This window comes from Serinus canaria, chromosome 1 (assembly GCF_022539315.1).
Source record: "Serinus canaria isolate serCan28SL12 chromosome 1, serCan2020, whole genome shotgun sequence".
Lineage (NCBI taxonomy): Eukaryota > Metazoa > Chordata > Aves > Passeriformes > Fringillidae > Serinus > Serinus canaria.
In genome coordinates, this window is record NC_066313.1 from 114,333,200 (window position 1) to 114,471,442 (window position 138,243).

Genomic DNA, 138,243 nt, shown 5'->3' on the forward strand with positions numbered 1-138,243 from the left:
CTGGGCAGTGCTTAGTGCAGCCCCCTTCATCTTCACAGCCCCACTGATGTTCCAGCCCCTCCTGTGCCCCTCCTTGCCCCGGTCCAGATGATTCCACAAGCATTCCCCTCCTTCCCAACAGACCCAGGAGCAATGTGCTCTTTACCTTAAAGCCAAAGTAGTTGTAGGAGAAGTCTCTGTCGTAGATGATGGCAGAGTTCAGGCGCTGGCAGGAAATAACAAAATTGACTTTTACAAGGGGTAACAATGTTATTTACACCTGTTGGCATCCCAGGCCCCAAAGCTCCCCTGTGTGAGGGGCACCAGAGCACAGGAATGAAGCAGGAACAGCACTTCCCTCAAAACAACAAAAGCACAGCTTCAACAACCTTTTTTCACTCAGTTTTTGGCTGAATTTACTGAAATCTAATTGGACAACAAGAAACAAAACACAGAACCAAAGGACAAAAGGAACTTCCCAGTCAGAACAAAGACCTGGAAACTGAGCCCAAATCTTTTCTCTCCCTTCTGTGCTGCCTCACTTTGCTCCAGCACAAGGTACTTCTCAAATTAATAACTTGTGCTGATCATGGCAGTGGGAACATCCAAGAAAACAAATTTTACTACAAAAACATCCATAGAAGAAGAAAACTCCTATGTTCCATCTTACACTCTCCACTCATGTCCTGCACTGGTTTCTGTGTTGGTTTTTTTATCCTAAAACAAACATGGTTTGCTTAAAAAAATAAGAAAAGCAAATTATTTAAGTTTTCAAAATTCAGAGCAATTGTTCAGAAGTTAAAAGAACCCCAGTACTTACATCTTTGTTGGCCAGAACTATGTCCAGAGTCTCTTTGGAGATCATAGGGGAGTGCTTCCCGTTGTGAGGGTTGATGTAGGTGTAGAGATCCTCCATCACATCTGCAGGGAAAGGGATGTGAGCAGGACATGTCCAGGCCTGTCCCTGCAGGGCATGGCACTGGGACTCAGGGATGGGCAAGGCAGAAAAGGCCTTGGAAATAACCCCTCCAGCCCCTCAAACACACGGCTGCTCTTCTGCAGCTCAGCACTGCCAACCTGAACAATCCCCTTCTGCAAATTCCGTCAAAACCCCGTTGTAAAAAGTTACAAATGGGGAGGAAGGTGGGTACAACCTGATCTCAATCCATCACATTTTTCACCATGCCATTTCTACAACTGCTTTTCACAAGCCAGGCAATTCCATTTGCCTTGGGAAACTCGTGGGTTTCATCTCCACGGCATTTACAGCCAGCCTGGGCCCTCAGGAGCTCCCACTTTGAGAGAGTTCCCTATTTCTGTGCTCCAGACCTCTCGCTCTGTCTCTCCCCCCAGCAGCTGGAGGTGTTCACCCACCACTGAAGACTTTCTTGGTCTCCTTGTGCAGGTTGGACACGGCGATGCGGGCGGCCAGGATGGCGTAGTCGGGGTGCTTGGTGGTCAGTGTGGCCGCGGTCTCTGCGGCCAGAGTGTCCAGCTCCACCGTGGTGACCCCGCTGTAGAGCCCCTGGATCACCTTCATGGTGATCTGTGCCTGCAGGAGGGAAAGGCCTGAGCTCAGGGAGCCCCAGAGCTCTGGGTCAGATGGATCCAGTGCCCACAGCACCATGAGCTGTGTGGAGGGAGAGCGAACTGGAACAGAGACTGGGAATGCTCCTGGACACGGACTGGGGACAAGGCCTGCAGGGACAGGAGCCAGGGAATGGCTCCCAGTGCCAGAGGGCAGGGCTGGGTGGGATCTTGGGAATGAGGAATTGTTCCCTGGCAGGGTGGGCAGGGGCTGGGGCTGCCCCTGGATCCCTGGCAGTGCCCAAGGCCAGGTTGGACACTGGGGCTGGGAGCACCTGGGACAGTGGGAGGTGTCTCTGCCATGGCAGGGGTGGGATGAGGTGGCCTTGGAAGCTCATTCCAATCTGCTGGGACTCTATAAGGATGGCTTCCAAGCAATAGGATTGATTGGTCTCTACTGAACCTCTGTGAACTGTTGCTACTTTTGCACAACTCATGGGATTTACAGCCTTGCAGGGAGCATTAGCACAGGGTTTGGGAGGGGCACTGCTGGCCTGGGAAGCTTCTGGCACAAGCAGCCCCAAGGAGAAGCTGAGCTCCAGGGAAAGAGGTCACACACGACTGCAGAATAAATAAGAATTCAGGGGCACAAGGCGGCAGGAGGACTTGGAATTTCACTTCTGTCCTCAGCATCAACTCCCAGTCACTACAGGCAAGTCAGGGCACTTCATGCTGTGGTCACCAAGTCACCAGTGACCTCCTCCTGCCATCTATCCCAAAGACTTTTGGGTACAGAACCAATGGCAACTGCTTGATGGGTGGAATTTCAGAAAGGAGAATGGATCATGAGAGCTTAGGAGATAGAAGAGCCTTAAGTGGCGACTCCAAATGGCTACACTGGGTCTGAAGCCTGCAAAAAAATCTCACAGACACCAGTGGATCCAGTGGGGAGTCATCCTGGGCACCGGCTTTGGAAGGAGAAGCCCCCATAAGTGGGATCAATGCCCACCCCAAATCAGCTCAGAAGACCAAGCAGGGATGTGGCAATGGCAGGGAATTCTATCCTGCTGTTTGACCAGGAGGGGATCCAGAGCTACTTCTATGTGGCATTGCTCCAGCTTTGCAGACTGACACTGGGAGCAACCTACCAAATCCAAAATATGGGAACTGGAGCAACAAAACTTGTTTTTAACTACCAGGGGCTCAACGGATTCCCCAAGGTTTGAGGAGAAAGCAGGGAAAGGCGATTTCCCCCTCCACAGTCTCTGCACCTGGGAAGCAAAACCCCTCAGAGCACAAACAATTGCAACAAACCCATTCTGGATGCGTCTGCCAAGAGTTCAGGGAACCACTGAACATCCTGAGCAGGAGGGGACCCCCAGGAATCCCAAACCCAACCCAGGACACCCCGGGAACTCCTGCCCGGGTTCCCACCCCGCTCCTGCCCAGGAGAGGTGGGGTCAGGCAGGGGATGGCACTCACGGGATCCACGAAGTCGGCGTTGAGGCCGTAGCAGAGCTTCTGGATGCGCGAGGTGATCTTGTCAAACATGACCCGCTCCTGGCGCCCATCTGGGACACACACACGGGCCAGCCCAGTCAGAACCAGTCCAGAACAGAGCAGCCCAGTGAGAGCCAGTCCAGAACAGAGCAGACAGGGCAGCCCACTGAGAACCAGTCCAGAACAGAGCAGACAGGGCAGCCCACTGAGAACCAGTTCAGAACAGAGCAATCCTGCTCCCTCACACCAGGGCAGCCCAGTGAGAGCCAGTCCAGAACACAGCACACAGAGCAGCCCAGTAAGAACCAGTTCAGCCCAGAACAGCCCTGCCCAGGCTCACCAGTGCTACACCAGTAAGAACCAGCCAGCACAGAGCACCCCAGTGATGCCTCAGTAAGAATGAGTTCAGAACAGAACACCTCAGTGCAGCCCCAGTAAGAACCAGTTCAGCACAGAACCCCTGCCCAGCCCTTCCCGTGGGGGAGTTCGGTGTGGGAATCACCAGGGAGTGGGGTGGAGTTCTTGGGTGGGGTACAAGGAAAGGGGAGGCTCCCCCTCCACACCAAGAATTCCCACCTAAAACTGCACCAACCCAATTCCCAGGGTGGGGACCCAGCTGAGGGTCACACCCCACCTCAGCCTGGGGACCTCTCCCCTGGTCCAGCACCCCTGGGACCAAAAGAGAGGGAGACCAACCCAAAGCTCCTGCCATGGGACCCAAACCACAGGAGGGGTCTCACCCCTCACTCTGGGCTCCCCCAAAGGAGAGGGGAGCCCATCTCCTCCCACCAGGTGCCATCAGAGCTGAGGGGATCCCATCCTCCCATGGAGGAGAGGGGGGCACCCTCTCTGCTCTCTGCAGTGCCATGAGGGGGACCCCCAAAGCCAAAGGGGTCACACCATGTGCCATAAGGTACCCCCGAAGCTGAGGGGGACCCATCCCTCACGTGCCATGAGGGACCCTTCCAAAACAGGGGGATCCCCATCTGCTTACCTTGGGTGCCACACAACGGTCCCCCAAAGCAGAGGGAACCCCAGAATGGGGCAGGGATTCGCCTTCAGGTGCCACGAGGGACCCCTAAGGCCGAGGGGTCCTGTGCCCACCCCCTGGGTAGGACAGAGCCCCCCATCCCAGACACTCGGTACCCCCAGGGCAGCGGGGCGCTCCCTCCCCGGCCCGCCGGCACCCCCGGGGCGGAGGGAGCGCTCACCCCGCTTCACGACGTGCATGGTGGCGGCGGGTTCCCCTCAGTGCCCCGCAGTCCCTCTCGGTGTCTCCGCGCCCGCCGCTTCCCGCGCCCGCCGCACACGCCCCGCCCCGCTGAGGCGGCCGCCGCCATCTTGCCTGAGGGCACGGCTCCCTGCCTGGCCCCTTCCTGCCCGCACAGCTCCCGGCGCTGCCCGTGGCCGCGGGCGGACACCGATCGCGGCCCTCATCCCGATATTTGCCCCGCTTTTCCCCCGGGAATCGCCGCTCCGCCGGGGAACACCTCGGATCCCGCCCGCTTCAAAGATGGCGGCTCCAAGGCTCCCCCCCTTCGCCGGGGAGGAGCTGGAGGGACCCGACGGGGCTGAGGGCGCCAAATACAGAGCCCGCCGAGGGACAAAACAGCTCGTCCTGAAACGCCAAAACATTAACTGTGTTAAATTTAATTGCCGTGAAGGGTAATTAAAGGCCCAGGCGTGAAATGTGTGATTAAACTTTGGATCCCACTGCTCAGGGAGGTGGTGGGGTCCTCGTCCCTGGAGGTGTCCAAGGAACAACGGCACAGGAACAATCTGAGGCTCTGCTGTGGAATGGGCCCAGGGCACAGGAGTAGCAGCGAAGGAGCTGAAATTACAGAAAGTTCTCTCCCAAAAGCACCAAAGCAGCACCTGCAGAGCCTCCAGCCCTGGGACACCAACAGCAGGAGCAGCTGGACAGAGCCCAGAGGGGCCCCTCTGGAGCCAGGCTGGCAGAGCTGGGGGTGCTCACCTGGAGAGGAGAATCCAGGGAGAGCTCAGAGCCCCTGGCAGGGCCTGAAGGGGCTCCAGGAGAGCTGCAGAGGGACTGGGGACAAGGATGGAGGGACAGGAGCCAGGGAATGGCTCCCAGTGCCAGAGGGCAGGGCTGGGTGGGACATTGGCAATGAGGAATTGTTCCCTGGCAGGGTGGGCAGGCCCTGGCACAGGGTGCCCAGAGCAGCTGGGGCTGCCCCTGGATCCCTGGCAGTGCCCAAGGCCAGGCTGGACACTGGGGCTGGAGCAGCCTGGCACAGTGGGAGGTGTCCCTGCCATGGCAGGGGTGGCACTGGGTGGGATTTAGGTCCCTCCCTACCCAAACCATTCCATGGATCTGCAGGTCCCGTGAGGGCCCCGGGCAGGAACCAGAGCCATGGCACCACCTCTGAGCCCTGCCAGGCCTCACCTGCTGCCAGCCCTGCCAGGAGCCTCAGGCCCTGCTCCCACAGCAAAATGGAGACGGTATCAGTGCCCAAACTCCCTGCGAGGAGGGCTGGGGACAGAGCCAGAGGCAGGGCAGGGACAGGCCAGTGCCACCACCCCAGAGGTGTCCTGAGCCCTGTCCAGGAGTGCTGAGCCCTTCCTGGGTGTCCTCAGAACTGCCCGGCTGTGCTGAGCCCGCTGGAGATCCCGGGATGCCCGCGTGGAGGCAGCCGGCCCTAATGAGTGTTAATGAGCGCTAATGAGCGCCAGGCTAAGGAGGAGCCTCCCCGGGGGCTGCGGGGTTTGCATGACCCCCAAGGCTGTGGGGAGCTTTGCCCTGGGAGAGGCCGGGCTGGGAGGGCTGGGGAAATGCTGATTTTGCCCTGGAAAATGTGCTTTTGTGCTTTCAGTGTAAATACGGGCAGCGGGGGCTGCCCCCAGGAGGGTGTGCTGAGACAGGGGGTGTGCCCATGGGCATGGCAAGGCACTGGAGAGGGAACACCGGGCTCTGCCGGGGCACGGGACGACTGCTGCCCCTGTGCCATCATCCTGTGGGATGGCTCCTGCTGCCCTGTGCCATCATCCCTTGGGATGGCTGCTGCCCCTGTGCCATCATCCTGTGGGATGGCTCCTGCTGCCCTGTGCCATCATCCCTTGGGATGGCTGCTGCCCCTGTGCCATCATCCTGTGGGATGGCTCCTGCTGCCCCATGCCATCATCTCCAGGGATGGCTGCTGCTGCCCCTGTGCCATCGCTGTCCCCCAGCCCAGCTGATGCCGCCCACGGATCCCTTTGTTTGTCCAGGACATGTCCTGCACCTCAGAGGTGACTCTGGGGCACTCTGGGAGCAGGATCCAGTTTGGGAAGGACCTTGGGACACTGATCCCATCCAGAGGGGACAGCGAGGCTGGAGAGAGGCTGGGAACACAAACCCTGAGAGGGAGCCCTGGGGGAGCTGGGGGTGCTCAGCCTGGAGAAAAGGAGACTCAGGGGTGCCCCCATCCCTCTGCCAGCTCCTGAAAGGTGCCTGTGCTCAGCTGGGGCTGGGCTCTGTCTGCAGCAGCACTGACACAGCCAGAGCTCACAGCCTGGAGCTGCACCCAGGGAAATCCAGGCTGGAGAGCAGAGAAAAGGTTTTTCCAGCAAGGGGGAGAAAGTTCTGGCCTGGCTGCCCTGGAGGTGGTGGAGTGCCCAACCCTGGGGGTGTTTAACAAAGCCTGGAGGTGGCACTGGGTGCCAGGGCTCAGTTGGGCTCTTGGGGATGGGCTGGACTCCATGGGCTTGAAGTTCTCTTCCAACCCTGGGATTCTGTGATCCACTGCCCATGGAGCTGTCCCATCTCCTAAAGCAGTTTGGGGGCAGCTGTCCCTGTCATTGCTTGTCCCTGTCCCAGTTGCCAGCAGTGTCCCCATGGCAGTGGCAGTCCCAGGATGTCCCCAGCGTGGATCCACTGTGCCTGTGGATCCAATTCCCACAGGAGAGGATGATGGCAGGGCCCTGGTGCAGGGGGGAGCCAGGGTGTCCGTCTGTCCCCACTGACCTGGCCAAGAACACATCTCCAGCTGGCACCAGTGCCCCGACCCCACTGTGCTGAAAGCCAGGCAAGGGCTGCAAGAAGAGAGCAGCAGCCATGGGCTCGTAAAATAGACTACATGCTTTATTGGATTGAAAAGTTTTATGAAATGACAAAAAACAAAAACCACCTTAAATCAAGAGTTGGCAGATGTGTCAACAGTTGCCGTTTGGTGGATCCCCAACCCCTTCTCCAGAAGCATCCACAGGTCTCTGCCACCACAAGCAGCTCTGGCCCCGACCCTGCTGGCCCCGCTCCCCGGGGCCCTGCCTGGGAGACACCCTGCAGGGTGCCCACAAATCAGGGTGCCAATAAATCGGGGAGCCCACAAATCAGGGTGCCCACAGATCGGGGTACCCATAAATTGGGATGCCCACAAGTCGGGGTGCCAATAAATCAGGGTGCCCACAAATCACGGTGCCCACAGATCGGGGTACCCATAAATTGGGGTGCCCACAGAATCAGGATGCCCATGAACTGGAGTGCCCATAAATCGGGGTGCCCACGGCATTGGAGTGCCCACAAATCAGGGTGCCTATGGACTGGGGTGCCCATGAATCGGGGTGCCCACAAACTGGGGTGCCCACAGAATCGGGGTGCCCAGGCAGCAGCCCTGTTGTGGGGCCGAGCACGTCCCCCCATCCCCAGGGAAATGCAGGCACTTAAAGTCATTGAGAGGAATTTTTTACTTATCCCAAAGCAACAGTGAAATCGTTTAACTCCTGCCTACGGAACAAAAAACACCTTTGTAGCCCTTCCTGAATTGTCAAGACACAAATATATTACTCTGGCATAAAGCAAGGCCCCAGGGGCTCTCAGCCTCCTCTTCCTCCTCCTCCCCCCATCGTGCATTCTCCTCTGCCTTGGCAGGAGCAGCCCCCTGCCCACCCCCAAGGATGTGTGGGACGATGGTCTGGGGATGGAGGGGGTGCTGAGGACAGGGACCCCCGGCTAGGGGGTCATGTGGTGCCAGGGAGCCGCCTCGAATCAGGTGGGAAGGGGCTTGGGGGCTCCCCTGGCAGCCCCAGGGCAGGGGGATGCTCCTGGAGGAGCTGGGAAAGGGGAGCAAGGGATGGGGCAGGGCTCATCCCTCAGAACAGGCTCAGCCCTCGCAGGGACTGGAACGCAGCCACAGCTGCTACCCTCTGTAGGGACTCCACAGTGGCTGGGGCTGTGCTGGGGCCACGCCGAGGTGAGCCAGGGGCTGTGAGCAGCAGGATGTGACCCACAATGAAGGAGGACAGGAGAGCCCCTAGGAGCAGCTCAGGATGGAATGAGCCCCAGGTCAGGCTGGCACAGCCAGGGATACCCCGGTGTGTGGCCTCAGGGCAAGGGGGACACTGCCTGTGTGAGCCTCCTGTGTCCTCAGGGGGGGGCACAGAGCCCCCAGCACCCGGCCTCCTCTAGGGGAGGACTCTGTCATGGTCCTCCCCCCAGGCACAGCCTGTCCCCTGCCCTGGAGAGCCCCGCTGTGTCCTGGTCCCTCCCTCTGGCCCTACCCAGCCACGACAGGGAACAAGGGACAGGGGACCTGCTCCTGGGAGCCCTCTCCACTCCGTGTGGATGTGGCGGCTGGACTGGGCTCTGCACCTACACCCCTCAGGATGGCCTTCCCCTCACTGTCCCTGTCAGCAGGGCCTTTCCCTCACTGTCCCTGTCAGCAGAGCCCTTCCCTCACTGTCCCTATCAGCAGGGCCCTTCCCTCACTGTCCCTGTCACAAGGGCCCTTCCCTCACTGTCCCTGTCACAAGGGCCCTTCCCTCACTGTCCCTGTCACCAGGGCCCTTCCCTCACTGTCCCTGTCACAAGGGCCCTTCCCTCACTGTCCCTGTCACCAGGGCCCTGAGCCGGGTCCCAGGCACGGCGGGTTCGGAGCAGAGCAGGGCACCCCGGTGCCCGGGGAAGTACAGCCGGGGACAGGCATGGGCCCCTCCCGCCCCGTGTCCCGACCTTCCCAAGCACCGGGCAGAGCGGTGCGGGGACAGCCCCATCCCCTGGCCCCCTGTGGCCGTGGGCACCGGGAGCACACAAGTACCGGCAAGAGCAGAGTCCTCCCCTGCTCCTGCGCAGCGAGAGCTGCTCGGAGGCGATCCCCTTCCCAGGCAGCCGAGGGGCCGGGCTGGGAAAGTGACTCGGAGAAATGAGGGAGAACCGCTGCGACCGGAGTCACCCCGGGGGCAGCGCGGAGCGGCCGGCGCCGCCCCGGCCCGCCCTCAGCCTGTGCAAAAGTCGGAGGAGGCAGGAAAACAAATTAATAACAACAATAAAAAATAAAATTAAAAAAAGAAAAAAAAAAACACATTGAAACCAAACCCAAAGGCCGCGTGGCTGAGCAGAGCAGGAGTAACTGGAAGCCATGCACAGCAAAGCCAGGACCGCAGCAGTCGGAGGGAGGGCAGGGGCGGCTCTTCTCGCGGGGAGCCGGCGGCATCGCGCTTCTCGTCTCGGAGATGAGGAAATAAATAAGTTTAAATAGCTCCTCCCGTGCCGGCGCCGGGGTGACTCGGGGTGCGGGGGGTGCCGGGGCCGCGCTGCGTTCCCGGTGCACGGCCGGCCCCGGGCCCGGCGGGACGCGTCCGGGGGTCTCCCCCCCTACTTCTTGGGCTTCTTGAAGATCTTTAGGGGGAACTTTTTCTTGCTCTGGCCGAGGTCAACCTCGTCGCCCGTCAGGCTGCTGTCCTCGTCCCCCGGACTCTTCTTGGCGGCCAGCTGCGGGATGCGGGTGTTCCTGGCGCCGCTGGGCCGGCAGTCAGAGATGGGGGAGGGGGTGTCGGGGTCGGTGGAGCTGGGGCTGTGCGACCGGGACGAATCCGAGTGGCTGGGCTTGCCGGCCGTCGGGTGGCTGATCTCCCCCAGGCTGGAGGACTTCTCCATGCCGTGGTTCACCGTCATCATCTTCTTCATCACCATGGGGCTCTCGGGCAGCCGCTCCTGCAAAGCCGCCAGGGCGGAGGGCTCCCCGTGCCGGCTGCCGCCGTTGGGCGTGGGCGCGCCGGGGCCCGGGGGCCCGGGGACAGCCTCCTCCATGGACCTGGTCAGCAGCGTGGGCCGGGCAGCCAGCAGCTTGGGCGCCGAGCTGGGGATACGCTGGTGGTCGCTCAGGTGCGGGATGGAGGAGTCGGAGTCGCAGCGAGTTAAATCTCTGCGGTGGAGAGCGCCGAGAGAGAGGGGTCAGTGCCGGCCCGGCCCGGCCCGGCCCCGCACACACGGATGGCAGCAGCGGCTGAGGGGATCCCAATGACCCCGAGAGAGGCTGGCACCGAGCCCCTGCCCACCCGGCCCCGGCTCTGCCCATCTCTGTGCCCCAGGGTTGGGGATCCCCGGGCCAGGGGCTCACCCCGAGCAGCTGGAGGGAGCAAGGACACAGAACCGGGAAGGGATCCATCCCTCCCCATGGATCTCAGGGGATCCCTCAGTCTGGGAAGGGATCCATCCCTCCCCATGGATCTCAGGGGATCCCTCAGTCTGGGAAGGGATCCATCCCTCCCCACAGATCCCAGGGGGATCCCTCAGTCTGTGATGGTTTCCATCCCTCCCCATGGAGCTCAGGGGATCCCTCAGTCTGGGATGGGATCCATCCCTCCCCACAGATCCCAGGGGGATCCCTCAGTCTGTGATGGTTTGCATCCCTCCCCACAGATCTCAAGGGATCCCTCAGTCTGGGATGGTTTGCATCCCTCCCCACAGATCTCAAGGGATCCCTCAGTCTGGGATGGTTTGCATCCCTCCCCACAGATCTCAGGGGATCCCTCAGTCTGTTAAGGGATCCATCCCTCCCCATGGATCTCAGGGGATCCCTCTGTCTGTGATGGGATCCATCCCTCCCCATGGATCTCAGGGGATCCCTCCGTCTGTGAAGCGTTCCATCCCTCCCCATGGATCCCAGCTGGCCCCAAGCCCAGTGTCCCCCCAGATTCCCCGAGGGTCCCTCAGCCCTTGCCACATCCGTGTGTGCACCCGCGCCCCCCGGGCCCCCCACCCCTGCCCCGAGCCCGGCTCAGCCGGTGCCAAGCTCTAATCCTGGCGGGAGGAATTAGAGCTTGGCCATGCCCACACGAAGCCATGCCCAGCCCCGCCGCTGCACGTGGTTTGTGCCCGGCCTGTGCCTACCAGTGATGGCCAACGGGGCTCCGGGAGCCCCTCTGGAGAGTGGGAGGCAGGAGGACGAGGGAAATGACAAGTCACAGCTCGCTCCTCCCGGCTGGATGCTGCTGGCCCCCCTCCCCGGGACCCCTGCGCAGGTGCTGGGCCAGGGGCTCCGGTGCTGCCCACAGACCCCAGGGCACGGGCGGAGCTGCCCCCCGGGCAGTGGGATGGGTGAGGGTCCCCGGCCCTGCCCATGCACAGGAGGGAGCAGTGGAATGGGAGGCAAATGGAAACAAAAGGAGCGAGGTGAAGAGAAGCGAGAGGGGGTGGGAAGAGATGGGAGGTGCTGACCTGTCCCTCGCCCTGGAGGCCCCTGATCTCTGCTCCTGGCACAGACCCCTGCACATGGGTCACCAAACCCACCTGGCACTGCACAGAGCCCCCAGATCATCTCCTAAAATACCACCATCACCATTGGCCTGGAGGAAGCCAAAGAGACCGGCAAGACAAGGGAAAACCTCCTCAATAGAGCTGGAGACATCGAGGCAGAACTGCAGAGATGTTCAGGAATCCCGGAATGGTTTGGGTGAGAAGGAACCGGGAGGACCACCCAGTGCCACCCCTGCCATGGCAGGGACACCTCCCACTGTTCCAGGCTGCTCCCAGCCCCAGCTGCTCTGGGAATTCCAGCCCAGCCCCTGTCCACCCTGCCAGGGAACAATTCCTCATTGCCAAGATCCCACCCAGCCCTGCCCTCTGGCACTGGGAGCCATTCCCTGGCTGCTGTCCCTGCATCCCCTGGGAATTGTCTCTCCCCAGCTTTCCTGGGGCTCCTCCAGGCCCTGCAAGGCCACCCTGAGCTCAGCCCAAAGCTTCTCCTGTGCAGGTGAGCAATGCCAGCTGTGCCAGCCTTTCCTCCCAGCAGAGCTGCTCCAGCCCTCTGCCCATCCTGGAGCCTCCTCTGGGCTCTCTGCAGCAGCTCCAGCTCCTCCCTGGGCTGGGCCCAGGGCTGGGGCAGCTCTGCAGGTGTGCTCTCACCTGTGGGGCACAGGGACACAATCCCAGTCCCTTTCCTGCTGCCCACCCTATGGGATCAGCCCAGGGCACAGGAATTTCAGGTCCCAGTGCTCGTGGCCAGGGCCTGGAGAGCTTCTCCCACCAATCCCCAGCTTCTTCTCCCAGGGCTGCTCCCAGTCCATTCTCCCCAGGCTGTGTTTGTGCTGGGATTGCCCCCAGCCAGCTGCAGGCCCTTGCCCTTGGTCCTGCTGAGCTGCACGAGGCTGGCACAGTCCCAGCTCTCCAGCCTGCCCAGGTACCTCTGGATGCTCCATCCCTTCCCTGCAGGGTGTGCCACGGCTCCAGCTCTGTGTCACTGCCAGGGCCTGGGGCTGCCCTGGATCCCTGAGTCTCTGTTGACATTTCCCAGTGCTGGTCCCAGTCCTGGCCTCTGAGGAAGGCACTCCTCATGCTCTCCACAAAGTGCTGGCACACGCTGAATTCTGTGCTGGGACAGCCCAGAACCTTCTCCTCGTGCTGGAACAAGAGCATTCCTTTAACAGAACCCACGGAATAGAGCTGGGCCCTCGCTCAGCAGCTCCAGGGAACACAGAGAGGAAAAGCGATCCTGTGGGTGGCTGGTATTCAATCCTGGATTTACTGGGCTAGCCCAGCTGTGCAGAACACCTCAGCTCTCCTCTTACCCAGCAGCAAAGAGCCCTGGGCACTGCTGGCATTGTCCTTGTCCTTGTCTGGAGCCCAGCCCTGCTGATGTCTGAGCCACATCCCGGGTGAGCCGCTGGGAGAAGGAAACAGTGCAGTGGTGTGAGATCCCAGGGGATTCTGAGTGGGCAGCTGGAGCCCCTCCAAGGGACACAAGTGCCATCATCACACCTGTGTAGCCACTGAGCTCCCAGGGCCACCAGCAGATACTGCAGAAGGTCACTGTCACGGCTGGTGGCCCACGGCTGTCACTGGGGTTACTGGAATAACTGGGGTAACTAACTGGGATAACTGGGGTAACTGGGGAGCAGCAGCAGCCACAGAACACAGTGGGGCTGAACTCGGGGTGTTGGAGCTGACCCCCAAAACGGGGACACACCTACACCCCTGGGCTGGGACACCTCAGGATGCTGCCAGTGTCTGCTGACACAATGTCACTGCCATCACAGCCTCCAGCTCCTTCAAGGAATTCAGGAATCTCCTGCCATTCCCAAATGTTTCTACTCGTGGCTTACCACACCTGCAAAGGGGAATTTCTGCTGGAACTCCTTGCCTGGACACTCCTCTCCCAGGGAAGGTGGCAGAAGCCCTCACCTGCACATGCTGAGCCCTTGCTGAGAACACCCAGTTCCAGAGGTTTATGTCCTCCACAAATCCCTGGAAGGTGGTGCCCCTTTCCAGGAGAACAAAGCAGCCTTTGGCTGCAGGGGCTGGCACCAGCCCAAGGCCGGGAGCGGCCGGCGCTGGGCCCCAGCAGGGCTGGAGAAGGAGCCAGGCTGTGGGGCAGAACATTGGCACGGGAATGGTGCTGGGCAGAGCCAGGGTCAGGGCCAGGCAGGATCAGATCCTGGCAGGAATGCAGGGCCCACTCTGGACTCATGGAGGGGGTGGGAGAGCCCCAAGGGACCCCACATGCCCTGGCTGGGGATGGGGGCACAGCAACACCCGGTCCCTTCACAGGCAGTGCCCCAGCTCCACCAAGGAATCTTCTCCAGAAAATCCAGCCCGTCCCTTCTGGCTGCCATAATCCCACAGCAGAGATCCGGGTCAGGGTCTGTGATAGAAACCCTTTCAAACAGCAAGAGGGCAGCAGATACAGGAGAAAATGGATTTTCTTCCAACTGAGGAGACTTCAAGGATGTGTGAAGAGGGTGAGTGTTCCTTGCTGGGCTCGAGAGCTGCTCCCTCTCCTGCAGACCTGCCAGGTTTCAATGCAGCAGGGACCAAAGCAGCCCTGCAGTGCTGGCAGCGGGTGCAGCAAAGGACGACAGCAGACAGAAAGCCATGCTCTGCTCCAGGAGGATCTTCTGCCCAGAGAGCAGAGTGGGAACCTCATCCCAGGACAGCTGGTCCCACACTGCAAGAGCTGGGCAGGGCCTCGGTGACACCATGGCCACCGTGTCACCTCCTGGGACCGCTCTGGCTGCAGCACAGGGTCCGTGTCCCCGCTCCTGGCATGGCTGTTCTCTGGGATCCTCACCCTGGAGTGGGTGCACCACAAAGGTTCCACCTCCTGGGAGCCCCAGTTCATCCCTCTGGGCTCATCCGGGGCGGCTGAAGGAGATGATGCCCAAGAGCACACAATTCCCAAATATTCCTACTCTGCTCATACACAATCTCTCCAGCTGTAAGTCAGGAAAATATTCCTGAAGGACACGGGGAGGAGCTGGTGACAGCAGCACCCACGAGAGCAGCAGCAGTGCCCACCCTGCTGTGCCAGGCTCTGGGGACATCCTGGCACACGGGACACACCCACCACAGCAGGGACAATCCAAGGGACACCTGGCACAGGGCACAGGGACCTCCTGCATTCCTACTGGGGCACTCACAGGCTGAATCTGGGAGCTGAACATCAGCAGCCAGGAACTTCTGTGATTTTCTTCAGCCCCAAATGGGCCTTTCCCTGGTGATTCTCACAAGGAAGTGAACAACAGCAGGGACAGAATTCTGGGATCACACTGGCTAGGTCAGAGGCAGCAAGGGGAGTGGACACTCCTGAGTCCATGCCAGGACAACAGGGAGGAAAGAGCCTTCCCAGCATACTTCCATCATCCCAGATGAGGATTATGCTCCTGAACTGTTCCAGCACACTTTCAAGAGGAAAAGCTATCCCAGGACAGGCTGGCCTTGATGAGATCCCAGGAAGGGATCAGAGGAAGTGTTTCTGCAGAGCAGCAGGAGCCCCTGACAGCTCATCCCTCCTGGAAACCACAGAGCAGCAACTGGACAGGGAAATACCTGGGAGCCCGAGCCTTCCTCCATGCCAGCAGTGCTCCCTGCTCTGATCCATGGATCCAGGCACTCCAGCACCTCCAGAGAGTGACCCTGCCTAAGGCAGGATGGATCTGCTTCCTCCTGGCTCCCTCCCACCCCACCAGGATCCACCCGAGCTGGGAGGGAGGGAGGGTGAGGAGAGATGGGGATGGTGAACAAAAGAAGCAGAGAGCAAAGCATGGAATAAGGAAAGCCTGGAGTACAGGAAGCCTGGGAGTGGAGGAGGAGCAGGGGAGGAGCAGCAGGAGGATGGAGAACAAACACCTGTTTTTCCCCAGCCCTGCAGCTCATGAGGGATTTCTCTGGGTGTTCCCACTCGGGTCCAGCCCAGCATGGCCCAGGAGCTGCACTGGGTGTGCTCCAGCAGCCACAGAGCCCTGGCTGCCTCACCCCTCTGTGTCTGGCTCTCGGAGCACCCTCAACTGCCGGGCTCCGTGCCCGTGGCACCAGGGACCAAGGCTTTTCTTAAGGCAAAGTCCCGAATTTGCTGTGGGGCTGAGCTTGGCACAGCCTCAACGCACACCCAACAGCAGCTTCCTCCCTTCCACCCTGCAAGAGCTGTGAATTACTCATTTCCCTGGATTCCTGACTCTCTCCCTTCCCTGAGCTTTGGCTGCCGCCTCCCTTCCTGGCTGGAGAAGGGCCTGGGCATGGGCATTTGGTGATACGCTCCCATCTCCGTGGGTTTTATCCACCTGAGGCAGGCACTGGCAGCAGAAACCCCTGCGCACACACAGCCCCTCCAGCCCCTCTCCCCCCGGGGACCCCCCGATCCCGCAGCCGCCTCCGGCCCGGAACCGCTCTGACCTTATTGGCGCCGGATCCTCTGAAGCCAATTGCAAAAGAGAAGCAGAGAGTGAGGATTTGAGGGAGAGGCTCCCTGCCAGGATAACCCCAGCAGGACTCCGGAGACAGCGATCCCCAGCCTCGCTCCTTGGGGGCAGCTCCTTGGAGAGGTTTCTCCTGTGAGCTCTGCCCAGCCTTGGCTCTGCTGGATGTGCGAGAGGCTAAAGAGCTCCAGCAGCCCCCAGCGCCAGGGTGGCACTTTCCTCCTACCAAGGGAGCCAGGACTCTCTGGGGCTCTGCTCTGCTCCTTGCAGTGACTCCCTGGAGGGCCTTTCTGAGGCTCCCCAGTGTGGAGGCTGAGGGATGTAAGGAAAGGCCTCCAGGAGCGGGGGTATCAAGGAGGGGCAGCAATCCATCGGCCCGGCAGCGGCGCTTTTAGGGATGCATCAAAGCAGGGTCTGCTAATGATGCAGCTGGATAAAACAGTTATCAGCACACCACAAACCCACATCCTTGGGCACCAGTTCTTCATTTCTGCTGCTGGGCTGAGCAGGGATGATGAGGTGGGGGAGCTGCCTGCTGAGGAGCAGCTGGAGCAAGTCCCAGGTGGGAGGTTCTGACTCCATCCCTTCTCCTGCATCACCAGCTGGGCTCAGCCACGGGAGCAGGGACAGGGCACTACTGCTGGCACCCAGGGGTGACCAGCTGGGCTCTGACCAGGGCAGGCCCCACTTATTCCCTCCTCTGGCACTGTCCCCTTCCCTTCCTTGGGTCCCCACACTGGATCCTGTTTCCCTCTGCCATTCTCAGGGGGTCTATAGGGACGCAGGCTTTGTCCTGGGCAGGAATTCCATGTGCCACAGGGCTCAGTGGAAGTAAATCACATTTAAACAGCTGTTTTGGACATAGGACATGAGCCCCAGGCTGCCAGGATGAGCACTCCCTCCTGCAGAGTCAGGGAGGCAATGGAAGCAGGGACCAGCAGCATTCCCAGCTTTTACCAGTCCAACTGGGACAGCTGCAATTGAGCTCCCACTGGTAGGAGTTAATTAATTACACTGCTTCTCATCATCCCCAACCAACCATTACTGAATTAACTGAGATGCTGCTCTTTAATTCTCCATTGTGGAGCAGGTGCAGGAATTTCCCCCTTGCTATTCCAGACTCCAGAATGTGCCTGGGGCTGCTCATCTTGGAAACACACAGGGCAGGGAGGGGGTGGAACATCCCAACCAGAGACTGTGAACAAGGCCAGGAGAGATCCCAGCACCTGAGGGCAGAGAGACCCACAGGTAAGGGGATAATGAGACATTGTGCTGGGATGAGTGAAGATGTGGTGACTGGGAATGTATCCCTGCCTGGAGAAATGATGGAAGGACACTTCCCCTCTCCTCTGCCTCACCCAGAGAGTTCCAGCCTTCTCCCAGCAGTCTGCTCACCAGTACTGAGGATCAGCAGACTGGTTTTAATTTTGCCATGGAGAAGGCACGGAACAGAGATGGAATGACCTGGCAGGGACAGGATTCTCTGGTCCATCACAGCCTCCCCACTGCCTGCATCCAGTGCCTGGCACAGCTGAGGCCACGAGCACACATCTCAGTGCCCTAGGGGGATCCCACAGGGACACAACACCTTGGGACTGGCTGCACCCCTGACGCTGTTGGATGAGGATGTCTGGGATCTCAGTTGGGTGAAAGCCACCCCAGGAGCCTGACCCTGTGCTTGGGACACACAGCATTCCTGTCAGTCTGTCAGGGCCCCCTTGGAGCACCAGGCAGGATTCCTGTGCCTCCCTGTCACCAGCACCATGAACTGGGACAGCTCTGGCATTGAGGGATGGAGGATAACTAGTCCCTAGGATGGACCAAAGAGCCAACTGAAAGGAGCCAAGCTAAAGCCAACAGGAGTAGCTCCAACTCCCTTCTCAGACATTCCCTAGCCAAAACACCCTGTTCCTCATCCCTACCAGACCAGAGGCGGAGTCACTCCAGAACACATTCCTGAACTGCCACCCTAGCACCTCTGAAAACCATCCCAGACTTCTCCAGCTGCTACCTCATGGTCCCCACCCATCATATTCCCTGTGCAATTAACTTGTGAGGAGCCCATGGAGGTCCATGCTTCAAATCAGATCAGGTTTGGTGATCAGCTCTATTACCTCCTCACATCCCCTTGTTCAGGGAACACTGAGCACCTGGGAATTCTCATTTCTCAGCTGCAGTAAAACAACAGCAGAGCACCTCAGGAACGCCCCCACTGAGCTCGTGAGCGTGGGGATGGCCCACGGAATCCTCCTTAGAGGCTCCAGCGGCTCAGGAGAGCAGCAGAAGGAACAAAAGTGGATAAATCAAGAAAAAAAGGCCCAAAAGAAAAGGGCGTGAGGAAGGTGAGAGAAAGAGCAACCCCAGCAAGCATCAGCTCCGAGGCACGGCAGGCAGGAGGCAGCTAGAAAAGAAACAGCAATATACCCAAAGCTCCCAGTGCGACAGCGAACTCCAGAGGTGACATCAGGAGGGGGCAGGTCGGGGATGGAATCCATCTGGAGGAAATAAGAGGTGGTGTGATGGTAATAGATAGGGTGGACATGGCAAGCAGGAGCAGGTGCGGTGGTGGTGGATGAGGAGCAGGAGGTGGAGGAGGTGGAGGCAGGCGATGGGCTGGAGCCGGGCGGGTCGGAGCCGAAGGACTGTCCGGAGGTGAGGCTGTGCATTCGGCGCAGGGACACTCGGCCCGCCCGCAGCGGGGCCACGGGGCCCGCCTCTGGCTGCCCCGGCACGAGACTCTCTACCAACCTCTGCGATCCGTGGCCGTGCTGCGGCTCCACCAGGCGCTGCCGGACTGTGCTGGGCAAGGCCGGAGCTGCAACGACACACGGGGGACAGTGAGGGTACGGCACAGCCCGCGGAGCTCTACCAGGACGGGGTGAGGGCACAGCCCAGCCCAGCCCGTGGAGCTCCGCCAGGACAGAGCGAGGGCACAGCCCAGCCCAGCCTGCGGAGCTCTGTCAGGACAGTGCGAGGGCACAGCCCAGCCCAGCCTGCGGAGCTCTGTCAGGACAGAGCGAGGGCACAGCCCAGCCCAGCCTGCGGAGCTCTGTCAGGACAGAGCGAGGGCACAGCCCAGCCCAGCCTGCGGAGCTCTGTCAGGACGGGGTGAGGGCACAGCCCAGCCCAGCCTGCGGAGCTCTGTCAGGACAGAGCGAGGGCACAGCCCAGCCCAGCCTATGGAGCTCTGCCAGGACAGAGCTAGGGCATGGCCCAGCCTGGCCCACGGAGCTCCGCCAGGACAGAGCTAGGGCACAGCATAGCCCATGGAGCTTCACGAGCAGAGAGCGAGGGCATGGCCTGGCTCAGCCCACGGAGCTTCATCAGCAGAGAGTGAGGGCATAGCCCAGCCTGGCCCATAGAGCTCCACCAGGATAGAGCGAGGGCACAGCCCAGCCCACAGAGCTCCACCAGCACTGGCACCATGAGAGCAGCATCACCCCACTGGCACCATCCCCATCCCACTGGCACCACCACAGCAGCACCACCCCACTGACACCATCCCACCATCCCAGTCCCACGGACACTATCCCAGCAGCACCATGCCCCTGTCCCTGTGCCACCAGCACTGTCCCACCTCGTGCCAGCAGTTAAGGCCTGTTTAATGCAGAAGCAGCTTTAAGCTGGTGCTGAACATGCTGGATTAATGCCCAGCCCATGGAGAACTCCACCATTGCTGATGCAGGTGCCTCTGAACACCTTATCTGAGCATCTTGCCTGACGCAGAGAGCGGCTCCGTGATTCATCCCACCTGGAGCCACCACCCAGCTCCTGGAGAGCCAAGAACTGGGCACTTCCAGGGCCATTCCACCCTCACAGACATCTCATGGCTCCAGTCCTTCTGCCTGGGTGGAACCTGCACAGCCCAAAGCAGGAGCCCAGGTGAGCAGGTCAATGTTGGCACCTGAAGCTCTGCTCCCAGAGCTCAGCTCTGCTTGATTCACTGTTCAGGGGCAGCACCAGGGGCAGAGCCCTGGCAGCATGGAATCACACAGGGATTGGGTTGGGAGGGACCTCAAAGATCATCTCTTGCCAGCCCTGCCATGGCAGGGACACCTCCCACTGTGCCAGGCTGCTCCAGCCCCAGTGTCCAGCCTGGCCTTGGGCACTGCCAGGGATCCAGGGGCAGTTCCCTGTTTGGTTGAATATACTGTGGTTGAGGATCTTGGCAATGAGGAATTGTTCCCTGGCAGGGTGGACAGGCCCTGGCACAGGGTGCCCAGAGCAGCTGAGGCTGCCCCTGGATCCCTGGCAGTGCCCAAGGCCAGGCTGGACACTGGGGACAGTGGGAGGTGTCCCTGCCATGGCAGGGGTGGCACTGGGTGGGATTTGGGGTCGCTCCCAACCCAGACTTTCTGGGATTCATCCCTGATTCCTCACTGCCTGAACTGGTGACTCTGGCCCCAGTGTGGCCTCACCTGCTCCCAGCCTGTTCCATGACCACTGCAACTGATCAGAGACCCTAAACCCAAGAAATATTCTCTGGTTGGCAATTCCCCTTGGTTTGGGGAACCACATGGGAATGTCCTTTGGAGCCCCAGTACCAGTTCCTCAATTCAGAGCTCCCCGGGATCTCTCCAGCCCTGTGGTCACACCTGGCTGGAAGTGGAGCCCAGCAACCCCTGAGCAGCTGCCTGTGCCCCACACCTGGCCCCAGGGTCACCCCCAGAGCCAGGGGAGGCCCCTTCACCTGCCTGGAGCCTTGGGAATGCTCCCCTCCATCATGAGAAGCAGGATCCCAGGGCTGCAGCCCCATCCCCAGCTGGCTTTATTCCATCCCCTTGCTGCTGTTCCATACAAGATGATCCTCCTTTGGCAGGAGATAAGGTGTTCAGGATTGCTCAGGATTTCTTATGTGCATAAGAAATTAATGTACAAATGGGTTAAAGAGATGCAGAGACAGGAAAGCTCAGAAATGGAGGAGGAGGAAGCTCCTTTGGGAATGGAAGAACCAGCAGTCCCTGCTCTGGAAAATCCCAGCTGGACACACAGGGCTCCTCTGGCAGGACTGAAAGATCCACAGGGACATATTTCCAGTGGAAGAAGGAATAAGAAGGAGTAATTTTGGCAACTTGGCTGTTTCCACAGCCCCAAGGTGAACCCCAGTCTTTCCCACTGCTCCCTGCTCCCTACAGTGCCCATCCATGATCTTGGAATTTTACACCATATATTCTACTGCAAGATATTTATATTCAGCTCCAGAGCTGCAATTTTAATTTGGGAATGTCACTGTGAAGGGTTCACAGGGATGTGACTGCAGAGTAACTCACTGGGGTGATGGGGTTTTGCTACAGGTTTCTTTTTCCCTTGGGCCATGCTTTTTTCCCTAAGGATTCCCCATTTTTTCCTGGTATTCCACTCCTCATTTCCCAACTCAGTACTTCCCACCTCCATGCTCTCCTTCTCTAAGACTTACCCTGCAATGAGCTCTGGAGCAGAGGCTGGGACCTGGCTTCCCAGACCCATCACCTCCCCCCAGACACGTTTTACCAACATTCCCTAAATTTCCTGCCCAAGGAAAAGCCCTCCCTGCTCGAGGCTGGCACATCCACCTGCTCTGTCTCCCTCTGAAGGGGAGATTTCCAAAGGAAGCCAAGGCCTGGAGATTGTGTGCCATCCCCAGGGCACTGGGGCTCCAGGGACAGCTTTCCCTAGGAGTGGCCCTGCTCAGCTTTTTGAGGGATTCTAAGGGAACACAGCACCAACAGCACCTCTGGGGAGGGATGGGACAGCAGGGAAGGAGGTGGGATGGGGCAGGGAATGCTGTCACCTCCTCCTGGCCTCACTGGCTCCTTCATCTCCACCTCAGGGGTAGAATGGAGTGAGTCCAACCCCCCAGATTCCCAAACTGCACGCAGCAGCACGTGGGAGCTGCAGCTGAGATTCTTCTTCATCCCACCAGACTCTTCCTGGGGTTAGTGCAGGTGGCCATGGCTCAGTGAGGACAGATACATTCATTAGTTCCCGTGCCAGAAAGATGGAAAATTGGTGGATGTATTTTAGTCCAGAAAAAGGCCAGAGGGCAGAAAAAAAAAAAAAAGAGAATAAAATTGAAGAGAACCAAACCAGGGTATTTCCAGAGGGACTGATCCTCCGAGGACAGCGAGGAGCGGTCGCTGAACCTGCGCCCGAAAAGCCAGGCTGCATCTGGGGGGGCAGCCAGGTGGGAACAGGAAAGAGAGAGATGGGATTTACTGGGAGAAGCACCACAGGTCCTCACAACACACCTGGGCAGCAGAAACACTGCTCTCCTGAGGCAGGGTTTGTACACAAAGGAAGCAAATCCTACAGGGAAAGGTTCCCTTGCTTTGGGAATTGGAGTGCCCAGTGCTTGCTACAGGTGTATCACCTGAAGGGAGGAGGGGGCAGGCAGGTGAGCAGCTGGGCAGACAGGTGGGCAGGAGGCTGGGAGGGCTCTCTGCCCACTCTGGGATGATGGAACTGGAAGTGCTCCCTGGAAATGTCTCACTCAAGGTGTCTCAAGTGCCAAGAAGCTGAGGCTAAAATTGGGGCTGGAGGCTCACACCTGGGCCAGCTCAGGTCCTCAGGTGTCACCTGGGATTGTCCAAGCATCCCTGCCATCAGTGCCCAGCTGGGGCTGGGCCAGGGCTTTATCAGACATGTCCAGCTCGATTCTGAGGGCAACTGGTAATGAAAAGGAGCAGGATGTCTCCACTCCCTGAAGCTTTCATGTCTCTAAGCACAGCTGATCCCACAATATGTGGCTGCAGCTCCCATGTCTGCAGAGCCCTGGGAACACACAGGTACCCCCTTCCTCCTGCACTACCCAAAGCCTCCAAGCTCTGCCTCCCCTGGCCCCTGCCCTGAGCTCCCCAGGCTGAGGGGACATGGGCCTGGCACACAGGGCACCTCCTGCAGCACACAGTGCCAGCCCTGAGACCCTTCTACTGCTCCCTACTGCTCCCCCACCCAGCCCTGGCTCGGATTAAACTGTCCAGAGTGCCCAGAGCAGCTGGGGCTGCCCCTGGATCCCTGGCAGTGCTCAAGACCAGGCTGGACACTGGGGCTGGAGCAGTCTGGGACAGTGGGAGGTGTCCCTGCCATGGCAGGGGTGGCACTGGGTGGGCTTTGAGGTCCTTCCAAGCCAATCCACTCTGTGATTCCATGACTCCATGGAAGTGCCCTGCCAAGTGCTGCTCCTGCACCCCCAGGCCCTGTCCCTGCTCTAGCCGAGGGGGAACTATTTGGGAAATGCCTTTTGGGAGAAGCAAGGCAGGACCTGGGCCAGCTGCAGGCAGGAACAGCAGCCAGGGCTGCTCCCAGCTGCTGCAGAGAAGGTGACAGTGTCACCCAGCCCAGTGACACTAACTCCAGCAGCTGGGGGGTCACAGGCACAGCGTGATCCATGCTCAGCCCTCCCTCTGTGGGGTCTGGGCTTGGCAGAGCAGGGACAGCCACCCTGGGGGTGATGCTCTCTGTCACCAGCAAAGAGGGACAGGAGGTCCTCCTGGCTGAGCCCAAGGCCTGCACAGAGCTGGGATCTGGGGCAGCCTGTGCTCCAGGGGGTGTTCAACAGGTCCCTGAGGCTGGAGGGGTGCTGCTGCCAGCTGGAATGCCTCAGGATACAGGTCCAGCTCTGCCTCAGGAGGGGCAGCTTTGAGTCCTTTCAATCCCAAAAAGGTGCTCAGGCCAAGGGGACATGGGGATAATCCCTTTTCCTGTCCCACTGCCCTGACTACCCATGCCTTTGGTTGGGGTTTTGGGTAAATGCTTAAATCACTGAGTTGACCAGAAGAGCATAGATAGAATGAAATTATGATTAACAATTCCTAAATTACCATTCATGCTGGCATTGCCAGGCTCCAAACAACCCCAGCAGTGGGGCCTGGCCTGTTAGGGATGTTCCTGACCTTGATGGACCAGCTGTGGTCTTTGGCATGGAAACCCCACCTTGGATCAATTATTCCCTCCTGATAGAGGTGAACTACAGGTCTGCTCTGTGCCACAGCCCCCAACCCCAGCACACACAGCCCCTGTTCCCAGGGAGTCCCCATTCTCAGGGAGCCCCCCATTCCCATGAAGACCCCAGAGCCCCATTCCTAGGGAGCTCCTCCATTCCCAGGGACCCCTCCCAGTCCCAAGGAACCCACAGAGCTTTCCATTCCCAGGGAGCCTCCCCATTCCCAGGGACCCCTCCCAGTCCCAAGGAGCTCCCAAAGCCCCCACTGCCCCGTTCCCAGGGACCCCCCCATGGATTCCCTGGGCTGCCGTACATTGGATGGACATGGGTGACACCAGCTCCTCGTCCAGGTCATCCACGTCGTCGGTGATGATGAAGTGCGAGGGGTTGGGCCGGGGCGTGCCCATCCAGCCCGGGTCGATGTTGAGGGCCGAGGCCAGCGAGGGGATGCCGGGGTTGTTGACGATCTGGAAGCCGCAGAGCAGCTCGATCTGCTGCCAGCGGTGCAGCCGCTCCCGCAGCGCCGCCGTCACCTCGCTCAGCGCTTGTCTGGGGAGGGGACACGGGGACAATGCAGGCAGGCACCGGGGGGACACAGCCCCTGCCCTGCCTGGGGACAGCCCCTGCCCTGCCTGGGGTGCTCTGTGCTTGTCTGGGGAGGGGACACGGGGACAATGCAGGCAGGCACCGGGGGGACACAGCCCCTGCCCTGCCTGGGGACAGCCCCTGCCCTGCCTGGGGTGCTCTGTGCTTGTCTGGGGAGGGGACATGGGGACAATGCAGGCAGGCACTGGGGACACAGCCCCTGCCCTGCCTGGGGACAGCCCCTGCACCACCTGGGGTGCTCAGCGCTTGTCTGGGTTAGGGACACACAGGGACACACGGGGACAATGCAGGCAGCCACTGAGGGGGACACAGCCCCTGCACTGCCTGGGCTGCACTTGGATTTCTTAAAAAACAAGGCTACAACTGATTTTCTTTTGTTAATATACAGATGTGAAGATTTTAAAAAATCTTTGTGTGTGTGTGTGTGTGCATATATATATATCTATATATATATATATATATATAGACAATCTTTAAAAATGTATTTAAATTTTAAAATGTATATATAATTATATAAAAAGTTTATATTTATATAAAATTATATAAATATATATTTATATATTATATATAATATATAAATATATAATGTAATATATAACAATAAGAAATATATATTTTATGTATAAAATGTATATAAATTTTTATAAAATAAGATTATACATATTTATATATAATGTAGATATATAATTTAATATACATTTTTATACATAAATAAATCTATCTAATCACTCAGAACCTATTTACAAAAACATCTCAACTAAAGTGTATCATAAATTCAAGCTGATAATAAAACTTAGTAAATAGTTGATTTAGTAAATAAAATTTATAATTGTAAGTAAAAAAAGCTGTTAAAAATGAATTTATACATTTTAGTCATCATAATAGTTGTACTATAGTTGTACTACTAATCATGGTATCTTGTTGACTCAAATATATTCAACAAATAATTAAAAAACTATTTAAAAGTCTACATAGTATAAAGAGGAGGGGGAGTTGTTAGGGTCAGCTGTGCATCCTGTAATGTGAGACTCTTTTCATCCAATTCCAGGAATAAAGCAATTAAAAAATGCAGCAGCAGCTGAGGTACCCAGGGATAACAAGGGGGTAATGGCTCCCAGTGCCAGAGGGCAGGGCTGGGTGGGATCTTGGCAATGAGGAATTGTTCCCTGGCAGGGTGGGCAGGGCTGGGATGGAATTCCCAGAGCAGCTGGGGCTGCCCCTGGATCCCTGGCAGTGCCCAAGGCCAGGCTGGACACTGGGGCTGGGAGCACCTGGCACAGTGGGAGGTGTCCCTGCCATGGCAGGGCTGGCACTGGGTGGGCTCTGAGGTCCTTTCTAGCCCCAGCCATTCCATGACAATCCCTTAAGCATCCTGCAGCCTCCTGGAACCTTGTTTTGGCAGGACTTTTAATAGCTCCATGTCACTGCGATCCCTGGTTTCTCTCAGGTAGGATCAGGTTAATGATGAAGAGGAGCAAGTCCAACCCCAGGTCACTGAGGACAAGAGGAGTTCAGCAAAACGAGCCCCAGAGCCCCTGCAGAGGTGAGGACACTCCTGCCTGGGACAGGGGAGGGATCAAGAGGGAGGTGTTGAGCAGACACTCACTTTGCAGTCAGGATTTTATGATCCACATCATCCAGAGAGGAACTGTGAGCAACATGGAACGTCCCAAAAAGGGTGTTTCGCTTCTTTTTGATCTTTTCAGCCTGGAATATCAATAGAGAAAGGTCACAGGAAGAAGACAACCTGAAGTTTCCTCTAGGCCATGGACATCCTGGATGGGCTGTGACAGGAATAGTCCCTGCAGCTGCCTGCACATATGGGAACAGTGGGAATGGTGGTGTTACTGAGGAATGTTGTTGTGCCTGACACTGGGGTGAGGAATTCCCCAGCAGCAAGTAGCAGGTTGGGGATTTCATGCTCCCTTCTCCCGGTTTCCCAAAAACCAAAGGGAACTGAACTGAAAAGGCTGAACTTTCAGGGCAGAGCTGGAGTCCCCATTGCTGAAGGGATTTCACAGCCCTGTGGATGTGGCACCTGGGGACATGGAGCAGTGGTGGCCTTGGCACTGCTCAGGAATAGGTGGATTTGAAGATCTCTGGAGGTTTCTCCAGCCCAAACCATTCCATGATTCCACGAGGCAGGTACCTCACTCAATGAAGGGCTCTCACACATTGGCTCATCCCTCCCCTGAATAACCACCAAACACACCCCAGGCTGTGGGCTGAGGAGGATTTCTGGTTTGAGGTTGAGTTTGTGCCATTGTATCAAAAATAAAAGTCTTCTTCCACAGCTCATCCACTTCCAGCTCCAGTGCATGAAGCTGGGACTTAGGAGAGCCAAGGATGTGGGTGCAAGAACTGACACAGCCAAAGGAAAACTGTTGGAATGTTAGAATGTTCCCAATCGAAGCAGATTAAGGCACACAGTTTTCCCTCCTGCCAGCTCCATATGGCCATGGGGAAGAGGACGAGTCACAACAGCTGCCCGGGCTCATCCCTCAGGGCTGGCACACCAAATCCCAGACCAGGAATGCAGTGATAATTCAGGACCTCGGGATTCCACTGCCTGTGCATGCTCATCACCTGGGATGGTGCTGAGAGCTCAGAGCCTCCTGCCCGCCCAGCACCCAGGGCAGCGACCCCTGCCCAGATTCCCAGGGCTCCAGGCTCCAGCAGCACCCAGGTTGGGACCTGCCCACCCTGAGAGCCCATGGCTCAGGAGCACCATCCTCACCCTCATCATGCTCAGCCCCTGCTCACACCTCACTTGTGCTGCACTTGTACAAGATATAAATTTAAGGCATGAAGAAAGAAACTTTCCTTGAGCTGAGAGAGGGCAGGGCTGGGTGGGATCTTGGCAATGAGGAATTGTTCCCTGGCAGGGTGGGCAGGCCCTGGCCCAGGGTGCCCAGAGCAGCTGGGGCTGCCCCTGGATCCCTGGCAGTGCCCAAGGCCAGGTTGGACACTGGGGCTGGGAGCAGCCTGGGATAAAATCATAAGCGTCCCTGCCCACAGAAAGAGATGAACTTTGAGGTCCTTCCCAACCCAAACCATTCTGGGACTCCACGATGGCAGAGAGAAAACAGCTCTGCAGGTTCAACCCCCAGACCTGCCCAGGGACCCAGCACGAGGCCACTGCAGCTCTCACCCCTTCCTTGGCCACCAGCAGCTGCTTCTCTGCGTTCTGCTTCTTGATGTTGTAGTACTGCACCTCCACCTCGTGGGTCAGCTGCAGCCACTTCTGCAGGGCCTCGGGGGCAGCCCAGCTGCAGTGGGACTCCAGCTCCTTCTCCGCGTTCTTCAGCGCCATCCGCACCTGGGGAGAGGCACCCGGGACACATGGAGCAGCCATGGGGACACAGCCCTCCTACAGCTCACCCTTCTCTGCTGCCACACCCCTGCCCAGGCAGCTACACCAGTCCTGGCAGCAGAAAACTCCTCTGGAGGAGCGGTGGCATCCTGGGGGCTGCAGGAGAGGAGCCACCCACACGGCAGGCTGCTGCTCCGAGCAGGAGAACCTCCCAGGGACCATTCCTGCCACCCTAAGCTGAGCCCCTTCCCCAGAAATTCCCAGCCAGCACTGTGCTGAGCCCCCTCTCAACACCTGCACGTCACTAGGAGCCATAGAAAATCCCTCTGGAAGAGCGGTGGCATCCTGGGGGCTGCAGGAGAGGAGCCACCCACACGGCAGGTTGCTGCTCCAAGCACCAGAACCTCCCAGGGACCATTCCTGCCACCCTAAGCTGAGCCCCTTCCCCAGAAATTCCCAGCCAGCACCGTGCTGAGCCCCCTCTCAACCCCTCCATATCACCAGGAGCCACAGGAAAACCCTCTGGAGCCGATGGCACGGTGCACAAGGTGGTTAAAAGGGAATTAGGCTCACAGAGAGGATGCTCCGGGGGTTTCTGCAGCCTCTAGAAGCTCTGCAGAGCTTGGTGGCTGTCTGTAAATCCCCCAGATCCCCCTGCAGAGGCAGAACCCCCTGACAGGCAATCCCTGTCTCACCACAGCTCTGAGCCAAGCCCAGGGAGCTCGTCAGGAGACAACTTCCACACTGCACAAACTGAGAAAAACATTTAGACACAAAACATGTGCTGCTGGTCAGGAAAAGAAACAGCCTGGCTGCATCAGCCATTCCTGGGGTGTCTCCTTCATCCCCAGGCCCAGGCTCCTGCATACCCTGACACCCCACAGAGATAAAGATTAGAAAAGACTGGCTGAGAAGCCAGCTGAGGACACTGCAGCCTCACAGAAAAGCCTTTAGTGGCGCAGACCACCAAGAATGAACTCGTCTGCTGCAGTGCCCACCCTGTGGAGAGGCTCTCACAGCCCTGGAGCTGGGCTAGCCCTGCAGGAAGGGAAGCTGTGCCAGCCTGGAGCAGCAGCAGGATGGCACCACAGCCCCAGGACACACTGCAGGGATGGGGCAGCGTGCCACCACAGCACCTTGGGGCTCGGGGGGGCCCTGGCTGCACCCTGCACAACAGCTCTGCCTCCCACCCACAGCAGCTGCCCTGCTGCTGCAGCTCCCAGCCCACGGGCACGGCCGTGCCTGGCAGCGGTGGGCGGATGCAGAGAAGAGTTTTTGTGCAGGATTGCTCACACTTGGAGCTTTTCCCTGGATGTGCTCTTCTTTAACTCAGTCATGTCCCACCCAGCTCAGCCTGGGGGGGTTTAGGGAGCCAAGAGCCCCGGAGTACAGGCAGATCTCTGCAATTCTGTATTTTACCCAGAAGGACCATCCATCCAGGAGCAGCCCCGAGGCACCACACACAAGAGGTCAAACACTTGTACCACCTGTGTGTGATTTAGGGCTGCTCAGTATAAAACTGCCTAAATCAGTCCCAGAGTGCCAAATTCAGTCCCAGACCCTGGGTTTTTCCTGGCTTTTCCCACTGGACACCAGCAGCAGCAGTCAGGTGCTGCTCCCACCTCAGCAGAACTCTGACCATCACCCACAGGCATCTGGGATTTGGGAATATGGAAAAAACATGGGTAGGAAATCTGTCACTGGTTGTTTGGGGTAGAGGAGTGCTCATAACACTCACAGGAACAACATTTTTAGGGAATGGTGGGAAAGGGAAGTGCTGTGGAACAGGCAAGGACCAGTGGCTAAAATGAGTGTCCACAACCCAAACTCTTGTGGTTCTGCAGGGAATCCGTGCAAACAGGAGTTATTTTGTGTATGTCTCCATTCTCCTGGGAAGGCCTTTAAGACCCCATTAGGATCATTAAGAGCAACAATTTATAAGGAAATTTATATAAAAGTTATAGTCTGCCCTGGTGAGACCCCACCCGCAGAGCCTCCAGCCCCAGGGCCCAGGAGCAGGAGGATGTGGAGCTCTAGGAGCCAGTCCAGAGGAGCCATGGGGCTGCTCCAGGGCTGGAGCCCCTCTGGAGCCAGGCTGGCAGAGCTGGGGGTGCTCACCTGGAGAGGAGCAGCTCCAGGGAGAGCTCAGAGCCCCTGCCAGGGCCTGAAGGGGCTCCAGGAGAGCTGCAGAGGGACTGGGGACAAGGATGGAGGGACAGGAGCCAGGGAATGGCTCCCAGTGCCAGAGGGCAGGGCTGGGTGGGATCTTGGCAATGAGGAATTGTTCCCTGGCAGGGTGGGCAGGCCCTGGCACAGGGTGCCCAGAGCAGCTGGGGCTGCCCCTGGATCCCTGGCAGTGCCCAAGGCCAGGCTGGACACTGGGGCTGGAGCAGCCTGGCACAGTGGGAGGTGTCCCTGCCATGGCAGGGGTGGCACTGGGTGGGATTTAGGGTCTCTCCAGCCCAACCCAATCTGGGATTCTATTCCACAATTCTCTCAGTGCTCTCTGGGTCCGTGGCCCCACTGGGGTCTGTGGAAGGTGACCCAGTGAGGAGGGAGGGAGGGAGGGAGGGATGAAGATCCTGGGAACAGGACACTTCTCCATCCCACATACCCAACTCCAGCAGGCCCATCCAAACCCTCCAGCGTGGCTGAGGTGATCAGAACCCTGGTGCAGAGGAGGTCTGTGTTAATGCTCCCTGGGAGCAGGAGCTATGCTGAGCTGGGAGGAGCTGTGGCGTCACAGGGGTGACAGGTTAATGTCACAGGTGTCCTGGGCTGTGGGGGCAGTGCTGGGGTTACAGTCACACAGTGCTGAGGGACACTGCAGTACTCACCTGCCTTCGGCCTGGGCAGCTCAGAGGTCACATCAGCTCCTGGGCTCCTTGATGGGAACGCAGGGCAAGGGCAGGGGTGAGAGCTGGGCTGCTCCAGAGCTGGGGCTGAGGGCACCCAGCCCCACTGGTGCCCAAAGCACAGCGCCCCAGTGCCTGTCTGTGCCAGCAGGGACACCCCAGGCCCTGTGGAGAGGCTGGATGAGAGCACTCCTGAGGGGCTCGGGGCTGCTGCAGTCCCAGGCAGGAAGGGAATTTGCTGTTTGTCCCCCTGCACTGCCCCAGGGCTCTCAGGACACTTGGTCCTGCCTTGCCAGGGAAAGCCCTGGATTCCTGCCTTGGCTTCTTCCCCGTCCTCCATGGTGGCAAACCAGACTGGACACAGCTAGGAGGATACACACACTGCCTTGGAACATCTGAGGAACCTGCCTGGCTCGTGCAGGTCTGGCTCCAGTCTGTTTAAACTGATCTGTAACTTGCAGCCAGGTGAGAATTGTCCCTCAGGTGAGACAGGAAGCAGCTACTGGGATTGTGGGTTTGGACTTGCTTGTAGGTTTGGGGAGGTTAAGGTTGGATACTGGGAAAATTTCCTTATGGCAAGGGTTGTCCAGCCCTGGCACAGGCTGCCCAGGGCAATGCTGGGGTCACATCCATGGAGGGATTTAACAGGATGTGGCAGCTGGGGACATAGTCACTGGTGGCCTTGGCTGTGCTGGGGAAGGGCTGGACTGGATGGTCTCAGAGGGCTGTTCCAACCCTTACACACCCCTCTGATCCACAAGAAAACATGGAGAGCATAACTGAACTCATTCTAAATCTGTCCTAAAACCATGAACACAAATACAGAGAGACTGCATGGACTGGGGAGGGAGCCAGAAATCCCAGAGGGTGCAGCTCCAGGGCAAGTCCAACCCCTCTGCTCCTGCTGGGATGTCACAAGGTGCCAGCACCTGCCCTGTCCAGCACCACAGCAGTGACTGGGATGTGTGATGGACACTATGGAAGAGACTCAGGGCTTTTCCTCCACAAAGGGGATTGGGAAAGCAAAGGCAGAAGAGCAGCAGCATCACTGGATTCAGGGAGGGTGGAGAGCAGTGAGGACTGGTGTCCCTCAGGAGCCAGGACTGGCACTGGGAATGTCTTTGTCTGTTGGTGACAGGGACACTGGGATCCAGGGCAGCCCCAGGCCTGGCAGTGACATGGAGCTGGAGCCGTGGCACACCCTGCAGGGAAGGGATGGAGCATCCAGAGGTACCTGGGCAGGCTGGAGAGCTGGGACTGTGCCAGCCTCGTGCAGCTCAGCAGGACCAAGGGCAAAGGCCTGCAGCTGGCTGGGGGCAATCCCAGCACAAACACAGGCTGGGGAGAATGGACTGGGAGCAGCCCTGGGAGAAGGAGCTGGGGATTGGTGGGAGAAGCTCCCCAGGCCCTGGCCACGAGCACTGGGACCTGAAATTCCTGTGCCCTGGGCTGATCCCACAGGGTGGGCAGCAGGAAAGGGACTGGGATTGTGTCCCTGTGCCCCACAGGTGAGAGCACAGCAGCTGGGGCTGCCCCTGGATCCCTGGCAGTGCCCAAGGCCAGGTTGGACACTGGGGCTGGGAGCAGCCTGGCACAGTGGGAGGCTGTGATGGCAGGGGTGGCACTGGGTGGGCTCTGAGGTCTCTCCCAACGCAGCATTCTGTGTTTCTGTGATTCAGAATCCCAGAGGGATGCAGCAGCACTGCCCTCAGGGCCATGTCTGTGCAGGTGCCTGCCCAGGTGAGCCCTCACCTGCTCCAGCTCCTGCTCGGCGTATTTCTGCCGGCTGAGCTCGTTCTCGGTGCCCTCGCGCAGCTCCCGCAGCCTGTGCGCCTCCTGCTTGGCAATGCTGATCTCGTCCTGCAGCTTCTTCTCCAGGTGCACCTTCTCCACCTCCACGGAGCGGTGCTCCTCCTGCGCCTTCTGCAGCCTGCAACACACACACAGAGCCAGGGCCAGTGCTGGGCCAGCTCCCCGGGCCCTGCAGGCAGCCAGGACCAGGGCTGCCCTCCAGAAACACCTCTGCTCTGCTCACCAGAACCAGCGCTGTGCTCTGCTCTGCTCACCAGAACCAGCCCTGTGCTCTGCTCACCAAAACCAGCCCTGTGCTCTGCTCTGCTCACCAAAACCAGCCCTGTGCTCTGCTCTGCTCACCAAAACCAGCCCTGTGCTCTGCTCACCAAAACCAGCCCTGTGCTCTGCTCTGCTCACCAGAACCAGCCCTGTGCTCTGCTCACCAAAACCAGCCCTGTGCTCTGCTCACCAAAACCAGCCCTGAGCTCTGCTCTGCTCACCAAAACCAGCCCTGAGCTCTGCTCACCAACACCAGCCCTGTGCTCTGCTCACCAGAACCAGCCCTGTGCTCTGCTCTGCTCACCAAAACCAGCCCTGTGCTCTGCTCTGCTCACCAAAACCAGCCCTGAGCTCTGCTCTGCTCACCAACACCAGCCCTGTGCTCTGCTCTGCTCACCAAAACCAGCCCTGTGCTCTGCTCTGCTCACCAAAACCAGCCCTGAGCTCTGCTCACCAACACCAGCCCTGAGCTCTGCTCTGCTCACCAACACCAGCCCTGTGCTCTGCTCTGCCCTCCAGAGCAAAGTCTGCTCTGCTCATCAAAACCAGCCCTGAGCTCTGCCCTCCACATCCAGCCCTGCCCTGCTCTGCCCACAGGGATGGCAGGGAGAGAGTTCACTGTGGCTGGGAAGAAAGGAAATTGTCAACTGCTCTTGTTTATCAAATGCTCAGGATGCATTTTCTCTTATTTCCCACAGCAGACCCAGATTTCCTCTAACGAGTCTCAAATTAAGCTCAATTTTCAGCCAAGAAAAAACTTCGATAAAACAAAGCAGGGGAAGATCTGCCAGAGCATATCAGATGGGATGGATCCATGTTCCTCCCACAAAATCCTGCAAATGCAGACATGTCTTAATCCTGCTTGGACATTCTTTTTCCTCCTCATGACAGATTGATTCAGCAGGAATGAAACCCTGGATCTCCATGGATTGGTGGGATCTCCCATGAGGAGCTGGCCTGTGCTGAGGCTCCCAGCAGGGCTGTGAGGCTGGCAGGGCACCAGCTGGGCCAGTGACCCTCAGAGAGCATCCAGTGTCACCTGTCCCAGGGGAGACTGCACCCACCTGGAGCTGTCCCAAGGGGAATTGAACAGAGACCAAGAGCTGTCCCAAGAGGAAGACACCACTGGCCAAGACCATTACCAAGGGAAATTCAACAGAGACACAGAGCTGTCCCAAAGTGAAGATGACAGTGACAAAGAGCTGCTGCAGAACTGAGAACACGTGTCTGACACCAGCTGGGACAGGCCCTGCTGGCACAGGCTGCAACAGCCCTGCAGTCACCAGGACACCCACACGCCCTGCTGGCACAGCCCTGGGTCCTGTCATGCCCCACACCCAATGTCCTCTCACACAGGTGACACACTGGTGACATATCCCCCTCATGCCTGGCCATGGGGATGAGGATTTGGGGGCACAGTTGAGGGGTTGTTATGGTCAGTTTTAGTTGAGTGGGGCAGGGGCAGCACACAAGGACGGGGCCATGCCCAGGCACCAGGGCCAGGCTGCTGCAGCTGGCTCGGGGCAGTGCCTGAGGCACCGACTCCTGCAGGCTGGAACAGACCTCCCCCAGCACCAGGAACAGCAGTGAGACCACCCCTGCCATGGCAGGGACACCTCCACTGTCCCAGGCTGCTCCAGCCCCAGTGTCCAGCCTGGCCTTGGGCACTGCCAGGGACACAGGGGCAGCCCCAGCTGCTCTGGGCAAGCAGGGGGCTCACATTCCAGGAGCTTCCATACAATCCACACATCTCCAAAACAGACCCACCCACTCCTTTCAGGCTTCAGTAGGATGTGCCAAGACTTGATGATCTTGATGAGTCACTTAATGGCCTGGGAAGTGTCACTGCTGCAGGGTGTTCTCCAAGGTGCTCTGGAGATGAATAAAGGCTGGGGTTTGGTATGAACTTTCCCAACTCCTCAGGAGCATGTCTGAGCTGCTCAGCACATTCCAGCAGCACTGGCACTGGAGAGGCATCCCGTGCCTTCCTGAGAGCTGCTCAGCACTGAGTTTCACCCAGCCAGCACAGCAGGGCCCTTCAAGCTCTGAAAATGAAATCTCTGAGCAGAACTGCAGCACAACTTCTGCACAAGTCCCAGAGCACTGGGGCTGTCCAGAGTTTTCACTGTTCCTGTGGCAGCTGAAGATCCCAGCTGGACCCTGCTGGGCAAGGGTGAGGAAGGGAAGGGACATTTCCCCTCTAGAGGTGTCCCAAGGCCCCCAGTTCTCCTCCTTTCCTCCCAAGGATGAGGAAGGGAAGGGACATTTCCCCTCCAGAGGCCCCCCAAGGCCCCCAGCTGCCCTCCCAGGCCTTGAGCCCCTGCTCAGTGCCCTCTGTGGAGGACGAGCCCTGCCAGTGCTCTGGCTCAAGGCTGTGCCGAGTCCCGGAGGTTTTGTGTTTCTTCCTGAGGGGCTTTAGAGCATTAGTTGAACTTCCCAGGATCATCCACTTGTTTACGTGGCTCTGCCCTCAGCAGCAGGGCCCAAGGTCGTTCCCCACAGGCACATTCCCAGTTTGGAGCTCAGAGGTGACACCCAGCCTAGCCCTCCTGCCCCGGACACCGCTGCTCCAGGGATGGACACGGAGAAGGGATTCCTGTCTCCTTCCAGATGCAGGAAAAATAAAATCAAACTTTCTTTGGGAGTGCTTCCAAGCTGTAACATAAAACTCCACGAGGCTGTGTGGAACCAGCTGTGGCTGGAGCCACAGAGGGGAGTGGATTTGTGCCAGGGGAACGTGCCCAGCATCGCTCCAGCACCTGGGAGCTCTCTCCTCAGGGACACCCACTGATGCCACCTCACTGGGGGACAGGAGCCCTTCCAGCAACACTCAGGGGCAGGGTGAACCCCTGGAGGCCCTAATGGGCTTGTACACAAGAAGTGGGGCTGCAGACCTGGGGGTGCACCGCACAGATTCCCAAAAGGTGGCTGGCTGCAGGCCTGCAGGGCAGCCTGACATCCTCGGGATCCTGGTGTCTGCACAGGGAACCCATCACACCCCGTGACTGGCCTGGCATCAAACTCATGTTCACAGAAGTCACTGGAAATGCAGCCATCAGCTCACAGGGCAGCCTAGTCAATGTCTACCCTCCCAAACTCCACTGAAACCTCACAGAAAACCGTTCAAGGCCCACAGTATCCTGCTCTGTTATTTGCTAAATCTGCCCTTACAATATGGCCAGAGCACCCCACGGGTTTGTCATCACCACGGCTGAAGGATTTTCACTGCCCCAGAAGATCCCTGTGTCCAGAGGCTCTCTTGGAGCATGTTCTCCCATCAGTAGCTCTACTGGAACCATTGCATTGATCCCTGGGAGCAGAGACCCCATTCCTGAGGCTGCAGATTTGATCCATATGCCAAAAGCCCAGACATTCCTGTTCAATACTCCAAAATGATGTATTATTTTCACTTTCCAAGCAACACCCTTCGACTCAGGTATTGCTTCCCCACAAAGCTCCAAGAATGCAAGAGGGGATGTGTGAATCCCTGATTGCTTGCACATGCTTTCCACCATCCAAGCCAATGTGAAACAAGCTGGGATGACAAATTCCATGTGAGCTGGATTGCATGGCAGGAGTGGGACTGGACAAGCTCGAAGGCCCCTTTGAACCCAAAGCATTCCCTGGTTCTGTGACTAGGAAAGAACAGCCTGGTCCAGGAGTCCCTGCAGGAGGAGACAGGCCCCCATCTGAGCTCCAGAGGCTGCTGGCAGCTTTGCCAGTCCCTCAGGAAGGGGCTGACTCCGGTGTGAGGCACCAGGACAGCTAAAACCAGGCATTTCCTGAAATCTGAAGGAATAGAGCTGAGCCGGAAGAGCTGAGTGTTCCAGCTGGATGGACAATGGGAACCTACCTCTCCTGCAGGTCATGGAGAGACTGCTCAGCCCTGTGGAGACCCTCCAGGTCCTTCATCATCTTCTTCATGTGCTCCTTGGAGTAGCGGTTCTGGATGTAGGCGAACCAGCAGCCGCCCACGCCGATGACGATGGACACCACCAGCATGAAGTCCTTGAGGTGGTTATGACGAGTCACTGCAAGAGACCAGAGACACTGCTGGAGCCAAAGCATCACTGGGAGAACTCCCAAGGGCTCGGCAGCACCGGAGTGGGACAGGAGAACTCAGGGCAGTCTCACAAGGAATTGCGGCACAGGACTCACCAAGGGAAAAGTGGAGCTGTTTCAGTGTTTCAGGAAGAAACCAGAAGCTTGACAACATTTATTCAATTTGGAGACAGCAGCAACAACAAAAAAGATAAATTCCAAATCTTATAGCTATAATTTGCCTGGCAATAAGTGGTACAGGAGAAATTGCACAGAGGAACCCCTCCAGAATGGCTGTGATCTCACAGGGCAGCACAGGTAACTAAGAACAAAATAAACACTTGGAACAAAATAAACACTGCTGAGATCACAGAGCTGGGGCAGCCCAAGAGTCCAACTGTCAAGTTGCCAAACTTTCCATCAGAATCACAACTCAGTGTGGAAATTCCCTTTTTCAACAGTTAATTCAAAAAAAGGTGGTGATGCATGTGAGAGGATGAAAGTAATTACGTGTGGGCTCAAGTGCTAAACAAAGCCCAAAAGATGAGTCAAGCAGATTTTTTTCCTGTAACTCAACCAAGTGTGTGCTGAAAAAGCCACAAATCAAATAGCAGCTCAGTCCAGTGAGTTGGGACTTAATGATCAGGAACAGCAGTGAGACCACCCCTGCCATGGCAGGGACACCTCCCATTGTGCCAGGCTGCTCCCAGCCCCAATGTCCAGCCTGGCCTTGGGCCATTAATGATCAGTATCCACTGGTTTTGAACCAAACAACAGGCAACTCACACCAGATCCAGGGAAAAAATACCTGTACTGAGGGGGCAGGCCCTGGGACAGGCTGCCCAGAGAAGCTGTGGCTGTGGAGGTGTCCCTGCCATGGCAGGGGTGGATTAGGCAGAAGTTGAAGCCCCTCCCCAGCTAAACCACATCTGTCACACTGGCAGAGCTGGGGCGACAGGAGGGGACCTGGGAGGTGGAAACCCAAATTGGGAAGGCAGAGCTCAGCACAGGACTGACGTGGATGGACTCGTGGGGACAGGGCTGCTGCTCCCTGCCCACAATGCACAGGCTTCCCCTCAGAGGCAGAGGGACAGGACCCCTCCCCAAGGCCCAGGAGAAGGCAAGCACTGTCTGCCCCAGCACCTGTGATCCATCACTCCCTGCAAGCACCAGGGTAAATCCAGGGTAAACTCAGAACTAAACAAGGTGAGCGCTGGCCCCGCTCCCCTCCGGATGGATTAGCACAACATCCTCTTCCGAGGGAGCAGATCCTGGCAAGTGCCTGCACATCCCTCAGCCTCAATCCCTGCAGCTCCCATCTGGAGAGTGCTTTGTGTTCCACCCTCCCACAGCCCCACAGGCCTGCTCTCTTGCCTCCCCCCCCCCAGGGCCATTCCCTGCCAGCCCCACCCCACCTGGTCCCTGTCCTGCCCCTGGTGCCAGCTGTGCTCAGCTCCAGCTGGGAGTGCAGCACTGCACACATCCTTGCTCTGCAGCAGCCCTAGCCAAAGACACATGTCTCCCTGATTTTTTAAGATTTTCTAAGCCTTCTGATGTTTACACTCTTGTAATGAACTTTCTCACACACTTTCTGTAAATAACTTTTTGTTTTGCATTCTTTTATGGAGGAAGAGAAATTTGATGGACTGCTGGTTTGTCCAGTGTCATTGGAGAGGTGGCACTGTCACCCTCCAATCCACTGTCACTTTCAAAAACCTATAAATGTTGGAGTCAGAAAATAAACTTCCCTTTCGTGCCTTGAGAACAGCAGTGTGTGCACATTGTGTTATTTCATGTCCTGCAGTAACAAGCACGGGCATGAGGAAACTGAGGAAAACTCAGCTTGGATGGAAATGTAGAAGCACGGAATGCCAGGATGGTTTGGGTTGGAAAGGACCTCAGAGCCCATCCAGTGCCACCCCTGCCACGGCAGGGACACCTCCCACTGTGCCAGGCTGCTCCAGCCCCAGTGTCCAGCCTGGCCTTGGGCACTGCCAGGGATCCAGGGGCAGCCCCAGCTGCTCTGGGAATTCCATCCCAGCCCTGCCCACCCTGCCAGGGAACAATTCCTCATTGCCAAGATCCCACCCAGCCCTGCCCTCTGGCACTGGGAGCCATTCCCCCTGAGCCTGGCACCCCAGAGCAGAGGGGTTCCAGCCCTGGGAGCATCTCCATTTTCTGACTTCATTGTAGATGCTTTTTTCGGGTATCTAATCCAAACCAACCCTCCTGCAGCTCCAGACCTTCCCCTCTTGGTCAATCTTCACTTCTTTCAAACATCAAGCCCAGGCAGAGCTGCAAACCCAGCAGGACATCAAGTCCAGCAGCTGAGCAGAACAATCAGTCTGTGATAAAACTGTGCCTGCTCTCCCTCCTTTCCCAAAAAAAGGAAATGGGAAAGGTGGAGAAGTCTGTTTTCCATGGTGTACGTGGCTTTTCCTGCAGCCTTTGCAGGTGTAAGGTGAGCCCAGGCCTGCCCGCTGCTGGGAGCAGCCACACGGGTGCAGGACAGGCTGTGCCAGCCCTGCTGTGGGACAGAGACAGATCCAGGGGATTTAAATCACAATCGACTGCACAGGAACAATCTGAGGCTCTGCCACGGTGCCCTCGGTCTCTGGCCCAGGGCACAGGAGCAGCAGGGAAAGAGATTAAATTACAGAAAGTTCTCTCCCAAAAGCAGCAAAGCTGCACCTGCAGAGCCTCCAGCCCTGGGACACCAACAGCAGGAGCAGCTGGACAGAGCCCAGAGGGGCCCCTCTGGAGCCAGGCTGGAAGAGCTGAGGGTGCTCACCTGGAGAGGAGAATCCAGGGAGAGCTCAGAGCCCCTGGCAGGGCCTGAAGGGGCTCCAGGAGAGCTGCAGAGGGACTGGGGACAAGGACGGAGGGACAGGAGCCAGGGAATGGCTCCCACTGCCAGAGGGCAGGGCTGGGTGGGATATTGGCAATGAGGAATTGTTCCCTGGCAGGGTGGGCAGGGGCTGGGATGGAATTCCCAGAGCAGCTGGGGCTGCCCCTGGATCCCTGGCAGTGCCCAAGGCCAGGCTGGACACTGGGGCTGGAGCAGCCTGGCACAATGGGAGGTGTCCCTGCCATGGCAGGGCTGGCACTGGGTGGGATTTAGGGTCCCTCCCTACCCAAACCAGTCTGGGATTCCATGTTTCACCTGAAGTTGTGCTATTTTGTGCCAGATAAATTCCTGAATCACAGGAACAGGACCCCAAAGGGACAGACACAGAAGGAATCACCTCATGTTGCTTAGATCATAATTGCACCACGCTCCCTTGCACTTGGATTAATTAAAGCTGAAGTGGTCAGACCTGTTTGCTGGAGGAAATGGCAGGGCTGGAGCCTGGCAGCAGGAACCAGACCTGGAGGGATGGCAGGAGCCCGCAGATCCACATGGAAACTGGCCATGGAATGTGGCTGGAACCTCTGCCACGAGCCAGACACCCACCCCTGGAGCCCTGGGCTGGGAAAAGCTTCACCCAGCAGCAGGAACAGCACTGTGAATCCACCTGCTGTGACCCCCACAGGCAGCAGGGTGTCTGGATTTAGGAGCCTGCAGGAGGACTGGGGCTCCAATTGAGGCTGCTTTTATCAAAGTTTTTACAATGTGGTGAACAGAGCTTCAAGAGAGGAGACAAACCCTTGGAACTCTGCACCTGTGCACACATCCCACTGCCAGCAGCTCAGAGACCCCCAGAGCCCAGCTGCCCTCCAGAGCCACCTCCCCTGACCATGGGAAAGGAGATGCAAAGCAGCTTCTGCAGCTTGAAAGGTCACTGAGCACTGCCCAAAGCTGCCACTTGCTGCCGGCTCCTAAAAGGTGTTGTGCAATCCATTCCTGAAGGAATTGGTTTAGATAAACAACCTCTCCCCATGACTGGAGACAAAGCCATTCAGATGACCAGAAACCAGCAAATTTTACCTTCTGAAAAGGGATCAGCTTCAGCTGCAGATTTAAAGTGTATTTCCACTTCTCACACACCCTGTATACACAATCATAGAACCACAGAATGGTTTGGGTTGGGAGGGACCTCCAAGCTCATCCCGTTCCACCTCCTGCTGGGAGCAGGGACACCTTCCACCAGCCCAGGCTGGCCTGGGAAGCTCCCAGCAGGAGCTGAGGTGTGAGCAGCCCTGGCTCCAGAGCAGCCCAAGCACCACGGCTCCCTGCACACTTTGATCTCCGTGCCCCAGGGAGGGTCAGGCTGCAGGGCCAGGGAGCTGCAGGGCAGAACAAACAGCTCCAGCGTGGCAACAGACATTAATTCCCAGCCAGTACAAGCCATTCACTCTGCCGTTTACACAGCACAACTACTCTGGACAAATCCTGCCCCCAGCACAGGAGTGGCTGGGCTGGAGCCACCCAGGCATCAAAAAGCTTCACATTTAACACAGGCAATAAATAAAAAACAAACTGTGCCTGTGCAAAAAGAGACTTTTCAATAACTATGAGCAAAAATGGCAGATTATACAAGCCAGGCTTGTGATTTCCTCCCTGTGGCTCTGCCAAGCCTCACACTGTGGTTCACACTGTGCAGGCAGTTTTCCCAGGATTGGGTGGGAATGGCTGGAGAGCAGCCATGGGGAGAAGGACTTGGGGGTGCTGGAGTGGGAGAGGCCAGACATGCCCCAGCCACAAGCACTGGGACCCCAAAATTCCCATGGTGATCCCCCAGCTTGGGCAGCAGGAAAGGGGAGATTCCACCCCTCTGCACCCAAACCCCAGGAGAAAGCCATGCCAGAGAAGGAGAGAGACAAAAGCACCTTCAATAGGGAGCAGACAGGAGCCAGAGAGAACTGGGAGCACCTGGAGCATGGAGACATACATCAGAGAGGTTGAGATCCTGATAAAGCATCAAAGGAGCCCGGGGCCTCCCACCACCACCCTAAACTTCTCAACCTCAGCCTGCTGCTCCTTCGCTCCTCTAGAGGTGGGTAGCACACATCCTGAGTCACCAGCAGAGCCTCAGGACAGGACAGTGGAGCCCCAGGAAAACCCAGGAGATGATGACAGAGCTCCAGGACATGGCAGCAGCTGCCCTGGGAGCAGGCAGGATTGCTGCCCTCCAGCACCATCAGCACCACAGAAGGGCAGCAGGTTTTACCCTGTGGACCCAGGAGATCCCAGCAGCACAGTGGGAGATCCCATCTGCACCTCTGGGAGCGCCCTCTGAGATGGGAATGCCAGCCCAGGATGCTCCAGGCTACAGAGCTGCTCCCAGAAACCCGGGACCAACCATTCCTGCTGCAGGGCACTGTGCTGGGATGACTCCCCTGGCTGAGGCTGTGCTGGGCACTTTGGCTCGCCCAGGCCTGGCCCTGGTGCCCAGCCTGAGCAGAGCTGGTGGCCTTGGGGGTGGTTCCCAAGGCTGGCAGGTGGGATTTGGTACTCACACAGAGGAGGCCCGAAGAGCACCGTGTCCAGAGCCTTGAGCTGCAGCTTCTGCCGGTGGCTGCGGTCGGTCATCTTGAGCACAGTGCCCATCATGGTGGCGTTGTTCACTGCCAGCCTGCACAACAGGGGGACACAAAACTGCTGTGGGCACATCCACCAGGGCAGCAACACAGCAGGCATCAGGGAGACGCAGGGCAGGGCCTGGGAGCTCCCTGCTACCAGGGAAAATCCCTCATTGCTGCTGTCTCTAACCAGGGTGTCTCTAGGACACTTTGCAGCAGCATTTTTAAGACTGAGAGAGAGCAGGAAAAACCAGGGCCAGGACTAATTCATTACCTGACAGCATGAGGAACTGATTTCCCATCAAAACTCATCTTTTGGTGTCCTACCAATCACTATGCAGTATTTTTTAACCAAATCTCCATTGCCTTTACATCCTGAGTCACAGACCACAAACCACAGTTCTCCCTTGGAAGGGATGTGGACACTCACTGTGCTGCCTCAAAAACATCCTTATTTTATCCCCACTTAATCCCTCCTTCCCAGTCAGTTGAAAAGGCTGTTTTTCAGCAACAGGAACCTTTATCCAAAAAAGCTGCATGGAGGTTTTTCAAACCTGTTACAAGTTTAGGCTGACTCCCAGCCAGTGCTCCTCTTCCAAGGAATCATGGAATGGTTTGGGTAGGGAGGGATTTTAAATCCCACCCAGTGCCACCCCTGCCACGGCAGGGACACCTCCCACTGTCCCAGGCTGCTCCAGCCCCAGTGTCCAGCCTGGCCTTGGGCACTGCCAGGGATCCAGAGGCAGCCCCAGCTGCTCTGGGCACCCTGGCCACCCTGCCAGGGAACAATTCCTTCCCTGTATCTAACCCAAATTTCCCCTTTTTTCACTCAGAGTTGGAGCAGAACTGGGCAGTGCACAGGCCAAGGAACTTCAGGCGATGAGAGGAGCTGACTCCTGCCAGGCCCTGGTTCTGTCCCTGCACACATCCTATGGGGACAGTGAGGGCAATGACCCGGGCCTGGCACTGACCTTAGCATGGCACTGACCCAGGACATGGCACTAATACAGGCCTGGCACTGACCCAGGACATGGCACTAATACAGGCCTGGCACTGACCTGGGCATGGCACTGACACGGGCCTGGCACTGACACGGGCCTGGCACTGACCTGGGCATGGCACTGACCTGGGCCTGGCACTGACACGGGCCTGGCACTGACCTGGGCCTGGCACTGACCTGGGCATGGCACTGACACTGGCCTGGCACTGACATGGGCATGGCACTGACACGGGCCTGGCACTGACCTGGGCCTGGCACTGACCTGGGCATGGCGTGGCCGCTGAGCTGCAGCTTGCGGAAGGTCTCCTCGTACTGGGGCAGCTCCACGTAGGAAATGAGCCACTGCACCACCTCGTCCACCGTCCAGTTGTACACTGCAGAGAGCACAACAGCACAGCTCATTGGGGGCATGGACACCAGGGAGTCACAGCTTTGGGTTGGGAGGGACCCCAAATCCCACCCAGTGCCACCCCTGCCATGGCAGGGACACCTCCCACTGTGCCAGGCTGCTCCAGCCCCAGTGTCCAGCCTGGCCTTGGGCACTGCCAGGGTGGCAGGAATGGTCCCTGGGAGGTTCTCCTGCTCGGAGCAGCAGCCTGCCGTGTGGGTGGCTCCTCTCCTGCAGCCCCCAGGATGCCACCGCTCCTCCAGAAGAGTTTTCTGCTGCCAGGACTGGTGCAGCTGCCTGGGCAGGGGTGTGGCAGCAGAGAGGGGTGAGCTGTAGGAGGGCTGTGTCCCCATGGCTGCTCCATGTGTCCCGGGTGCCTCTCCCCAGGTGCGGATGGCGCTGAAGAACGCGGAGAAGGAGCTGGAGTCCCACTGCAGCTGGGCTGCCCCCGAGGCCCTGCAGAAGTGGCTGCAGCTGACCCACGAGGTGGAGGTGCAGTACTACAACATCAAGAAGCAGAACGCAGAGAAGCAGCTGCTGGTGGCCAAGGAAGGGGTGAGAGCTGCAGTGGCCTCGTGCTGGGTCCCTGGGCAGGTCTGGGGGTTGAACCTGCAGAGCTGTTTTCTCTCTGCCATCGTGGAGTCCCAGAATGGTTTGGGTTGGGAAGGACCTCAAAGTTCATCTCTTTCTGTGGGCAGGGACGCTTATGATTTTATCCCAGGCTGCTCCCAGCCCCAGTGTCCAACCTGGCCTTGGGCACTGCCAGGGATCCAGGGGCAGCCCCAGCTGCTCTGGGCACCCTGGGCCAGGGCCTGCCCACCCTGCCAGGGAACAATTCCTCATTCCCAAGATCCCATCCAGCCCTGGCCCCTGGCAGTGGGATGTTCCAGGCAGTCCTGCAGAACCTCAGCCTCCACCTCATGGGACCATTTTTGCCCAGACTCAGGAACTCCTGAGGTTCTGCTGCCCCTGAACCCCCACAGACCCCACATGGCATGGGAAGAACTGCCTGGAGCTTTCCCTGAGACAACACACCTTTCCTAGGGCTGTTTTGCATTTGTGCTCCCTGTTCCCAAAATTAACACATGCAACGAGGCCATCAGATAGAGGAGCAGAGGAGGCTCCTCCTCCTGCCATGGCACCAGCAGGGCTCAGGCTGGGCACCTGGGCAGGGCCAACACCCAAAGTGCTGGCAGGTGACAGTGGGGATCACTGGGGTTTCCGTCAGCCAGGTGATCCTGCTGCCTCCACACTCCAACAGGGAATGCTCATCCTCAGCACGTGCCCAAAGGCCCTGAATTCTGAGGTCAGCTCCCAAAGCCTCACCCCCTCCTCCAGACCCTGGCACAGGGTGCCCAGAGCAGCTGGGGCTGCCCCTGGATCCCTGGCAGTGCCCAAGGCCAGGCTGGACACTGGGGCTGGAGCAGCCTGGGACAGTGGGAGGTGTCCCTGCCATGGCAGGGGTGGCACCTGGGTGGGCTGTGAGATCCATTCCAACCCAAACCCCTCTGTGATTCTGGGATTCCCTCTGAACCTTGACTAAGAAAAGCACACACAGAGAAAACCCATCGGAAGCAGCTTGAGAAAGGATCTGTGGGAGGAAGTGGAGCAGGTGCTGCAGCCCAAGTGAACCAGGTGAACTTTGCTCCTTAACCTCCTCCCCGGGCATCTGTGGATTATTTATGGAGTTGTCATGCAGCTCCAGAGCCATAAGTGAGGAAACCTTAGGAAATCAAGTTCCTGCCTTTGCCACTTTGTTGTGCTGCACTTACAGCAATGCTCTGAAGGCAAACATAATCCCAGAATCCCAGACTGGTTTGGGTTGGGAGGGACCTCACAGTCCACCCAGGGCCACCCCTGCCATTGCAGGGTTACCTCACACTGTCCCAGTGCCATGTCCAACCTGGCCTGGGACGCAGCAGATGTGTTTATTGGACAGAAGGGGCTTTATTACACTTGAATTGATCATCCCCTCTCCCTGGCAGGGCTGCATGGCTCTGCTGCAATGCAACTCTGACTGGGCCCATGAGCACAGAAACATCTGCCCAAGCTCCAGGGAGCCCAGTGCCTCCCATGGGGAGCTGAGGGGTGAGGAAGAGGAGGGATGGAGGATCTGGGAGAGATGAGGGAGATATGGGAGCTCAGAGAGCTGATTGAACTGATGAAGTGGAGAAAGATGAAGATGAAGAAACTGAGGGAGCTCAAAGACCTGAGGGAGCTGAGGGAGATGGAACTCAAAGAAATGAGAGTGATGAGAGACATGAGGGATCTGGGAGAGACAAGAGAGCTCAGAGGTAATTGAGAGGATGAAGCTAAGAGAGACAATGAAGCTGAGGGAGCAGAGGCAGAGCCCAGTGCTGAGCGAGGACAAAAAGGCTCCAAAGGAAGATGCCACCCCCACAAATGCTGTCACGGTGACCCAGCTGCAGGGTGGCACAGACAAGGCCACCAACCCTCCCTACAGTCCTGGTCACTGTCCCACACACTGGGGGACACCTGTGGCTGGGGCCACCAGCAGGATGCCAAGAATGGGAGGATGGGAGAAGCCACAGGCCCTGCACAGTGACATCACCAGCACTTGTCACAGAGCATGACGCCACATCCCCAGGCAGCAGCACTGCCAGCCCTGGGGCCTCCAGAGCCCCTGGCTTCTCTCACTTCCATGGGCAGCCGTGTTTCTTCAGGGAAGAATCCCTGAGAAGCACAGGCACAGACGAGCAGGACCCTGCCCTGCCTCCTCACCCCAGGGGCTGATCTGGCATCACTTCCACGGCTTTGGCAGAGCCAGGCTCACCCAGGTGCCATCCCTCAGACCCAGCACCTTGTAACAGCATCACAGCCATTACACCTAGCAGCATCTTCTGCCATAATTCAGGGGCAGAAATGTCCTTACACTTTCCACGTGACCAGGAACAGCAGCAATGGAAGGGAGGAAAAGAAATGGCTTGAAAACAAATGACAGAGGCCCAGCCATCCCCATCCCTGAGGATGTCAGTGCCCTTCACAGCTGCTTTTCACAGCCACAGGAGGGAGCAGACCTTTCCTACAAGCCTGATTCATGACTTCAGCTCCAACCCCAAAATTAGGCTCCAGATTTCCCTGGAAGAGTCCCAGGCCAGGCTGGACAGGGCTTGGAGCAGCCCGGGACAGTGGAAGGCTCTGTGCCTGGCAGGGGTGGCACTGGATGGGCTGTGAGGTCCCTCCCATCCCAAACTCTCTGTGATTCCATGACATCAGAGCACCCTTCAGAAACCAGTCACTTATTCTATCAGCCAGATCTACAACATGATTAAAGGGAAAACAAGAGCAGGAGCTCAGGCCAGTACTGGACACGCACTGTGCCACAGCAGCTCTGCCAGGTGCTGGGTGTGCCAGGGGCAGGGACAGAGCCAGGGCAGCTCAGTAATTAGGAGCCTGGTGAGTATCAAGGGCTGTTCTCCTCCGCCCCTTAATGATTTCTACCCTTTCCCAGCTGACAGCAAAACACACTCCAGGCAAAGCCATGTGTAAACAGCCTGTAATGGGATAAGTATTTCTTACAGGAGGCAAAGGAACTCAGAGTTATGGAATCACAGCATCCCTGAGGCTGGAAAATCCCTCTGAGCCAAGAGAGTCCAACCACCCCCAGCACTGCCAAAGCCACCCCTGACCATGTTCCCAGGTGCCACATCCACAGGGTTGTGATATCCTCACAGGATGTGTTTCCATCCCTGTCCTGGGCAACTGTGCCACTCCTAAAGTGATGTGGACAAGAACTGCCAACATATCCCTGTCCAGCTCCATGGGAGAGAGTCTGGTCTGGGATACTCAGCACTGGAATTGTCACATGGATATCACAGAGTTTGCTTTGGACTGGGAGGAACCTCAGAGCCCCCCGGTGCCACCCCTGCCATGGCAGGGACACCTCCCACTCTGCCAGGCTGCTCCAGCCCCAGTGTCCAGCCTGGCCCTGGGCACTGCCAGGGATCCAGGGGCAGCCCCAGCTGCTCTGGGCACCCTGGGCCAGGGCCTGCCCACCCTGCCAGGGAACAATTCCTCATTGCCAAGATCCCATCCAGCCTTGCCCTCTGGCACTGGGAGCCATTCCCTGGCTCCTGTCCCTCCGTCCTTGTCCCCAGTCCCTCTGCAGCTCTCCTGGAGCCCCTTCAGGCCCTGCCAGGGGCTCTGAGCTCTCCCTGGAGCCTTCCCTCCTCATGCACAGCCCCACTGTGTTTCCAATCCACAAATGCTGCACCTCATTCAGTGCTCCTGGGAATGGGAGGGACTGCTGCACTCCCTGCAGCTGCACCCACAGCTCTGGGAACACAGAGCACATCCCACCAGAGGAATTAGGGGCTAATACAAAAAAGTCAAATACCAACAGGACACAAATGAGAAACTGAAATTTCTGTGGTTAGTGAACTGATTACATGATTAATATTGTGTAGTTCAGGGAATGGACATAGACAGAACTCCTCTTTTAGAGATGAGGAGCACTGAAAAAAAATGAATTAATGATTTCTGTGGAGTTCTGTGTGAAAGCACTGGGGAAGCACTTGCCAATCTTAAAAGTCTGTTCTAAGATTCCCAGGTTTCAGGCAGTTTCTCAGCAGAGGCTGAATTCCCACCACCTCCCTGGATGCTGGGATAAATAACAGCATTTTGGAACAGCTAAAAGCTATTTCTACATGGACTTATGACACTTCCTGGATTTTATTCTCCCTTCTTTTCACTGTGAAGGAGCTTTTCAGGTTCAGAAAATTTCTCCTAAGGAAAACACCACCTGCAGGAAAGCTCCCAAGCAGTTCTATTGAATATATTAGGATGTTGTCACCCCAGTACAATTCCACCTGGAACTGGGTGTTTGAAGAACCTGGATTTTGGCTGCATTTAACACACATTTCTAGGGCAGAGGAACAAAACAAGAACTGATCCACGTGGTGGCCATGCTCAGGTGCAGCAGGAACTGTGTGGAAGCACCAACCCTGAGGAAATCCTGGGAATCCACACCTCAGAAGGGAGCTGGAAAAGCACAAGGCCTGGTACAAGGGAGGAAAAGCAGCACATTCCTCCTCAGAGCTGCACACTCTGCCCAGGGCATCTGCAATCCAAACTCTTTGGCACTCCTGGGAAAGAATTTTTTGGCTTTTTGCCCTTTATTACCTTCAGATGTTTTCCAGGCCTTCCAGAGGTCTTCCACACTGATGAGCTTGTCCTCTCCATGGAAAGTGCTGTGCTTGACTGCTGGGTCATGGTAATTCAAGTCTTCCCTCAAGAACTAGGAGAGGAATTAACAGCAGGATTAAGCTTTGGTTCATCTTTTAGGGAGATGAGGAGCATAAAAAAATTCTGAATAGTAATAATTTTGATGGGAAAGTCATAATAAATCTGAATTTTAAAAAGCCCATAAATATAATGGATATACTAGATATATAGAGATATAAGTATATTCCCTGCAGTACCCCTTAATATCTCTGTTCCTAGGAAGACCAGCCAGGAAATATTCAGTAAGTAAATATGTTAAATTCATTTTAATACAGAAAAGGGATAATTAATTAGAACCTTCGGTCTCGGGATTCCAGACTTTTCTCTGAATTATAGTAACACCAAAAATTCACCTAAGTGGCCCAATGAAACCAGCTTTGTGTCACTGGTGTAAGAAACCAAGAATTATCACTGGATTTGATCTGCACCTTCTAATCCAAGCTGGAACAAATACCAAGGGCAGGAGGAGAAGCAGTTCCACTGAAAAATTTAAATAAATCTATGAACCCCAGCTCACTGGGGCCCAGAGCAGCTGGGGCTGCCCCTGGATCCCTGGCAGTGTCCCAGACCAGGTTGGACTCCAGCCACTGGGGCTGGAGCAGCCTGGGACAGTGGGAGGTGTCCCTGCCATGGCAGGGGTGGCACTGGGTGGGCTGTGAGGTCCTTCCAACCCAAACCAGGCTGTGAAATCCACCAGCAGACAGAGAACCACTCACATTCCAGTGCCCAACAGATGGAACCAAGTTCAAGGATAATTCCACATTCCCACGCCCCAGGACAAAATCCCCACACAAGCAGCTTCATCCCTGGGCTCTTCCATGAGCAACAGGATGATACCACACCCAAAAACCACCTTAGAGCTGGAGATGTGCTTTAGCATCAGACAGGGCATGGAGATGATCTGGGCAGCCTGAGATCCCAGGCTCCCTGCAAACCCAGGGAGGCAGCTCCAGCCTGGGGCTCTGCCCTGCTGCCCAAAAGCTGCCAGGGCTCTTCCTGCCTAGCAGAACACAGGAAAATGGGAGAATGTGGGGAAACGGGGAAAATGGAGAATGTGGGGAAATGGGGAAAACGGGAGAATGTGGGGAGATGTGGAAAACGGGAGAATGTGGGGAAATGTGGAAAATGAAGAATGTGGGGAAATGTGGAAAACGGGAGAATGTGGGGAAATGTGGAAAACGGGAGAATGTGGGGAAATGTGGAAAACGGGAGAATGTGGGGAAATGTGGAAAACGGGAGAATGTGGGGAGATGCAGAAAATGGGAGAATGTGGGGAGATGTGGAAATTGGAGAATGTGGGGAAACATGGAAAACAGGACAATTTGGGGAAATTTGGAAAATGGGAGAATGTGGAAACAGGAGAATGTGGGGAAATGTGGAAAACGGGAGAATGTGGGGAGATGTGGAAACAGAAGAATTTGAGGAAATGTGTTTCAGCAGGGGCTGAACCCCGGGGCTCCAGCTATGCCAAGCCCTGTTCCCCGTGGGTGCCGCCGTGACCGAGCGGGAACGCGGCAATGTCACCGATGTCACCGATGTCACCAATGTCACCAGCCCTGCCCCAGCTCCCGCTGCAGCACGGTCAGCTGCTGCTCTGTATATTTAGCTCGGGAGCACAGAAAGGAAAGGTGATCCCTCAGCTTCCCTTGGGCTCACAGTGGCCAAAACAAACCCAAGGACTCGGCGGAGGGGACGGAGCTGGGCTGGGGGATGTCCTGGTAAATGAGCAGGGAGAGGATGCAGGATGGGGCTGGGGGAACTGGGCTGAACCCACCAAAGCCCAGAGAGAACTTAAAGCACATTTTCCACCAGTATCTTCTGAAAAAAGGACAAAATTGTGGAGTCCCAGACTGGTTTGGGTTGGGAAGGACTTTAAAGTCCACCCAGTTCCACCACTTGCATGGACAGGAGCACTTTCCACTATCCCAGATACTCCAAACCCCAAGCACAAGAAGCACTGTGCAGAGCACTGACCTACTTGCAAACCACTGAAAAGCAGCACTTCCAAGTGTTAAAGGTCCCACTGACCCCAGGCCTGGAGACACCCAGAGCTCTGAGCCTTGGACAGGACCAGACCACTGCCAAGGTCCCACAGACCATCTCCAAGATCCATCCAGACCACCCCAGCCTCAGCCAGGCTGTGAATCCACAAGGACAGAAACAAAATGAGTCAATCCTGAGTCTCCTCACCAAGTTCAGGGAAAGGCAAACCCTGGTCAAACCAGCCAAAGGCAACAGGACCAGAACCACTGCTACAGAAGGAGCTGGGGAAGATTCAGCCTGGAAATGCTGATTTTGGTGCTCTGAGGTGTCCAACAGCAGGAGGACCTGCAGCTGCTGGAAACAGCCAGAGGAGCCACGGAGCTGCTCCAGGGCTGGAGCCCCTCTGGAGCCAGGCTGGCAGAGCTGGAAGTGCTCACCTGGAGAGGAGAAGCTCCAGGGAGCGCTCAGAGCCCCTGCCAGGGCCTGAAGGGGCTCCAGGAGAGCTGCAGTGGGACAGAGACTGGGACAAACTTTCTGGCTGAAGGCACACTCAGAAATGAGCAGATCCACCAAATGGGATTTTCTGGAGGTTTTTTTTTTTCCATAGAATCACAGAATCTCCTGAGTTGGGAGGTACCCAAAAGGATCATCAAGTCCAAGTCCTGGCTCTCCACAGCCCAAACAACCCCACCTTGTGCCTGAGAGCCTTGTCCAACCTCTCCTTGAACTCTGTTCTGTGGTTTTTTATCTGCAGAAACTGCAGCTACTGAAGTGATTTTTCAAAGCTTCCCATCCCTCCCACATCCCTGGATGTGTGCCACCCTCCCTCCCGAGCACCAGCTCCTGCTGAGCAGAGCCAAGGGCCAGGCCTGGCCACGTGCCGGCAGCTCCCTGTGCTCCCCAAATCCAGCAGCTGCCCTGAGCTCCCAGCTCCCCCAGAGGGACAGACAACTCCTGGCTCCAAGGCCTTCCCCACCCTGGGAGCCCAGGCAGCGGGACCTGGCTCTGGGAGGAGCCAGAGAAAGGCTGAGCAGCAACACAAACCTTGTTTCCTGAGGAAACCAGGCTGGCAGCATCCCAGAGCCCTGGCACTGGGCAGCCACATCCCAAAGAGCCAGAGCTGCCTTTGCTGTGAGCGTGCAGACAGGAATAGATCCCTAATTAGAAGATTTCCCCATGAGGGACAGTTCTTTCACTTTAATTGAGGCCACTGATGTCATCTGAAACTTCATTGAAAATTCACTTCCCAGCAGGAAAACTGCAAGGATGATTTATGGACAGCATGAAGCTGTGGGACAAAACTCCACCCATAATTTATTTTAAAAATACCTGTGTGGTCTGTGTGTCCCCTTCTGCCCAGGAAGGGGCTTCAGTCCAAACAAAATACTCCCATCATTTACCCCCAAAAGGTAGGGGCCAAAATAACAAATGAAAATATAAAGTTCTCAGCCAAGCAGGAAAATGCCCATCCCTGGAAGTGTTCCAACCCAGGCTGGACAAGGCTTAGAGCAACCTGGGATAATGGAAGGTGTCTCTGCCCATGGCAGGTGGTGGAACTGGATGAGGTTTAAAGTCCCTCCCAACCCAGACCATCCTGGAAGTCCATGAACCCCGTAAAAGGTTTAAATTTGAGCCTGCTGCATTCTTCCCAATAATCCCCCAGCAGCTGTCCCCCCACAGCCCAGAGTTAAACCTGACTGCAGGGTCCATGTGGGGGACAGTGATAACCTTGACAAGGAGAACACAGCAGGAGCCAGCTCAGAGAGGGAAATTCCTGCAATACCTCACTGAGTAGCTCCAGAGCTTATTGACAGGTGAACTTAATGCAACTTCAATAAAAGCTTAGCAGAGGTAAAGCAGCAACTGCATGGATGGAATCCAGGGACAGGGATTCACTGAGGTTGGAAAAGACTTCCAAAATCATGGAGCCCAGCTGTAAATGCAACAGCCTGAGCCCTTTGGCTCAGGGCAATCCCAGCACAAACAGCCTGGGGAAAATGGACCGGGAGCAGCCCTGGGAGAAGGAGCTGGGGATTGGTGGGAGAAGCTCTCCAGGCCCTGGCCACGAGCACTGGGACCTGAAATCCCTGTGCCCTGGGCTGATCCCATAGAGTGGGCAGCAGGAAAGGGATTGGGATTGTGCCCCTGAGCCCCACTCAGGCTGGACAGCCCTTCCCACAAGGAATTTTCCCAGTGTCCAACCTGAACTTGCCCTGGCTCAACCAAGGCCATTCCCTCTGCTCCTGTCCCTGTGCCCTGGGAGCAGAGCCCGACCCCTCCAGCTGTCCCCTCCTGGCAGGGACTTGTGCAGAGCCACAAGGGCCCCCCTGAGCCTCCTTTGCTCCAGGCTCAGCCTCTCCTGGTGCTCCAGACCCTTTTCCAGCCCTGTTGCCCTCCTAGAAGCAGAGCAGAGGTGCTGGGAGCAGGAGCAGCCCTGCTCAGATGCAGCTCAGAGGGGTTTGGGGAGTGCCTGTAAGAGCACCAAGGCAGTGATTCTGGGGCCTCCTAGAAAACCCATGGAATCCTCCCACCCTGGCAGTGTCTCTGTGCCAAGGCTCTGAGCACATGTTCCCAGCCTTTCCTGTTTAGCTGCCAGTTCTCCCCAGAAGACAGAATTCCTCACCTCCATGAGCACCCACCACAATTGAGGCAACACTGCAAACAAAGAGCTCTTCCTTTTCCTGCAGACTCTTATTTCTAGAGGTGCTTGTGTAAACAAAGAACAACAACTTTCTTTCTTTTCAATCCTTTATCAGCTAAAGTGTCCAAGGCTGACACAACAAAAAGCTGCTCCTTTTTTAGCAGTGAGCACCCACTGACTGAAACCTCTCTAGCTGGTTGGTGGAAGAATGCAGTAAAGATAAAATCATGGAATGGTTTGGGTTGGGAGGGACATCAAAGCTCTTTAAATTCCACTCCCTGCCATGGGCAGAGACACCTTCCACTATCCCAGGCTGCTCCATGCCTCATCCAATCTGGCCTTGGACATTTCCAGGGATGTGGCAGCCACAGCTGCTCTGACAACAATGAAGTGGCTACAAGCTCCCAGCAACAAGGAGAAGCCCCAGCCAGCACTGGTGACAGTGCTGAGACACCCCTTGGATCATCATCTCACCCCCTGGCTTCCTCTGTGCTGAGGAGGCACCAAGCCCAAGAGCAGCCCTGGCCACAGCAGCCTGACTGTGAGAGCAGCCCCAGCACTGGGCTGGACAAGGCCCTGGTGATACCTTGGGTTTTAAGTTTCTCTGCTTTGTTTGGTGTGCAGCTTTTAGCTTTATATTAAATGTTACTGGGATCTGTGATCTTGTGGGGAAGACAAAACTATCCTATTCTAGCTGGAGACTCATGGACAATCTCTTCAAACTTCAGGCCCAAAGCACAAACATGAAAAGAGGAGGGTGGGCCAAGTGAGCAAAGAGGATGAAACCTCATCATTTGAAGTCATTAATTGGACAGTTACCTCCTGTATGCAAATGGACTGAAACTTATACAAATGTGAGATCTCATGACGAAGCCCTCTTTTGCTTCCATCTTGGATCCACCTGGGCAAAGCCAGGACTGTGGCTGAGGTCCTGCCAGGCCCTTCAATAACTACCCTCTTTATTGCCCTTAACTCCACTAGCCCCTGTTCCAGCTGCTCAAGGCCCCACTGGGCACAGCCCACACCGACCTCGTCGCTCTCCTCCACGTCCACGTTGCCGTTGGCGTCGTCGTCCATCTGCTTGTGGATGTTGCGCACGGCCTCGAAGCTCAGCTGCTCGTCCTCGTCGTGGCACAGGGCCTTGTCAATGCGGCAGAACTCTGCTGGGGCAACAGCAGCACGTCAGGGAGCAGCACCGACCCCTCAGGCAGCAGCACCGACCCTCGGTGTGTCCCTGCAGCTGCCCGGGCTGCCATCACCACAGCCCACGGAGCCGGGCAGGGCAGGGCAGGGAGCTCATCTCACCCCAACCCTCCACTCTCCCAGCAGGGGCTGACTCCTGCCCACGGCCCCAGCAGGACAGGACAGAGCAGGGTGCCCCTCTCAGCCCAGCCCTCCACACTCCACCAGGACAGCTCTCCCAGCAGGGGCTGACTCCTGCCCATGGCACCAGAAGGACAGGACAGGGCAGGGTGCCCCTCTCAGCCCAGCCCTCCACACGCCACCAGGACAGCTCTCCCAGCAGGGGCTGGCTCCTGCCCAGGTCCCCAGCTCCACGTCTCCCTTGGAGGCTGTTGGCGTTGGCACCATGTGCAGCCAGGGCGTTTGGGGAGGAAGAGCTGCGTGTTTATAAAACACTGCAATTAAAACCCTTCCCTCTTCCTGATTATGGAACGGGCTCTTCTGGCTGCTTTTCATAACATTTTCCACTTTCTAAGACTAACACTTTATGTTTTGCTGCATGCCTGAGTCCATGCAAGCACCAAACAGGGCTGATCCAGCCCTTCCATGGCACTGCCAGCTGGTGACACGAGACTCAGGGATGGGGAATCCTGAGGGACCTGGGCAGGCTGGAGAGCTGGGACCATGCCAAGGCCACGGAGTTCAGCAGGGCCAAGTGCAGGGTGCTGCAGGGGCTGGGAGAGCTGGGGGTGTTATCTGGAGAAGAGATACCTGAGAGCCCCTTCCAGAGCCTAAAGGGGCTCCAAGAGAGCTGGAGAGGGACTGGGGACAAGGGAATGGCTTCCCACTGACAAGATGGGCTGGACAATGACGCAGCCTCCTGCAGAGACAGGGCTGGGGTCCTGCTGCTCCCAAACCTCGGGGAATTCACTCCGTGTTAACTCAGGTCTGTCCATGTCGCCAGGGCCTGCAGGGCTGTGAACTGGGGACCAAACCAGTGAGTGAACTGGGAACCTTCCCCAGAGCTCTCTGCTCCCCCAGGCCACTCCTGAAGGGACACCAGAAGCCACAAGGACCTCGGAAGAACACTGGATGCCCTGAGGCTGATTTGGAGAGATCTGGGGTTCCTCCCCTACCATGCCAGAGCTCTCTGGTGGCTCAGAACTTTGGCTGGGCCTTTCTGTGCTGGCTGCTCCCATTATCTCTGAGGCAGGGACACGAGATGGTCTCTGTGTTTACGCTGCCCTTGGACACGACTCCAGAAGGAAAAATGAAGCCAGGCTAAACGATATCTCCCAAAATATTACATGGTTATCTTGTTCCGAGCCTGTGCTTGTTGTTGCAGGGGAGAACGTGGCAACGCTGTAGCAAAGTTTGGATTATAGGAAGGGAAGGTCGTGTTATTGCAAAAGTGGGTTTATTCAGATTAACCCCCTCCTGACCACGGAACTCCTGAGCCTTGGCTCACATCTGCCCAAGGGGTTCAACCAGGGAAAGAGACCTGTGGGGATGAAGGATTGGAGGAGTCAAAGATTGAGGGGATCCTGCTCTGATTTCCTGCCACCCCAAGGACAACCCCTGGGTATCTGCAGCACAAATGCCAGGAATGAAGATCGACTGAGAGCAGCAGCAAGAGCAATAAAACAAGGCTTTTAAAGAGCTGCCAGGTGCTGATAATCAACTGCACCATCAAGAACAGTCAAACCAAACCCGGGAGGAATCTGGTGCTTTCATCAAGACCAAAAGGAGCCTGAATATGGGGCACAAGTGATTTAATCAGCAGACAACCCTGAAGTGACAACAGAATTGGTCCAACATTTCAGCAGCCACTCTGGGCTGTTCATTCCCCTCCCTGTTATCTCCCTTCCTCTCCCTTTTATCTCCTCAGACTGCAGCTGCAAGAATACCCAAATGAAGGAACAAAGACCAGCACCAGCCACTTTGCCTATGACTGATGGAAGATAAAGCCTAAAGATCACAGCACAGAATGGTCCTTTGTGTGGGAAGGGACCTTTAAAGCTCATCCACACCTTCCACTGCCCCAGGCTGCTCCAAGCAAGCCTGGAATACTGCAATCAGGCTATTCCAACACACCTTCAGCAAACAAAAGCCCCAAAATGACTGAGAAATTTGCTTTAAGGAAATCTCCCTCTCCAGAACGTCCAGCCCTGACTTTTGCTCCAGCAGCTTCCCCAAGAGACAGCTGCTGGTCCTGGGTGGTGCTCAGCAGGGCTGTGACTCCTGAGGAGCACCACCATCACCTCCACTCCCACCCCGCCCCTCTGAGTCACCGGGAACCTTCTGTCTCCATCCCACTGTTCGGTGGCTCCAGGCCTGCTCTTTATCTCCCCACCATCGACTCACAGGCTGCATCTGCCCCGCCGTGCAGAATAAAGAGACCTTTGTCCCTCCCAAGGGGTGTCCCTGATGGGCCATTAACCGGGGCACATCAACACGGGCCGGCCTCACAGCCCTCCTGCTGCCCCTTCCATCCCTCCTGCTCCTTCCATCCTTCCTCCTGCCCCCTCCAATCCCCCTGCCCCCCTCCCATCCCTCCTCCCCCTCTTCCATTTCTCCTGCTGCCCTCACATCCCTCCTACCACCCCTTCCATCCCTCACCCCTCGGGGCTCGCTGTCCCCACCAAAGGCTCTCTGCAGCCTCTGCTCGGGGGTCCTGCTCTCACCCCAAAGGTGCCCCCACCCAGATCATTAAAGGACCCTGAGGCCAAAGTGCTAAAGCTGAGCTGGAATTTCACTGAGCCATCGAGCTTGGAAAAGCCCTTGGACACCATCGAGTGCAGCTGTTCCCCAGCACTGCCAAGGCCACCACTGACCATGTCCCCAAATGCCACACCTGTGAAATCTATCCAGGGATGTGACTCCACCTGTACCAGGGCTGGACAGTATCTTCCATTAAGGCATTCTTCCCAATATCCAACCTGAACCTCCCTAGTGCAATTTGAAGCCATTTTCACCTGCCATGGAAGGCAGTTTGGGGTGGTTTTGTAAGAGATGACAAAGATGTGCCTTATGGTGGTTCTGGCTGGCACAAGTCACCCAGACTTGTTTTGTTACTCTTGTTTTGGGGCGCTCCAGCCATGGAGCCACCCAAAACTCAACAGGACATGGACATGGCCCTGGACCAGCAGCTCTGGGCAGGGCTGGAGAGAATGATCTCCAAAGCTCCCCTGGAACATCATTTCATTCCAGACCTTTCCTTTCTCATGGGAGATTCTCTCTAACGAGGATTTTGTTTGTTTAATTCCCCTTGATTTCCTTCTGTGAGGTCCCATTATCTCCAATAATGCCCCAAGCCCCTGCAGCTCCAGCTCTGCAGCAGCAGCAGCCCTGGGGACAGCAACTGAACAGCAGCTTAATTATTACAATTGTCATTTACATAACTGGCTTTTATAAACACAGTGAGGGCAGCCAAGAAAAAAAGCCCTATATTTGGGGAAAAAGAACTGTTTACATATTTCACCCGTGTAAACAAGGGCTCAGTTGAACTTCCGCGCTCAGGGTTCCTCCCCTGGAACTCTTGGTTTCAACTAAAAAATGCCAAGGACAACTTCAGGAATTTTAACGAAGGCACTAAGCTGTGATGGATGCATGCAGAGATTTCCATTCCCTCTGGAGGGGTAAGGAATAGCAAGGGGAACCCTGGAAATTCTGACATCTTGCAACGCTGCAGAGCAGCAGAGAGGGCAAGGCCAAAAGGGCACAGTAATAATCCTGGGTTTGCAGCTCTGATTCCCAAACATCAGAGCTGATGGAGCTACGAGAGCATCCAGCCATTGCCACTGCCAGGAAAGTCATCAGAGGAGTTTTATACTTCAAGCTGACACTGTACAGCTTGTTTACTACAGAGGGAACTGTCAGACTCCAGGTCTAATGCACCAGCCGGCACAAACACATGTGAAATTCACATATAAATACTTTTTGTCAAGAAAAAAAAAGGATTTATCAAACAGAATCGGGATTTTAGCACATGCTCGTTCTCCTGTTCCTTCTGACCTACTTTCCCTGGCAGACTCCTTCCCTGGGAGGTGCAGAGCCAGGGCACAGAGTCCTGCTCTGGGCAGGCAGCGCCCCAGAGGGCAGGGCTGGGTGGGATCTTGGGAATGAGGAATTGTTCCCTGGCAGGGTGGGCAGGCCCTGGCACAGGGTGCCCAGAGCAGCTGGGGCTGCCCCTGGATCCCTGGCAGTGCCCAAGGCTGGGCTGGACACTGGGCTGGGAGCAGCCTGGGACACTGGAAGGCGTCCCTGCCACGACAGAGGTGGCACTGGGTGGGATTTAAGGTCCCTCCCAAGACAAATCAGCCTGTTCCATGACCAACACAGACCTCATCCATGTTCTCACCTCCCTTCCAGTGTGGAAACTCCTAGAGTGACTCTACCAGCAGTTTTGGGATGTGGAACCTGGCAGCTGAAGGGAGTTTGCTCAGAGCAGACCAAGGAGAGCCTGCAAGTATCTGCTCAACAGGGAATGATCTCCGTGCTCCTGCTCCGGGGTTCCCATCACCCTTGGGACAGCAGGGTCTGGAGCAGCTCAACAGGGACTCACTGCACTCAACCAGCTTTCTATCCCATGGAATCCCACACTGGATGGAGCTGGGAGGGAGCTTAAGGCCCATCCAGTGCCAGCCCCAGCCAGTCCCAGGTTGCTCCAAAGTTTTAGCAGGAGTTCAAGGAGACTTTTTTCCTCTAAGGGAGCACCTTGCACAATGCAAAAAACCAAATCCTTGTACACAAGTCAGATTAAACAGTCTAGAAAAAATGTAAATCCTAGCAGAGATTGGACTGTTTGATCTCTGAGAGACTTTCAAAGGAGTACCAACGCCCTCGGGTCTTTGCTGGAAGGGCCAACCCTAAATGCTCACAAACCATTTAATAACATGCCCAGGGAAACAGGCCATACCCAGCTCCTGAGGCCAGAGCTGTCTCTGTTCTGGGAGTGTCCTGTATCTGGATCAGCATGACAAAGCCACACAGGGTCACACAGATGCAGGAGGAAGCCCTCGTGCACCACCACAGCTGAACAGAGCCACAGGAAGGAATTAAGCAGCAAAGGGAGGTTATTGTACAGTCATGAACTTACACTCAATTAAAACCTTAAAATTCCTTCCCCAAATAAGCTCCTCTCCTTGGCACACGCTCAGCATTTATTTACTACCATCAATTCTCTCACCACTGCAATCAGCCTTTTTCATGCTCTCCATGCACCAATTTACTGATTTAATGTCAGCCCATTGCTTCCAGACATCCTCCCCCTTCCTTTCCCTTGCCTGCAGCAGCAGCACAGCCCTTTCATCCCTGGTTTCCACCCAGTCCCCCCCACCAGAACTCTGTCACCCTACTTTTCATCAAGTGCTTCGCTCTTTGCACCCCATTAAAACAACACACACCCCCAAATCACACACAACCCCCAAAAAACAAGGCTGGTGTTTTTTGGAGTGGGAACACATGCCCCCCATCCCCATCCCCATCCCATCCCCTGCCTGTCCTGGCAGTGCCCAGCCCTCCTCCTACCCATGCTGTCCCAACACACCATCCCCTCTATCTGGGAACAACCCCCCTGTGTCCAGCAGAGTTTTTGGGAATGACTCCACCCTTGCTGTGGCTCCCAAACCTCCCCCAGAGCAGATCTGGGCACCCTGGCTTGGGTGCTCCGGCCTCCAAGTGCCAACTTCACCCATTTCCTTCCGTAGGGATCTGTGTGCTTTCCTCAGCCCAAGGCCTGGGGGACGTTTCTCCTGGGCTGAACAAATAAGATAACAGAGGTGGTTCTGGTACCACCCTGTCAGGCACAGCAGCTCTGCCCACGGGCAGCTCCAAATACCACGTCAGGGCCTTCTCTGAGGAGCAGCAGAAGCCAAAATATCCCGTGGGCAGGGAAGTTCTAAGGAGCTGAAATAACTGGAGATTGGGTTACTTCATAACCATAAACCAAGTAATCTGAGTGCTGACACATTCCTGCCCCACTGTGTGGAACAAGACTGAATCATTTGAACTGCAGCCACAGCCAGGGCCATCCAAAACTGACAGGAGAGGGACTTTTTACACGGGCAGACACTAACAGGACACGGCAAAACAGTTTCAAACTAAGAGAGGAGACTTAGATTGGAGACTGGGGGAGGTTTTCCCCTGTGAGAGTGAAGAGGCCTAGGCCCAGAGAAGCTGTGGCTGCCCCTGGATCCCTGGAAGCACCCAAGGATGGGATTTGGAGAAATCTGGGATAGTGGAAGGTGTCCTGCCCAAGGCAGGGGGTGGCAGCAGATGAGCATAGTGGTTCCTCCCAGCTCAGACCACTGTAGGATTCTGTGAGTCCATGTGTTGGGAATGCTCTGCAGAGCCCTGGCAGTGCTGAGCATCAGAGGAATCCACGGGACTGGACAGTCCTGTGGCACCTGCTCCAGTTCTCAGAGACCCAGGATCAACATTCCTGCTTTGCAAAGAGATAGGATTATCCCATGGCCCACACCAGCTCTCCAGTGATTCTCAGAATCCCAAAATGGTTTAGGTTGGGAAGAACCTCAAAGATCGTTGAGTCTCACCCTGTGCCATGGCAGGGACATCTTCCACTGTCCTAGGCTGCTCCAAGCCTGTCCATGGTGGCCTTGGGCACTGCCAGGGATCCAGGGGCAGCCAGAGCTCCTGTTCAGTGTACTCTGAAAGACTCCTAGTGAGGGGTGGGAAGGAATCCAAGTTCCCCTGAGCCCCCGTGCCAGCCGTGAATCACCGCTCCAGGCAGCCCCAGCCCACGACGCTGAGCGCCGGCTGCTACACGCTGGGATCCAAAGCCATAATCATGGAGTGAAAGAGAAATCTGAAAGTCAGGAAACCACATAATGGATGAGTGAGTCATCCCTGCCTGAAAAATTGAAGATGCCAAAGAAAGCTTAGAAGTCAAAGAAAAACCCACACCATTGCTGCTGTTCCATCCTGCCACCCCTGAGCCAGGAGATCCATCCCTGCAGCACTGCCTGCCCAAAGCCAGCATTCCAGGGACAGCTCTGGGCCAAGAACATCTGGAGCAGGAAGAGCTTGAGATACAGAAGCAAAAATTGTGGTAACTCTGACAAGGTAACAGAAGTACAGAATTCCTCTCTTGCTGTCAGAATTTACTGAGAAATCACAGAATGGCAAAAAAGGCTAATGTTTGGGAGGGACCTCAAAGCCCATCCAGTGCCACCCTGCCATGGACAGGGACAGCTTGCACTGTCCCAGGCTGCTCCAAGCCACATCCAAGCTGGTCTCTGGCACTGGGAGCCATTCCCTGTCCCTCCATCCCTTGTCCCCAGTCCCTCTGCAGCTCTCCTGGAGCCCCTCCAGGCCCTGGCAGGGGCTCTGAGCTCTCCCTGGAGCCTTCTCCTCTGCAAGTGAGCACCAACTCTCCCAGCCCGGCTCCAGCTCTTAGAGCCTCTCTGTGGCCTCCTCTGGAGTTGTTCCCACAGCTCCATGTTCATTCCAAGCTGGAGGCCCGGGATGGAGAGCTCAGAGCTGACCCAAAATACAGGCTCACAGCCCAGTTCTGTCTCACCTTCACAGCCTCACAGGATGGCTGAGGGAGCCCAGGGCCCCAGGAGTAATGTGGACCTTCAGAAGGGCTCTTCCCTGCATTTCTTGGCCTCTTCCTCCTCCTCCTCCTCCTCCCCAGCAGCCCAGGCTCCAAGGACTGCCCTTCTCCCTTCCCAGACACGCTCTGCATAATTAATCCAAGGGCAGCAGCGCCATTCCCACGCTGCCGTACAAGGACAGCTTCTCCCAATTCCAGCCTTATTTATCCCTCATGTGTCTCACCAAGAACTGATGATTCCCATGTTCACAGGAGCCCTGCCGAGCAGGAAACAGGGTGACAACAGCCTCTGCCTTGGCCATGGCACACGCACAATCTGCTTTTCCTACAGCCAGAAGGAATGAGCTGCTCCCAAGCCACCCACGCTGCTGCAGCCAACTCGTCCCTCTCCCAGCAAAGTCCTTCCCTTCCACTGAAGAACAAGACTCCAAGAGGGCAAGGTGCTGACTGTTCCCAGATTCCTACAGCTGATCCCACAGGAAATTCCTAACCCTAATCTCAATTATCCAACCTCAACAACAGCCTGCAGCCATCACCTTGACTTCTTTGGGAATAAAAACCCTACCCAGTGATCCTGTTATCCTCTACTTCCCCCAGCTCCAGCAAAGCCACTCTCCTGTATAATTCCCTTCTCACAAGGATCAGGTTGGCAGCAAAGGGGGACCCAAGGAAGATGTGGATCCTGGCACACGGAGGAGAAAGCCAAAGGCATGCATGGGAAGAAGGCAGAGGAAAGGAGGAGGAAGGAGCTTGTGAATAACACAAGTCCACAAAAAAGCCAAGTTCTTACTCTTGGTGCTCACAGACCTGCTTGCTTCCAGGCACTAACGGCCACAGTGGGAATCCCAGAAGAAGAACAAGATCCTGGATGTGCCAGGCACTGCCGGTGCAGTGCCTCAGCAATGGAATGCTACCAGATCCCACATGGGACAAGCTCAGTGATACGGCAGGATGAGGGGTTAGAGGAACATAGGAAGAAAGTGACATCTCTCTGCAGGACAGCCTGCAGCAGAGTGGCCACACTGCTCCTGAGGGGGAACCCTGAACCCTACTCACACATAGGGAGGAGAAAGACTCTTCCCACAAAACCCCACATATCTTTTTTTCACTAAATGTCACTATAAAAAAATCACCCTAAACCCCAGGTACTTCCTTTCCCCATGCCCAGTCACTGCCAGGGGACACCATGTAGCACACAGGGTGGCAGAGTGTGAAAAACAGCAACTGAGGGGCAGCACCAGCAGCACAAACGAAAATAAATCCCTGTTCTAGCAGGCAAAGATCATTCACATTAGGAAAACAGCAGTTTGAAAGTATTTTCCCATCCTTGCCAGCCACACACAAGCACTTTGGGTTACATCAGGGCCAGGAGAATGAGAGAATCCCAGAATATCTTCAGCTGAAGGGACCACAGGGACCACCCAGTGCCACCCCTGCCCTGCCCAGACCCCACCAAGCCCAGCCTGGGCATCCCTGGCAGCGCTGGCCAAAGGCTCCTGGAGCTCTGGCAGCCTCGGGGCCGTGCCCATTCCCTGGGCAGCCTGGGCAGTGCCAGCACCCTCTGGGGAAGGACCTTTCCCTGCCCTGCAGCCCGAGGTGCCCTGGCCCAGCCCCAGCCACTCCTCAGGTAGAAAAAATCCTCCATGGATGGGACGGGCAAACAGCAATGATCCCAAACGTGCTGCTACAAAGCAGGTGTTCCTGAATTCTAAACTTCTGCCCCAAAGTGAGACTTTTGGTTTTTAATCTATTGGGGAAATGAGAAGCCCCCCCCCCCCCACCTCTGAGTGGCACTGTGCCAGCAGTGAATGAGCCCTGCCTCCCTGGAGCTGCCTCACTGAAAAGGTTGTTACTAAAAAAACAATTTAAAAAGAAAGTCTTGAAATGAGTCACTGTGGAACCAGGAATAAATTGTGAATTTTATGCTTTGCTACACTGGAAGATGGAAATGCTACTTTTGGAGAAAGCAGTGGGGATATTCACCCCTCAGATAAAAAACACCTCCTAAAGAGGCTGTTTTCTGAGGGTGATCAGGGAAAGAGGAACTTTCTAGAACAGACACAGAACAAGAGCAGCACTGGGACCCTGAGGCTCCTCATCCCAGCAGGGTCCTGGCAGTGCTGGGGCAGCAAAAATTGACAAAAAAATGCAAGGTGTCACCTCTAGGCCATGAAACCTGGTGGGGAGAGAGCAGGAGCTGCCAAAACCAGAAGGGAATCCCCAAATCCCTGGGGCTGGCAAAGCCCTCCCAGCCCAGGCAGTGCCAGCTGTGCCCCATGGCCACCCTGTGCCCAGCCCAGAGCACTCAGTGCCACCTCCAGGGGACACCTGCAGGGATGGGCACTGCAGAGCTCCCTGGGCAGCCCCTGCCAAGGCCTGAGCCCCCTTTCCATGGGCAAATTCCTGCTGCTGGCCAAGCTGAGCTTGCCCTGGCCCAGCCTGAGGCCGTTCCCTCTTGTGCTGTCAAGGGGGAAAGAGAGATGGAGGGAATGCTTTCCAGAGATGACAAGTGGTGATTCCATCAGCTCAGCAGCTCCTGAAACCTCACCCTTGGTCTCAATAATCCACATTTTTGAGAGGCAGCTCCCACACCTGGCTTCCCTGAGGACCAGGGGACACACAGCTACTTGTGCTTTAGGAACAGCAGGGATTTCAGAGTGATCCCAAACCTCAGATGTTCCTTCCCTGAACACAGACTTTCCAAAATCCTTCAGGGCCTTTGAAGCAATAAAGAGGCTTCAAAAGACAAGCTGGGACCTCCTTGGACAACATACTCTTTCTCCTCAGCACACAGGGAAGAGCTCCGGCGTGATGCAACCCCTGTTGCAGTTCAGCACTTTAGAATGATGTTGTGTAAGCAAAACCCAAGGAAGGAAACCCCCAAACCTTTCCCTAGCCCAGCTCCAGTGCCACCCCACAACTGCTCCTCCTCTGCCTGTGCTGAACTCAGCTCAACCCTCCCTGAGACTGCAGAGAGTCACCTGGGAACACAGAGCATAGAATGTCCAGAAAATCCTCAAATCTGAGCAGATCTGGGGTTCCCCCAGAAGGGCAGCTCACCTTTTCCCCATCATTCCTAAACCATGGTTTAGCTGTGGCTTTCCCCAGATAGCTGGAGAGGCACTGCAGGGTTTGGAATGTGCCCTTCTTCTGAGCCCTGTGTGGAGAAGTGCTGGTTTTAGGGGAAGTTGAAGCAGGAAAGGGGCCTTTTCCAAACCCCAGTCGCTGGGAGTCAGACTGTGATAGCCCAGCCATGGAATCCCAGACTGGTTTGTGTTGGGAGGGACCTCAGAGCCCATCCAGTGCCAGCCCTGCCATGGCAGGGACACCTTCCACTGTGCCAGGCTGCTCCCACCTCCGTCCAGCCTGGCCTTGAGCACTGCCAGGGATCCAGGGGCAGCCCCAGCTGCTCTGGGCACCCTGGGCCAGGGCCTGCCCACCCTGCCAGGGAACAATTCCTCATTGCCAAGAATTCCTGATCCATCCCTGCCCTCCATCCCTTGTACCACATACGTGCACATGCACTTTTTACTGCCCCAAGTGCCCCTCAGGGCCTGGGATGGGGGCTCCAGGTGCTTCTTTTCTACCTGTCCCACAGCCCACTCCATGCCCAGACCCCACCATGCTGCTGCCTTCTCCACAGCACACCCAGACCCCCCTGTGCTGCTGCCTTCCCCACAGCCCACAGCACACCCAGACCCCACCACGCTGCTGCCTCCTGACAGCCCACAGCACACCCAGACCCCCCTGTGCTGCTGCCTCCTGACAGCCCACAGCACACCCAGACCCCACTGTGCTGCTGCCTTCCCCACAGCACACCCAGACCCCACCGTGCCGCTGCTTTCCCTACAGCACACACAGACCCCACTGTGCTGCTGCCTTCCCCACAGCACACCCAGACCCCACTGTGCTGCTGCCTCCTGACAGCCCACAGCACACCCAGACCCCACTGTGCTGCTGCCTTCCCCACAGCACACACAGACCCCACTGTGCTGCTGCCTCCTGACAGCCCACAGCACACCCAGACCCCACCGTGCTGCTGCCTTCCCCACAGCACACCCAGACCCCACCATGCTGCTGCCTTCCCCACAGCACACCCAGACCCCACCGTGCTGCTGCCTTCCCCACAGCATGCCCACACCCCACACAATCCACATCCCCTGTGGTTCCCCAGCGCTGAGGGGGAACGCGCCATGCAGAGCACCCTGGGCAGGAGCCAGGCCAGCAAGGCTGGCTCTGCCCCCACAGCACCGTGGCTGAACAAACAGATCCCTCCCACAGGCAGAGCCTCACTAAGGAAATGCCCCCCGGAGCTTCAGTGAGGGGATAAATCACTGGGCAGGGAAAGCTGTGAGGGCCCGAGCCGTGCTCCCAGAGCCACCGGCCCTGCAGGAACCTGCGGCACAGGCAGTGCTCGGAGCAGCACTCCAAGGGCAAACAAATAAATTCCTCAGGCGCCTTCCTCAGAGCTCCATAAATCCTGCAGGCACACAGGGGGGCAGAAGGTGGGAGCTCTGTGCACAGGAGCCGAAGGCCAGCAGAGCTGCAGGACTGCTCTGGGACCAGCACGGTGCTCCCTCTCCTCACGGCCCTGGCCCAGCCTTACAAACCACAAACGCAGAGTTGAGTGTGCTCAGAGAGGGCTCGGTGCCATGGACAGGGCTCTGGGATCCCTCTCCTGGATGGACGGGGCTCTGGGATCCCTCTCCTGGATGGACGGGGCTCTGGGATCCCTCTCCTGGATGGACGGGGCTCTGGGATCCCTCTCCTGGATGGACGGGGCTCTGGGATCCCTCTCCTGGATGGACGGGGCTCTGGGATCCCTCTCCTGGATAGACAGGGCTCTGGGATCCCTCTCCTGGATGGACGGGGCTCTGGGATCCCACTCCTGGATGGACGGGGCTCTGGGATCCCACTCCTGGATGGACGGGGCTCTGGGATCCCACTCCTGGATGGACAGGGCTCTGGGATCCCACTCCTGGATGGACGGGGCTCTGGGATCCCTCTCCTGGATGGACGGGGCTCTGGGATCCCACTCCTGGATGGACAGGGCCCTGGGATCCCTCTCCTTGTTTTCATCCCGAGGCTGGGCAGCTGCACTGGAATATTCCCCATAGGAGCAGTGCCCTGGCAGTAACAGCTCTGTCACCCGGAGCGGCCCCTCAGCAGAGCACACAGAGCACAGGACAGAGAGCTCAAACTGCCCCAAACTGCAGCTGGGAAGGGTTTGGGACCACCCTGGGAACACAGCACAGTGTCTGTGGCTGCCATGGGCACAGAACACTTTGTTTAGCAGAGTTAATTACAGACCAGCACAGCTTCCAGCAATCTGAGGCTGCCTCGGAGATGTGCTTCAAATCACAGAAAATGGCCTTGACTTTTTTAAAAAGATTCTTGTTCCCAAACACAGTGGGAGGGACCAAGAGTTTCTGCATGACATCAGCCACCAAACTTGAGAAAACAGCAGCTTTCCATGTGCAAATTAAAAATAAAATAATTTCATTACTGGAAAAAAAACAAAAAAAAGGAGACTTAACAGAACATTATTATTGTCATGAACAGCTTAAAAGTTAAATTCTAAAAAAACCTGCACCTGATCTCCTCTGAAATCCATCCAGTGCCACTCCCAGCCATGGCAGGGACACCTTCCATGGCTCCAAGCCCCAGTGTGCAACCTGGCCTTGGGCACAGCCCCAGCTACTCTGGGCACCCTGAGCCAGGGCCTGCCCACCCTGCCAGGGAACAATTCCTCATTGCCAAGGTCCCATCCAGCCCTGCCCTCTGGCACTGGGAGCCATTCCCTGGCTGCTGTCCCTCCATCCTTGTCCCCAGTCCCTCTGCAGCTCTCCTGGAGCCCCTTCAGGCCCTGCCAGGGGCTCTGAGCTCTCCCTGGAGCTTCTCCTCTCCAGGTGAGCACCCCCAGCTCTGCCAGCCTGGCTCCAGAGGGGCTCCAGCCCTGGAGCAGCCCCATGGCCCCTCTGGGCTCTCTCCAGCAGCTCCAGGTCCTTCCTGTGAGGGGACGCCCAAAGTGGAACAGCTCTGCTGCGGGGTCAGCCCAGGGAAGGGGATTTGGGGCTGGAGGAGAGCAGAGCCCATCCCAGCTAATCCCACTCCCGGATCACCTGGCTGGAAACTTTATTTGCCCAGAGTTTTGGACACTACACTTGGTGGGAAAAAAGCATTTGTGAGGAAATATAAATGCTACTTTTTCATGTAAGTCTTGTATCTCCAGGCTACATCAGCTGATCTAAATAAAAGTCCCTAAAACCCAAAAAAGGAAGCTGAGTTTCTCTCTATCAAGTCTCCTGCCCAGTACCAGCACAGGACACAGCCACTGGCTGTACTGGTGGTATTTCTTTCCCAAGAGCAGAAGTGTCACCTCTGCAGCACTTCCGTGCCCAGCCAGAACACACAGGACTAAGTTTAGCCATCGTTAGGCCACAGAGAAATCCCTCCTAAGCCCTGTCCACTCCCAGAGCCAAGGAGGCACCAGCAAACCAAACCATCTGCAGAGAGCTCTGCATTCACCCAAATCTGACTTTTTAAACTCATTATTCAGGCCTGATTTCTTGCAGCTCCTCCAGGACCAGAGGAGCAGAAGCCCTGGGATCTGAGCAGCAACACTTGGGGATGTTGGGCTGCAAAAAATCCTGTCAGAGTGTGAAATTCTGGGTTATTTCTGTTGGGCTGGGCTGACTCAGCATTCAGCATCAGCCAGAGCCACGCTGAAGGACTGTGTTTACCAAAGGGATAACTCTGGCTACCAGGGAAGCTCCTGGCCAAATCCTAACACAAACACTCAGGTGACTCAGGAGGATGAGCACAGACTCCTCTGGATCTTCTTTAATACCTCATTAATTCAGGAAAAAAACACTCCGTACCCTCCAGGCAGAAAATATTCTTTGCAGCAGCATCATAAACGGGAAAAGGAGCCACGAGCTTTCCTTCCTCCTCTGCTGCAAACAGGGAACTTCCCTGCAGTTCCCTGAAAATTCTTGTCCAAACCAATTCCAAGTGGCTCAGGCTGCCAGGGCAGGGATGGAATCACATCCCTGGAGGGATCTAACAGTGCTGTGGATGTGGCACTTGGGGACATGGCTTAGCTGAACTCTGCAAGGGCTTTCCCAACCTAAATAATTCCAGGATACTCCCCAGTAAACCCAGCCCTTTCTCACCTTGTGCACCAAAGCCTGCATGAGTACTTCTACCAATGCTCACACAAAGACCCTAGTGAATAATAAAGCCTTTTTCCTCCTCCTTTCCAACACAAATTCCCTTGTTTCTCTGGGACAGAATGTGCTGGATTCACTCCCAGGGCCAGGGCAGGTGTCAGTGAAGCCTTCCTGGGAGCCTTCCTGGGAATGCTGGATGTGCCACCACACTGCCTTTGGGGAGGGTCTCGAGCCCCTCCTCTGCCAGGTGACCTCCTGCACAGCAGTGACATCTCTGCATGTTACTCCTGCCTCAGGAACAGGAGGCTGGGGCTTCCACATCCCACAGCACCAAGAGGTTACACATCCAGAGCCCGTGGGGAACTCCAAGGAGTTGGAAATGACATTCCCAGCAAAGGTGTGAGCTTGAACCACAGAGCAAGACTTGGGTTTGGTTAAACAGTTCCTGTTCCCTCAGTGAACAGCAGCTGGAGCTTCTCCCAACCCCAAAGAAATCACAAGAATGAACCCATTACACATTGTCAGCGGGAGTACGGATGAGCTGGGGTGAAATGTCCCCTTTTCCCACACCTCAGGAAACCTCCACCCCAGTTCCAGTGGTCCTGGCAGGACCCAAGAGCAGCACATCCCACAGCCCTGTGGGCACAGCAGGCCTGGGCTGATCCTGGCTTTCCTGCTGCTTCTTCCACGTAGAGCTCAGCTTTGTCCTGGATCCTTCCACGCTCCCAGCCTCAGGAGGCGCCCAGGGCCATCACACTGCTGGGATTTGGGGCTCCCTGTGCTCAGGGGGCCTGTGCAGAGCCCAGATGGCTCCTCCACACCCTTGAGTGCTGCCAACACAGCAAAGAGCCAAAGGTACGGTGGAGCTGGCTGGGATGAGCCGGGACAGTGGGACAGCAGGATAATGGGATAGCAGGACACCTCATCCCAGCAGAGTCCCAGGGATAGGAAAGCATCTCAGCCACTTCACCTTGTTAGGCTGAGCACTGAAAATAGACCCGGGATGAAAAACAAACCAGCTGGACAAGTTCTCCACAGCGGGAGGCTCTGGCCAGCAGTGAGTGAGCTCTGTCCTGCCCTGAGATCTGTCCTGTCCCCTGACCTGTCCAGAGCTCTGTCCTGTGTCCTGCCCAGAGCTCTGCCCTGCCCAGGGAGCTCCAGAGGGGCCAGTGCCACTGGAGCATTCCCTCAGGCCAGCCCTCGGGGAGGGAGGGGTGGCAGGGAAAGCAGTGGCCCATCCAGCACACCTCTGAAGATAACCATCTGCAGGATGGCACAGGAATGCCAGACATTCCCTTTAAGGACCTGACAAACTCCAAGAGCTGAGCCTCACCCTTTGAAGCATGAAGCATTTTTTCTCCTTTCCCAAGAGGAAAAATAAAAGATGGGAGAAAAAATAAATAGCAACCCCATTTATCACACCGATTGCTGTCAGGAAAACTTCTCTAGGAATCATCCTGCAGTGTGGGAGAACAGCACTGAATGCCCCCAAATATCCCTTTCCACCCTCCTTCTGTGTAAATGATACAGCAAATGAAATGAACAGGAAAACCTGTTTATCTCCAAAACACAGCATGCAAATCTCCAGGAAACAGTGTGGTCCATGAGAAACCTCTGAGAGCAGCAGGAGCAGAGGCCTGGAATGGGATGGGGACAGCCTTGGGGTGGCACCGGGATAGCACCCATGGTGGGATGAGGTGGGATGGGGACAGCCCCCACCACTGCCCCACCAAGAGATCCCTCTGCCACGTGTGCTGCCATCACCATTCCCACAAAACCAGCTGCATTCCAACTTCCACACTTGTCAGTTCCACACTTTTGGAGCATGCCCTCTTTCATCCAGAGGCCCTCCAGGACACAGCTTAATTAACTGACTCTCAGCAGGCCAGGCTGCAGGAGTGCCACACCCTGAGGAAGCTGAGGCTCCTCTTCATCCTGCCAGCTCTGCAGGATGCACTCACTCCTCTGGGGACACCCCCAGCCAGAGCCAGCCTGGGCTCCAGGAGAGAGCTGGGAAGATAAAAACTCTGAGACCCTGGCTATCAGGACAAAGCAGAGCTGGAGCTGCTCTGGCAGAGCCTGGCACAACCCAACACCCCAGATCCCCTGGCAGCATCAGCAGCTCTGCTGGGTTTGTGCCCCAGTCCTGGCTGGGGACAAACCAACCTGAGTCCCCCAGGCAGAGCCACCTGGATCCACACACCACAGATAAAAGCATGGCATGGACAAGAACGTTCTTCCTGATCCTTTCCACAGGTTTGGAAAAGATCTCCTCAATTTTGCAGTTTACAGCCCAGACCCACTGTGAAACCCCAGGAACACTGAACTGCTGTCGCCTTCCCAAAACACTCTGAGGTGCTCAGACCTTCCATCAGCCATTTCCCCATCAACACTTCATCTCTGGACTTGGATCCAGCTCCAGAAATGCCAACCAGAGGAGGAAGCTGGTAAGCTCCAGCGGGATTGGCCCCGCCTGAGATGGGATGAGTTCCCTCAGCAGCACCCCCTGAGCCAAGTGCCAGCAGGTGGGAAAAGCCATCACACAAGGATTAAGAGGGAATAACCCTTCCACAGCCTGCCTGGCCTGGAGCTCTCCTCACCTCACCTGCAGTCCTGGAGCTGCTCTGTGACAAGCACGAGGCCTTCAGGCCAGCACAAGGTGCCAAACCTGGATTTTTGCCTTCCAGCTGCCAAACTGCCAGAACAAACCCACCCAGGCTCCCTGAACAACAGGAGCTGTGTGGAGCAGAATACTTCCAGAATTACTTCTGTCCCCCAAAAATTAGTTTCTATGCTCCATCCATCTCTATCCAGTTGAAAAAAATAACTTTTTTTCCCTTTGGCTTACTCACCCATTAATTATGTCCTGGCACTCTTACAGATCTAAACACAAGCATTGCTTAGCAGCTTTAATCCTGAATTATTCCTCCCTTTCCTGCAATCCAAAGCCTCCCTTGCCTAGGAAGGGGCAGGCTGTTCCAACCAGCAAGCTGTTCCTTTGTAACTCAGAGAGGAACATTCCTCAAGTTCTCCTGTTTATTGCATTTTTATGCTCCCAGAACAGCCGAATTTATGGCACCGGAGCTCCAAACCTGCAGAGAAGAATTAAACTGACCTTAAAACTCCATCCTTCAGGGAAAAACAAACACTGGGGTACAAAAATAGTGCCTTTTCCTGCAAAACGTGTGTGTGTTACCAAACATCCCCGTTTCCAACTGCACTGCTGCTGCTTCCACTTTCTGAGAGCTGCTGGGATCAGCAAGTCCCAAACCCCAGAGGAGGTGAAGGGGTGTTGGAACTGAGAACATGCAGAGCTCCTTGGTGGGATAAAGAGCATTTCCAAGGAGCTGCCTAAGTGGATCCTGCAAATGTCTCTTGTGGCAAACCTCAGCAAGGTGGGGATAAAAACATATACACAAATATATATATATGTGCCAGAGGCAACCCCTCTCCCTCTCAGGGTGGTGAGAGACTTCCAAGGAGCACTTGGTAGTTCCCAAAGTCAAACCCCACAGATGTCCGTGACACACAGTGAGTTAATGCATTTTCCAAAGTGGAAAAAATAGGTTACTTAAAAATAGGTCCATAATCCAAACAAACAAGCACCCCGGTACTATTTCACAGAGGGAAAACAAGCAGGCAGGGACAGTCCTGGGACACAAGCAGGCATGGCTCCCCAGTGACTTCTCATGCTCCTCTCAAGGTTTTCCATCCACTGCAGGGCCAGGAGAAGCTCCTGGGCACAGTCCTGCCATCACTCCTTACCATTAATTGTATTAGGATTATTGCAGAGAGCTCAGAGCCCCTGGCAGGGCCTGAAGGGGCTCCAGGAGAGCTGCAGAGGGACTGGGGACAAGGATGGAGGGACAGGACACAGGGAATGGCTCCCACTGCCAGGGGGAAGGGCTGGATGGGATCTTAGGCAGAAATTGTCCTCTGTCAGTGGTGAGGCCCTGGCACAGCATGAGGCAGGAGCTCCTCAAGGCTCCCATGTGCTGCAGGAGTGACAGAGCAATGGCTTTAATTAAAGAGTCCTTGTCCCTGCCAGCACCAGCTCCTAAAACTGAAACAGAGCCCTGGAGGTGCCACAAAATTAATCAGGCATGGCTGCAGGGGCTGGGGAAATGAAGGTGAGGGAAAATTAAAGTGTTCCAGAGAGCCCAGCATGGATCAGCCATGGGAGCACAGCAGACTCAGCACATGGGAGAAGAGCAGACAGCGTTGCCTCCACAGGAAACATCCCCAAATTCCAGCAGCAAAGAGAGCCTGGAGGGCGGGAGGAGGAAGCAGCAGGTCCAGGGCTGCACCTGGGAACAGGGAGAAGGCAGAAAAGAGGCCCAAACCCCCATTATTCACAGCATCCCACACTGGACTGGGCTTAGAGGCCCCACAGCCCACCCAGTGCCCCCCTGCCATGGCAGGGACACCTCCCTCTGTCCCAGGCTACTCCCAGCCCCAGTGTCCAGCCTGGCCTTGGGCACTGCCAGGGATCCAGGGACAGCCAGAGCTGCTCTGGGCACCCTGGGCCAGGGCCTGCCCACCCTGCCAGGGAAGGATTTCTCCCCAGTAGGACCTGACTGACACAAGGAGGGCTGATGGAATCTCCTTCTCCAGCTGGGGGCAGGGGGATGCCCAGACCTGAACTCAAGGACACTGAAGGTCCCAGCTCCTGTTTCCAGCACATCCCTGCCCCTCCAGTTACCCACAGCAGGGCTCCACACAGCTGGGCCAGCCAGAACAGGAACCACCCTGGTCCCAAAGGGCCTTTCCAGAGGCAACCAGAGCTGCCCAGGGAGAGCCACAACTCTCCTGCCTGCCAGAAGTTTATTTCTCCCTCTCTGGATTCAAAGCAGAGCTAATTAATGGAGGAAACAGCTTTTTTAACACTAATAAGTTTGTGCTGTTAGGGCTCTGGGGAGCAGAATGCCAGGCTGGGCACAGTCCAGCACCGAAGGGTGGCCAGGGCTGGCACTGACCCTGGGCTTGGAAGCACCAGGGACATGAGCCACTGCCAGCACACCCTCCAAGTGGGACAAGCAGCAGGACAGTGATAACCCCAGGGAAAAGTGCTGCTGTTCAGCCACCAGCTCACAGAAAGGGATTTTTTACTAACAAACCACAGAATCCCAGAGTACCTGGGGCTGGCAAAGCCCTCCCAGCCCAGGCAGTGCCAGCTGTGCCCCATGGCCACCCTGTCCCCAGCCCAGAGCACTCAGTGCCACCTCCAGGGGACACCTGCAGGGATGGGCACTGCAGAGCTCCCTGGGCAGGCCCTAAATACCAGGATGGCCTTTTAGCTCCCCTCCCTCCTCAAATGCCAGGCAGATTGTGAACCACACCTCCCTGGACGGTACCTCAGCTCCTCTGGGCTGTCCCCAGACTCTCACCTGTCTCTACAGTCCAGGGGAGGAAAGAGCTCCCACAGGGAATTGTGGTGTACCAACACACCCAGGCAGCCCCCGAACCAACGACCAACTGAGCAGGCCACAGAAACACAAAGTGCTTTTCCTTCTCACTTCTCTTGGGATGAGGCTCTGTTCCATGCCCACCAGAGCATCCCAGACCCTGCAGCTGCACCACAAGAGATGTCAGGAGGCTCCTTCCTCACACATTTTCTGCTCCATGCCCTCCTGAGAGCAAAGAATGGAAAGGACAGAAGGATTGCTGCCTTGGACTTCCATGCGGGTGTGTGAATCCCTGCCCCATGGTGGGAAAGGCCAACCCAAAGTCCAGTTTGGAGCAGGAGCTGCAGCTCCCTGCAGCCCCAGCAGTGCCCCAGCAGTTCCCCCTGCACCCTCCTGCAGGAAGGGACCACCCCAGGGGCACAGCAGACATGGAAACAGCTGCTTTCCAAGGCAGCAAATAAATAAATCTAACAAGAAATTAAATTAAGAGCCTCTCTCTGATCCAGCTGAGCATTACTCCAAGTTTCTGGGCCAAGCAGGGAAGGGAATGAGCTGGAGGGAGCCAGGAGCTCCCCAGCAGCCCAGTCGGCCCTGTTCCTCCTCCTTCTCCACATGAGGCCACTTTGCTGCCAAAACATGATTTTTCCAGCTCTCAGAATGGCAATTCCTCGAGATGAGTTTCATTCCCGAAGGAAGCCGAGGTTGTGCTTCCAGCTGAGCTGGGGAAGAACACGGACTTTTCCCTGGCAGAGCCTCCAAGTATTCCCACAACTGCTTCACCTCCCTCACCCAACCCAAAGCTGCTGCTCACAGGAGCAACTTCTACTCAGAGAACCCCTCGAAAGAATTAATTTAACAGCAACATCTCCTTTAAGAGGCATTTTATCAAAGCAAGGAGGGCACAGCGGGTCACTGTGCCCCATGAACTCCCCTGGGTCCGTGGAAGGACAGAGACCCAGCCTGTTCCACCCTGCAGGATGAGCCATCACTAAGCTCCCCATGGCTGCACTGAGGCCTCCTCCTGCCCACAAGACAAAAGCCCTCATGTTGGTTTCAAGGCCAAACCCAGCACTTCCCAAGACAGATGTTTTGCAGTGAAGGATTCACTTCCAATGAACCCCTGGGCCTTGGGATGGCAAGGACAGACAGGGCTTGGGCACAGCCTCCTCACCCAGAAATTCACATTCTCCCCTCTGGAATCAATGACAGTCACCAGCCTGTAGCTGCAGCCCCCTTCCTCACTCTGACTGTGTCCCACAGGATGCTCTCTGGGGTTAAAGGCAAACACAGGAACAGCACCGAGCACAGCCCCCTAGCTTTGGGCACTGACACAATGAGGATGTGGCTTTAACTTGTTCTTTAAATCACTGAGATAAGAGCAAAGATGACTCAAGAAGGGTTGTGATGAAGGAATCAGTGAAGCAGGAGACAAGGCAGCAGAAGGAGCAAGGATGAGAAAGAGGAGCTGCTGTGTGAAGAGGAAAAGCCACCAAACCTGTGCCAGCCCTGCACCAGAGCCCAGCCCTTGCCACCCTCTGAGGCATCACCCAAAAATGCCTTCACACAACACACAGTTCAGAGCCCACCTCTGAGCTGCTGCAGGGAAGAGGGAAAATCCACTCCACAATCCCTGACCTGCCTCAAGGATGGCAGAACAAGGACCCACAGGAGGCCCCAGATCCCTGTGGATGCCAGACCTCAGGAAGGAATTCCCTGAAACGAGGCTCAGGGCAATGCAGACTGGCACCACTTCCATATTATTGCAGGGGGATCTGGATCCCCCTGGATCTAACGGGGAAGCTGTCACCATTGAGGGAACCAGGGATGAGCCCCAGCCATCCAAACCCTCACCTCTCCACAGTCAGCTTTCCTTGGATCGCCTACAAACACACCTGGAAGTGCCCACCTGTGCTGGGCTGCACAGAGAGCAAGCAGTTAAAATAAAAACAATAAATCCCACACACTGGTTGCAGATGATGTGACTTAAGGACGAAAAGCCAGCTGAGCAAGATTAGAATTTTAAATGAGATGAAATTTAAGACATTTGACCCAAACAATGGGTCACATTTTTGATGGCCCACATAACCACAGCCCCGGAGGATGTTCTGATAAGGACCAGAAAAGGGACCAAAACCTGGCTGATCTGGGCAACAGCCAGAGTACAGCAAATGAGCAGAAAGAAGGGAAAAAAATCCTGGAAGTCCAGTTTGTCCCAGAGGAGCCTGGTTTACCCACTTTTAGAGGGTGTGAAAAGGTCCCAGGCCGGGCTGCAGCCTGACAAATTCGGGCTAAAAATAACCCGGGCGGGTGCAAACAATGCCGTGGGGCCTCACACATCCTGTGACAGCGGCAGGAGCCCAAACCTGGCCTCGGGCAGGGCCAGGGGCTGCCGGGGCTCCTGCTGCCTGGCCTGGGCTCCAAACCCCCCATCCCTCCTTACATGGCTCCTGTGCTGCGGAGTGGAACCAAACTTCAATGCGATCCCGGCAGGAAAAGATTACAGATCAAAGATTAAGGCCTCAATTCACCTCTGAGAGAGTGAAAGCCAAGAGAAAATCTGGTTTTCCCCGAGGTTCAGTCACCTAGCCTGGTTTTCCCGCATGGATAAACCCACCCGTTTCAAACTCTTGCTTAAAATATGTCCCAAAATATGAATCGGGATCATTCCCTAATCCTCTATAAAACCTGCTGATGCATCCCCTGAGTGTGTAGAGCAACCTCAGCAGCCCAAGAAGTGCTGCAGCTCAGGCTCCTGCTCTTTGCAAGCACTGCCCTGCACCGCCTGAGAACCTTCCCCGGTGATGACATTTTATCGTTAAAATCCTACCATCCTAATTAAAGAATTAAAAAAAAAAAAAACCACCAAAAAAAAGCACCTTTGCACGTTGGAAAACGTATCAAAGCCGAGCACTTTCACTTTCAAAAACGTCCAACACTCACCTCTGCCTCCCACCGAGCAGCCAACACCTTCTGCTTCCAGGGAAAACAGCGGGAAAAGCCTGTCCTGTGCCGGCTGAGGACATTCCCTGCTGGGAGCGACAGCTCAGAGAGCTCCAAACCAAGCGGCCAAGAGACCTCGGGGAACCCGCGGAGCTGCGGCAGGAGAGGGCTCGGAGCCCTCCCAGCCCTCCGGGCTGCCCCGGGACGGGACACGGAGCAGGGGACACCGATCCCTGCCTGGCCACATTCCTGCACCTTTGGGACCCCAGCCCGAGCCAGCCAGGACTCCCATGCAGGTTCGGGAGCCAAACCACGGCCCGGCGTGACCCAAAGCGCTGGAGCAGCCGCTGCGGGGGCAGCTCTGGGGCCCGGGCGCTGGGGCTGCTCCCGCCCGTGCCGGGGCTGCCTCCGCTCGCCAAGAGCACAGCCAGCAGCTGAATCACCCAGGCTGCCACACTTCTGCAGGGCCTCCAAAAATAACCGCGCTGGAAATTCCTTGGAGGCACAAACCTTGCTTCGCAAGGACTGCGGAGATCCAGTTTCCTTAGTGGAGCAGACTGGATGCGAAGGGTCCAGAGGGCTCAGGAGCAAGGCCAGAGGGGATGAGGAGCCCTTGTCCCGGAGACAGCCAGTGGCAGACCCCATCCCCGGTCGGGACAGAGCCGCCGAGCTGCCCGTGCTCCCACCCCGAGATGCCCATGGTTCTGCTGATCCCACGGCTCCAGGGCCGGCTCCTTGCCCCGCTCCTTCCACCGGCAAGCGCCAGGCTCAGAGCCGAGCCCTTCCCAGGACGCCGCTGCGGCGCTTTCCATCAAACACCAGCATCCAAACACCACCCCAGCCCCTTCCCCGCGCCCACATCCCCCGAGCCGCCCTCGGAAAGGTCTGCTGGGCCGGGCTGCAGCCCGGGGGTCCCGGCAGCGGGGCTCGGCACTGCCGGTGCCCGGAGCTGCCCCGGGGCTGGGGCCGGCCCAGGCTCACAGCGGCTGCAGGGCCAGCTCCGGCTGACCTCGGGCACCGCCACAAGGACACGGAGCCCACGGAGCCGGCTCCTCCGGGGGCAAACCCGCAGCGTGTCGGGGCTCGGCTCCCGCTGCCCGTCCGGCTTTTGGGGCGGAGGGGATGGGAACGGGCTGAGCAGAGCGCCAGGGCTGTGCTGGCCGCGCTCCTCAGGTGGGACTGGCTAATCCCTGCACCGCTGGGGTCCCACAGCCGGGAACGGCCCTGAAAACAGCTCATGCGGAACTCTCGGCACTGTCCCGAGCTCCCGGCACCGCTCTCCTTACCACAGGGCGAACAAGTAAATAACACAAATTATCTCAATTCCCGCGAACCGCTCCCAGTCGACGCCACTTAACGAAGAAGAGCACAATATTGTAAATGAGCTGAAATTTTAAACTTTTGACCCAAACAGCCGGAGCCCGCTGCAGGAAAAAACCGGGGTTATTTCGGTCCTTGCGGGGTCCCGAACCGGGGATCACCGCAGTTCTTGCCCGAAAGGCGGAGGAATGGCCCCAAAACGAAGTCCGGGGGGGGCTGGCACGGCCTTCCCCGGGCAGCGCCCGAGCCCGGCGGGGCGGGCAGGGCACCACGGGGGCCCGGCCGGGGGCTCACCTGCGATGGCCGAGTCGTCCAGGTGGGAGCCGGGGGCTCGCTCGGCGCGGCCGGGATGCTGCAGGACGAGGAGGAGGAGGAGGAAGAGGCCGCACAGCGCCCGCACGGCCCGGCCCGGCCGCGGCTCCATTTCCGCGTCCCCGCCGCCGTCAGCTGCTCCTCGGCATCGGCACCGGCTGGGGGGCCGCAGGGTGTCCCGGTTATCCCGGCTATCCCGACACTGCCGCGAGCTGCGGCCGCGCACCGGCTACCGGAACCCTCTGCCACCCCCCCCGCCCCGCAGTGGTCTCTCCCAGGACAGCCTCCCCCCCCGTCGCAGTGGTCTCTCCCGGGACAGCCCCAGTCCCCCCGCCCTCAGTGGTCTCTTCCCGGGGTAACCCCGCCGGCCCCTGTCCGCTCTGCCGGGATTACCCCTCTTCCCGCCACCTCCGCTAGCGCCTCCTCGGCCCGCTCCGTCCCTCCGCCGCCTCCTGGCAGCGGTGCCTCCCGGAAAACTCCGCTCCGTCTGTGCCGGGACAGCTCCGCCCCCCCCCCACCCCCCACGCCGCCGCGGTGGTCTCGTCCGCCCCCCCGCGCGCCGCGCTACGCACCGGGCCCTGGGGCCGCCGCGCGCGCGCTGATAGGGGGCGTGGCCAAGCGCCACCCGGCCACACCCGCTAGGAGGAGGAGCCAACGGGGCGGGCACGTGGCCACGCCCCCGCACCCGCCAGCACGCGCACGGCGCTGGTCCGCAGCGACCTCTGGTGGGCAGAGCGGGGAATGGCGGGAACGGGGGGGACCGGGACACATCGCGACAGGGAACACACCGCGACAGGGGACACACACCGAGACAGGGACACATAGCGCACACTGCGATAGGGGACACACCGCGACAGGGGACACACACCGAGACAGGGACACATAGCGATAGGGGACACACCGCGACAGGGGACACACACCGAGACAGGGACACATAGCGCACACTGCGATAGGGGACACACCGCGACAGGGGACACACACCGAGACAGGGACACATAGCGCACTCTGCGATAGGGGACACACCGCGACAGGGGACACACAGCGAGACAGGGACACATAGCGATAGGGGACACACCGCGACAGGGGACACACACCGAGACAGGGACACATAGCGATAGGGGACACATCGTGACAGGGGACACACACCGAGACAGGGACACATAGCGATAGGGGACACATAGCGCACACTGCGATAGGGGACACACCGCGACAGGGGACACACACCGAGACAGGGACACATAGCGCACTCTGCGATAGGGGACACACCGCGACATGGGACACACTGGGACATGGGACACGCACCAACAGGGGAGAGAGCCCATGGGACACACCGGGACATGGGACCCACTGCGACACGGAACGCACCGCAGCAAGGGACACACTGACAGGAGACACATCGGGACAGGGGACACACCGCGACAGGGGACACTGCAATAGGGGACATCCCGGGACACGCCCCATGTGACACACCCCAACATGGGACACACCCCCGAGGTGTCACCCACCCTGGCTCTCTGGGCAGAGACACTTTGGGGTCCCAGCACGTGGCACCTGGTTCGCAGCGGGGTTGAGGAGATTGTGACACCTCCCAGAGCTGTGACACCTCCACGGCCGGAGCGGTGCCACCAGCGTGCCCAGAGCCCACCGCCTGGGGGGACGGGGAGCTCACATCTGTCCCCCCCGCACATCTGTCCCACCCCGCACATCTGTCCCACTCGGCCGGGGGGCTCCGAGAAGTGACACCCCTGTCGGTGTGTGTCCCCTGTCCCTGGAGCAGGCTCCTCCCAGCCAGGTGCCCACGCCCCCACTCTGGGGTGGGGGTCCCAGGCCGGCCCCTTGGGAGGACCCCCGGCCATGGTGGGTGTCCAGGCACGGACACTGGGCTGGCTTCTGTCCAGGCTGATGTCCAGGCTTCTGTCCAGTCTCCCTTGGGTTCTGGTCCCCGTGCTGGCACTGGGGAAGATGCCAGCTGTGGGTGGGGATCCCACACCTGCAGACCCCGAGATGAGGATGAGGACAGGCCACTGGGATGGGGACAGGCCAATCACTCCCGGGAACTGCCTCCCTCCATGCCCGGGTGTCCCCCAGAAGCCCCTCCTGCCCCAGGGACCCCCATGGGCTGGGGGCTCTGCTGGGGGGACCCGGCCCTTGTGGGGTCTCCCAGACTGTGGGACCTGGACCTTGGGGGACCCTGACGGGGCCCGGGCTCCTCTGGCCTCGGGGGTGAGGGGGGGCACTCCCGCAGCACCCCGGGTCCCCCCGCTCCCCCTTGGGGTACAGTAGGGGAGCCCCAGCTCCCCCAGGGGCAGCTGGTCCCCTGTGCTGCCACCCCCTGTGCCGTCACCCCCTGTGCTGTCACCCCCTCTCCACGCACACCCCGGGGCAGCCCGAAGGCAGGGGGTGTCACCTCCCCCCCGCCATCAGCCCCCGAGTCCCCAGGTGACCCCGGGTGGGGTGGGCTCCCCCCTCGCTCACTTCCCGCACCCCCAGAGCTCCGGGTCCGCCGGGCTGGCAGCGGCCGTCCCGGTGTGTCCCCGTGCCCAGCCCTGTCCCCGGCGCTGGGGTCGGGGTGAGCGAGGTTGGTGTCAGGGATGAGTGCCAGGAGTGGGGAGTGGGGTTAGGGGGCTCAGAGGTGGGTTCAAGGGTGGGGCTGAGGGGTGGGGGGCTCAAGGATTGCGGAGGCGAGGGAGGAGGGTCCCTGCTCCCCACCCGGCCCCGGGGGCTGCGGGTCCCTGCTCGGGGCGGTGCCGGGGGTCGTGCCCGGCTCCTGCTCCAAAGCCGCGGCGGGCTCAGCCCGCAGCCCCGTGGCGGTGCCCGCAGACCGGGGCGATGGCGGAGGGCGCGGGGGCTGCGCTGCCCCGGCCCGGGGCCGAGGAAGGAAGCGGCGGGCGCGGGGGGCCGGGCGCGGCGGGGGAAGTTTCTCCGCGGGACCGCCCGGGGCGGTGGAGGAGGCGGCCGCAGACTTCCTCCTCCTCCTCTTCGTCCTGCTCTTCGTTCTCCTGCCGCTGCCGCCCCGGCCCCGCGCCCGCCGCCGCGCCATGCCCCGGGGTGAGTACGGGGCCGGGGCACCGGGAAGGGCCGGGGGTCCCGCGGCCGGGGGTCCCCGCCGGGCCGGGCTCCGAGCGGGGGGCGGGAGGAGCCGCCTGTCGGGGCCAGGGCGGGGGCGGCGGCAGCGGGACCCGCCCGGAGCGGGACCACGGGGGATAACGGGACTGTCGGGGATAACGGGGTGGGATAGCGGAGCTCCGGGGACGAGGGGACCGCCGGGGACAACGGAACCGTCAGGGATAACGGGGGCCCGGGGATAACGGGACAGCCGCGGATAACGGGGGACCGCGGTGCCGGAGGAGCGGAGTTTTGGGCGGGAGCGGGCCCGGCAGCAGCCGGGACAGAGCCGGGACAGAGCCCGGCCCGACCCCCTCGGCAGGACCCCTGCCCCGACCCCGCACCCGCCGAATCCGCAGCCGCACCCCCGCCCCTCTCCCGGGCCCGGCGCTGCAGGGGCTGCGTGACACCGGGGGGCGCTGCACGGCCCGCGGGGACCCCGGTCCCCGTCCTGACCCTCTGCACTGACCCCACCTGCACCGACCCCCCAGCCCCCTGCACTGCTCCCCACTGCTCTGACCCCCCCCAACCCCCGTGCAATGAGCACTGAGCCCCTGCCCTGACCAGCTCTGCACTGACCCCACTGACCTCCCCCCGGCATTGCTGCACTGCACTGACCCTCTGATCCCCCTGATCCCCCTGACCTGACCCCCCACAGGGACCCCCCGAGCCCCCCACAGTGACCCCAGTGACACCTCCAGCACTGTCCCACCGCACTGACCCCACTGCGCCCTGCACTGGCCCTGCAGTGACCCACTGACCCCCTGTGGGACCCCACACATCCCTCGCAGGCACTGCCACACGTGTGCAGCAGCCAGGACGTGCCAGGTGCTCCTGCTTGGGTGCTTGTCCTGGGGTCCCCCGGGGTCTCCCCTGGAGTCACTGGGTCACTCAGTCAGCGTGGGGACACCCGTGGGTCCCCTGGAGCCTGCGGGGGGCTGGGGGCTGCTGGGCTTCCCCCGCTTGGCTCAGGGGAAGGAGAAGGCACTGAGGTACCATTTTTGGCCAATGGGCACAAGCTGTGGTGGGAGCGTGGTGGGAGAGGGCCCACAGGGACTGGCTGTGGTGGGAGGGGGCCCACAGGGACAGGCTGTGGTGGGAGAGGGCCGGCCGAGGCACCAGGAGTGTCTGTGGGCAGTTGTGGAGGTGCTGGGCTGTGCTGGCCATGGTGCAGGTGTGGGCTGTGCCCTGTGCATGGCAGTGGGTTTGGTTTGGCTGTGGCCCAGAGAGGTGCCAGAGCAGCATGGTGCTGCCACCCAGCACTGGGACCCGCTGGAGCCATGGAGCCTGGCCTGGCCTGCCTGGCTCCATCCATCCATCCATTCATCCATCCATCCATCATCCCTCCATCCATCCATCATCCATCCATCCATCCATCCATCCATCCATCCATCCATCCATCCATCCATCCATCCATCCATCCATCCATCCATCCATCCATCCATCCATCCATCCATCATCCATCCATCCCTCCATCCATCCCCCACCCACCCACCCAGGATCCCCCTGCTCCAGCCCGGTGGTTGCCTGGCCAGCTCAAGGAGGGGGTCCCCACATCCCCTGGCCCCGGCTCCAGCCCTGAAGCTGCAGAGCTGTGGCAGCTCCTGGGGCAGAGGCCAAGGGCCGGGAGTGGCCATGGCCGTGGTGAGGAGCAGAGCGGGACCTGGCCCAGGAGGGAAATAAAATGAGGAAATTAGTCACAACAGCTGGAAAATGAGGGAAATCAAAATCCTCCAACTCAGCATGGGAGTTATTTTAGCTGCCACGGCAGAGCCTGGGGCAGAGCTGGGGGGCCCCTGGGGGGTCCCTGCATCCCCACCATGGCCATGGACCCCCGCGGGGTCCCTGCTCAGGATTTAGAGATTTTAGCAGTTTCAATAATTTCTCTTTCTGCTGCTGAGCAGGCTGCAGGCCGGGGGGACAACGCTGTGCCTGCACCCCCCAGAGCAGGAGTGACCCCAGCCCTGGGTGGCCCTGAGCACATCCCTCGGGCCGGGATGGACCCGGCAGCTGGGGAGGGGTGTCCGGGGAGGGGTGCCCGGGGGCACGGTGGGCTGTGAGGTGCCCTCAGTAGGGTGTGCTGGTGGCTGTGGGGCGGGGAAGGGGTGCCTAGGGCTTGCAGGGTCAGTTCAGGGAGGTCCGCTCAGGTTTGGGGACCGTGGGACAGGGAGCTCACGGGGGCGGCTGCTCCACTTCCCCGGCGGAAAACCCCGGGGGCTGCCCCGGCCGGGAGCGCTGGCAGAGAGTTTTGCTTCCCTTTTCTGCTGAAGAGATGAGTCGCTTTTCCCGTGCCAGGGGGTGGCGATGGGAGGGGGGACCTCTGTGTCACCCACAGCCCCCCTTGCCGCCTCCCCAGCCCCCCAGACGCCATCGCAGTGAGGAGCGGGGCCGGGGGGCTTGGGGTGCCGAGCCCCGGGGCTGGGCACGGTGCAGCCCCCTGTGCTCCCACCCTTCCTGCCCCGGGCCCCTCTGCTGGGGCTGGGAAGGGGCAGTGCCCCATGGGCTGCGTCCCCCACGGGCTGTCCCCTCAGCCCCACGAGGCCACTTTGACGCCGGCATCCCGGGGCCCAGAAGGGGTTAAATGTGCCGCGGGCCGGGGATCTCCTGGAGAACAGAGCTGGCCTTGTGCCGGCAGCGGAGCTGGCAACAGCCCCGCAGCCCTGGGGGCACACCAGGGCCGAGGCACCCACCCACCTGCCCCCGGGGCAGAGGGGCCCTCGGGAGCCCCAGCGAGGCTGCAGGGACAGGGGCGATCTCCAGCCCCAGCCTGGCACCACCAGGATGCCACCGGGCAGCCCCTAGCCTGTCCTGGAATGGGGTTCCTTTGGCAGGGCTCCTGCCGGGCCTCCTGTCCCGTGCTGGGGGACACAGAGGCAGGGCACTGGTCCCTCCTCATCCTCCCTGGGAAAATGAGTGTGAGTCGGGGGCTTAGCTGGAGTTGGGGGGGCTGGTTGGGACTGTGATGTGGTGGCTGTGGCTGCAAACCTTGGCTGTGACAGAGCCCCCCCTGGCACCCACATCCCCTCCTTGGCACCCAGACAGACTTGGGGCTGCAGCAGGGGCTCTGCCCTACACAAAGCCCCCTCCTCAGTGAGGCATTTGCTCTGTGAGCAGGGGCCGTGCCTGTGGGTCCCCTCGTGGTGCCACGGGCACCTCATACCTGGTGCTGGCAGTGCCAGGGCTGGCAGGAGCCAAAAGGCTCCTGTGGGAGCCCTCAGGTCCTTATGGCCCCTCCATGGGCACTGCGGTGTGTGCCCACGTTTGCTGTGTGCTGGAGACAAACCTGGGGACACTGTGGGGCTCCAGACCCCCGGAGTGCTGGATGGAGAAGTGACCCCTGGCCTCGAGCCCTCCTTCTCCTCCTCTTCCTCCTCCTTTCCTTCCTCCTCTCCATTTCCCAGTGGTGATGGCCTTCATGGGCAGGAGTGTTTCCTCTGTGCCAGGATGGGGATGGGGATGGGATGGGATGGGATGGGATGGGATGGGATGGGATGGGATGGGATGGGGTTGGAGATGGAGATGGGGATGGGGACTGTTCCTGCCAAGTGCAGCTCATCCTGAGGTGCCTACTGTCAGTGTGGGCTCGGCATCAGCAGTGTGTGCTGTGTCCCAGTGTGGATGGGCACAGGGCCAGGCTGGTGCTCAGGGCTGCTTTGGGTCCAGACTGAGTCAGGCAGGCCGAATGGGGCCTCGGGGTGACAGGGACAGCTGTGTCCCACTGCAGGGGCTGCCCTGGGCTACCCCCCAGCCCTGGGAGCCATGGGCCAAGGGATGGGGTGGCTGCAGGACAGAAGGGGCTCAGGGGACGTGGTTACAGCCCCTGTGGAAGGTGCGTGTTCCTGAGGGTGGCCCTGTGCAGCCATGACAGGACCTCGGTCTCCCGCAGTCCTGATCCTGGTCCCATGACCGTGATCCTGTTCCTCCCACTGCCCTGCTCCTTCTCCATCTGCTCCTGCTCCCATTGCTCAGATCCACTTCCTTCCCCCACTGTCCTGCTCCAGCTCCTCCTGGTTCAGTTCCTGTGCCCACTGTCCTGTCTCCTTGATCCTGATCCCACGGTTTTGATTCTGGTCCCGTCTCCATCACTCTGCTCCTGCTGCCACCCCGCTGTCCCTTCTCCCACCGCCCACCCCGTGCCCCTTCAGTGCAGCACTGCCTGCGCCTGCCCCGGGCTGAGCAGCTGCCGCAAAGTGTTGTGAGGAAACCTGCGGGCTGTGTTCGCTCCCAAACTGAAGGCCAAAGGCCGGGACTGTGTTTGTGGCCCCCGGGGACCCTGCGGGCGGCTTCCTGCGGGGGTGGGGATGGGGGGCCGCCTGTGCCGGCCCCGCTGCTCCCCGATCGCACGGCAGGGACGCGGGGATGCCCGTGGGGAGCGAGTTTGCCGGGGGAAGCTGAGGCACAGCGCTGCGGGGCGGTCCTGGCAGCCCCCGTGCCTGTCCCGGGGGTCGGGGCACAGCCAGGCAGGGCGGGGGTCACGGCACAGCCGCAGGAAGCCGCGTGTCAGGGCGGGAAGAGGAAGAGCGACTTCCTATCCGAGGGGGCAGGGACGGGCTGGGGCTCGGGCCGGGGGGCTCGGGCCCTTCCCCAACCCTGCGGACTCAGCGGGGTCTCGGCAGCGGGGACCCCCAGCCCAGGACTCCGGGACACTGCGGCTTTTTTGCCCCGGCACTCTGCTCCCAGCCTGTCACGATCGGGGCTCCCATCCTCCCGCAGTGATCCCATGGGTGGGCACCAGCTGCGCACGGCCGGATCCCGGTGGGAAAGGGGCTGCCGGCCCCAGGGTGGGCACGTCCCCACCCCAGCACCGTGGGGTGCCCCCGCCTCGGCTGGGCAGGGCTTGGCAGCGCCGGGCTCCGGCCAGCAGCAGGAAGGGGAGCAGGATGCAGCCCTTAATGGCAATCGCAGAGGGAACCTGAGGAAGGAAAACGCGCGCCGGGATTGGGGATAAACACAGCTGCCGGAGCGGACGCTGGCTCCGCGGCCACGCCAGCCCGCCGGGACCAGCACTAGCCCTGCTTGCTGTGGGCAGCATGGGGCTGGGACAAACGGTGACAGCCCACGGGCTGCCACAGCCCCGGTATGGCCCTGCTCCCTGCCCTGCTGCCCTCCGTCCCATTCTGGGCTGGGGGCACAGCACAGCATGGCACAGCACGGGATGGCACGGGGTGCTGCCACAGCCTGGCTGCCATGGATGCAGCACCCTGGGGACAATATGGTCCCCGTGCACACCGGCCATGGTGGCACACGCGTGTCCCCGGGTCGTGGCGGGCTGATCCCCATTGGGGGGTCTCTGTCGGGGGGATCTGCCTGCCTGGGAAGCTCATCTGGGCACTGGGTTGGATGGTGAACCAAGGGGGGGTGTGACCCCTGTGCAGCCCCTGTCCTCGGGGTGTCAGAGCAGGGGGACCACGCTGAGCCAGCCCTGGAGCGTCCCCTCCCTGAGCCTGTTCTCTTCCCACAGGCTGCTGAGGGGACACCAGGAGCACCGGGATGCAGAGCATCAAGTGCGTGGTGGTGGGTGACGGGGCGGTGGGCAAGACCTGCCTGCTCATCTGCTACACCACCAACGCCTTCCCCAAGGAGTACATCCCCACCGTGTTCGACAACTACAGCGCCCAGAACACGGTGGATGGCAGGACTATTAACTTAAACCTGTGGGACACGGCCGGCCAGGAGGAGTACGACCGCCTGCGGACGCTTTCCTACCCCCAGACCAACGTCTTCATCATCTGCTTCTCCATCGCCAGCCCGCCCTCCTACGAGAACGTCAAGCACAAGTGGTACCCCGAGGTGTGCCACCACTGCCCCAGCGTGCCCATCCTCCTCGTCGGCACCAAGAAGGATCTGAGGAACAACCCCGAGACCATGAAGCGGCTCAAGGAGCAGAACCAGGCGCCCATCACCACCCAGCAGGGCATCAGCCTCTCCAAGCAGATCCGTGCCGTCAAGTACCTGGAGTGCTCGGCGCTCAACCAGGAGGGCATCAAGGATGTGTTCACCGAGGCCGTGAGGGCCGTGCTCAACCCTGTCCCGGCCAAGCCCAAGAAGCCCTGTGTGCTCTTGTGACGGGGCTGCCGAGAGACGATCCTGGCCCTGCCCCCGTGCCCCCACACACCTCCTGCCCCCAGCCACCGCCGTGCCTCCCCGAGCCTCGGTGGCACCCGAAGCCTCCAGCTTTAATAATACAGACCTTGTTTGCACTAACTGCCGCCCGCCCCGGGGGCACCGGGCTCCCCGCCCCGCCCCGCCCCGCTCTCAGCCGTCGCTTTTGGCGACGCCTCTCCGGTCCCGGCACAGCAACGCTTCCTGAGAAGGGGATGCCCGGGGTGGGCCACCCCCACTGCAGCCCTGAGCACCCCACGGGGACCTGCCACCTCCACCCTCTACACCAGCTGGGGCACAGGGGGTCCCCAGCCCCTCTGTGCCAGCCCTGGCACTCACCCAGCCCGGAGCATCTCGCTGGCACTGCCCCCTCATGCCCCGGGATCCCCCTGGTGGCACCAGGGGCTCCTGGGGGGTGTTTGGGGTGAGCCCCACACCAGGGACCTCCAGCCCTGCTGAGAGCAGAGCCGGTGTGGCCAGAGTAGAGAGTTCCTGCCCTGGCTGGTGCTGGAGCTCCACAGGGCAGCAGGACTCACCTGTAACCAGCTGCCCCCAGAGTTGCTTCTCCTTAAATAAAAACCTGCCCAGGCCCCCTGTGTTCTGTGCTCTCCCACACACAGCCACCTTTCCTGGGCATGGGGACATTCCCTGGAGGGACATGGGTGTCACTGGCCTGAGCTGGGCTGGGACCCCTCACCGTGCCAGGGCCAAGCTGAGGGTGCTCATGGTGCCTACCAGAGCTCTCTTCTGCAGGGAACTGCCAGGGGAAGCTTGGGATGTCCCTGCCATGGCCAGTCCTGACCTCACCATCTCTGTGCCCAGCTGAGCTCCCACCTCGGGGCTTGGGGACATTGGAAGCAACAGCAATGGGGACAGTGCAGGAGGTGGCCATGGGGCCATTGAACTGTGTGGGAATGGGGACACTGTGGGTGGGGACGTTGCAGGAATTGGCACATGAGTGGGGTCCACCCCTGGGCAGCCCCCAGGCATCCCAGCCCCAGTACTGCCTCTGGAGGGGCAGGTGGAGGGCAGAGCCCTGTGCTCCCATGCCCAGGGGTGTCCTTGGTGTTCCCGTGCCCTGCAGCTGGTGATGGCAGCAGCGAGGGAGCAGTGGCATCCCCGGCCGCTCTCGCCACCCCCTCGCCACCCCCCCGGCACGTGCTGGCGGGCGGCCAGGTCCGGACACGGGCCCCTTGTCCGGCCCCGGGGCCTTCCTGCAGGAAGGGCAGAGACCCGGCGCCCGCCACAAGCCGCCTTTGTTCCCTGCTCCCGTTTGCACCAGAGCCGGGGCAGGCGTGGGCAGCGAGGCTGGGGGGCTCCGGCCACAGCCCAGCCCAGCCCCGGCCGCGCCTCCTGCAGCCTCCCGGGCCGTGGCAGAGTGTGGCAGAGCCCACGGCCACGGGACACGGCCCCAGGGCTGCTGCACAGCCACGGGCTCGTGGGTCCCTGCTGCACCAAATCCTGCCTCCCACCATGGGCATCCAACAGCCCTGTCCTGGTCTGGCTGTGGGAGAATCCCCACAGCCACGTCCTGCTCCCACTGTGGGGATCCCCAGGGCCATGTCTGGGTCCTCCTGTGGGGATCCCCAGGGCCATGTCTGGGTCCTGCTGTGGGGATCCCCAGGGCCATGTCCAGGTCCCACTGTGGTGGATCCCCACAGCCATGTCCAAGTCCCACAGAGGGATCCCCATGGCCCTGTCCAGGTCCCACTGTGGGGCTGACGAGGTGCCACCCCAGTGGGGTTTGGTGTAGCAGTGGGTGCTAGGATGAGGAGGGGACCCTGTGATGCCATGAGCAGGACACAGCCCTGTCCTGGCCCAGCACAGCAGGATGAGCTCATGGCTCTTCCCCTCCCAGCTGCTCCCAGGGCGGCTGCAGCGAGGGCAGGGCCCCACAATGGCCCGGGACAGGGGGAACCAAGCCCCCGGCAGCTCCCCTGCCCCAGCCCAGCCCCAGCCCCAGCAGTGCCAGCCCCAGCCCTCCTGGCTCCAGGCTCTGTCCCCGGGACTGTGCCAGCCCTGGCCCTGCAGCAACAAGATCTGCAGGATCAGCAGCCAAGTGAGCGGCCCCAGGAGCTGGGCGGGGAGCGGGGCCGCCAGCTGCAGGGTGGGCTCAGTCCCACGCCTGCAGCCCAGCTCCTGGCTAGTTCCCAGCCTCACTGAGCCTTCCCGGGCTTCATCCGGCACCCAGGGGCCACGTCCCAACCACAGCCCCAAGAGCCAGGATCCAGAGCCCACACCCCACACCCCAGCACTCAGGATGGACATTCCACACCCCAGCCATCCACACACTGCACCCGAGCACCCAAGATTCACATTCCACAGCCCAGCAATCCACACCCCACACCCCAGCACACAGGATTCATATTCCACACCCCAGCAATCCACACCCCAGCATCCAGGATTCACATTCCACACCCCAGCAACCCACATCCTGCAGGGATCTGCATCCTGAGCCCCACCTCCAGGGATCCACAGCCCAGAACCCAGGGGTCACATCTTGCACCCCAGCTCCAACACCCAGGATCCACATCCCACACTCCAGCCCCAGTGCCCAGGGTCCATGTCCTGAACCCCATTCCAGCCCCCACCCTCCCCATGGTGCTGGTCTGGACCTGCTGGCTGTTCCAGGGCTGTGTCAGGGACATGCCAGGCTGGGCCAGGTGGAAACGCTGTGGAGGCTGCCAAGGGCTCACAAAAATACTTAGTGCTTTATTTCCACCTCAAAGCCAAGGCGCCGCGGGGGCAGCGCGTCACACGCATGCAGGGACACGGATGGAGCCCATGGATGGGGACACTGAGGATGGACACGTGCAGCAGGACCTGCTCAAAGCCAGCTCGGCCTCAGCTCTGCCAGGCCCCCACAGCTCCCACTGGAGGAGGCTCTGCCCAGCCCTGGGATGAGCACTGGGACATCCCAGAGGATTCTTGGTGGTGCCTGTGCTCAGGTGAAGGGCAGGGAGGGACCCACACTGGTCCTTCCTGGCCAGGGGTGGAGTGGGACGAGCCCCAGCAAGGACAGACCTCCCCAAAATCAAGACAGCTCCAGGTACCCCTTCCAGCAGCATTGCAGGAGGAGCTTGGGGACACTGTCAGCCCCCATCTGTCATCCAGCCATGTCCCCTGTGCCCTGGCAGCCAGAGCAGCACACTGGGGGCACTGCTGAACCCCAGCAGTTCCCAGCTCCAGCCCCACGGCACAGGGGAAGCCATGGGGACACTGGGGCAAAGACCTCCAGCACCAGCACACTCACCCTTCCTCCTCAAACTGGGTAGGAACGGGCACAGCACCCCTGGAACAGTGTGTGCTGCTGGGAGGGCTTCTGGGGAAGGCAGGGGCAAGACGTGGATGCTCCCAGCACCTGCTCTGCTCTGTGTGCTCCCACCCTGCTCCAGGCAGTCCCTGCATGGCCCAGCACCTTCCCACTCCCCTCCTGGGCACTCAGGCACACGGGCCAGGACCCTGCCCCAGCCCAGTGGGAGACCAGTGCCTGAAGCCAGCCCAAAAGGCCACCAGCCCTTTTTGAGGACTTGCCCCAAGACTTCCAGCCTGGAGGAGGAACCGTGAGACCTCTCAGACCAAGAAAGGACAGGGCAGGGCTGGACCCCTGCGCCCCAATACTGGGAGCAGCATTGTGCTCTCCCTGGAGCATTCTCCAAAGCAACAGGCAGCAGGTCCCTGGTTCCTCCTCTGTCCTGCGCTGCTGGAGCTGGAGGGAGAGGACAGGGCGTCCCTGGGAAGAGCCCGCAGCTTCCCTGGAGCAGAGCTGCAGGTGCAGGAGGGACAGACACTCTGGGATCTCGGCAGGATCCTCACAGCAGCTCCACAGCAAACACCCAGCCCCGGCAGGACAGGGAAGAGGAGCCCCCAGCAGCGGGGCTGGCTAGAAGTGCTTGTCCTCCAGCAGCGAGCTCACCACCAGCTCCTTGTTGCCGAAGTCCCAGAAGGCAGTCATGTGGAAGGCCATGTTGGAGAGGACAACCAGGTACTCCAGGAAGGCGAAGACAGTGTACACTGGGAGAGGAAACACAGCAGGTGAGGGGGACCCACAGCTGCATCTGCCCTGGGAGCTGGGGGGGTCTCTGGGCCACCTGTTTGGGACAGCAGAGGAGGGCTTGGACCCCACCAGGGAAGAAGTGTGGTTGGGCACCTGGAGCTTCCCTAGGCTAGGATTGAGAAGGCAAAGCATCACAGTAGGAGAATGTCAGACAACAGGAAGAATTCTTGGACATCACAGGAATTTTTTCATAGAAGGCGTGGTCAGGCATGGAAGAAGCTGCCCAGGGAAGTTTGGAGTGCCCATCTCTAGAAGTGTTCAAGGAAGGCCTGGAGGTGGCACTCAGTGCTCTGGGCTGGGGACAAGGTGGGCATGGGGCACAGCTGGGACTTGCTGATCCCAGGGATCGCATCCAACCTTAAGGATCCTGTGATTCAGTGATTCTGGGACCACCCAGCCCCTTCCCCACATGCCCCCCAGGAGCCCCCTCACCTCCAGGGCCGCAGTACCAGTTGTGGTGGAAGTAAACGCACACGGCGAATGCGAACGTGATGAAGGTGAAGAAGAAGAGCAGCTGCTTCCACTTGTACGACTTGCGCTCCTGGAAGAGGCCAAGGGCAGGCTGATGACAGAGCAGCCATGCCATGCCATGCCATGCCATGCCATGCCATGCCATGCCATGCCATGCCATGCCATGCCATGCCATGCCATGCCATGCCATGCCATGCCATGCCATGCCATGCCCAGGGAAGCTCTGCCCTTGCCCTGCACAGCCCCAGGGGTCTCTGCATCCTGGCTCCTTGTGCAGAGCCCCCCGGGCCAGCCCCAGGGGTGGCTTGGGCAGGGCTGGGTGATGCCAGGGGTGCACAGGGCTCACACCTACATGGAAATACAGGGTGTGAGGGAGTCACAGGGTCCCAACAAATATGGGGCCCCCTGTGCTGGGGTGCTCAGGGGACCCCTCAAGAATGGGCCAAGGCTCTACCAGAGGCAGATCCCCAGGCCTGGGTGGCTGCAGGTGGCCCCAGGGCACAGGGAATTCACTGGGTGTTGCACCCCCTCATTCATTCAACAGCAGCAGGGAGGAGGAAACCACATGAAGGGCGGCAGCTGGGGCGGGTGCTGCGCTGGAGAGCTCGCCCAGCCCGCCCTGGCACTGGAGGGGCCCCATCCTGCCCCCCAGCACCTCCTCTGATGGGGCAGGAACAGAGCATGGGGATGCTGCCAGCGGCCCCATACTCCCAGCTCACTGCTTCTGGCCCCCAGAGCTCAGCCTTGGTGACAACCCAGGGGCCAGGCCTGTCCCCTCTGATAGGCTCCCAACCCACTGCCCAGCACCCCAAAGCTGGGGGCTGGGGGTGCAGTGACCCCTGGCAGCCACAGCAGGTACTGACTCCAATTCCCTTCCTCTATTTCTCCCATCACCCTGAGGGTCATGGATAAGGATCCTACAGCCTGGGGGGCAGAGGAAGCCCAAGCCATGTCTGGAGCCCAAGGAGGGTGCAGGGGAGCCCTGGAGCAGGGGGGCTGCACGGGGGGACAGCCCCACAGAAGGGGCTGGGGATACCACAGACAGCCCTGGCTGTTACAGGTGGGAGGGGAATTTCCCCCTCGCCTGACGCTTCGTGTGAGACAAAGATTCCATTCTGAGGGAGTGCTGATAATAAGGAAAATTTAAATTTCCCCATCACACTTTCCATTACCCCTGTAACGCGTGCCAGGGGCTCGGCCAGGGAGGAAAACCCAGAGAGGAAGGACGGATTCACGGGCACTTCACCGTGTGGGGACACGCGGGTGACGCCACCCCCAGCCCACGGGGGCTGGGCTGATCCCTCCTGCTGGGACTGACGGTCCCCCCGGCCAGCAGCAGCCCAGCCGAGCGCGGGGTGTGAGGAGCAGCGGCGGCACCGGGAGCGGCAGAGAGAGCCCCGAGTCAGGGCCGGGGCGCGGTGCCGAGTTTCACACCGGAAAAGCGGCTCGGAACAGACACTGTCACAGCGCTGCCACCGCGCTCCCACGGCAAACGGCTGCGCTGAGCCCCGGCGCGGCCCCGCCGCACCCACACAGCTCCGCCGGGGCCTCCCGGGACCCGCTCCTCCCGGGAGCACCGAGGCACAGAAAGCTCGGCTCATCCAGCTCCACGCCCTGGTCCTGCTGCAGGACCGTGAGATGGCCCCGTGAGAGCCACCCCGGGTCACCACCGTGACCTTGTACCTCTGGGTGCCCTCTGAGCTCCCCCTCTCCCGGTTTGGGCCGGGATTATCACACGGATAATTAGGTGTTAATCCCTAATTCCAGGGCACAGCTGGCTCAGCCCAGTGCCAGGGGATCACAGGGCAGCACCTGGTGACATGCCACGATGCTGAGCTGAGCTGGCTTGGAAGGTGGCACCTTGGGGAAGGTCCCTGCATGCACGGGCAGGATGCCCAGGCACAGCAGGGGGACCCCCGTGGGATGTGGGAGCTGGAGTGCCACCCTGCCCTGCTGCAGCAGGAAGGGAAAGGGCCAGCCCACACTTGGGGCAGCACGGTGGGAGCTCCAGGAGCTGCTGGCTGGAGGAGCTGCCCATCTCCTTGCTGGTGTGGGCTGGACCCACTGCCCTGCTCAGGGCTCAGGCAGCGCCAGGCACTGTCCCTGCTTCCCATGGCCCCAGCTGTGTGGGGATCCCCCACCTGGGAACAACCCAGGGAGCCAGATGGTGGCACCAAGATTAGAGGGATGGAGCACCTCTGCTGTGAGGAAAGACTGGGAGAATTGGGATTGCTCAGCCTGGACAGGACCAAGAACCCCCCGGTCAGAGCCCTGGAGAGGAGCTGGCAGCTCCAAGCACCCTGGCAAGAAGCCACTAAACTCTGGCTGCCTGTGAGGAAAAAGGGGGGTAAGAAAATCCTGAGGACGAGGTGCTCCCAGCTGAGCTGGTGCCAGGCTCCCCTGTGGCTTGGCTGTGGCTGCTGGGCTGGCACAGCTGGGGCTGCCAACTTCCTCCTGGCAACTCAGACTGGGGCACCCGTGGCCCCTGCAAGCAGTGTCACACAGCCACCCCAGCCCTCCGTGTCTGCGTGTGTGTCTGGCTCAGAAAAGCACAGGGGAATTATATTTAGTGCCCAGCTGGCAGGCCGGGGTTGAGGCACATTCCCAGCAGGGGAAGGTGAGTCAGGAGCAGGAGGCTGGACAATTTGGGGAGAGTGGCTGCTCCCAGCCCTGGGGGCACAGACTGGGATGCTGCTCCCAGCCCACAGAAGGCACTGGGGGTCTCATTCCCCCACGCTGGGGGAGCCCCAAGCCCTGCAAATGCAGCTCTGAGGGCTGAGGTGGCTGCTGTGAGCTACCTGCAAGGAGGCACAGGAACCTCCTGCTTCTTCCACTGCCTCCAGAGAGAAGAACTGGGCCTAGCCCCCAGTCCCTGACGGGGACAGGGATGACAGTGACCTTACCTCAAACAGGAGCAGCTCACTCTGCAGGGCCCTCCCAGGCACTGGTTCTGCCTGGGAGCCACCATCCCTTTCTGAGGGACAAGTGGCACCTGCAGGGCTGTGTGTCACACACCAGTCCCAGCTCCCCTGGAGGGTTTCCGGGTGTGTGCAGAGAGCCTGGAGCCAAAGGGCCCCACACGGAGCTCAGCTAATTACAGAGGGCTTGTCTGAGCCACCGGCAGAGCTCCCAGGGGCGCTGGGGGGAGCTGGGGTGAAACCACGCGTGGTCACCAAGGTGCTTGTGGTCCCCACTGCTCACACGGCCCTGCTGGGCAGGGACACAGCTCAGCCACCCTGCTCCAGCTCCAGGGGCTCAGCTGGGCCCAGGGGACACAGGTGGCTGTGCCCCAGAGGCTCCCGTGCCTTTGCACTGGCGGCAGCCTGGGCTGGGCTCAGCCCTTGTACCCTGCAGATGCCAGGGGAGTGGGACATGGTGGGACAGAGCCCAGGAGCCAAGGGCACAGCAGGACACAGCTGCATTAGCCACAGCATCGACTACAAGTGACCTCAGAGCCCACCCAGTGCCAGCCCTGCCCATGGCAGGGACACCTCCCACTGTCCCAGGCTGCGCCAGCCCCAGTGTCCAGCCTGGCCTTGGGCACTGCCAGGGATCCAGGGATGGAATTCCATCCCAGCTCCTGCCCACCCTGCCAGGGAACAATTCCTCATTGCCAAGGTCCCACCCAGCCCTGCCCTCTGGCACTGGGAGCCATTCCCTGGCTCCTGTCCCTCCATCCTTGTCCCCAGTCCCTCTGCAGCTCTCCTGGAGCCCCTTCAGGCCCTGCCAGGGGCTCTGAGCTCTCCCTGGAGCTTCTCCTCTCCAGGTGAGCACCCCCAGCTCTCCCAGCCTGGCTCCAGAGCTCCAGCCCTCTGAGCATCTCCGTGGCCTCCTCTGATGGACCTGAGCCAGCCAGCCCTGTGGCCACCACATGCACACACTGGTGTCTGCTGGGGCCACCATCCCTGAGCTGGGGGGGAAAGTGTGTTTGCAAACAAGAAGTGAAACTGCTATGCCTCACTGCCCAGCTCTGCAACTCAAGGCTGGGGGGAAGGAGGGTTGTAAGGGCGAGCAGCCAGCCAGGAACAGCAGAGCTGCCAGCCCAGGTGGGCACTGCCACACCACAGCCAAGCACCAAGCACAGGGTGCAGGGATCAGCCACAGCTGAAGGCTCCCAGGCTCCATTTCCCTTTTCCACAGAATCTCTCTCCTCTGCTTTGCCCCCTCCCCTCCTTTTCTCTCTCCTGCTTTCTCTTTTCTCCCCTCCCACAGAGCTTTATTTTCCTTTCTCTCACCATTTGCCACCTCGAAACTGGAAACCGCCTGTACTTCCCCATTACAAACCAGTTCCTCTGCACCTTCCTGCCCTCACAGAACACCAGTTGCAACAGGAGCCCTGCCGGACACAAGAAGCTTTTGCAAGACCAATTCCTGTCCCTTCTACAATGCCAGACCTGGGGAGCTCAGGCCCCACCAGCAGCACTAAAAGCAGTGCCAGCCATGAGGCAGGGAAGGCACAGCCCCCTGCTCCTTCCTCCTTCCACCTCTCCACACGGAGCTTGTCCTGGTCCCAGGTTTGGCCCTGGAGAACCTGAACCCTGTCGGGACCGTCTGCTGGGGAAGAGGGGAGGACAGAACACCGCAGGACCAGAGCCATCCCTTGCCTGTCCCCTCCTGCCGCTGCCAGCTCCAGGGCTGGGGGCAGCAAATGTGAACAAAGGCTCCACAAGGGACACCAACCGAGCCAGACTCTGTCCCCAAGGTGCTGTGATGCACACGGAGGGATCAGCTGTGCCCTGGCCCAAAACAGCCCCACGAGTGTGGATGGGCAGCTCACTGGCACTGCTCGAGCCCTTGGATGCGGCAAGGACGTGGCAGTGGCACCTCCCGTGTCCCACCCTGCCGAGCCAAGCAAACCACGGGTGTGACAGGAGCTGTGCCAAGCCTGCCAGGGCCACCAGCCGTGAGCAGAGGGCTTGGAGCCTGAGGAATCCAGGCAGAGAGTGGGACAAGCCCCAGGAGACCCCGCTCGGCCTAGAGGACCCGTGGGAAGAATTGGCGGCACAAGCCCAAGAGTGACCAGAGTCCCTTGGCCAAAGGGGCCGCCTGGTGGTGTGACAAGCACTGTGCCATCTTCACCCCGACACAGCCGGTCTGGGAGCTGTGTCAGCCCGCAGCGCCTTCCTCCTCCCTTACCCATCACCCTCGTGCCCTGGGCGACAGCTCCATCCTGTGGCCGCGTATGAAGCGGGCGGGGACACCAGAGCTGGCGCAGGGACATTGGAGCTGGCACAGGGATACTGCGCCCGCGGTGGCCTCAGGTCAGGGCTGGCCCTGGAGGGCTCCTGTCTCCTCGGGGAAACCCCCAGCTTTGGGGGGACCACGCAGCCCCGAGGGCAGCTCCATTCTACCAGCAGGGTTGTTCCAGGATGGGAGGAGGAAGTGAGTGGTGGCACTGTGCCAGGTGGTGGCATGCTCAGCCAAGGAGTCACCACGTACCCTGTCCTTCCCGCCATGGATGTGCAGATTCCTTCAGTCCATGTGTAAAGTCACAGAAACCAAGGAGGCTGGAAAATCCCTCTGACACCACTGAGTACAACTGCACCCCAGCATTGCCAAGGCCACTGTTAATCCACATCCCCAAGTGTCACATCCACACAGCTGTGAAATACCTCCAGGGATGGGACTCCACCCTTGGCCTGGGAAGCTGTGCCAGGGCTGGACAGCCCTGTCTAGGAAGTGATTTTACCAATATCCAATGTGAACCTCCCCTGGTACAGTTTGAGGCTGATTCCTCCTGTCCTGTCACTGTTCCCTGCGAGCAGAGCCCAAATCCCCAGCTACCCCCTTCTGTCAGGAGTTGTGCAGAGCCAGAACTTCCCTGCTGAGCCTCCTTTTCTCCAGGCTGAGCTCTTTCAGCCCCTTCCCCAGCTCCATTCCCCTCCCTGGACTTGCTACAGCCCCCCAAAGGCCCTCCTGCCTTGAGGGGCCTAAAGCTGAGCCCAGGATCTGGGATGCCTCACCCCTGCCCGTTGCAGGGGAGATGAACCAGCCCCAGTGGGTGACGTGGCAGGGAGGAGATCCAGGGCCTTGGAGGTCTCACCCAGAAGAAAGTCAAGCCAAAACAATATGACAGAAATAAAGGAAGCTGTGGGAAAGCTGCCAGGGAATGACTGCGAGCTCTCGCTATTCCCATATCAGCAGAGAAAACAGATCACTTCCCAATGAGCAAAGAGACTCTCAGCATCTCCACAAGTCGCCTTCCTAAGGAGTCTTACAGCCAAACAGCTGCTGGAAGCTTCTTTCCCAGGTCTCTGGAGTCAGGCAGCAGGGACAGGCTTGGTGAATTGGCGGAAGGGGAGGATAAGCAGCGGTGACGGAGCAGGAGCTGCTCTGGGACTGCAGGGCTGGGCCCCCCAGCACTCATCCTGCTGGGACTGCAGAGCTGGGCACCCCTGCACTCATCCTGCTGGGACTGCAGAGCTGGGTACCCCGGCACTCATCCTGCTGGGACTGCAGAGCTGGGCACCCCAGCACTCATCCTGCTGGGACTGCAGAGCTGGGTACCCTGGCATTCATCCTGCTGGGACTGCAGGGCTCAGCCCCCCAGCACTCATCCTGCTGGGACTGCAGGGCTCAGCCCCCCAGCACTCATCCTGCTGGTGCTGCAGAGCTCAGCCCCCCAGCACTCATCCTGCTGGGACTGCAGGGCTCAGCCCCCCAGCACTCATCCTGCTGGAACACAGACCCCAGACACAGCACCCACCCTGCAGCCCTGCTCACAGTCCCTTGGGAGAAGCTTGTCTGGCCCTCGGCAGCCTGCCAGTCTGGGCCACAGGCACACACTTCCCAAGGGCTCTGCTCTGCAAACTGTCACCTTCCTGCGGCAACACAACCCCCGGACCCCTCCCCATTTAACACTGGGACCACAAAGGCTGGACTGGGATCAGCTGGGGAGAAGCATCCCCGGGGGAAAGGACAGAGATCCAGGCAGTCCAGATCCACAGGTGAAGACAAGTGTGCAGGAGCCACATGGGTGCAGAAACAGGACCCCACAGCCTCCAACCTGCATGGCCTGCCCTGCCCGTGGCTGCCAATGCCCACAGTCCAGGGCAAACCTGGATGTCCTGCCTATGGTCCAGGACTCACACCACAAACCAGCATAGAAGCTGCATCCAGGCAATGGGGCCAGGAGTCCCTGGCTGGATCCTCCACTGGACCTGCTGACCCCACAATCAGCCCCTGCACCCCCTGAACCTTCCCCAGAAAAGGAGCCAGAGCCATCCAGCTCACAAGTCATTCTGGAGCAAAGGCAGAACAACTCCTGCTGCCCACTGCTCCCAGCTTGCAGGACCAGCAATTCCCAGCACAGGGAAGCCAACTTCAGCTTAGAAACAGGCATGGAGAAGCAATGAGCAATCCCAATCCACAGGGATGCTAAGTGGTTTCCAATATGACTTCTTAATGAAAACTTAATCAGATTCTAGGGAGGATATCCTTCCCTAGGAGAAAGGGCAAGCCCTGGCACAGGGTGCCCAGAGCAGCTGGGGCTGCCCCTGGATCCCTGGCAGTGCCCAAGGCCAGGTTGGACACTGGGGCTTGGAGCAGCCTGGGACAGTGGGAGGTGTCCCTGCCATGGCAGGGGTGGCACTAGGTGGGCTTTAAGGTCCCTTCCAACTCAAACCATTCTGTGGTTCTATGATAAAACCAGAAAATAAGAAATCAAAAGCTTCCTTCACATTTTGATTTGGTAAATGGATTTTGGTGAGTTCTTCTGTTTCACCTGCTGCTGTTGGCTCCTCTAGCACCTGCTCAGGGTTATTTCACAAGCAAGGACAGCCAAAGCCCTTCAGTGCCAGCCCAGAGCCCCCTCCCAGCTCCCAGCACAGAGAGAAGAAAGGAAAGTGTCTGTACCTCTGGACTTACTGTGTGTTTCTTAGTCATTCTCCAGAGGATGCAGGTGAGCAGCATGTGGCCCAGGGCCGACGTGATGAACACGATGAAGGCATTTTCGTGGATTGCTGGGTTGACAAACAACAGGTTTCCTGCTCAATCCAAGCCAGGAGCACAAGGGGAATGTGGGGCAGGATTGGGGAGGACTTTGTGCTCTGCTGGGAGCCCCAGCACCCCCGGTGATGCTGGTATTCTGGTGGGGTCTTGGCAGGAGACAGGCACAGCACAGTTCCATAACCTGTTCATGTTGCCTCAGGGGCCCCCTAGAAGGGGATAAAAGTGCCTGGAAGGGGATAAAAGTGCCTGGAAGATTTATCCCAAAGTGCCAGGAGGGTGCTTTTGTGCTATGGGACCATGGCTTCACATGGCTGTAAACTCAGGGACCCTTGGGTGCAGCTCAGCACTGCCGCTGTTTTTCTAGGGATGGGGAAACTGAGGCACGGGGAAGGGGGGGTGCAGAGAGAGTCAGTCCAAAATCCAGAAAAGTCCACCTTCTGGCCCCCTGTATTACCTACCTGCCCATTAGCAGCAGCCTCATCTGCAGCACTGAGGTTGCCTTGTGCGTACCTGGACTAGCCCAGGTACAGGAACCGGCTGGGAAAGCAGCTGGAGCAAGGCTAAGGCAGAGCTGCTCCCAGGGCCCCAAACCCCACACAACCCCTGCACCTTCAGGTGAGAGATTTTTTTAAGTGCTGCTCTGAAAAGAACTTCCCAGCCCCTTCTCCAGAAGCTGAACCTCAGGCTGGATTCCCAACCACCCGAACACCAGGAATGACCATCCCTGTCTGCCCTCTCCATGTCAGGGGAGGGGAAGCACGCGAGGGGTGAGGTGCCAGCAGGTGGGAGAGGTCAGACTGGGGTGTCCCGCAGGGATGATTAACCTGAGCACAGCAGCTCAGGGCTGAAACTTTCCCCAGAGCCAGGGATTAGTCTGGGGTGAGCATCCCAGGAAGTGGGTCAGCCAGGGCTCTGCACCGGGCCGGGCCAGGCTGGCCCAGCTGGCCAAACCTCAAAGCAGCACCTGGATTTCTAAGGGCAGGGCCCTGGCCCGGACAAGCTGGAGAAGCCCCTGGGGCAGGTCAGGCTGCAGACCCTGCCATGAGAGGACACCTTGCCACGGGGACAGGGAAGGCTGGCAGGAGACAAGGAAGGTGAGCTGGACAGAAAGAGGCCCCAGAACATAGACCTCTGTTGGAATGTTGGGGGACACAAGACAGATGATGGACTTTGGACCTGGTTAACATAACAGATTTGATAACAGGATGCCTTGGCAAAAGCAAATGGAACTTTGAAAATTAGACCTGGATTGTAAGAAGATTAAATCAGACAGGTTTACCAGAAAAAGAAAATCCAATTAAACTCTGCAAGCAAGGGATGTTGTTATATGCATAAGTTTGTGAATGTGATTTTAACCTAATCATTGCAGAACACATTACTAGTCTCCCTGAAACAGTACATAAGCATTTGTATCCCACAGTAAAATTGGATTCTGATCACCGAGTCAGTGTCCCCGTCTCTCTCCATCACTGACAGACCTCCATCAGCAGGAGGTTCCTGCCCTGCCATCCCAGTCTCTGCGCTCTGCCACAGACCATCCTCACCCTCAAAGGCTGAGGGAGATCCTGGGACTCTGCTCAAAGCACCACAGCCCTGAATCCCACAACAGTTTGGGTTGGGAGGGACCTTAAAAACCTTTTCATCCCAACACCTGCCATGGCAGAGACACCTCCCACTGTGCCAGGCTGCTCCAGCCACAGTGTCCAGCCTGGCCTTGGGCACTGCCAGGGATCCAGGGGCAGCCCCAGCTGCTCTGGGCACCCTGTGCCAGGGCCTGCCCACCCTGCCAGGGAACAATTCCTCATTGCCAAGATCCCATCCAGCCCTGCCCTCTGGCAGTGGAAAGCCATTCCCATTGTCCTGGCACTCCATTCTTTGTTCAAAGTCCCTCTACAGCCCACAGCTGGACACAATACCCATCATCACCATCCTGCTGCGCAGGGAAAGCCAACACACTATTGTCCTGCTGATACAGGCCAGCACAGGGTGTGTTCCCACTGTGACAGCACCACCTTGCTGGCTCCTGCATTTCAGTGCTCTCCAGCTAACCCCTGCTGCCTCCTCCAGATTCTACAATGAAACAGCATCTGCAGACCAGCACTGGCACCTATGTTCCTCTGAGATGAGACCATGTAGGGGAAGAGAATTTCCCAGCCTGTCGTGGCCAGGTTCTGGACACATGGATTCAACCTGAACAACTCTGATTCTGTTTCCAGGAGCTATTAGAGGGCTGAAGCCCCTCTGCTCTGGAGCCAGGCTGGGAGAGCTGGGGGTGCTCACCTGCAGAGAAGGCTCCAGGGAGAGCTCAGAGCCCCTGGCAGGGCCTGAAGGGGCTCCAGGAGAGCTGCAGAGGGACTGGGGACAAAGCTTGGAGGGACAGGAGCCAGGGAATGGCTCCCAGTGCCAGAGGGCAGGGCTGGGTGGGACCTTGGCAATGAGGAATTGTTCCCTGGCAGGGTGGGCAGGCCCTGGCCCAGGGTGTCCAGAACATCTGGGGCTGCCCCTGGATCCCTGGCAGTGCCCAGGGCCAGGTTGGACACTGGGGCTGGGAGCAACCTGGCACAGTGGGAGGTGTCTCTGCCATGGGTGGGCTGTGAGGTCCCTTCTCAATGCAAACCAGTCTGGCATTCTGTGATTCTATGAAATTTTGCCCAGAAATTCTTGGGGAGGGTATGTGAAGGCAGCTGGAGCAGAGCCAGCTCAGAGCCCAGCCCTGCTGTGGGGATGGAGGGTCTGACCCACCTCGCCCACCTGCCCTCAGCTCTGGATCAGGCTGGGGAACACGGGTGGAACCAGGTGCCAAGGCCTGGTCCAGGCTTCATCCCCAACCTGAACCCATGGCTTCAACCAAGCATCAGCAACCAAGAGCTGTGGGAAGAGCAGGGCTATTTGCATGCTATGCACACTTAACTCCTCTATAACTACTAACTTCAGTGGAATCTCCGGGGGCTTTTACCTGTTTTTTCTCTCCTAGCTGCCTCATTGCAGAGCAGCGGCCCAAGGCAGGGCGCAGCAGGGCAGGGCCCGAGCGGGGGGTGACACCTACCATAGTTTTCGGTGGAGGACACGTAGGTGAGGATGAGGAGGGCGAAGTTCTCGAGCAGGTTGAGCAGCAGGGTGACGTGGCACAGGCGCAGGTAGCGGGGGTGGGGGCAGTGGCAGCTCTGGTAGTGGTTCCAGTAGGCCACGGCCACGAGGACGCGCGGGGCCGAGTGCAGGCCGATGCACAGGCGCCACACGTAGCGCTGCGGGGTCTCGCCCCCGATGGCCGCGCTGATGGACGGCAGGTAGTTGGGCACCTGCGGGGACACGGGCTCGTGGGGACAGGCACACGGCACAGCCTCGCTGTCAGCTCTCCCAGGCACTGAAACGGTCCTTTTTGTAATTCTGAATGAGCTCATTCCTAGCCCCAAAGCAGGGAATGAATCGTGGCAGCGGGGTCGTGGATCCCACAGCCCTGCTGGGGCAGCCCTGGGGTGCTGAGGGGCTCTGCCCAGGTACCTGCTCAGGTTTCCTGCTTTTACACTCCTGACTGTCCATAGAATCCCAGAAATGTTTCAGATGGAAGGACCTTAAGGCCCAAAGACACCTCCCACTGTCCCAGGTGCTCCCAGCCCCAGTGTCCAGCCTGGCCTTGGGCACTGCCAGGGATCCAGGGGCAGCCCCAGCTGCTCTGGGCACCCTGTGCCAAGGCCTGCCCACCCTGCCAGGGAACAATTCCCAAGATCCCACCCAGCCCTGCCCTCTGGCAGTGGGAAGCCATTCCCTCTTTCCTGGCACTCCAGACCCTGCTAAAATTCTCCTGCTGGAGTGAGATGTCTCCTGCCCTCCATTCCCAGCTCAGGTCCAGCTGCTCATCCAGCAGCCTGAAAGCCCTGAGCCCAATCCCATCCCACATGGAGCTCCAGGCCCTCCCTCCCCAGACAACTGTGGCTCCTCTAACTCCAGCAGACCTGCAGGCAGCAGCTCTGGAACAAGCTCTCCCCAGGACAACGTACTTCCCTTCAGCTTCCCCACCTTTATTCCTCACTGCAATAACCCCCAGCATGCCCAGTGCAGACACCAGCATGACCAGCCTGTGCTGCCTTCAGCCCCAGCACAAAGCCAAACCTGCTGCTGCCGGTCCTGAGGCATCACAAGGACAAGGAAACAATGCAGCTTGTTCTGGATTCTGGAACACTTTGGTGGGAAAGCCCAAGAGAGGAGCCCAGAGAAGAGAGGAATCCAGAAGGTGGATAGGAGCCCAAGAGGAGAAGGTAGCCCAGAAGGAGGGAGAGGAGGCAGGAGAGGAGACAGAAGAGCCCAGGAGGAGGGAGAGGAGCCCAGGAGGACACAGGAGCTCTGCCACCCCCCAGGAACATGGCTTTCTCCCAGGGAGTCTCTCACCCCACAGTGGGTCGCAGTTGTCTCACGGAAGTTGAAGAGCAGAGACCAGATGACACAGAAGAGGAACCCAAAGAGGGGGCAGAACACAGTCCCGAGGGCCAGCGTGGTGAAACGCAGCCGGAACAGGATCCCGTCCCGATCCAGCGGCAGCGGGACCTGCAACATCGTGGAAACCTGGAAATAAACAAACAAATGTCTGACTGGGGTGCTCCATCCTGCCCTAGGCAGGGTGGCAAGGCGGGCATCAGTCACAGGCTGGGCTCGATGACCCTGGGGGGCTTTTTGAAACCCTGGGATTCTGTCCAGCCCCACACAGCCCTGGGCAGGGACCCCACACAGCCCCTCACACCCTGAGTGACCCCACAGACACACAGCTCAGCCCCTCACACCCTGAGTGACCCCACAGACACACAGCTCAGCCCCTCACACCCTGAGTGACCCCACAGACACACAGCTCAGCCCCTCACACCCTGAGTGACCCCACAGACACACAGATCAGCCCATCATACCCTGAGTGACCCCACAGACACACAGCTCAGCCCCTCACACCCTGAGTGACCCCACAGACACACAGCTCAGCCCCTCACACCCTGAGTGACCCCACAGACACACAGCTCAGCCCCTCACACCCTGAGTGACCCCACAGACACACAGATCAGCCCCTCACATCCTGAGTGACCCCACAGACACACAGCTCAGCCCCTCACACCCTGAGTGACCCCACAGACACACAGCTCAGCCCCTCACACCCTGAGTGACCCCACAGACACACACCTCAGCCCCTCACACCCTGAGTGACCCCACAGACACACACCTCAGCCCCTCACACCCTGAGTGACCCCACAGACACACAGCTCAGCCCCCCACACCCTGAGTGACCCCACAGACACACAGCTCAGCCCCTCACACCCTGAGTGACCCCACAGCTGCAGGATGGGCAGCCAAAGAAAGGGCACCTTGAGACTCACAGAGAACAGGGAGCAGGGCAGAGCAGGGCAGAGCAGGGAGCAGGGCAGAGCAGGGAGCAGGGCAGAGCAGGGAGCAGGGCAGAGCAGGGCAGAGCAGGGCCGTTCCCTGCAGCCCTCCAGAGGGATCTGGCAGGAAGGGCACGTGAACTCTGTCCCGTGGCATTCATCCAGACCATTCCCTGCGCTCGGAGCAGTGCTGACAAAGCCGGGTCACCACTGTCAGTCCTGCCAGGAGCCACAGCTCCTCCGGCACACCCCGGCTGCCCCGGCCCTGGCTGCCCCGGCCCGTGCTCACCCTGCCGCACCCGGCCCTGCACGGGCAGCGCTGCCTGGAGCTGGGCCAGGGCAGGGTTAGGTTGGGTATTGTGAAAGGTTCTTCCCCAGAGGGTGCTGGCACTGCCCAGGCTGCCCAGGGAATGGGCACGGCCCCGAGGCTGCCCGAGCTCCAGGAGCCTTTGGCCAGTGCTGCCAGGGATGCCCAGGCTGGGGCTGGTGGGGCTCTCATCAATGATCCCTGCGGGTCCCTTCAGCTCAGGCCATTCCATGACTCTACACACCCCCGGCTGCAGGGTCAGAGCAGCACAAGCCCCACACAGCAGCAAAACCGGGGCTCATCAGGTCGGGAACATGGGGACAGGCACGTCGGGAGCCTGGCAGAGCCCAGAACAGAGGTCCCCCAGCCCCGAGGGATCAAGCTGGAATGGATCCCACCTCCCCACCGCCCGGCTGCGGGACAAATCCGATTTATGGACAATCCCTGATCAGTCTGGGCAGTGCCCCAGGGCAGCACGGCCACTCTGTCCGCACCAAAAGCCCCCCACAACGGGGTACCGAGCCCCAGTGAAGGCACGGACCCCAAGCGCCGAGGGGCCACAGAACGAACGCAGAGCTCAGCCCCACCCGCGCTGCTGGGGCACCAAGAGTGGGAATTATTTGAGGATTAAAGCAAAGAGAAAGGGAAGCTCCAAAGGGCCGGACTAGGTGTGGAAGGTGGTCCCCTGCCGCCTCAGGCTCTCCTCCCCGGGACCCCCGAGGGCTCCCCACAGCTCGGAGCGGGGGATGGAGCACCCCCGAACCTTGCTCCTGCCTCGGGGAGCTCGGCCACAGCTCCCTGTGCCGTGGGACACCCCGGGGACCCCACGGCAAGAGCCCCGCAGCCCCTGCCCTCCCTCCCCCCGGGGGTCTCACCCAAAGAGGGAAAATAAAAGGCAAATCTTTTGTGTCACGTGTTGAGTGGCCGCGACCTGTCCTGCAGGAGACGGGCTGCAGCACCCCGAGAGCTGCCCCGGGGACCGCACACCCCCTCAGAGACCCCCTGAGACCCCTCCCCGGGCTCCCCGCAGGCGCCCCCCGCCCCAGGACCCCCAGGCTCCCGCAGTGAGCGACCCCTCGGCGCAGCCCACATCCGCCAGAGACCTGGGACCCTCTCCCCAAAACCCGCATACCCCCGCTCACCGCTCAGCCCCCGTGGCGTTGCCCCATGGCCCGAACGGCAGCCCCACCACGCCTCCTCCGCCTTTTCCGCCTCCTCCTCTTCCTCCTTTTCTCCCACCTCTTCCTCTTCTTCCCCCGCCCCAACCACGCTGCGGCCCCTTTAAGAGGCGAGGCCAAGCTCCTGCGCGCCGCGACACTCGATTGGTCCGCGCAGCAGGAGCCCCGCCCCCTCAAACGCCCCGGATGTCAGGGTGGCGCCGCGACGCGGGCCGTTCTGGACCCTTCCGCGGCGCAAAGCCCGGCCCTCTCCGGAGCCCGTTCAGCCAATGGGCGCTCAGTGCGCCGCGCCGCCTCGCCCAATCAGCGTTGAGCTCAGGGTGAGAGCGGGTGGGCGCGGCCAATGGGAGGCGGAAGCGCGGCGGGCGGGGCGGCGCCGAGGCGGCACGCGGGGGAGGCCGGGAGTGCGCGCGCGGGCTGTGACGCAGCTGCGGCCCCGTGAGGCGGCGGCGGCGGCACCGCGGGCCCGACCCGGCCCGGCCGCTCCGAGCGGAGCTTCTCGGCACCCGCGGTGAGCACCGGGGCCTGCCGCGGCTGCCCTGCCCGCCCCCCGCGGGGCGCGACGCGGCCTGGCCGTCCTGCCCTCCCGGCGTGGCTGTGGCGCTGCCGCCAGGCCTTTTGTGCCGGGAGACCGGGCGGTCCCGGAGTGGGGGGGGGTGCGTGGAGGTTCCGGGACGGAGGGAGGGCCGGAGGGAGGCGGGGAGGCCGTGAGCGGGGGGGATTTCCCGGCAGCCGTGCCCTGGCTACCTCCGCAGTACCTGGCCGCTTTTGAGGATTTTTAGGCCTTTTTGGTTGTCCCGGTGCGGGTCCGGTTGGAGATTCCGGGTGTTTTCCACGGGGGATACGCGGCTCTGGATGCGGGTAACGGCCCGGCTGTCCCCGGGGCCGGGAGTTATTTACTATCGTGTTAATTAGTCGTAGTTTAAAGTTAGCTTGGTTACATGTGGCTTGAAGTTTTGTTGATGACATGGGTTTCTTTGGGTGGTTTTGGGGGATTTTCTGCTGTTGCCGTTAAACTTCAATTAGAGCCTTTTGGCGTGAGGGTTCCCTCAGCTGGGGTTGCAGCGAGTGGGAGGGGGATGCTGTGTAGAATCTTCGAGTTTTACTAATTCTGGTCCAGCTCTTGGGCTCACAGAATCCCCAAATCCCTGGGGCTGGCAAAGCCCTCCCAGCCCAGGCAGTGCCAGCTGTGCCCCGTGCCCACCTTGTGCCCAGCCCAGAGCACTCAGTGCCACCTCCAGGGGACACCTGCAGGGATGGGCACTGCAGAGCTCCCTGGGCAGCCCCTGCCAAGGCCTGAGCCCCCTTTCCATGGGCAAATTCCTGCTGCTGGCCAAGCTGAGCCTGCCCTGGCCCAGCCTGAGGCCGTTCCCTCTGCTCCTGTCCCTGTGCCCTGGGAGCAGAGCCCGACCCCCCCGGCTGTCCCCTCCTGGCAGGGACTTGTGCAGAGCCACAAGGGCCCCCTGAGCCTCCTTTGCTCCAGGCTCAGCCCCTGCCCAGCTCCCTCAGGAATTCTCCAGCTCCTTCCCAGCTCCCTCAGGAATTCTCCAGCTCCCCACCAGCTTGATTCCCTGCCCTGGACACTCTCCAGCCCCTCCAGGTCTCTCTTTCTCTTAGGAGCCCAGAACTGCTCTCAAAGTGCAGGGGAGGAGGGGTGGGTTTGAAGTAGAACAAAATGCTTGCTGTGGGAGGAGGAAATCTTTCCATAACATGTTTTCTCTTAAAATGTGATTTTTTAGTTTTCTTCTTAGGTAGAGTTTGGCGTTTAGTGATCTCAGGACAATGTGAGAACAGTGACTTAGGAAAGAGGAACCACAGAAAATGAGTGACTTGTGAATTTGCAGATAAGGCTGAGAGTCACAACATCGGACAACTGGAAAGTGCAGGTGATTTTTGTCAGGCCTGAAAGGGAAACTTGCACTGGCACAAGGGGAGGTGGCTGAAGATAGTCCATGGTAATGGAGGGGTGTCTTTGGGAGCAGGTCCTGGTGAGGAGGTAGCTGAGGGGTCAGCCTGGAGAAAAGGATGTGCAGGATGGACCTTTCCACTCCCGTAACTCCCTGAGAGGAGGCTTGGCCAGCAGCAGGAATTTGCCCATGGAAAGGGGGCTCAGGCCTTGGCAGGGGCTGCCCAGGGAGCTCTGCAGTGCCCATCCCTGCAGGTGTCCCCTGGAGGTGGCACTGAGTGCTCTGGGCTGGGCACAAGGTGGGCACGGGGCACAGCTGGCACTGCCTGGGCTGGGAGGGCTTTGCCAGCCTCGGGGATCCCATGGGAGAAGGTGAGGAGGGCTCAGGGTGCAGTGTTACTGTGTCCCGGAGGAGCTGTCCCAGGAGCTCCTCTCAGCTTGGGGAGCTCTGAGAGTTTGTCAGAGCAGCTTTTCCTGGCTTTTACCAGGATCATTTCACTGAAATTCTTCTTCTTGTGGCAATTGAAACCTCTAAGGATTTGCCTGTGGGTGTGTGGAGACCCTTAACTCTCCAAAATTGTGCTGTGTGTCTGTTGGAGGTGACGCTAAAAATCATTTTTTTGGTTCCCCTGCCAGGGGAGTGTCGGATTGGGCTGGTTGTTCTGGGCTGATGTAGTCTCCAGCTGCTCAGGGATGGCAGGAGACTGTGGCTGCTCCCAGCCTGGATTTGGCCATTCCCAGAAAGTGCTGTTGGTGTTAGGGAAACAAACACTTCAGTTTCAAGGATGGGCACATGGATGTAGCCATTTCCCTGGGGGAGGCTGTGCTGGGCCGTGCCCAGTCCCTCTGTGCTTGCCTTGGGCACAGGGAAAGGGCAGCTTTGGCTTTGACTGGAATTGTTTGCCTTGGGAATATTCCTGGTGGGGGCCATCCTTGAACTGCTGATGTTCTTAGTTCTTCATTGCTGTGTGTGGCTACTGCTGCCAGGAGTACCTGGGAATGTGGGGGAATTCCTCATTTCCTGCTGAATCTGGAGAGGGGTGGGGTAGCACTAGTATTTCTTTTGTTAATAGACATTATTTTAGTAATGTGTATTTTTTCTAGTTAGTATTGTCATTTTCTTGTGGCTAATATGGCTTTTCATGGATCCTTACAGCCATTCTTTTTGGTTAACATGGCATTTTTGGGGGTAATGCTGGCTTTTTTTAACTTTGGCTTTTTTTGGGTTAACATTGCATTTTGTTTTTCTAGTTCTAGCTTTTTTTTTTTTTGTTGTTGCTAGTAGTGCTTTTTGGGGGATAATATGAACATTATTCACGGTAGTACTGGTTTTTTTTGTTAATCTGGCACATTTTTGGCTAATCTGGAATTTTCAGTGGTGAAGCTGCAAGAAAACACTCCACAATTCCCTGACAGTGTGCCCGAGGAGCTGTGGGGATGGTGCTGGATTTGTTGACAAACTCAGAGAGCTGGAGCAGAGTTTGTATCTGTTTGTGCTGGGGGAGGAGACTGGGGAGTGGCAGCAGGGAATGTGCTGTAAAGAAACCGTGGGGGCTGGACAGGGAACTGGGCCCAGCCAAACTCCCCTGGACAGCAACTGCTGGGAAGTGCAGAAGGGGAAAGCAGAGGGAGGCTGGGTTCCTGTAATCCCTGTGCAGTGCATTCCCCTCTGCCGTGCTTGAAGCAGTTGGCAGAGATAGTGGAACAGGAAAGTCGTTCCTGGAAACCCCCAGGATTGCAGTGGGATCGCTGCAGCCCAGGACACAGGCCGAGATGGGCAGGAACTCCAGCCATAATTAAGGGTGACACCTTAATTTTAGGGACAGTGATGTTTAGTGACACCTCCTTAGCTGTGGTGTCACTGGAATGTTGGTGCTCTTGACCCTCCTGGGGTTGTGGTAGGGTTTGGAATCACACAGTGCCATGGGGTCGGTGCTGAAGAATTCTGGTGGGATTGCTGCCCTTGGCAGTGAGGGAGATGGAAAATGAGTTTGCAGGGTGAGCTTTCAATAAAACCTGAATTCTGCTTTCCACGTCTAGGAAGAAAACCTGATACATCCTGAAAATGTTTAACAAATCTTTTGGAACTCCGTTCGGAGGCAGCACCGGCTTTGGGACAACTTCAACTTTTGGGCAAAGTAAGTGAAGTATCCAAGGTGGTTTTAATGAGGTGTCTTTTCCTGGAGTGCGGCTCAGAGAATCCCATGGAGGTGGTGATCCCTCGTGGTATGGAATGAGGGAGCTGCTGGGTGTTCCAGCTGACTTAGAAGAGGCTCAGGAGCCTGAGGCTTCACCCCTAACAAAGCTTTCAGTTTGAGCAGACAACCAGGATTCCGTGTCTGCTGTGGAAATTCCTTCTCTGGGAAGAGTGGAAGATGCAGTGCTTGGGGAGGGCAGTATCACTGGGGTGTTTTGGGGCTGGAACAATTCAGTAGTGGGTTTGTTGGGAAGGCCTGGAAGGAAGAAGTGTGTGTGTTCTGGGGGTGTTTGTGGAGCTGCAGCCTGAGGGGCTCACTGGGCTGTGCTTGCAGATGCTGGCTTTGGTACGACCAGCGGAGGAGCCTTCGGGACCTCGGCCTTCGGCTCCAGCAACAACACCGGCAGCCTGTTCGGGAGCACGCAGACCAAGCCAGGTACTGCCGGGGGGCTTGGGGAGGGAGGGAGGGAGAGAGGGAGGGGAGAAAGGGAGCAGCCCCAAACCACAGAATCCTCAACAAAAACCAGCCAGAAAGAGCCAAAAAGCACCCTCCTAAGCCCAGGGGCAGCAAGAACCTGTCAAAGCTCCCAAGCAGAGGAGGTTGTGAAGGATTAACAGCCTGTTTCTGTCTACAGGAGGGTTGTTTGGGTCCACCACGTTCAACCAACCAGCCACCTCCTCCACCAGCACTGGCTTTGGCTTTGGAACATCCACTGGGACATCAAACAGCCTCTTTGGAACCACCAGCACTGGTGGAAGCCTGTTCTCATCCCAGAATAATGCCTTTGCACAGAACAAACCAGCTGGTTTTGGAAGTGAGTGAGACTCGTGCCTCTCTGCTGCTGGGTGGGAGAGCAGTGGGAGCTGGATGTACCTGGGGGCTGGGACAGGGGTCAGGGTGGGGCTGAGGTGTTTCTCCTGGAGGATACAGTGACATCTCTGCCCACAGCAGCCTGGGAGGAGCCCATATGCTCCTGAATCTGTAGCTGTGATTCCAGCCCTACGTTTTAAAATCAATCGCTGAAGGTGGTTGGTTGGAATTCTTTATGCTGAGTACTGTTTAGGTGCTGTTTGATTTTAGGTTTTTATCCTGTGACAGAGCAGTTACAATTGGATTTGTCTGTGGCAGGAAAAGACAGGGAATGCTGTTAAACTCTTCTGTAATTTCACAAGGCAAAAGCAACTGCTTGCAGCCCCTTCTGAAGAAAGAAAAGGAGCCTTGCTGATTCTCTTTATTATAAAGTTAGTGTGTTATTTTCTTCCTACTTGGAAGAAAGGAATCTGACTGCTGTAGAAGGAAACTGCTGTGGTTTGTCTAGTGTTTATGGGGTGGTGAGTTAAGGACACTTCTGCAGCAGAGAACTGCATTAGCAGCACCATCAGCTTCCAGCTTTGTTTTCAAATTATTTTTCCCAGCTGTTCTTTCCATTTTCAAACCAGTTTCTAGTTTGAATAAAGTATTAGGGTTTAAGTTTTAAGTACTTAATTTGGGTTTGTTGTAATACTGATGTTGTTATTTTTTTTATGCTTTATTCAGACTTTGGTACGAGCACCAGCAGTGGAGGGCTCTTTGGGACCACCAACACCACTTCCAACCCCTTTGGGAGCACATCTGGCTCTCTCTTTGGCCCAACCAGCTTCACTGCTGCTCCAACTGGCACGACTATTAAATTTAATGTAAGTTCTGTTCTTTCTTCTTACTTCAGCCCGTTTACTGTGGGAAGTATTCAGTTTTGCAGTTGTTTGTGTGATGTCTTGGTCATTGAGGTGAAAAAATGAGTTCACCTGCAAGTGTTTTGAACTGATTTGAAAACATCCCTTCTCAACCACTGTAGAATTGCAGGCTTGCTGGGTTTAGAGCCAACACTGAAAGAGTAAAGGAGCTCCTAAAGCTGAGCCTTCCCAGCAGGTGCCATGGATGGCAAATGCTGGCAGCAGAAGGGTTAGAGACATCTTGCAATGGGTCAGAATCAGCACAGCTCTGCTGAGCCAGCCTGGCTCTGGGAAGGGGGCCTGGAAGGAGAGGAGTGGTGTGCTGCCTCCTCTGGACGAGTCCCCTTTAAGACAGGATTCAGTAACTGCTACAAAGTTCTGTGGCAGTTGGTCCTGGAGGGTGGCCCAGCAGAGAGGCCTTGAGGAACTGGGCTACCTGGGGCCTGCTGGAGGAGGGACTCTGTTCCCCAAAAACTTGTGCATGCAGATCTCATCCCTCTTCATTTCTGGACTGAGCTGATGTAAGACTGAGGCTTTGGGGGCAGAGCTGTGCTGCTGCCTGGGCTCTTGCAGTGCTGCTGATTTGTACTTCCATAGCACTGTTAAAAACGGGGGGATACTGGAATTCGTGCAGAGCTCCAGGATTTGTGTCAGAAGCTGAGGTAAACTGCTTTTAAAGTGAAACTGAAAGCAGAATTGCTGGGAGTTGTTTTGAGTGTTCCTGTGACTAATTCCACTGTTGATCATCCTTGAACACACCTGGGTGAGGCCTCAGCTGTACAAATAATGATGGAATCATAAAACCATGCAATCATGCAAGGTTTGGGTTGGGAAGGACCTCAAACCCCATCCTGCCGTGGCAGGGACACCTCCCACTGTCCCAGGCTGCGCCAGCCCCAGTGTCCAGCCTGGCCCTGGGCGCTGCCAGGGATCCAGGGGCAGCCCCAGCTGCTCTGGGCAACCTGAGCCAGGGCCTGCCCACCCTGCCAGGGAGCAATTCCTCATTGCCAAGATCCCACCCAGCCCTGCCCTCTGGCACTGGGAGCCATTCCCTGGCTCCTGTCCCTCTGTCCTTGTCCCCAGTCCCTCTGCAGCTCTCCTGGAGCCCCTTCAGGCCCTGCCAGGGGCTCTGAGCTCTCCCTGGAGCCTTCTCTGCAGTTTTGCATCCCCAGCTCTGCCAGCCTGGCTCCAGAGGGGCTGCAGCCCTGGAGCAGCTCCATGGCAGCTCTGGACTGGCTGCTAGAGCTCCACATCCTCCTGCTCTCGGGCCCCAGGGCTGGGGCAGCTCTGCAGATGGGGTCTTGCCCAGGCAGAGCAATCACACAGAGCCTCAGGGCTCTGCTAGCTGTAGGATTTCCCAGGATCTGCAGGGAGTTGTGGCTGTGTTCTCCCAAGTCTGGCTGGATTTTAACCTGGCCCTTCCTCTGTTCCTGGCAGCCCCCGACCGGCACCGACACCATGGTGAAATCCGGCGTCAGCACCAGCATCAACACCAAGCACCAGTGCATCACTGCCATGAAGGAGTACGAGAGCAAGTCCCTTGAGGTCAGTGCAGGGGCACACAGCCCTACCTCAGGCCTTTCTGGGCCTCAGCTACTGTCTGTGCTCATTAATGCAAAAATATTAATGAACCTTCAATGTCTGTATCACACACAAGAGGTGTTGTCAAGTAAAACAATTAATGCAACACCACGTTAATTGTAGTTGGGTTTAAGTGCTTGATGCAGGTCTGGAAGAGCTGAAATTCCGTCTTGTCAGAAGGACATGAGGTCCTGTTGGGAACAGCCCTGCTCTGCTGAGATAACAGCGGGATGCCAGGCAGAACTCAGTTGTTTGTTATAAACGAGCATTCCCAAGGATTTAACCTGAGGCTTTCCTATTCAGGCTGGTTTGTTTGACCCTTCAAAACAGATCATTTATAAAATATCTGAAAAGGCTCTGGGATGTCGAAGTAAAAACATGGATCTAAGTTCAGGCCCCATTTTTATTGTCCTTACTTTTAAAAATGTGGGTGTTGCAGCTTTTCTAGAGCCTTCACCTTGGTGAAGATGGGGTGCTGTGTGAGTGTGGTAAGGACATTTGCCTGCCCTTGTCCTGGGTAAAAAGAGCTGGATTTTCCTCTAGGAACTCCGTTTGGAAGACTACCAGGCAAATAGGAAAGGGCCCACGAATCCTGTAGGAGCAGGAGCAACTGCTGGCTTGTTTGGTTCTTCCACTGCCACGTCCAGCACAGCCACAGGGCTTTTTGGCTCTTCCACTACCAATACAGGCTTCTCCTATGGGCAGAATAAAACTGCTTTTGGAACCAGTAAGTACTGCCTGGCCCTGGTGTTCCTGTGAGTGCATGTGCAAATATTCTGTTAAACCATTTAGAATTTTGTGACGCAAAATGCTGAAACACTGCTGTGAGCTCAGAGCTGTGCTGGTTGTATTGCCAGCATTGACTGGTGCAGCTCCTTGCCATAGGAATCTGTTTTCTTACTTCTCTTGGAAAAATTGAAAAAGCTGTTGGATTTTTATTAGGTTTTGGTGCAAATTGAAAAGTAAAGAGATCACAGAATCCCAGAATGGTTTGGGTTAGAAGGGACCTTGAAGCTCACCCGGTCTTACCCTGCTATGGGCAGGGACACCTCCCACTGCCCCAGGCTGCTCTAAGCTCCCCCAGTGTCCAACCTGGCCTTGGGCACTGCCAGGGATCCAGGGGCAGCCCCAGCTGCTCTGGGCACCCTGTGCCAGGGCCTGCCCACCCTCAAAGAGAAGGATTTTTTCCTAGTAGTTGATATTTGTGTTTGTGGAATTTGACTGTAAACACATACAAATCCTCCAGGCTGTAGGAATGGAAGTGGTTGTTGGATGAGCAGAGACAGCACCCAGGGAAGAGCTGGGGCTGGGCCAGGGCAGCTCAGGCTGCAGAACAGGGAAAGGTTCTTCCCCAGAGGGTGCTGGCACTGCCCAGGCTGCCCAGGGAATGGGCACAGCCCCGAGGCTGCCAGAGCTCCAGGAGCCTTTGGCCAGCGCTGCCAGGGATGCCCAGGCTGGGCTTGGTGGGGTCTGGGCAGGGCAGGGGTGGCACTGGATGATCCCTGTTGCTCAGGATATTCTGTGACCCTTTTTGCTGTGTGCCTGCTGGGGTGTGGATCTGCTGGGCTGGGTCTCTAACTGCCCTTGGTGTCCCAGGTACGACCGGCTTTGGCACGGGCACCACCGGGGGGCTCTTTGGGCAGCAGTCCCAGACCACGAGTCTGTTCAACAAACCCTTCGGCCAGGCCACCACCACGCAGAACACCGGCTTCTCCTTCGGGGGCACCAGCACCCTGGGCCAGCCCAACACCAGCACCATGGTAAGGGGCTGCAGCTGCTCCTGCTGGGCACGGGGGGCTGCAGCATTGGGGTGTGCCTCACATTTCACTGCTGTGGGATAGAAGCAGCGTGCCAGGCTCTGAAGGCTGCGGTGGAGTGAGGAACCTCCTGGCAATCAGCTTTGTTCCCGACAGTTGGAGAACAGTCAGCTGTTCACAAATCACGTACCCACTCACCTCACAAGCAGCTTCCCTCTAGCAGCTCCTGTGCTTCCGATCGTTTTCACACAGATAATGTCATTCCATTATCAGCCTTCTATGGGAATTCAATCCTGGGCTTTCTGGTGACAAATGAGCAACATTTGGGGGCTTTTGTGACAGAAAGATTCTGCATAGTTGTAACTTGTGTAACTAGAGGCGTTGGCTCCAGATATCCTGTGTTCTTTGTGAATTTGTTGTGACTTCTCCTAGAAAACCCTGTGAAATGTTTATTTTCCATCTCCCTTGCTCAAAGCTATGAGGAAATTCCAATATCCTTTAAATCCTGGAGCATAAATTTTTGGTTTTTTTTTTTTTTTAATTTCCTTTTGGTAATTAATTTTTTGGAGGAAGACTAAAGCTTCTGGAATGCTCTTCACCTGTCCTCTTCCCCCAGCACAAGGGCAAATGGAGCATTATTTTATTGCCTGATTTCATGTGTTGTATCTGTTGTTGTCAGTGCTGGACTTGGAAAAGCATGGGAGCATTACCTTAACCTGGTTCCTTTTTTGTAGGGTCTCTTTGGGGTCACCCAGCCCTCGCAGCCTGGAGGCCTTTTTGGGACAGCTGCCAATACAAATGCTGGGACTGGATTTGGAACAGGAACTGGCCTTTTTGGACAAGCCAACACGGGATTTGGTGTTGGTGGTTCGGTATGTCTGCCACTGTAATAAAGAGAGAAAACCAAGCAGAGCCCTGTTCGGGGTGCTGACTGCGCAGAAGTTGTGTCAGCTTAGGAATTAGGATGTCTGAGATGTGAAAGTCACGTGGTTTGCTGTAAACTGGAGGATAAACAGGTGTAGTAGAGTAATTTTTTAGCAGGTGATGTGTGGAGTCATAAAAGCAGCAGGAGACACTGAGTTTCTGAGTGCCTGGGGTGCCTCAGCATAGGGTTGGAAATACAGGTTGTAAGTTGTGATGGACCAAAACCAACCTTGGTTTTTGATACTCAGTCATTTTGGTTCTGGTGGAGCAAAAATCACAGGATCACTGAAATTGGAAAAGTCCCTTAAGCCCCTTGAGTCTGACCCTAACGGTTGCTTTTGGGGGATTTTGCAGGTGGTTTGGGATAACCCCACTCATGGGAGGGTGGGCTGATGGGGCTCAGCTGTGCTTGGCTTCAGTTCTGCTTCCTTGCCTGCAGCCAAACACCAACACAATTCCTGTGGTGTCAGCATCCCAGGTTTCCAAATTCCTGTTGTTTTCCTTTCAGACCCTGTTTGGGAACAAGCCTGCTGGATTTGGAGCCACCACGACCAGCGCTCCCTCGTTCGGTACCACCACGGGCGGGGGACTCTTTGGTAACAAACCTGCTCTGAGTTTAGGAACCCCTACAAACCCTTCCAGTTGGGGGACAGGGAAAAAAATGTGGTTTCAGTCATTTAAATCTGTACTGTGTGCGCCACACACTGCAGAGAGCACATGTTGAGTACTGTAGTGTTGGAATTGTCAGGTGAACAATGGCCCTGGCACAGATGAATGTGCTGGGTTGTGCCTTTGCTCTTGGTGAGGCTCCCTGACTTGGGAAGTAGATGGTCAAGTGCCACTGTGTTGGTGAATCCCTAAGGGAATTTTCAGCCTGGGATGGCCAGGAGAGCCCCGGATCCAGGGGAGCATTGGGAAGGGCATTCCCAGCACGTCAGGGAGGGGATCCTGCCCCTGTGCTCAGCTCCAGGGAGGCTCATCTGGAATGTCCTGTTCAGTTTTGGGCTCCACAGCTGAAGGAAGACCAGGAGCTACTGGAGAGGGTCCAGGGAAGGGCACAGAGATGATTTGGGGTCTGGAGCTTCTCTGGTGAGGAGAGACTGTAGGAGCTGGGCCTGGTCAGTCTGGAGAAGGGAAGGCTGAGAGGGGATCCATCCATCCACCCAAATACCCCATCCATCCACCCAAATACCCCATCCATCCACTCAAATACCCCATCCATCCATACACATCTCTCCAGGGTGTCAGGATGGTGCCAGACTCTGCTCAGTGGTGCCAGTGGCAGGAGAAGGAGCAATGGCCAGGAACTACAACACAACAATTCCAGCCCAGCCTGAGGAAGAACTTCCATCCATGGAGGGGCAGAGCCCTGGAACAGCTGCCCAGGCAGGGGCTGGAGTCTCCCTCTGGAGACAGGGAGCTGGGCTGGGTGGTCTCAGAGGTCCCTCCCAACTCCAGCTATGCTGTAATTCTGTGGTTGAAAACTCTTGAAATGGAGGATTTGGGGAGCAGAGGGGTTTGTTAGGCTGTGAACACCCTGTGTTGGCACAGCAGCGCTGGGAGAATTGGGGTAAAACCAGTGATCCTTGGGCTTGGGCAGGTGTCAGGAGATCCTGCACTGCAGTGAAGGTGAATTGAGTCAGCTCCAGTTCAGCTGGTGGCTGCTGTTGTCCTTGGCGGTGTGAAGGAAAGTCCTGAGGAGCTGCTGGTGTGTTCCTGGTGGCCTCTGATGTGAGAACTGATGTTGGGTGGGTGTGACTGAGCAGGAGGAATGTGTAGGGATGGCTGAAGGGAGTGGCAGCTTCTTTCAGGGGACTCTGAAATCTCTTCTGCCTTTTTAATTCTGGATTTCAGAGCAACAAAACTGTCTCTGAGAGTGAGTAGGAGGGGGTTGGACCCTGCCATCTCTGTCCTGCAGTGCTGTTTTGTGTTGGTTATTTAAAGGCAGTGGGGACTGCCATGCCTTTAGCCTGCTGTGCCAGACTGCCCATATAGACAGGGAAGACCTCGAGGGAGCTGGCTGATCTTTTAGGTCTTTCCCAAATTAAGCTCTTTGTAGTTCTCAGTGCTCTGAAGCAGGGCAGCACCTTGGCAAGCAGGGTTTGACTGTGGTGAGCAGCCCTGGATAAACCTCCCAGGGGTCTGAAAGGTGCTTTTGAGTTCTCATTCTGCTGCTCAGGATCTCCATGGCCCTACAGTGTGTTGGCCCTATTTGATGGAGATCAGCTTCTGCAGTGTGTGGTTTTGGTTTGCCTGTAGCAAACCGTTTGTAGCAGTTTATAGGAGGCAGGGAGCTGGATTCCAAGGGGTGGGTGCACACCTGCACTTTTTCAGTTTAATCCTGGCTTTGTGTAATAGCCAAGCATGGGATGGGGTCAGCATCTGCAGTAGAACTGAGCTCATGGTAGGTTTGGGGTGGCCTTGTTGCAGCTACAGCTGTGCTCTTGAACTGTGCAGATCTGAGTTCCCACCTGCTCTGTGGTGAGGGTCAGAGAAATTAGTGTGTGGTATATACAGGATGAAATGGGGTTTGTTCCCTCCAGGCACTCAAAAAAACCCAGCACGTTTTACTCTATTGCCAGCTAGAGCAGCATCGTGTCAGCTCTGCCTTTCTGGGAAACTCTGAAGTTTGTAACAAACTGAAAAGCTTAAGAAGGCAGACCGACTTTTTTCTTTGCTGCTTTAATGCTATATTTATATCTAAAATGTGTTTATTACCAGTGAAGTCCCTTCTTGCTGATTGCCAGTTTAACCTGTGCTGCTGGAAACAGTGAGAAATTTGGCTTTGGCAGGGCTCTTTGACCCTGTGAGGCTTATTTATTTAAATGCATTGTTTTCATTTCATCTCTAATGAGCTGCTCGTTCTGTCGTTGAAGGTTTTGGTGCCAACACTGCTGGAAATAGCTTGTTTGGAAATAAGCCTGCAACTGGCACTCTGGGCACTGGACTTGGAACAGGGTTTGGAACAGGTAAGCAGTTTCCCTGCTCATTTCTGGGCAGCTCCAGCCCTCAAGCTGCAGTGCAATCCAGCCTGGGCATTGCCTGTAGCTGAGTTAGGAATGGTTGGGCATGTCTGAGCTTCAAGCCAGGATGGCTCAGGGCAGCCATCCTGGCTTGAAGCTCAAATATGGGGATCTTCTCAGCACAGTGCCAAGTGGCCTGACAGAAACTGGGCATGGCTGGTGAGGTCCTCTGTGCTCAGAGCCTCTGCTGCCTGCAGCATCCATGGGCATGGAGAGTGTTTCCTGCAGTCCAGTGCAGCATTCTTTGCTGTGCCTGTAAAGTTGTCAGAGTGCTGTGGTAACTGACAGTGCCCTCTCTGTCACAGCTCTGGGGGCAGGACAGACGTCCTTGTTTGGGAACACGCAGCCAAAGCTGGGGGGAACGCTGGGAACAGGAGCGTTCGGAGCCCCAGGATTCAACACATCCACAGCCACCCTGGGCTTCGGGGCCCCTCAGCCTGCTGTAGGTGAGTGTCCATGAGCCTGCTGCCTTGTGCCCATGTGTCTGAACACAGGAGCACATCCCTTCCAAAGGGTTTGGAATGACAAAATATCTCCTTGGGGTCACTTCTGTTCTCAGTCACAGTGCAGACCATGTTAATCATCCTTTTTTTGCTAGTTATATGTATATTTTTAAAGGAATTATTGGGCATGTAAAGTTGCTTTACATGCCCAATAATTGCACCTATTTTAGGTTATTGTCTTGAAGATTAGTAAATTTCCCAAATTGAATTTGGGGCAGCAAGAATAGGTGTGCACAATGAAAAGTAAGGGAAGTGCAATGTTGGATTTTTCAGTACTTCCAGATAGGAGAGGCCTAGAGGGCCTTTATTAACAGGAATGTTCTGCCTTTGGGATAAAAATAAGACCCAGTTGTCTCCAGCTCTCCTCCTGACTTCCTGCAGACCCTCACAATAAGCTGTTGTTCTGAGTGGTTTTGTTGTTCTTTATGAATGCCCACATCCATCCTGAATTTATTGGAATTAGAATTAAGCTGCTTTTGGTGGCATGAATGTTTCATGGGGTGAAGTCTTAGAGCATTTCAATAGGAATTAAAATAAAATGCTTTAAGACAGAGACAAGGTTTAGAATCCATTGTGGAGGGGACTCTAGACCTGTATGGTTGTGGTAGCAGTAATGTCAAAGTGTTTTCCCTGCACACCCTTGGGATCAGAAGCCAGCTGGATCAGTTGAATGTTCTGGCAGACCAGACTCTTTCCACTGTTCTGTAGCTTTCTGTGCCCTCAGCTTTTCACACCTGAGAACTCTGTGAATATGGTTGGACACTCTGATGGAGGAAGGAGATGTTCTGGGCACTGCTGCATTTCTGCCTGCCCTGGTTCTGTTCCCAAAGCTCTAAAATGCTGCTCCTTTTGTAGCTCTGACAGACCCCAACGCCTCTGCAGCCCAGCAAGCTGTCCTCCAGCAGCACCTCAACAGCCTGACCTACTCCCCCTTTGGGGACTCCCCACTCTTCAGAAACCCCATGTCAGACCCGAAGAAGAAGGAAGAGGTAAGTGCCCATCAGCACTGAACTCCTTTTATGGGTGACAGTTGGAATTACTTGGTCTGTGTGCAGTCCTCACTTCAGTGCACCCTGAGCAGCCAAGTAGGTTGCCCTCTGTGCTCTACCAGTGGTGCAGTAGCTTTTTACCTTCCAGGACACAAAGTGCTTGATTTTATCCCAGTGGAAAGTTCCCTGCCCATGGCAGGGGGTGTTGGAAGGGCATAATCTTTAAGGGACTTACCAACCCAAAGCATTCCATGATTTCCTGCTTTTGCCTGCATCACTACCTTGGCTGTGGAGTTCCTGTGCTCCCTGCTACTGATTGGGAATAAAGATGGATCGTTGTTAATGCTTGGAAAATAACTGTAGTGCTTTGCTTAGGACATCCCCGAGAGTCTCTGAGAAACTTTTCCTGTTGCTTTGTTCAAGAGATGATAGAACAAACACTTCCCAGGCTTATGAGGTGGTAGGGGAGGTTCTGAGTGTCTGCTGCCCCTGAGCAGGTTCCAGGGGCTGGAGGTGAGTCCTGCCTGGCAGCTGGAGCCCAGGGTGCCCATGGATCCAGGCTGATGGCTGGGGCTGTACATGGAGCCCAGGGTGCCCATGGATCCAGGCTGATGGCCAGGGCTGGGCATGGAGCCCAGGGTGCCCATGGATCCAGGCTGATGGCTGGGGCTGTACATGGAGCCCAGGGTGCCCATGGATCCAGGCTGATGGCTAGGGCTGTACATGGAGCCCAGGGTGCCCATGGATCCAGGCTGATGGCCAGGGCTGGGCATGGAGCCCAGGGTGCCCATAGATCCAGGCTGATGGCCAGGGCTGGGCATGGAGCCCAGGGTGCCCATGGATCCAGGCTGATGGCCAGGGCTGGGCATGGAGCCCAGGGTGCCCATGGATCCAGGCTGATGGCCAGGGCTGGGCATGGAGCCCAGGGTGCCCATGGATCCAGGCTGATGGCCGGGGCTGTACATGGAGCCCAGGGTGCCCATGGATCCAGGCTGATGGCCAGGGCTGGACATGGAGCCCAGGGTGCCCATGGATCCAGGCTGATGGCCAGGGCTGGGCATGGAGCCCAGGGTGCCCATGGATCCAGGCTGATGGCCAGGGCTGGGCATGGAGCCCAGGGTGCCCATAGATCCAGGCTGATGGCTGGGCTGTACATGGAGCCCAGAGTGCCCATGGATCCAGGCTGATGGCTGGGGTTGTACATGGAGCCCAGAGTGCCCATGGATCCAGGCTGATGGCCAGGGCTGGGCATGGAGCCCAGGGTGCCCATGGATCCAGGCTGATGTCTGGGGCTGTACATGGAGCCCCCTTACCTGGGGGCAATTATTGCTTCCCTTTACTTACTACCCCCTTTGCCTTTCAGGGCCCTGGGCTGGAGCACCCTAAAGCTCTGTCCCCATACCTGAGATTTCCACCTGTCCGTTTTCTGTTCCAGAGGCTGAAGCCAACCAACCCAGCAGCCCAGAAGGCTCTGACGACCCCCACCCACTACAAGCTGACCCCCCGCCCCGCCACCAGAGTGCGGCCCAAGGCCCTGCAGTCAGCGGGCTCAGCCAAGTCCCAGCTCTTTGATGGGCTGGATGATGATGAGCCCTCCCTGTCCAATGGAGCCTTCATGCCAAAGTGAGCTTCTCTTTTGTCTCTGTGTGATAATCCTCTGGAAATTCCTGTGTATTATCCTGAATCTCGTGATTTTGTGCTCTGGTTCATATTGGAAGAACGATAAGTTGTCTGTAGGGCTTCACTAGAACTGTTTCCTGTAGAGGAGGTGGAAAGGTTCAGCTTAGACTCTTAAGGCCAAATAAGCTGTAAAATGAGGTCAGCCCATGATGGGAGCAAAGCTCCTATAAAGTCATTGAGGAATTCTAACAAGGAAAGCTTGCACAGGGTAATACTTCCTGCTCCTGACTGGGAGTGTCAACAGGTTTGCTCATGCCCTTAGTATGGAGGCCAATTTCTGGTGGTTTTATCCCAGCCTTGGTTCTGTTTCAGGTCCACAGATGTTTCTGTGAGAAATAAATCATGGATCTGCCCAAGTAAAGCTTTGGGTTCAGTTTTTAGGTGCATCAGTGGCTCTCACATAGAAAAGGGGTTTGGAAAGATTTGAAGTAGAGTAAAAACAAAGGGCTAAAAGATTAAAGTGACCCTGCTGTAAAATGAACCTGCACTTGTGGACCAGACCTGTGTTTGTGGAAAAGCTAATTGGGAAACAGGGAACACTGTGGTTTGCTGAACTTGGGCTTTGAGCCGTTCACTGGTTTGTGCTTTTTACACCTCTGTATTAGCCAGAGCTTTGAATGGAATTCCCCAAAATATTTTAGGATCTCTTATGGGAGACTTGCTATGTCCTGGGTGTGGGAACAGGTCTTGAGCTGGTTCCTGGTCCCTGGAGCATGTGAATTGAATATGAAATATACGTGTATGCAGTGGATAGATCCAAATTTCCCTTCCTTGGTGTGTTGTGTGTTTAGGAAGAGCATCAAGAAGCTGGTTCTGAAGAACCTCAACAGCAGCAACCTGTTCTCCCCTGTGAGCCGAGAGAACGAGGACCTGGCGTCGCCGTCGGAGTACCCGGAGAATGGGGACAGGTGAGCAAGTCACCCTGCAGGGCTTGTCCTCAGAAATGCAGACTGGTTCTGCCTGTCCCTAAATTACTGCTGGACAGCAGCCCCTTCTTCTCAGGGATGTCACTTCACTGTTCATTGAAAGCAGTTGACCTGCTGGGAGATGCATTTCCTCCTGCACTAATCATGTGTTCTTCCTGTGTGGGCACTGCCAGGTCACCCCACCCAAAATCCAGGTCAGGGGGCAGGGACTTAGGTTCTGGACAAGTCTCTCTTCCTTCCCTGTAGCAAGAAACCAGGATATTCCTTGGGGAAGTGCTAAACCTAACTCTGAGGGGAGAAGAACCTCTGCTGGTCAGTCCTCAGTAACATGGGAATTGCAAGGGAGCTCCACTGATCCTCATGTCTCATATTTCTATTTTCTATATGTGTTTTGTACAGATTGATTACAATGAGGAACCTCTAAGGCTACATCTCCTCCCACCAAAAGCCAGAATTCCAACCTCCTCTAAAAAACCTGTGGCCATATTTCAGTTGAACTCTGATTTTTGCCTTGGTTTTCTTTTAATCAGAGTCTGGAAAAAATCTGCCCTGCTCACCATGCTGATTTTATTGAAAGCTACTAAAATAAGAGCTGCTGTGGGAGTGAGGTCACCCGGGTCCTGTGGGCAGAGGGTTTGGAGCTTTGGGGTTGCTGTTACTCTCCCTTTTGAGGCTTCTGTCCAGCCTGTTCCACTCAGCTCTGCACAGGGCACGTGCCTTAGTCCCCAGCCTGTGGGGACTGTCCCAGTCTCACCATTGTCCTTGCCGTAGTGGGAGCCTCAGTGGCAGAGGTGGTCAAGCAGGAGTAGAGAGAAGGGGAATAATCACTGACACTGCAGTTGGTGTGGTCATGTTTGCTCTTTGTGTGGAAAGAGCAGAATTTTAATCATAGAATCACAGAGTCTCCTGAGTGGGGAGGGACCCACAGGGGTCACCCAAGTCCAGCTGCCAGCCCTGCCCAGGAATGTGGATGTAAGTCCCTGGGAATGAAATAATTCACATTATTCTTCCTCTACCCAGGTTCTTCCTGTCGGTGCCTCCCGAGGAGAACCACAGGCAGGACGGGGAGCGGGAGGAGGAGGAGGAGGCCCACGAGGTGACCAGGTTTTACACCAACCCCATTGCCAAGCCCATCCCGCAGAGCCTGGAGGGCAGCGGGCACAAGCCCCACTCGAGCGTGGACGACACCATCGTGGCGCTGAACATGCGCGCGGCGCTGCGCAACGGCCTGGAGGGCAGCAGCGAGGACGCCTCCTTCCAGGAGGATTCCCTGCAGGAGGAGTGGGACAAGGAGATCGAGCCTGGGCTCCAGCAGCATCCTGCAGGTGAGGCTGGCGGGGGCAGCATTGCATGCAGTTTTCTGCTCTTTGACACCCTCAGCTTTTGCTTTTTTTTCCTCCTCCTTCCACCAGAATACAAATGTTGCTTTTGTTACCTAGTGCAGATATTTTATCTGCTGAGTCAGTAAGCATTTAAATTTTATCCCCCAGTTTTATATCACGTGTGTTGCAGTTTTTTAAACTTGAGAAGGTAAAGGGAAAAGATTTATTAATCCTTCCAGGTAATACTTAGGTGCCATGTAATGAAACTGGCCGGTGACCTGTGCAGAAGAAATGTCTCTAGACATTTTGTAGATGCAAAATGCTTTGGGAAATAGAAAGATCATTAGACAAGTTAATAGATGAACAAGAATTGGAGCCTGTTAAATGTAGAAGAAGCTGCAGTTTGGTCTGCAATTCCTGATGCCCCCGGCTACTAAAGCTGGGAGAGTGTTTCCTTCAAGTGTTGATACATTTGCAATTTTTCTTCTCCCTGCACACCTTCTTCCCTTCCTGTTTGCACACCTGCTGCTCCCTGGCAGGTGCCTGGGCAGAACCTGCCAGAGCAGTTGGTTTAAATGTACTCTGGAGGCTGTGGAATGAAGGTGTTGTGGTGTCTGTTGGCTTTGGGTGCCCTGATTCTCAGTTCCTCTGAGGCTTCCAGCTGTTCAGTCAGGCTGGCTAAAGAAATGGGATAACAGTCTGAGAATGTTGATGCATTGCTGCCAGCCCTGTTCTCAGGGGATGTTGTGTTGCAGGGATTGTCCTGACACGAGCTGGCTACTACACCATCCCGACCCTGGAGGAGCTGGCCCGGCTGACCAACGACAGGAAGGAATGTATCGTGACAGACTTCACCATCGGCCGCACGGGTGAGAGCCCCGCCCTTCCTGGGCCTTCACCCTGACCCAGGGATCCTAAAGCTGCAGAACCTTAGTTCCAAACCCTCGGTCTGACTGTCACCAGTGCCCTTGCTTTGGGAGCAGTTGGCATCAAACTTTTGTAGGATTTTAGGATAAAATAAATCCCAGTATCACAGAATAATTTGGTTTGGGAGGAGCATTAAAGCTCATCCCATTCCATGGGCAGGGACACCTTCCACTGTCCCAGGCTGCTTCAAACCCTATTCAGCCTGACCTTGGACATTTCCAGGGATCCAGGGGCAGTCCGAGCTGCTCTGGGGCCTCCCCACCCTGCCAGGGAACAATTCCTAATTCCCAAGATCCCATCCAGCCCTGCCCTCTGGCACTAGGAGCCATTCCCTGTCCCTTCAAGCCTTGTCCCCAGTCCCTCTCCAGCTCTCCTGGAGCCCCTTTAGGCCTTGGTTGGAGCCTTCCCTTCTCCAGGTTGAACATCCCCAGCTCTCCCAGCCATTTGATATTGGTGTCAAAATTGATAAAGCTCTTCCATAGTTTTCTCGGGGGAAGAATGTGTCTCTCTGCTTGGGAGACAGGACGGGGCTGGGTGGGGACAGGGGGAGCACAGCAGGAATGTGGGCTCTCTGGCACATGACTTTTCACAGACAATTTAATTGTGACCTTTTGGGTTGTTCTGTAGGTTATGGATCAATTTACTTCGAAGGGGAAATAAATCTAACAAACTTAAACCTGGATGAGATTGTACATATCCGGAGAAAAGAAGTTATTGTTTACCCTGATGACGAAAAAAAACCTCCCATTGGGGAAGGGTTAAATAGGTGAGTGTTAGATAAGGATGATTTTTAGAACCCTGACAGTCTGCTGTGCTTGCAGGCTGCAACCAAGAGACAGCTCCAACTGGTGTGTTTGGTTTACAGTGTCAATGAGTTACTTCCAGGTTTCTGAACCACTGACTGGGTTTAAGAGCCGATACGAGTTTCCCTGTGTGGGGCTGTGCTCTGCTCAGGTTCCAGCCCCTCGTCTCTGAGCCCGTTGTCCTTTGGCAGGCGAGCCGAGGTGACCCTGGACGGGGTGTGGCCCACGGACAAGACGTCGCGGTGCCTGATCAAGAGCCCCGAGCGGCTGGCCGAGATGGACTACGAGGGCCGGCTGGAGGCCGTGTCCCGCAGGCAGGGCGCGCGCTTCAAGGAGTACCGCCCCGAGACCGGCTCCTGGGTCTTCAAGGTGAGCCACCTGCAGCTCTGCCCAGCCTGCAGGCTCCTCAGCATCCCCAGCTCTAGGCATTCTGACTTTGGACAGCTGTCTGGAGTCCCTCAGCTCTGGTGAGAACCGTCCTCACCAAAGCAGCTCCTCATTCCTGGGAGCGTTCAAGGTCGGGTTGGATGGGGCTTGGACCAACCTGCACTAGTGGAAGTGCATGCTTATGGAATATATATCCCTGCTCGTGGAATGCATGAGCTTTAAGGCCCCTCTCAGTCCAAACCAGTCTGCAGTTCTGTGGTGAAAACTGCGGCCCCAGACCTGCCTAGAGCAGGTGGTTTTGTAATACACATAATCAATAACACTTGCGAAATCATACAATTGCCAAGCAGTACGACACTGAACTGTCATCCCAGAGTCTGTGACAGCTGATCAGCTTTAAAACAGCAGCCTCTGTAGAGAGGCTGAGTTTGTTGCAGGTGTCCCAAGAGTTGTGTGTTAGGACACCTGTATAGGACACAGTTACACCTGCCCAGTGTTCAAGCCTTGCAGAAATTTCACTTTCAAGCTGTGATACATTTGTCCTTCTCCTTAACGCAGGTAGCACACTTTTCCAAGTATGGCTTGCAAGATTCTGATGAGGAGGAGGAAGATCATCCTTTAAAAGTGGACACCAAGAAGTTAAAGACCACACCTGTGCCACCCCCAGGGCACCTGCCACCCCAGCAGATGGCCCTGAACGGCAAACCAGCACCCCCGGCTCAGGTAGAAGGAGAGCAGTGACTAAAGGGGGTTGATGACACGGAATTTGGAGAATAGCTGTGCCTGGGAAGGGGGTGGTTGGAGTAACGTGCAATCTGGAGAGTGAAGCCTTACAGAAACTCTTCTGAGCTCTGCCTGAGTGGCTGCGCTTTCTTTTCCTTTGAGACACTTGACATTTCAGACTAAGGATGGGGCGGGGAGGCTTTCAACCCTTGTTTCTTGTTTGAATTCTAGTCTGAGTTTGGCAGATTTGCACCTCTTCTGGAAGAACCCTTGTTTTTGTGACTATTAAATGCACGCCCGTAATGCCACCGCCGTGTGCTGCCTGCCTGGACAGTGATGCTGTGCACTCAGTTGCCTTTACCACCATTAGTGTGCAAGACTGTCTGCTTTCCATTTTAAGAATGTGCTCTATTTTTATTAAAATAATACCTTTTGTAAGGCTGGCTATATGCTGGCTTCGTAAACATATTTGTGTTGGATGTGACTGCTTTAAACGTTTGCAAAAACATCCTCAGTGCTGGGCCCATCTTACACAGGAATGTTTGATCCACAGGCAGTATTTGAGCTAGTTCACGGGGAATACCAGGAGCCCAGGTAGGCAAGAGGCCAATGGCCCCTGCCCCTGACCCAGGGTCTGTGGCCCTGTCCCAGCCATGGTGTGGCCACAGACCCAGGGCAGGAATTGTCCCCCAGGACAGGGATTGTCCCCTGTGCTGAGCATTGTGTGATACCTTGAGGGCTGTGTCCACTTCTGGTCCTGCAGGAGAGACCTGGAGGGGCTGGAGAGTGTCCAGGGCAGGGAATGGAGCTGGGAACGGGCTGGATCCCCAGGAGGGGCTGGGGGGCTGGGGAAGGGCTGAGCCTGGAGAAAAGGAGGCTCAGGGAGGCCCTTGTGGCTCTGTGCAACTCCCTGACAGGAGGGTGGAGCAGGAAATGTCCTCAAGTTGTGCCAGGGGAGGTTTAGGTTGGATATTGGGAAAATTTCTTCCTGAAAAGGGCTGTCCAGCCCTGGCACAGGGTGCCCAAGGCAGTGGTGAAGTCACCTCCCTGAGGGATTCCACAGCCTGTGGATGTGGCACTTGGGATGGAGTCAGTGGTGGCCCTGGCAGTGCTGGGGCTTGGTTGGACTTGGTGGGCTCTGAGGCTTTTCCCACCTCAGTAGCTCTGTGTTTCTAACACAAGACTTGTCCCTGGTACCCAGTGTGAGTCTCTGCTGACCATTTGTGTGGCAGGAGAGCAGAGCTCTCCAGGCAGGTGAGAGAGGCCCTCAGGACCCTGATCCCTGTTCAGCAATTGCAGAACACCCTGCTGCTGGGGCAGGCTGGGGGCTGCCAGCTCTGCTGCATTCTGCATGGAGAATCCCAGAGCAGTGGCCAGCTGCTGCTCCAGCTCTCCTGGCTCCTCAGCTAATTAACACCCACTCATTCATCCCTCTGCTGGAGCAGATCCTTAATTATTTGCATTTTGAGCTGCACACCTGGCTGCCCAACAGCATCACTTCAGCTCCCATCCCTGCTTCATGTTCAGACTGGGGGGACCAGAGCTGAGGTTTTAAACACTCAGGAACACTGGGAATATCACTGAAGTATTCAAGTATTCTTGCACAATCCAGTATACTTAGCAAAAACTCCTCCAGCTTCATTAACCTCTCTGACTTGCATAACATTAACTTAGGTTTTAATTTCTGAAATTAGGAAAAACATCAGTTTCCCAAAACCCTAAGAAACATCATAGCATCACTTAAAACATCCCAAAAACCTGGTGTAGAACATATCTGGTAATACTATTATTTGGGCTGTAAGAAGCATTTAGTATCTAGACTTGGTTTTTTTCTTTGTCTTCCCTCAGTAAGTTAAATATTAATGAATTTATTAATATTGCAAGGGAGCTTGCTGCATTAAAGCCCAATGAAGGGAACAGTGAAACTTGTGTGTTTGTAACCATATTTTGACTTGTAAATCTGTTCCACACATGGGGCCAGGCTCAGATTCTGTATCTGCCGCTCAGTTCTGTCCTTACAGACACCCCCAGGTGATTTTATCTCAGCTGAGACCCTTCACCCCATCCTGGCTGGTTCTACAGAGCTAAGCACAGCCTTGTGAACATGCTCCTTAATTCCTGAGCAGGATTCCCAGGACACTCCCTGCCTAAGCTTCCTCACTCCTGTTTTTGCATCACTTCAGTGCTCTTTACTGTGTTTTTTCTGGGAAGCTGGAAGCATGAGGCTTTCACAGGACACAAAGTGAGTCATGGGATGGTTAAACTAGAACCAAACCAGTACAAGGGAGCTCAGGTCCCACAGAGCCAGCTGGGCAAAAGTACATGTGAGCAGTTAGCCATGGAATCATGGAAGAGTTTGGGTTAGAGGGACCTTAAAGTCCATCCAGGGCCACCAATGCCATGGCAGGGACACCTCCCACTGTCCCAGGCTGCTCCCAGCCCCAGTGTTCAGCCTGGCCTTGGGCACTGCCAGGGATCCAGGGGCAGCCCCGGCTGCTTTGGGCACCCTGGGCCAGGGCCTGCCCATTACAGTATCCACATGAAATGCCGATCTGTGTGGAATGTAGGCTCTGTGATTGGAGTTTGTACCACATGGGATGGGGCTGGGAGGAGGGGAGGGAGGCAGGCAGGGCACACAGAGCTCTCCCTCGCTGGGCACGTGAGAACTGCACTGCTGAAGAACAGTTTCCTAAACTGCATGGCAGAACTGGGAAAACTCCAGGAGGGCACCGCTGCTCTGGGACTGCTCCTTCCCTGGCGTGGCACACCCTGAAGGTTCTGTGTGTCCATCCCTGCCCTTGGTGTGCAGCCTTGGCAGAGCCCACAGGTGCTGCTGGGAGCCGTGGCTGTCCTGGCTGAGCTGTGCTCTGTGGGTGTGACCTGGCCTCTGTATCTGCAGCCCCTGGAGCTGGAGCAGCTGGGCAGGCTGGTGGAGCTGGACAGTGACATGGCAGACGTCACCCAGGAGCCAGCCCAGGAGCCCTTGGCAGAGGATGCCCTGGCCGAGGAGCAGGAGGCAGTGCCAGCGTCCACGCACATCGCATCCACCCAGGGCATCAACCCCTACGTGCTGCAGGTCAGTGTCCTGCCCCTACTCCTCGCTGGGAAATGAGGGAGCACTTCTCAAGGATGCTTTTGCCTCCCCAAGGGTGGTCACACACCAGCCTGAATGATCAGGGCATCCCATGGCGTGGGACTGAGCTCACACCACACCTCTGTTCTGAGAGGGGAGCTCATGACCGACAGGGAACACCTTAAAGCCAGAGCTCAGTTTCCAGAACTCTGGCCTGTGGGCACTGGGACAAGCTGAACTGATACCAGAGCAGCTGCCTTGGGCCCCTTCTGCCTTGGTAGAAAAAAAATGGCTTGGGGTAACTGGACTTGATTTGGGGCTTGCTGTTGATGCTTTTATTTCACAGTACCACCGAAGAGTGGGTTGAGTAAAACCATGAAGCCCATCCCACCCCTGCCATGGCAGGGACACCTCCCAGTGTCCAACCTGGCCAGGGATCCAGGGGCAGCCCCAGCTGCTGCTCTGGGCACCTTGGGCCAGGGCCTGCCCACCCTGCCAGGGAACAATTCCTCATTCCCATATCCCATCCATCCCTGCCCTCTGGCACTGGGAGCCATTCCCTGGCTCCTGTCCCTCCAGCTCTTTGTAATTTTTGTGGAAAGACAGAACCTTGAACGCTTTTTGGTTTCTCCCTGTAACGACAAATAGACCAGAAGTTAGTCCTAAAGCTGACAAACAGCAGACAGAGCTAAGATCTAAGAAATCAGGGTGTTTGTGGGATGTCACCCCCATCCCAAACAAGTCCTATGCACTGATGTAACAAGTAGTTGTAAAACCTCATCCATCAGGCAGCAAGCTGAGCTGTTCTTCCACTGTTCCTTGGAATGTTTGCAGCATGGCTGTGTTGTTTGGTCATGTGCTGCACGTAGGAGTTTTTTTGGGTGGGAAGAGCTAATTTGATGAGCTTAGTGAGCTGCAGCTGTGGGAGGGATTGCTGATGTTCTGGCTTGGCTTCCCACATCCTCAGATCATGAAAGCTTCCTTACTTGCTGATGATGACGACCTGGATTTGATCCTGGATTATCCTGGGAAGCAACCTGTCAAGATGGACACTTCCCAAGAGATCTGCTCCCCAAGGCTTCCCATTTCAAAATCACAAGGACAGAAAAGACACTCAGGTATGGTGAGAAACCACAGATTGTGTGAAGAAAGGTGATTTTTAACATAAACAGGCAAAATCCTGGGGTCTGCAGCAATTCCTTCCTGCCACTTCTTCCTCCTCTGTTCATTCCCTGCTCCAGCACAACCCCTGCCCTGAACACCTCAGTGCCTAGAGCACCTCCTCACCTCCTCTGATGCTTGCCCCGATCTTTTAACTTCTCTTTTCTTTTTTTTTTTCTGCTTGTGTGGGGTTTTTTCCCATTTTAAGATCTCCCAGAGGCACCAACTTTGCAGCTTGGTTTGGAGGTGGCCTGTGGTGGCTCTGCTGTGGGCACCAGCTGTGCTCTGGCAGCCCCTACCAGATTCCCCCACTGCCCAAACCTTGCCCCTTGCACCCAGTGCACCCACTAAGTGGTGCTTTCCCTAGGGATATTGAGGAATACCTCTGGGAACAAGCAGGAAGGTGTTCCCTGATGGAGGAAACCCCTAAATTCAGATCTCTTAATCAATTCAAAGCCCATGTGACTGGCAGGGACAGCCCTGAGGTGTGTGTGAGTCCTGCTGATCCGTGTGCCACCCCACTTCTGTTCTGCTGTCCTGATTGCAGCATTAAATCAGGGACTCCTTTGGGAGAGGCCCAGTTTGGGATGGGGCTGTGCCTTTCCCCTTCCTGGGAACACCCCATGTGTTCCTGTGGGCAGTGCTGGAGGTTCAGTGGAACTCAGCGCTGCACACAGTCACACTTAGCTCCGTGTTCCCATCACACCATCAGGCATTTGTCACTGGCTATTGTGGCAATTCCTGAAATCCCTTCAAAGCCCAGAAATGCCCTCTGGAATAGGGCTGCCCTTCCACTGAACCGTTCTTCCCCTTCTCCCGTCAGCTGCTGGGCTGCTGCAATCCAAGTTTGCCAGTGTCCTTTCCCAAGCACCGAGTGCTGCCGTGGCAGATGCCAAGGGCCCCAGGACTTTGGACAGTGCCCCCTCTGCTGCGCTGTGGTCGGCGGCGTCGCCGCTGGCCTCGGCCTTCGCCGTGCCCGCGGCCGTGCCCGAGGTGCAGGTGAAGACAGTGGGGGCCCGCAGGCAGCGCGGGCTCGTCCCTCTGGAGAGGTCCATCACCTACGGGAAAGGGAAGCTCCTGATGGACATGGGACTCTTCATGGGCCGCTCCTTCCGTGTGGGCTGGGGCCCCAACTGGACGCTGGTCAATTGTGGAGATCAGCTGAGTGGCTCCAGTGAAGTGGAAGACGCTCAGTTGGAGCCCGTGGAATACGGATTCCTGCCCACTCCCGTGGCTCCCAAATCGTGAGTAGTGCTTCCTTTCAGGATGGGTGTGACAGGCTCGCTCTCCATGACTGGCAGAATCCTGGTTGCAGGTCGCTGTTCCTTCTGACATGCAGGAGTGGTGCAATGGTGTTAGCCATGGAGATCTCCTTCGTGGCCCTTCTCCACAAAAATATCTCTGTCAAATCCTGGAATAGCATAGTAAGAGGGTTTGGTTTTTCTTTTTTATCAAACAAATAGCACTGTCACCCAGCACAAGGTTGAAGAGAAGGTTCAAAGTTGTTGTCTAGAAAGCTTCCAATCTCTTGGTTCTCCCTGAGGACATCTGCCCTACCTGAGGAAGTTCTAGTTCAATTCCCAGACACCTTCATGCTGCCTGCGCATCCAGCAGCACGTGGGCCTTTAGGGTCTCCATACCTGAACCAGACTGGAGTATAGCCCAGTCCCACCATTCAAGTGCTCCAGAAAGCTTTTCTGGATGTTCTCCAGCATAAGTGAAGTGCTGAGGAATGAGCTGGAGTGAAGGTGTGCTTGCTGCCTCTGCAGAGTTCAGTGAGTCACAGTTTAGTCACCAAATCACAGAAGGTTTGGGTTCAGAGACTTAAGATCATCTTGTTCCAATCCACTGCTGTGGCTAGGGACACTTCCACTACACCAGGTTGTTCAGAGTCCCAAAGCCTGGCTCCAAATCCCAGACTCACCGGAATCTTCATGCCTTGGGTCATGTTTTACTGTCGTGTTAATTAGGACAAGCTGCAGAATTACCTGCTCCACTTGCATGGAGAGCATGCAAAACTTCTGCTACTTGCTCTATCTCCTCTTTTCCTCCAGACTCACAGAATCCCCTTTCAAAGTTCACGTGGAAAAGTTGAGCTTGGAACAATGGAAGATGGACAGAGACAAGGAGCTGTATCTCACCCCTCTGGAGATAAAGCTGAAGCACAGCACTGTCCATATGGATGAGCCCTGTCCTCTCCTGGCCCCCAACCCTGGAGTCTCTGCTATCCATGACTATGCTGACTGGGCCAGGAAAGCATCCGAGGATCCCACTGTGGCAGAGAGTGAGTATAGAATGATCCTTCTCACTATAGAATGGTTTAGGCTGGAACAGCCCTGCCAGCCCAGGCAGTGCCAGCTGTGCCCCATGGCCACCTTGTCCCCAGCCCAGAGCACTCAGTGCCACCTCCAGGGGACACCTGCAGGGATGGGCACTGCAGAGCTCCCTGGACAGCCCCTACCAAACACGGTGGGGACAGGGAACCCTCCAGGGTGGGGGCAGCGAACCCTCCAGAGTTATCCTCACATGAGCTGCTCTGAGTTCTGTGCTCCCACTCCTGACACTGGGTGTGTGTCCCCACAGCCGTTGTGAAGCACTGGTGCTTGGCCTGGACGTTATGTGAGGCCATCTGGGGCAAGCTGAAGGAGCTGGAGGCCAGCCTGGAGGAGCCCAGCGAGTACGTGCTGGCGCTGGAGCGGCGCCGGGCGTTCTCGCGGTGGCTCTCCGAGACGGCGGCCGGGCGCATCGAGGAGGAGGTGGCTCTGTCCCGGCATGGCAGCCACATTGAGGCCGTGTTCAGCTGCCTCACGGGCAAGAGGATCGGCGAGGCCTGCAGGCTGGCACAGCAGGCAGGTGAGCACCCCGGGCTGTTGGGCACTGCCCAGGCTCCCCAGGGAATGGGCACGGGCAGTCCCAAGGCTGCCAGAGCTCCAGGAGCCTTTGGCCAGCATTGCCAGGGATGCCCAGGGTGGGATTGCTGGGGGTCTGGGCAGAGCAGGGGAGGCACTGGACAATCCTTGTGGGTCCCTACAGCTCAGGGTATTCTGGGGTTCTGTAAGGTTCCTAAATCACAGCTTTTGTGTAGAGGAGAAAGGACGTGCACAAAGAGGGATTAAACTTTGAGAGCTCGTAGTCACTGGCTGTTGTGCATGTGAAGTATTCCCTTGTCAGTGACCACAAAATCATGGAATGGGCTGGACTGGAAGGGACTTTAAAGCCCATCCAGTCCCACCCCCCACCAGGGGCAGGGACTCCTTCCACTATCCTAGGTTGCTCCAAGCCCTGTCCAGCCTGGTTTTGAAGATTGGGTAGAGGCTGCTGCTGGACTCCTTGGTCCCCTTCACTCTGGCTCTGTCAGCTAACCCCAGTTAGGAAATGCTGCTGGAGTGCATTTGGAACTGGGAGTTTTCAAAGTCACTCCTTTGAACTTTTAATGAATGATCTTTTTAATTGAGCTTCTGTTCAGACATTTTATATTTGGGTTAAAAATGTGTATTTTCAGAGCCTTTATGGCAGGTTTTATCCCTGTCTGTAATACCAGGTGTTTATGGAGTGGTTTTATTTCATAAGAAATACTGGAGTTGTGGCCTCCCCATTCCTGGAAGTGTTCCATGCCCCAGTGGATGGGGCTTGGAGCAGCTGAGCTAGTGGAAGGTGTCCCTGCCATGGGAAGGGGCTGGAGCGGGATGAGTTTCAGGATCCCTCCCACCCCAAGCCTCATGGGGCTCTAAGGTGTGCAGCTGAGGGGTGTCCCTGCAGGTGACCACCGCCTGGCGCTGCTGCTGTCACAGCTGGCTGGCAGCCAGCCCGTGAGGGACCTGCTGACCCTGCAGCTGGTGGACTGGCACCGCCTGCACAGCGACCGCTTCATCCAGGAGGAGCGGCTGCGCCTCTTCGCCCTGCTCGCGGGCAAGCCGGTAAGGACAGCCCCACGGGGACAGCCCACGCCACAGCTGGCACTGACACCCAGGGCGGGCAGGCTTGTAGGAATCTGTGTCTGGGCTGTTGGGGTCCAGCACGGCCAGCTGTGGACAGCCCACACCGTCGTACGTGGACAAGGGAAAAGACCAGAAGCGCTCTTCTCCACATGGGGACAAATGTCCTACCTTTGTTTCCAAGGTAGAAAAGAGGCCAGGCCAGCTGCCTCTAGGGGGTTTTAAGAGCTGGGAAGGGGGCTGGAGGAGAGGGACTACAGCCAGTAGGATACCAGTGAGGAGGGCAAGGGGAGGGGTAAACCAGGGAGCCCACCTCACTGACACTTAGGGGTGGGGGAAAGGGGAAGACCTTTGGTGGTGGTAGGATACAAATCATGTGAACAGTGCAAGTTACCAAAGACCCAGTGCAAACAACTAAATAGCTACTTAGTACTATACAACAGAAGCAGAAAGGGCCTTTGCATGGTGTCCACAGATGTTTTCTTGAGCCGTGCAGTGAGATGTTCAGGGTCCAAGGGCACGCTCATGTGAGGGTCCAGGTCCCTGTGCCTCGGGAGGCAGGGGCTGCACAGTGGCATCGGGGCAGTACAGAGATGGGGGACAGTGGGGGAATGGGGAGGGAGTAGCTCAGGGACATAGGAACAAGGGAAGGAGCCAGTGGGGTCAGACAGCTTTTGAGGGAAGCTTCTTGTGTCTCCTTAACCCAGGGAATGCCCCCAGGGTCTCCACAACTCCCATTCTTTATATTATTAAGAAAGCTTCTCTGAAGGATCAACACAAAATGACAATAACAGTCAAAAGCACCCATAAAACAATTTTCAAAATGCAGACAATTC

The 138,243-nt window shown here is 57.4% G+C and overlaps 5 protein-coding genes across 15 annotated transcripts in view; 2 read left to right on the forward strand and 3 right to left on the reverse strand.

The window, feature by feature from the left end:
* Nucleotides 1–4,319, reverse strand: part of RRM1 (ribonucleotide reductase catalytic subunit M1) — a 17,610-nt gene extending 13,291 nt beyond the window's left edge. The window contains exons 1-5 of the mRNA XM_050971617.1: nucleotides 4,218–4,319; nucleotides 2,989–3,077; nucleotides 1,354–1,531; nucleotides 800–900; nucleotides 146–205 (exon numbers count right to left, since the gene is read on the reverse strand). Coding sequence (XP_050827574.1) covers nucleotides 146–205; nucleotides 800–900; nucleotides 1,354–1,531; nucleotides 2,989–3,077; nucleotides 4,218–4,236 — 447 coding nt within the window. The 5' untranslated portion in view covers nucleotides 4,237–4,319. The remainder of the gene's footprint in view (nucleotides 1–145; nucleotides 206–799; nucleotides 901–1,353; nucleotides 1,532–2,988; nucleotides 3,078–4,217) is intronic.
* A 2,747-nt stretch (nucleotides 4,320–7,066) lies between these two features.
* On the reverse strand, nucleotides 7,067–79,958 carry STIM1 (stromal interaction molecule 1). 8 transcript variants are annotated; one of them, XM_050971354.1, is made up of 14 exons: nucleotides 79,920–79,958; nucleotides 79,330–79,505; nucleotides 54,470–54,600; nucleotides 48,715–48,829; nucleotides 43,447–43,558; nucleotides 42,122–42,237; nucleotides 36,534–36,711; nucleotides 32,360–32,537; nucleotides 27,591–27,758; nucleotides 26,046–26,146; nucleotides 24,147–24,382; nucleotides 21,979–22,059; nucleotides 18,337–18,727; nucleotides 7,067–10,145 (listed from the first exon to the last, which is right to left on the reverse strand). In XM_050971354.1, the coding sequence occupies exons 2-14, from the start codon at nucleotides 79,457–79,459 to the stop codon at nucleotides 9,596–9,598; spliced, it is 2,487 nt and encodes an 828-aa protein (XP_050827311.1). In that variant the 5' UTR covers nucleotides 79,460–79,505; nucleotides 79,920–79,958; the 3' UTR covers nucleotides 7,067–9,595. The 8 variants fall into 8 exon arrangements, with proteins under 8 accessions (XP_050827311.1, XP_050827217.1, XP_050827448.1 ...); XM_050971260.1 differs by lacking the exon at nucleotides 79,920–79,958 and adding an exon at nucleotides 79,741–79,879; XM_050971491.1 differs by lacking the exon at nucleotides 79,920–79,958 and adding an exon at nucleotides 79,741–79,878 and having other exon boundaries at nucleotides 18,661–18,727.
* Nucleotides 79,959–82,267: 2,309 nt separating this feature from the next.
* On the forward strand, nucleotides 82,268–89,144 carry RHOG (ras homolog family member G). Its single transcript, XM_050978571.1, has 2 exons — nucleotides 82,268–82,395; nucleotides 87,914–89,144. The coding sequence occupies exon 2, from the start codon at nucleotides 87,943–87,945 to the stop codon at nucleotides 88,516–88,518; it is 576 nt and encodes a 191-aa protein (XP_050834528.1). The 5' UTR covers nucleotides 82,268–82,395; nucleotides 87,914–87,942; the 3' UTR covers nucleotides 88,519–89,144.
* Nucleotides 89,145–91,246: 2,102 nt separating this feature from the next.
* Nucleotides 91,247–107,957, reverse strand: PGAP2 (post-GPI attachment to proteins 2). 4 transcript variants are annotated; one of them, XM_018924050.3, is made up of 6 exons: nucleotides 107,842–107,957; nucleotides 105,419–105,592; nucleotides 104,079–104,331; nucleotides 100,949–101,043; nucleotides 93,044–93,152; nucleotides 91,247–92,568 (listed from the first exon to the last, which is right to left on the reverse strand). In XM_018924050.3, exons 2-6 carry the CDS (start codon nucleotides 105,581–105,583, stop codon nucleotides 92,438–92,440), a joined length of 753 nt encoding a protein of 250 aa, XP_018779595.1. In that variant the 5' UTR covers nucleotides 105,584–105,592; nucleotides 107,842–107,957; the 3' UTR covers nucleotides 91,247–92,437. The 4 variants fall into 4 exon arrangements, with proteins under 4 accessions (XP_018779595.1, XP_009097221.1, XP_050833961.1 ...); XM_009098973.4 differs by having other exon boundaries at nucleotides 100,937–101,043; XM_050978004.1 differs by having other exon boundaries at nucleotides 100,937–101,043; nucleotides 107,832–107,942.
* Nucleotides 107,958–108,233: 276 nt separating this feature from the next.
* NUP98 (nucleoporin 98 and 96 precursor) overlaps nucleotides 108,234–138,243 on the forward strand; it is a 36,657-nt gene continuing 6,647 nt past the window's right edge. The window contains 26 exon segments of the mRNA XM_050970651.1: nucleotides 108,234–108,388; nucleotides 111,818–111,921; nucleotides 112,315–112,416; nucleotides 112,616–112,795; nucleotides 113,518–113,657; nucleotides 115,131–115,238; nucleotides 115,818–116,001; nucleotides 116,871–117,034; nucleotides 117,766–117,903; nucleotides 118,464–118,551; nucleotides 120,832–120,924; nucleotides 121,284–121,424; nucleotides 122,337–122,470; nucleotides 123,906–124,093; nucleotides 124,942–125,058; nucleotides 126,097–126,401; nucleotides 127,154–127,267; nucleotides 127,953–128,091; nucleotides 128,320–128,497; nucleotides 129,074–129,238; nucleotides 132,138–132,314; nucleotides 133,279–133,429; nucleotides 134,296–134,716; nucleotides 135,527–135,756; nucleotides 136,056–136,325; nucleotides 137,232–137,389. Coding sequence (XP_050826608.1) covers nucleotides 111,849–111,921; nucleotides 112,315–112,416; nucleotides 112,616–112,795; nucleotides 113,518–113,657; nucleotides 115,131–115,238; nucleotides 115,818–116,001; nucleotides 116,871–117,034; nucleotides 117,766–117,903; nucleotides 118,464–118,551; nucleotides 120,832–120,924; nucleotides 121,284–121,424; nucleotides 122,337–122,470; nucleotides 123,906–124,093; nucleotides 124,942–125,058; nucleotides 126,097–126,401; nucleotides 127,154–127,267; nucleotides 127,953–128,091; nucleotides 128,320–128,497; nucleotides 129,074–129,238; nucleotides 132,138–132,314; nucleotides 133,279–133,429; nucleotides 134,296–134,716; nucleotides 135,527–135,756; nucleotides 136,056–136,325; nucleotides 137,232–137,389 — 4,158 coding nt within the window. The 5' untranslated portion in view covers nucleotides 108,234–108,388; nucleotides 111,818–111,848.

Excerpts from the sequence above, each read along its gene's own strand:
- RHOG (XM_050978571.1), top strand. The coding sequence starts at position 87,943 with ATGCAGAGCATCAAGTGCGTGGTGGTGGGTGACGGGGCGGTGGGCAAG.
- STIM1 (XM_050971354.1), bottom strand. The coding sequence starts at position 79,459 with ATGGAGCCGCGGCCGGGCCGGGCCGTGCGGGCGCTGTGCGGCCTCTTC. Across the intron at positions 43,559-48,714 it reads GGCCTGGAAAACATCTGAAG|TGTACAACTGGACGGTGGAC; the intron begins GTAATAAAGGGC and ends TGCTCTCTGCAG. Across the intron at positions 27,759-32,359 it reads CCGAGCAGGAGCTGGAGCAG|GTGCGGATGGCGCTGAAGAA; the intron begins GTGAGGGCTCAC and ends GCCTCTCCCCAG.
- PGAP2 (XM_009098973.4), bottom strand. The coding sequence starts at position 105,583 with ATGTTGCAGGTCCCGCTGCCGCTGGATCGGGACGGGATCCTGTTCCGG. Across the intron at positions 93,153-100,936 it reads AACACACAGTAAGTCCAGAG|GAGCGCAAGTCGTACAAGTG; the intron begins GTACAGACACTT and ends GGCCTCTTCCAG. Across the intron at positions 92,569-93,043 it reads CTGGTACTGCGGCCCTGGAG|TGTACACTGTCTTCGCCTTC; the intron begins GTGAGGGGGCTC and ends TTCCTCTCCCAG.